Raw genomic sequence first — 144,179 nt, 5'->3', positions numbered from 1 at the left:
AAAGGACTGCAAAAGTTCCATTTTCATTCCAATCCTAAAAGAAAGGCAATACCCAAGAATGTTCAAACCACTGCACATTGTGCTCATCTCACATGCCAGCAAAGTAATGTTCAAAATTCTCCAAGCCAGGCTTCAACAGTACATGAACCAAGAACCTCCAGATGTTCAAGTTGGATATAGAAAAGACAGAGGAGCCAGAGATCAAATTGCCAACATCCAATGGATCATAGAAAAAGCAAGAGAATTCCTGAAAAACATCTACTTCTGCTTCATTGACTACGCTAAAGCCTTTGACTGTGTGGACCACAACAAACTGTGGAAAATTCTGAAAGAAATGGGAATGCCAGACCACCTGACCTGCCTCCTGAGAAATCTGTATGCAGGTCAAGAAGCAACAGTTAGAACTGTTGGACATGGAACGATGAACTGGTTCCACATTGGGAAAGGAGTATGTCAAGGTTGTATATTGTCACCCTGCTTATTTAACTTATTTGCAGAGTACATCATGCAAAATACCAGGCTGGATGAAGCACAGTCTGGAATAAAAATTGCCATGAAAAATATCAGATTGCTAGGAAAAATAACCTCATATATGCAGATGACACCACCCTTATGGGAGAAAGCAAAGAGAAACTAAAGAGCTGCTTGATGAAAATGAAAGAAGAGAGTTAAAAAGCTGGCTTAAAACTCAACATTCAAAAAATGAAGATCATGGAATCCAGGCCCATCACTTCATGGCAAATAGATGGGGAAACAACAGAAACAGTGATCAACTTTATTTTCTTGGGCTTCAAAATCGCTGCAGATGGTGACTGCTGCCATGATATTAAAAGACGCTTGCTCCTTGGAAGAAAAGCTATGACCAACCTAGGCAGCATATTAAAAAGCAGAGACGTTACTTTGCCGACAAAGGTCCATCTAGTCAAAGCTATGGTTTTTCCAGTAGTCATGTATGGATGTGAGAGTTGGACTACAGAGAAAGCTGATCACCAAAGAATTGATGCTTTTGAACTGTGGTGTTGGAGAAGACTTTTCAGAGTCCCTTGAACTGCAAGGAGATGAAATCAGTCCATCCTAAAGGCAATCAGTCCTGAATATTCATTGGAAGAACTGATGCTGAAGTTGAAGGTCCAATGCTTTGGCCACTTGATGCGAAGAACTGACTCACTGGGAAAGACCCTGATACTGGGAAAGATCGAAGGCAGGAGAAGAAGGGGATGGCAGAGGATGAGATGGTTGGATGGCATCACCAACAAGATTGACATGAGTTTGAGCAAGCTCCAGGAATTGGTGATGGACAGGGAAACCTGGCATGTCACAGAGTCAACACGACTGAGTGAATGAACTGAATTCAAGTCTTAAAACCCTTGGAACCCTAAACTTCCACGGGTGAAATACTTAGCAGTGAAAACTCTACAGATATTTTGAATAATTCCTAAATTCCCCTTCGGATGGGCCATTAAGGGGAAAAACAGGATTTTTCAGAAAATGAAGCCAGGTTCCACAGAGCTTAACAGTTTCTCCCAGAGACAGAGTAAGAAGGCTCTAATCTAGAAACGCCACCCATTCCCCACCCAGATGGCTCCTGTGTCCTTTTGATATGCCCCCATTAATTTTTTTAATGATGTTCTGTTTTTCCTGGTTTGCTTTGGACTTCTGTTTGCCGGGAGCCGGCACACGAGATCCCACCCATGACAAGGTCATGAGGGAGAAAACCTGACAGGCAAGGCAGATCAGGTTTTCAGGGATTCCAAAAAGCTGCCCCCGGCACTCACCTTAAAGATGATATCTGTCTTTCTGATGCTTGCTTCAATAGACTACTCACTAATTTCTGTGACATAGGCAGAAGGCCTTCCCCAGTCTCTTCCCAAATAAGAATCAATTTAGAACTTTAATCAATAAGTTTCCCGGGTGGTGGTATTTTATGAGATTATCCAAGGTGAAAGGAGTGTTTTAATTTAAATTCCTTTGCTGGTATTTTAATTTTAGTTTGTTTGGCAAATGCATTTATGCCCTTGGTACTAATATGCATGATTGCTCATAATACCCTAATCATAAAATAGCATAAAGAACCTGATCATATAAAGGCCCTAGTAGACATATAGCCCTTCGGGGAGTGAGAAAGTCCTATTAGAAAACATAAGAAAAATTATTCTAAAGGTGGTTATTGGGTTGATGTTTGCTTGCTGTGTTTTTGCTTTTAATGTGCTAAGGTTGTGTTATAGAAACCATTGTTAATATAGTTAAAGATCTAGAGAAATAAGAGCTTAGCGCTAGTGTGGTAACAATGAGATGGTTGTTAATTGTCAGCCAGGAGTGCTAGGCAGAAGCTGCCTCACCAAAGTCGCAGAGTCAGTGTGGGGTAAACTTCTTGGATAAATGCAACTGACAACTTCTGCAGAAGGATTAATTTTTGTGTTAACAAGGTTATACTTCCACTCTGTACTGTTGCCCTATGAGACTGCTACCTTTCAGTTAAGGTCACCATATAAACAGAAAATAGGTTTACATTCACCTGACCTGCATAAAATGTTAATAGGCCCCAAGGCCAGAAGATAATGCACAAGACCCTCATAAACAAAGACGTATGCAGAAAACACCCTGGTTTCGTGAAGAACAAGCTGATGTAATGTTAAACTATCTTCCCCTTAGAAATGTACTAACTTAGGCTATAAAAGCTACGGTAAAAAATAAAACATTGCCAGACCCTGCGTACACCCCGTCTGGTCACTCTCTCTCTCTCTCTTTCTCTCTCTCTCCCTCGAAGACTTGGCCCCATCAAGGCTGGTCTCATGTGTCTTCTCTCGCCGACGCCGTTCATCCCGAGGGTACCCCCTGGATCCTGCCAAGGCTGGACCCTGGCATCTGTTGTCACAGTCCTAGAATCAGATATTATTCCAAGGGGTTCAACTTCATCTTTGTGGGCAATGGCACTTAGTAATGAGAATAGTTGTACTTATTTCTATTGACATGTCTTTATTTCTAGGCTCTTTCTGCAGGCAACCTAGGGTACTGAAGGGTGAGGGAGACATTTATTTATATCTTATTGTCCATGAGTTTATGCTCATATCTCCAGTTGCAGCCCAGCTCCAGATGGTTCAGTCATCCTGCTATCCATATTGTAGCTCTTACAGTGAAAAAACTGGCTCCAGTTTTCTCAGTATATTTATTCATTTGTTCAATCTTGATTTTACACAGAAACTTTCAAGTTGCTAGCCCATACTACTAATGCAAAAAACAAACAAACAAACAAAAAATCCTAATTGGAATTCATATCTGTTTCTAATTCTTTTTATCTTCAGTCTGATAAAAGACCAAAAGCCAATGTATATATTCAAAAGTCACTTGGTTATTCGTTTTATCTATTCAGTGTGACTTTATTACTAATTTGGAAAAGAGACAAGTTTATGTGTTTCTGTTTATATACCATTTTGGAGAGTTTTCATATCTTTGTTAATGCAATTAGACACTATTTTTTATTATGTTCCAATTCTCACCCATCTCCTCATTCTTTTCCCATCCACTCATATAGGTAAGCAATTTCACTATTTTGGTTTCTCCTTCCCACATTTCTTTTTGCACATTCAGGTTATATAAATTATGGTATATCCTACAGGTGACTACCATGAAGGTTTATAAAATTACAAGAAATATCTCTATGGAGTGATATGGAATAATTTCTATGGCATACTATGAAGTGAAAATGCAAAGTGCAAAAGAATAATAGTTCTTAATAAGACAATAAACTATAATACGTTAACCTAATTATAGATTTTGGAGAGCAGAGATCTCTTCAAGAAAATTAGAGATACCAAGGGAATATTTCATGCACAGATGGGCACAATAAAGTACAGAAACAGCAAGGACTTAACAGAAGCAGAAGAGATTAAGAAGACGCAGCAAGAATACAGAGAAGAATTATACAAAAAAAGGTCTTAAAGACCCAGATAACCATGATAGTGTGGTCACTCACCTAGAGCCAGATATCCTTAAGTGTGAAGTGAAGTGGGCCTTAGGAAGCATCAGTATGAACAAAGCCGGTAGAGATGGAATTCCAGCTATTTCAAATTCTAAAAGATGATGCCATTAAAACGCTGTACTCAATATGCCAGCACATTTGGAAAACTCAGCAGTGGTCACAGGACTGCAAAAGGTCAGTTTTCATTCCAATCCCAAAGAAGGGCAATGTCAAAGAATGTTCAAACTACCGCACAATTGCACTCATCTCACATGCTAGCAAGGTAATGCTTAAAATCCTTCAAGCTAGGCTTCAACAGTATGTGAACTGAAAACTTTCAGATGTACAAGCTGGATTTAGAAAAGGCAGAGGAGCCAGAGATCAAATTGCCAACATCTGTTGGATCATCGAAAAATCAAGAGAATTCCAGAAAATATCTACTTCTGCTTCATTGACTATGCTAAAGCCTTTGACTGTGTGGATCACAACGAACTGTGGAAAATTCTGAAAGAAATGGGAATGCCAGACCACCTGACCTGCCTCCTGAGAAATCTGTATGCAGGTCAAGAAGCAAGTTAGAACTGGACATGGAACGATGAACTGGTTCCAAATTGGGAAAGGATTACATCAAGGCGGTATATTGTCACCTTGCTTATTTAACATATATGCAGAGTAGATCATGCAAAATTCCAGGCTAGATGAATCACAAGCTGGAATCAAGACTGATGGGAGAAATATCAACAGCCTCACATATGTAGATACCACTCTAATGGCAGAAAAGGAAGAAGAACTAAAAGTCTCTTGATGAGGGTGAAGGAGGAGAGTGGAAAAGCTGGCTTAAAACTCAACATTCAAAAAACAATCATGGCATCTGTTCCCACCACTTCATGGCCAATAGATGCTGAGAAAGTAGAAACAATGACAGATTTTATTTTGGGGGGCTCCAAAATCAGTGCGGCAGTGATTGCAGCCATGAATTAAAAGACTCTTGCTCCTTGGAAGAAAACCTGTGACAAACCTAGACAGCTTATTAAAAAGCAGGGACCTCACTTTGCCCACAAAAGTCCATAAAGTCAAAACTACAGTTTTTCTAGCAGTCATGTACAGATATGAGAGTTGGACCATAAAGAAGACTGAGCACTTAAGAACTGATGCTTTCAAATTGTGATGCTGGAGAAAACTCTTCAGAGTTCCTTGGATAGCAAGGAGATAAAACCAGTCAATCCTAAAGGAAATCAACCCTGAATATTCATCGGAAGGCCTGATGCTGAAGCTGGAGCTCCAATACTTACACCACCTGATGTGACAAGCCAAACTTATTGGGAAAGACTCTGATGCTGAGAAAGACCGAGGTCATGAGGAGAAGGGGGTGACAGAGGCGAGGTGTTTGGATGGCATCACCAACTCAGTGGACAGGAGTTTGAGCAAACCCATGGGCAATGTTGATGGACAGAAAAGCCTGGCATACTGCAGTTACGGGGTCACAAAAAGAGTCGAACATGAGCTGACTGGACAACAACAATAACAGAATATAATATGTTAACTTTTGTGTAAGGGAAATAAAAATATTCATGAATATGCAAAGAGAAATATAAGAAGAGTAAGCCAGAAACTACTGAGACTAACTTTCATAAAGAGAGCCTTTTGTATTAAAGTCTAGTTTTTCTATTTTTAATATAGGCACCTCACCTTATTTTTGTTAGTATTAGTTTTGTATATCCTCCCCATCTTTAAGTCTGGCCATTTCTGTGTGTGGCAGCCACAACAGGGCACTGCTCAACTCTTTTCACAGAACCTGTTGTACAGAGGTCATTGACTGACAACCTCCAATTGCTGCACTTTCAAATCCACCACAATTTTCCCACCAAGGACATGCTTCATCAGAGATGTTCTCAGCCAAGGACTGAGCACAGTGTAGATAGTAGAGATTGGCCACTTAAGCCCAGTATGGGGGTCACTCTCATGATTCTTCTTTGCTACGGACTCCTTTGGTCTTAGAGCTTCCCTGGTAGCTGAGCAGTAAAAAATCTGCCTGCAATGCAGGAGCCACAGGAGGCACGGATTCAGCCCCTGGGTCCAGAAGATCCTCTGGAGGAGAGCATGGCAACCCACTCCAGTATTCTTGCCTGGAGAATCCCCATGGACAGAGGAGCCTGGTGGGCTACAGTTCATAGGATCACAAAGAGCTGGACACGACTGAATCGACTTAGCACAGCAGAGCACCATTGGTTTTTCTTGGAACTGTGCTGCTGTCTGCGGCTCTTACTATTCTTTCCCTCTCTTCCCTTTTACAGGGGTCTGACCTGCCTCGCTGTTTGAAGGCTCTCTCCTTATATTCCTACTCCCTTTCCCTAAATCTTCCACAGGCATTTTTCCTAATAAATCTCTTACGCATCTGATCCCTTCCTTGTATAGGCTTCTCAGGAATCTGACAGTGTAAGAACATGCTGTGTCCTTTGTAAAACAATTTATATTTTAATTTTTAAACCCAACATAGCATCCATTTAACTGGTTACCATAGTTTTATTATATTCCTTATGATAGAATTGTTTGGCTTTTTCTGTGTTGATTTCTATGCATCGTGGTTTTTTTAGGATTTGATTTTTCCCTTTTACATTCCTATGTTTAGGAAATTGTACTTTCTATTGCCATTGGTTTCATCTTATATTTCCAGAGGTTCACCAAATGCCTGTTTGAGGTCTAAAATTAAACACTACTTTATCTCTCTTCTCAAGTAATGCAAGAAACTTTTTTTTTTTTGCAAGTAATACAAGAATCTTAAAATACTTTAAAGCTTCTCACTCCCACTCCACTCACAATTTACATACCGTTCTTGTCCAGTACTTAGGTTTGCATTTTAACCTGTCACATTAGCATGAGGTGTTTACTTTAGATTTATCTATATTCATGTTCTTTGTTCAACCTTTTTCTTTCCGTCCCAGACAATATTTTCCTTCCTCCCAGAGTACATATTTCATCAGATGTTCTCATACAGGTCTGTTGATGATAAAACTGGGTCATTGTTGTCTGAAAATATATTTCTTTCACCTTCATTTTTAAAAGAGAGTTTTGATGGGTGTACTGTTGTAGGCTGACAGTCATTTTCTCACTAACATTTTGAAGACATTATTCAACTGGCTCCTGGCTGCCACTGTTGCTGTAAAGTTTGCTATAGGCCTAATTATTGCTCCCTTGTGGTGATCACTCTTTTCTCTCTGGCTGTATTTTACTTTTGATAATAATCCACTTCATTATGATGTATCTGGATGTGCATTTCTTATATATGCAGCATAATTCTCTGAGATTCATAGCTATAACCACTTCAAATGTTCCTCTTCTTTATCTTCTTCCTCTGAGACTAATTAGATATGTTGGACATTATCATTCTATAGTCTGTAGATCTCACCTTCTTTTTAAAATATTTTAAATCATTATGTCATTGTGCTACATTCTGGATAATTACTTCTGGTATTTTTTTTAGATCACTAATTTCTCCATTGTGTATAATTTGTAGGTTAACTTTTCTCCTGGGCTATTTTTTTTTTAACATATATTTCTTCACTTGTGGCATTTTACTGTGCTATGAAAAATTTTCTGTTGCTTGTTAATATTTGTGATTTTATCTTTTATTTTGTGACTATTCCATAAGCTTCAAAATCTGAAATTCCTAGAGGTCTAAATATGTATATGTTTTCCACTGAATATTCCTTAAGGTGCCTTGATTCCATATGAGCTGGTCAGTGTTTTACTGCAACCTCCTATTTGTCTTAATACATAGGAATCTTGCCTGCCTAGCATGGATATATTTTCTACAGTAAACTATATTTGTCTATTTTTGTATATTGTCTATTTTTAAAGTATATTTGTCTATACTTCTGCCAGAAGTCAAGAGATGCTACAGATTCAGACAACTTTAACTCCCTTTTAGAATGTTATGCTAATAAAGAATCTCATTTTTTTTTACTAGTTGCTAATAGATAGATTTTACCTTTATTTTTTATTTCTTCTTAGATATGAAGGTTACCCAGGAATATATTTATTCCCAACTATTAGAGATTTTCTTAGTCACTTTAAAAATATTTATTTCTAACTTTATTGAATATGATAAAAAGTATGGCCTATAATATATATGCTGAAACTTTCATTAAAATTTTCTTTATGGTCAAGTGAATGTCCAATTTTTATCAAAGCTTTGTCAACATAAAAACAAATGCATTGTCAGATATTAGGGTTTCTTGTTGTCAATATATTCTATGTTGTCACTTATTTAGAGGTGTCCGAGCTCATGATGAATTAGATACACTGAATTCTGCTGTAATGATTGCATTTCTGTCATGCATGCCTTGCATCTGTAACTTTTTGCTGTATATAATTATCTTGTTAGATTGCTTTGCAGCATACAGTTTGATGACTAGTTCATCTTATTCATAGGTGTGCTTTAAAAATCTTTCTGTATGGGTATCTCTTTATATGTGTATGTAAACTCTATCTCGAATTATATAAATATTTCAATCCATACCTCTCATAATCAGATGAAAATTTCCCTACATGTTTGAAAATAAGACATTGAATATTACTCTCTGCTTCTTCTTCAACACTCCTGAGACTTTTTTTTGTTTTTTAGTTGGAGGCTAATTACTGTACAATATTGTAGTGGTTTTTGTCATACATTGACTTGAATTAGCCATGGATTTACATGTATTCCCCATCCTAATCCCCCCCTCCCACCTCCCTCTCTACTCGCTCCCTCTGGGTCTTCCCAGTGCACCAGGCCCGAGCACTTGTCTCATGCATCCAACCTGGGCTGGTGATCTGTTTCACCCTAGATAATATACATGTTTCGATGCTGTTCTCTTGAAACATCCCACCCTCGCCTTCTCCCACAGAGTCCAAAAGTCTGTTCTGTACATTTGTGTCTTTTTTTCTGTTTTGCGTATAGGGTTATTGTTACCATCTTTCTAAATTCCATATATATGTGTTAGTATACTGTAATGGTCTTCATCTTTCTGGCTTACTTCACTCTGTATAATGGGCTCCAGTTTCATCCATCTCATTAGAACTGATTCAAATGAATTCTTTTTAACGGCTGAGTAATATTCCATGGTGTATATGTACCACAGCTTCCTTATCCATTCCTCTGCTGATGGGCATCTAGGTTGCTTCCATGTCCTGGCTATTATAAACAGTGCTGCGATGAACATTGGGGTGCACGTGTCTCTTTCAGATCTGGTTTCCTTGGTGTGTATGCCCAGAAGTGGGATTGCTGGGTCTTATGGCAGTTCTATTTCCAGTTTTTTAAGGAATTTCCACACTGTTCTCCATAGCGGCTGAACTAGTTTGCATTCCCACCAACAGTGTAAGAGGGTTCCCTTTTCTCCACATCCTCTCCAGCATTTATTGCTTGTAGACTTTTGGATAGCAGCCATCCTGACTGGCGTGTAATGGTACCTCATTGTGGTTTTGATTTGCATTTCTCTGATAATGAGTGATGTTGAGCATCTTTTCATGTGTTTGTTAGCCATCTGTATGTCTTCTTTGGAGAAATGTCTGTTTAGTTCTTTGGCCCGCTTTTTGATTGGGTCATTTATTTTTCTGGAGTTGAGCTGCAGGAGTTGCTTGTATATTTTTGAGATTAATCCTTTGTCTGTTGCTTCATTTGCTATTATTTTCTCCCAATCTGAGGCTGTCTTTTCACCTTGCTTATAGTTTCCTTTGTTGTGCAAGAGCTTTTAAGTTTCATTAGGTCCCATTTGTTTATTTTTGCTTTTGTTTCTAACATTCTGGGAGGTGGGTCATAGAGGATCCTGCTGTGATTTATGTCGGAGAGGGTTTTGCCTATGTTCTCCTCTAGGAGTTTTATAGTTTCTGGTCTTACATTTAGATCTTTAATCCATTTTGAGTTTATTTTTGTGTATGGTGTTAGAAAGTGTTCTAGTTTCATTCTTTTACAAGTGGTTGACCAGTTTTCCCAGCACCACTTGTTAAAGAGGTTGTCTTTTTTCTATTGTATATCCTTGTCTCCTTTGTTGAAGATAAGGTGTCCATAGGTTCATGGATTCATCTCTGGGCTTTCTATTCTGTTCCATTGATCTATATTTCTGTCTTTGTGTCAGTACCATACTGTCTTGATGACTGTGGCTTTGTAGTATAGTCTGAAGTCAGGCAGGTTGATTCCTCCAGTTCCATTCTTCTTTCTCAAGATTACTTTGGCTATTCGAGGTTTTTTGTATTTCCATACAAATTGTGAAATTCTTTGGTCTAGTTCTGTGAAAAATACCGTTGGTAGCTTGATAGGGATTGCATTGAATCTATAGATTGCTTTGGGTATAATAGCCATTTTGACAATATTGATTCTTCCAATCCATGAACACGGTATGTTTCTCCATCTGTTTGTGTCCTCTTTGATTTCTTTCATCAGTGTTTTATAGTTTTCTATGTATAGGTCTTTTGTTTCTTTAGGAAGATATACTCCTAAGTATTTTATTCTTTTTGTTGCAATGGTGAATGGTATTGTTTCCTTAATTTCTCTTTCTGTTTTCTCATTGTTAGTGTATAGGAATGCAAGGGATTTCTGTGTGTTAATTTTATATCCTGCAACTTTACTATATTCATTGATTAGCTCTAGTAATTTTCTGGTAGAGTCTTTAGGGTTTTCTATGTAGAGGATCATGTCATCTGCAAACAGCGAGAGTTTCACTTCTTCTTTTCCTATCTGGATTCCTTTTACTTCTTTTTCTGCTCTGATTGCTGTGGCCAAAACTTCCAACACTATGTTGAATAGTAGTGGTGAGAGTGGGCACCCTTGTCTCGTTCCTGATTTCAGGGGAAATGCTTTCAATTTTTCACCATTGACGGTGATGCTTGCTGTGGGTTTGTCATATATAGCTTTTATTATGTTGAGGTATGTTCCTTCTATTCCTGCTTTCTGAAGAGTTTTAATTATAAATGGATGTTGAATTTTGTCAAAGGCTTTTTCTGCATCTATTGAGATAATCATATGGTTTTTACCTTTCAATTTGTTAATGTGGTGTATTACATTGATTGATTTGCAGATATTAAAGAATCCTTGCATTCCTGGGATAAAGCCCACTTGGTCATGGTGTATGATTTTTTTAACATGTTGTTGGATTCTGTTTGCTAGAATTTTGTTAAGGGTTTTTGCATCTATGTTCATCAGTGATATTGGCCTGTAGTTTTCTTTTTTTGTGGCATCTTTGTTTGGTTTTGGAATTAGGGTGATGGTGGCCTCATAGAATGAGTTTGGAAGTTTACATTCTTCTGCAATTTTCTGGAAGAGTTGAGTAAGACAGGTGTTAGCTCTTCTCTAAATTTTTGGTAGAATTCAGCTGTGAAGCCATCTGGTCCTGGGCTTTTGTTTGCTGGAAGATCTCTGATTACAGTTTTGATTTCCTTGCTTGTGATGGGTCTGTTAAGATCTTCTATTTCTTCCTGGTTCAGTTTTGGAAAGTTATACTTTTCTAAGAACTTGTCCATTTCTTCCAAGTTGTCCATTTTATTGGCATAGAGCTGCTGGTAGTAGTCTCTTATGATCCTTTGTATTTCAGTGTTGTCTGTTGTGATCTCTCCATTTTCGTTTCTAATTTTGTTAATTTGGTTCTTCTCCCTTTGTTTCTTAATGAGTCTTGCTAATGGTTTGTCAATTTTATTTTTTCAAAAAACGAGCTTTTAGCTTTGTTGATTTTTGCTATGGTCTCTTTAGTTTCTTTTGCATTTATTTCTGCCCTAATTTTTAAGATTTCTTTCCTTCTGCTAACCCTGGGGTTCTTCATTTCTTCCTTCTCTAGTTGCTTTAGGTGTAGAGTTAGGTTATTTATTTGACTTTTTTCTTGTTTCTTGATGTAAGCCTGTAATGCTATGAACCTTCCCCTTATCACTGCTTTTACAGTGTCCCATAGGTTTTGGGTTGTTGTGTTTTCATTTTCATTCATTTCTATGCATATTTTGATTTCTTTTTTATTTCTTCTATGATTTGTTGGTTATTCAGAAGCGTGTTATTTAGCCTCCATATGTTTGAATTTTTAATAGTTTTTTTTTCCTGTAACTAAGATCTAATCTTACTGCACTGTGGTCAGAAAAGATGACTGGAATGATTTCAATTTTTTTGAATTTACCAAGACTAGATTTATGGCCCAGGATGTGATCTGTTCTGGAGAATGTTCCGTGTGCACTTGAGAAAAAGGTGAAGTTGATTGTTTTGGGGTGAAATGTCCTATAGATGTCAATTAGGTCTAGCTGGTCCATTGTGTCATTCAAAGTTTGTGTTTCCTTGTTGATTTTCTGTTTAGTTGATTTATCCATAGTTGTGAGTGGGGCATTAAAGTCTCCCACTATTATTGTGTTACTGTTAATTTCCTCTTTCATACTCGTTAGCGTTTGCCATACCTATTGCGGTGCTCCTATGTTGGGTGCATATATATTTATAATTGTTATATCTTCTTCTTGGATTGATCCTTTGATCATTATGTAGTGTCCTTCTTTGTCTCTTTTCACATCCTTTATTTGAAAGTGTATTTTATCTGATATGAGTATTGCGACTCCTGCTTTCTTTTGGTCTCCATTTGCGTGAAATATTTTTTTCCAGCCCTTCACTTTTAGTCTGTATGTGTCCCTTGTTTTGAGGTGGGTCTCTTGTAGACAGTATATATAGGGGCCTTGTTTTTGTATCCATTCAGCCAGTCTTTGTCTTTTGGTTGGGGCATTCAACCCATTTACATTTAAGGTAATTATTGATAGGTGTGGTCCCGTTGCCATTTACTTTGTTGTTTTGGGTTCATGTTTACACAACCTTTCTGTGTTTCCTGTCTAGAGAAGATCCTTTAGCATTTGTTGAAGAGCTGGTTTGGTGGTGCTGAATTCTCTCAGCTTTTGCTTGTCTGTAAAGCTTTTGAATTCTCCTTCATATCTGAATGAGATCCTTGCTGGATACAGTAATCTAGGTTGTAGGTTATTCTCTTTCATTACTTTAAGTATGTCCTGCCATTCCCTTCTGGCCTGGAGGGTTTCTATTGATAGATCAGCTGTTATCCTTATGGGAATCCCTTTGTGTGTTATTTGTTGTTTCTCCCTTGCTGCTTTTAATATTTGTTCTTTGTGTTTCATCTTTGTTAATTTGATTAATACGTGTCTTGGGGTGTTTCACCTTGGGTTTATCCTGCTTGGGACTCTCTGGGTTTCTTGGACTTGGGTGGCTATTTCCTTCCCCATTTTAGGGAAGTTTTCAGCTATTATCTCCTCGAGTATCTTCTCATGGCCTTTCTTTTTGTCTTCTTCTTCTGGGACTCCTATGATTTGAATGTTGGGGCGTTTCACATTGTCCCAGAGGTCCCTGAGGTTGTCCTCATTTTTTTTTTATTCTTTTTTCTTTTTCCCTCTCTGCTTCATTTATTTCCACCATTTTATCTTCTACCTCACTTATCCTATCTTCTGTCTCCGTTATTCTACTCTTGGTTCCCTCCAGAGTGTTTTTGATCTCATTTATTGCATTATTCATTTTTAATTGACTCTTTTTTATTTCTTCTAGGTCCTTGTTAAACATTTCTTGCATCTTCTCAATCTTTGTCTCCAGGCTATTTATCTGTAACTCCATTTTGTTTTCAAGATTTTGGATCATTTTTATTATCATTATTCTAAATTCTTTTTCAGATAGATTCCCTATCTCCTCCTCTTTTGCTTGACTTGGTGGGCATTTTTCATGTTCCTTTACCTGTTGGGTATTTCTCTGCCTTTTCATCTTGTTTAGATTGCTGTGTCTGGAATGGGCTTTCTGTATTCTGGTGGTCTGTGGTTCCTTTTTATTGTGGAGTTTTCACCCAGTGAGTGGGGTTGGACGATTGGTTTGTCAAGGTTTCCTGGTTAGGGAAGCTTGAGTCAGTGTTCTGTTGTGTGGAACTGGATTTCTTCTCTCTGGAGTGCAATGGAGTGTCCAGTAATGAGTTTTGAGATGGGTCTATGTGTTAGGTGTGACTTTGGGCTGCCTGTATGTTGACACTCAGGTCTATGTTCCTGTGTTGCTAAAGAATTTGCATGGCATGTCTTGTTCTGGAGCTTATTGGCTCTTGGGTGGTGGTTGGTTTCGGTGTAGGTATGGAGGCTTTTGGATGGTCTATTATTACTTAATGTTCCGTTTAGTCAGGATTTTTCTGGTGTTCTCAGGTTTTGGGCTTAAGTCTCCTGCCTCTGGGTTTCAGTTTTATTCTTCCAGTAGTCTCAAGGCTTCTCCAACTATACAGCACTGATAATAAAACTTCTAGGTTAATGGTGAAAAGATTCTCCACAGTGAGGGACAGCCAGAGAGGTTCACAGAGTTACATGAAGAAGAGGAGAGAGAGGAGGGAGATAGAGATGAGCAGGAGGAGAAAAAGGGGGACTCAAGAGGAGAGAGACAGATCTATGCAGTTATCTGTTCCCAAAGTGTTCTCTGTATCCCAGACACCCACAAAGATTCACAGAATTGGATTGGGAAGAGAAGGGGAAAGGAGGAAATAGAGGTGTTCTGAGGCAGAAAACAGAGAGTCAAAAGTGGGAGAGAATAATCAACACACTCCTGAATAAAAGTGGGAACTGAATATTGGATTCTTAAATGTCCAAAATTTATATCACATACTGAAAAACAAAGATTAAAAATCTAGCATAGAGGTTACACTCTTTAAAATACAATATTTAAAAACAAAAACAAAAGCACACAAAAAATTTAGAAATATATATGAAGTTTGGTTTAAAAATAGGGCTTCTCTTTTTTTTTTTGCAAGGTTATAGTGAAATGAAAATGAAAATTAAGGAATAATGGAGGAGTAATAGAGGACTTTAAAAGGAAATAAGAGAGAAAAACAAGAAAAAGAAAAAAACAAACAAACAAAACAAACAAAAATTTTTTTCCCTAATTTAAAAAAATCATAAAAATATATGACAATGAAAGTTAAGGAGTAATGGGGGCATAATAGGGAATTTTAAAAGAAAATAAAAGAAAAAAATTGAAAAGAAAAGAAAAAAAAATTTTTTTTAATTTAAAAAAAAAAAGGTAAAAATATATCTAGGAATTTCTCTGGAGCTGTTGCGGTCAGTGTGGGTTCGGTTCAATTTCAGATAGCTCCTCATTCCAGCTTACACTTCTTGATATCTACAGGCCCCTTCCGGTGTAGTCGGTGTTATCTACAGTGATTTTAATCTGTTGCACCGGTCCTTTCTGAAGCGGTTCCCTTTGTTTATTTGGCTTCTGTTTGCCGGTCTCTTCAGGGCCTCATTTCCGCCCTGACACAGGCGGGCGGAGGTGATCTCTTGTTTAGGTTCACTAGTTCAGTCCTGCTATGGGGAGGGCGGGGCGCTGCAGACAGATATGGCTATGTGTGGGGAGCACTCACCATGTTCCGGCCACACTGGGTTTGCCCCCGCTCACGGGTGTCTGTGCTTTCCCCATCTACACTGCTCAGGCTCCCAGCTGCTCTATGTGGAGTGTGCCCTGCACTGCGTGCGGTTCCAGTTTTCGGTCACCCCACAAAGCGCGGACTCCGTAGCGCCTGCGTTTTGTGCCTTCCCTGGTCCGAGCAGCTCAGGCAGCCAGGAGCTTGACGGGCGCACTCTCCCCGGGTGCGGCGCGCCCTCTCCCCTCCGCGGCCCCAGCCTCAGTTTCTGTGCACACCGGTCGCTTGCGTGCGCCCTGTGTTTAGCCGCAACCCTCCCGGCGGATGTCGACCATCCAGAATCTCAGGAGGTCTTTAGATAGAAGCTGGAGGCCTGTTTGCAGTGTGGGAGGGGATGCCGTGTCTGGGGCCGAGTTTGCCCCTTTCCCCTCCCGCCTGCCTCCTACCTCAGGTGGGGATGGGAGGTCTGCTGCAGGCTAGTTCTTCTCTGGAGTTTCTCAGTCCCTCTGTTTTGCAAACAGCTGGCAGTGTGTTTGGGCTGGTTAATTTTCTCTCTCTCTCTTGCTATCGCACAGTTTAAAAAATCTCCCTCCCATTGCTCTCAGGGCCTTCGGCCCGGTCCTTACCCTAAGCAATGCCGCCCGCTCCTCTCCATTCCGCCCCCACTTGCTGGTGGCGGATGCGGGCGTCTGGGGTACTTTTCTGCTGGGAGTTGCTTTTAGGCATGTAATCTGTGGGTTTTATTTAATTTTTCCTCCCAGTTAAGTTGCCCTCCGAGATTTGAAAACTTCCCCCAGGCCCGCCAGTGCGAGGGTTTCCTGGTGTTTGGAAACTTCCTCTACTAAGTCTCCCTTCCCAGGACGGGTCTCTGTCCCTAGCTCTTTTGTCTCTCTTTTTATCTTTTATATTTTGTCCTACCTCCTTTCGAAGACAATGGGCTGCTTTTCTGGGCACCTGATGTCCTCTGCTAGCGATCAGGAGTTGTTTTGTGAAACTTGCTCAGCATTCAATTGTTCTTTCGATGAATTTGTAGGGGAGAAAGTGGTCTCCCCATCCTATTCCTCTAGCATCTTGGCTCCTCCTCCTGTGAGACTTTTAAAGAAGGACTTCATTTTCCCCTTCTTTCCCAATGACCAACTCCTGGGTTTGCTTAAGTTATTTCATTGTTAAGAGTTCCAGGCTAGTATTAGAATTTTCCTTGAAGCTCTTTCCTCAAAATTTAAGAGTTCTTACTCAGTACTAACATTACACTCCCAGATAGTCTATCATTACCTATGTGTGGTTTAATTTTCATTGTTTACTACCAGGCCTACCCTCAATATTTGTGGGACAAGGACAAATGTGGACATTTGTCCACATACTTCATGTATAAACATATGATAAATCAAGTTAACAAAGTATTAAATAAAATATGCTGTATTTTCCAGTGTTGGAAATGTATTCCTATAAAATGACAAAATCAAACAGTATAGGTAAAGCTATAGTTTTTAAAAACCAGTAGTAGGGAATTCCCTGGCAGGGACTCTGTGACTTCACTGCCAGGTTCAATCCTGAGACTAAAAATAAAATGTAATCACAAATATAAACACAGAATATAATTTCATCAAAAATTAAAATGTTTATTTTATGTGTTTTCAAAAATATCCTTCAAATATAAACTATCTATTAAAATTAAAACTAAAATATAATTTATAATTAAGAAAATCTTGAATTAAGCTTATTTTTAAAAGACTGAATTTTGATATAATTTTAAACATATAAGAAATCTTACTCTTTTTCAAAAGTATAACTATTCTCTATTTTAGTATTCAGTTTCCATCTAGTATCAAATATTTCAAAATACACAACCTGCTTTATTCATGTTATGTCTAATCTACACATGTGCAATTAAAAAGTAATTTGCTTTGTTAATAATGCAAAATATTCCTCAGTCTCAATATGCGACTACTTCAAATAGTATGCCAATTTTTTAGTACCTACAGAGCCGGGAATTGGAAGAGAAGAGAAGCAAGAAAAAAAAAGTAAACCCTCAGTACTAGAGAAAAATGATACTCCAACATGGAAGAACTATTGCATTCATGTTATCTCAAAGGAAGTTTTGATAAATTAATTCCAATACTTTTTCCAAACCTAAGTACTGTGTCCCACATCCTCCATGCCCTGGGAGAGCTCTGGAGAAGCATGTCCCTGGACAATGCTCATCTCAACAGTGGGTATTTACAGTGATGGTTTGTATACGCAGACTGTGAGCACTAGCCCTAAGCATCTAGGGGGATCTAGATCTGGGGCTATCCAGTAAATTTATTTCAGACTGTCATTTTCAGTCAATTTATTTCAGTCTGTCTGTGATCTAAGCAGCCCTGTAAAGCTTGAGGCCTAGGTGAGATCCCTCTCACTTAGGTGTAAGATGAAAGAGGTCTCTATTTTCCTCCCTTCTTCATATTCCCTTAAGAAAAGGAACATGCATTTTTAAAAATTCTTCAGATGGGGGTATATGGATATACTCTCTGAATTCTTGAATAGCTACAGATGTCCAGTGACAGCACCAGAAGAGAGGACAACTGGCCAGTATAGGATCTCTGAATGTAGTTCTTTTCTGCTGCTGTTCATTTTCCTCTTTTGACTTGCAGCTTTGAGATAATCTAATAATAATAGCAAAATTAGTATTACTGCTACCCTGTGTCAGGCGCATTCTAAGTACTATATATCAGTTAACCACTGGTTACTTTAATCCTCATAAAATCTTATGGATTAAGGACCACTATTATCACTATTCTATATGAGAAAACAGAAGCACAGTTAAGTAATTTAATCAAGGTCACACAGGCAGTAAATGGAGGAACAGAAATAAAAACTAGACTCTGCATTTCAAGTCATTATGCTTAGCCTCTGTGCCCTGTTTCACTAAAACTTTTTAATTCTTTTTCATTTGGGGAGGTGTCTTATTTCCCCTGTCTGGAAGAATGAAAATTTTTCTTTTCATGCTTGCAGTTCCAGAATTTTCCTACAATATGCCCAGTTATGTTTTCTGTTTTGTGTTTATCTTACCAAACCTGCCTGGAATTCAGATCTTCTTTCAAACTGTACTCAGGGAGGAAGCCCCAAACCAGCTACCTGAGAGTCAGCAGACCCAAGAACCCAAGGCATCCCACTCAGATCCTACAGTTAAGGGGAATGGAGGGGAAGTGAGAGGCATTTAGGCTGGTCCTCACATTTGCAGAATCTGCCCTTATATTTGAAACAACTTATGCAAGAATATAGTAATAACTAGATTTACATCATATTTTCCTTCCAAAATCATCACATTTTCATTCATATATTATTCATATATCTCAAGAAATACCACAGCCTTTTCTTCATCTTTAAATTTTAATCTGAACATTTTGATCTATATATACATATCAAAAATATACAATTTAACTGAAGACAGTTTTAAATGACAAGGTCAAAGAAGAGTGTAGGATGGTAAGAATCAAAAATGAAACCCGAATAAACTTAGCACTCACGAATTGCATAATTTTATGCTTTCAAGTGGTATCTTGGTTTCTTGATAACCTCGTAACTGTGGTGTAGTCATCTCTCAATGTATAAAAATCATAAAATTTCTCAGGCACTGGTAGATCAAAGCAGGGCTTTAAATTCACATGGAGAAAAGACACAGCTACACCAAAATCTGGACAATCTGAACAGCTTTCAGGGTCCTTAAGCAGTTACTCCAGAAAACAGGCTGGGGATGGGCACTGATAAAGTGCAAAGTAGATGAGGAAGCAGGCAGAAGGGTGGGATACAGAAGTGGTGGGAAAGGACGCAGACTAGGAAAGAGGTCTTTAATGGAATATTTTCAATCACAGGATGAGAAGTCTCCTGGAGAACAGACAAGAAAAGCCTGTGAAATCAACGTTTTATGAATTCCCTGACCTATTCAAAGAAAAGTTTAGGAAAGCTCATTAGAACACATTGAATCTATCAACACTGCATAATTAGAAGTAAACAGAAAAGATAAAAGAAAAAAAGGACAGTGTGCACTGAAGCATTTATGGTTGAGCTCACAGACCTGGGTTTGGGTCCCACGTAGCACTAGCCAGCAGTCTGACCTTAGGAAGTGGGCAGCCTCTCTAGGCCTCCACTTCCTCATATGCAAAAGGCTAGCAGAAGGACCTGTCTTGTACAATGGCTGTAATAATGAAGCAAAAGATGTAAAAGGCTTAAGATGTCAGTATATGCATAAGTACTTAAATACTTTATTCTTTTATTAGTGTTCGAAGTTTTGTTCCATGACAAGCACCCAGAATACAGCTCTTTCTGTTTGCCAATTAAATATGCCTTAATAGAAAATTGAGCTGGGGCAGAGCTGAGATCCTCTTGAAAATGCATAAGTGTTTATTTACAAGGACAGTCATCAACATAGAAGGTTTCTTAACTCTATTTGGAGATGAATTAAGTTAATATTTATGTTAGGCCATGACTCTCCTTAGAAAACATTTATTGAGCACAAAATAAGCCAGAGATGGATGAAAAATCAAAAGCATAAAGTTCTATGTCACATACAAAATTTTAGCCCAGAAAAAAAGTTTAAGGTTTATATAAGTAGACAACTATTTTGGTCACATGGAATATCAATAAAATAGCCACAGAACTGCCTGACTTAACCAATGATGCTTCCTATAATGAACTATTTACCAAATATACACCATGGAAACAAAATGAGGTCATTTGTTTTTTGTCACCTTATCAGAAAGGCCTACTCTGGTTGTTTTTTCTTCCTGGCACTTGTCACCACCTGACATATCCATTTACCTGTTTATATTATATGTGGATTGAGAATCCTACCACTACTGTCCCCCTATATTGTAAGCTCTGTGAGATCAGAGACTTCATTTCTTCCACTGCTGCCTCCCCAGTTCTGAGGTACCTGATATATGCTAGATAATTAATAAATATCGATGAATCAGTGACTGACTGGCTGAATCAATGATTATTTGTTCAGCTGGTAAAAGCTACATGACACCATCACAGATAATGATCTTAACTTGGAATATTTGATTTATAATATTTCCTTCTTTTGCTGATTAAAGAGTAGGCTAATTTACCTATAAAATTTATTCCTGATTTGAGATAATGGACTCAATGTGCCATACTGTACACCAAAATACACCAAAATAATGCATTATTCCAGAATTTTAAATAAAAACATGGTTCTCTTTTTAATACAATAAAATTCTCTGATAATCCCATAGCTTTTCAGTTAGTCAGTTCAGTTGCTCACTCATGTTCGACTCTTTGCGACCCCATGGACTGCAACACACCAGGCTTCCCTGTCCATCAGCAACTCCCAGAGCTTGCTCAAACTCATGTCCATCGAGTCAGTGATGCCATCCAACCATCTCATCCTCTGTCGTCCCCTTCTCCTCCTGCCTTCAATTTTCCCTAGCATGAGGGTCTTTTCCAGTGAGTCAGTTCTTTGCATCAGGTGGTCAAAGTATTGGAGTTTCAGCTTCAGCATCAGTCCTTCCAAAGAATATTCAGGACTGATTTCCTTTAGGATTGCTTGTTTGATCTTCTTGCAGTCCAAGGGACTCTCAAGAGTCTTCTCCAACACCACAGTTCAAAAGCATCAATTCTTTGGTGATCAGCCTTCTTTATAGTCTAACTCTCACATCCATACATGACTACGGGAAACACCATAGCCTTGACTAGACAGATATTTGCTGGCAAAGTAATGTCTCTGCTTTTGACAAACCTGTCTAGGTTTGTCATAGCTTTTCTTCCAAGGAGCAAGCATCTTTTAATTTCATGGCTGCAATCACCATCTGCAGTGATTTTGGAGCCCCTAAAAATAAAGTCTGCCACTGTTTTCATTGTTTCCCCATCTATTTGCCATGAAGTGATGGGACCAGATTCCAAGATCTTAGTTTTCTGAATGTTGAGTTTTAATCCAACACTTTCACTCTCTTCTTTCACGTTCAACAAGAGACTCTTTGTTTCTCTTCACTTTCTGCCATAAGGGTGGTGTCATCTGCATATCTGAGGTTATTGATATTTCTCCCAGCAATCTTGATTCCAGCTTGTGCTTCCTCCAGCCCAGCATTTTGCATGGTGTATTCTGCCATATAAGTTAAATAAGCAGGGTGACAATATACAGCCTTGACATACTCCTTTTCCTATTTGGAACCATTCTGTTGTTCCATGTCCAGTTCTAACTGTTGCTTCCTGACCTGCATACAGATTTCTCAAGAGGCAGGTCAGGTGGTCTGGTATTTCCATATCTTTCAGAATTTTCCACAGTTTGTTGTGATCCACACAGTCAAAAACTTTGGTGTAGTCAATAAAGCAGAAGTAGTGTTCTTCTGGAACTCTCTTGCTTTTTCGATGATCCAACGGATGTTGACAATGTGATCTCTGGTTCCTCTGTCTTTTCTAAATCCAGCTTGAACATCTGGAAGTTCACGGTTCACATACTATTCAAGCCTGGTTTGGAGAATTTTGAGTATTACTTTGCGAGCATGTGGGATGAGTGCAATTGTGCAGTAGTTTGAGCATTCTTTGGCATTGCATTTCTTTGGGATTGGAATGAAAACGGACCTTTTCCAGTCCTGTGGCCACTGCTGAGTTTTCCAAATTTACTGGCATATTGAGTGTAGCACTTTCACAGAATCATCTTTTAGGATCTGAAATAGCTCAACTGGAATTCCATCACCTCCAGTAGCTTTGTTCGTTGTGATGCTTCCTACGGCCCACTTGACTTCACATTCCAGGATGTCTGGCTCTAGGTGGGTTATAACACCATCGTAGTTATCTGGGTCATGAAGATCTTTTTTGTATGGCTCTTCTGTGTATTCTTGCCACCTCTTCTTAATATCTTCCACTTCTCTTAGCTCCATACCATTTCTGTCCTTTATAAAGGACAGCAGTTAATGTCAGAATCCTATAAAAGCATTTAATCAGACATACTGTTCTTCAGAATGTGATCATCTATGGCGTTTAGCTTATCCAGGTTATTTTCATGAGTGTCTCAGGAAATTTTGGGTCGAAGCAAAAAGAATTATAGGGATTCTAGGAGAGCCATACTTTGATGGCTTTTTAAACTACTCTGGTAGATACTGACTGCTAATAAAACATGCAGATTTTATTTCTGTGGTAACATAATTACTGTTAGACTCAGTAAATGACACAAAGTTTCTTAAAAAACCCCTAACTTTAGGTCACGTTAATTCTTTGAAGGATTCCCCCTTACCATTCCTGATGTGTCTGCAGGCTGCATGCATTAGGCTCAGGTGCTTCAGTCATGTCTGACTCTGTGACCCGACGGAATAGAGCCCACCAGGCTCCTCTGTCCATGGGATTCTCCAGGCAAGAATACTGGACTGGGCTGCCATGCCCTCCTCCAGGGAATCTTCCCAATACAGGGATCGAACACCTGTCTCCTGTACCACAGGAGAATTCTTTACTGCCGAGCCACCAGGGGAGTGCATATTTATAGATGAGTGACCCACAACTCAGTTCATACAGTCAAGACTTACCCAGTAACCTTCCACGTAAGTGAAAATGGTTAAAAATGGCTCCAGAATGAGTAAGCTTGGGAGAAAATCCTGCTTCTGCCATGTACTTGCTCTGCAATTTTGGTATTTAGCTTAACTTTTCTGTGCCTAGTTTTCCCCATCTGTAAAATGGGGATGGTAACAAGAGCACTCCCCTTTTTAGACTATTGAGAAGATTAGGAGTTAATTTAGCCAAGGCACCTGAGACAATGCTTGGCCTGTAACAGCAGAGCACAGGATTTTTCTGGATTAACTTTGATTTCCCAAGAGAAATCAATAGGATTTCAAAATTATAAGACAGGGAATGATCAGAATTACCTGCACCTTCTTCATAAAGTTTTATGCAGCAGAAGTGATTCTAGTTTATGGAAGTGAGTTTCATGAGTTTCCATTTCCATTTCATTCCTTAAATTGTTCTACATGACTCCCTAGGAAAGCAGGAGTGACCCAATTCAAATGACTGGGAAAAGTCCCAAGTTCTGGCCCTTGATGGAGTAGATTCTGCTTCAAACAAGGATGTTTTGTTCTTGTAGAAAGAAAATACCTTGTGCAGTTTAAGATTAGATATCTAGGAGTCACTGATTTATTCATTTCTTCTTTGTCTAATGGAAAGGACAGAAATGAAATTTGAGGCTCTTATCCCCTCAAAAGAAAACATTATTATATTTTTTTGGAACTTTCAGACACCAACTAGAATACAGTTTCTACTTTCCTATGACAACCAGTTAGTATGTAGTGTTTTAAGATTAATGCTTACATTCTCCAGGAAACAGCATTTGACACTAGAAGTACACCTGTTTCCATGGGGACTTCTTTTTTTTAATTTTTTTTACTTTATTGTGGTAAGAATATTAACATGAGCTCTACGTTCTTAACCAATTTTAAGTTTACATTATTAACTGAAAGTATGATGTTTTATAGCAGGTGTCTAGAGCTTATCTGTCCTCCTTAACTGAAACTTGATGCCTGTCGATGACTCCCCATCCTCTTCTCCTCCAGCCTCAAGTAACAATTTTAGTCTTTGATTTTATGAATTTGACTATTTTTAGATACTAAAATAAGTAGAATCATGTGGTATTTGTCTTTCAGTAGTCTGGCTTATTTCACTTAGCAAAAAGTCCTCAAGATCCTTCCATGTTGCCCTATCTTACAGAATTTCCTTCTTTTTAAAAGCTAAACAGTATTCCATCCTATATATATATACCACACTTTTTCCATCCATTCATCAGCAGATGGACATTTAGGCTGTTTCCACATCTTAGTTATTGTGAATAATGCTGCAATGAATATGGGAATGATACATCTTTGAGATCTCAATTTAAATTATTTTGGATAAATGCTGAGAAGTAGGACTGCTACATCATATGGTAGTTTTACTTTTAATTTTTTGAGAAACTCTCATACTTTTTTCCATAGCAGCTGTACCATTTTCTATATCCATCAATAGTGTGAAAAGGTTTTAATTTCTCCACATCCTCAACTCCTGTCTTGCATGTATATATATATATATACATGCATATATATACATATATATACATATATATATACATACATATATATACATATATATATATATGCATGCCATCCTAATAGACAAGAGGTAATGCCTCAGTGTGGTTCTGATTTGTATCTCTCTGATGACAAGTGACATTGAGCACCTTTTCATATATGTGTTGTTCATTTCCATGCACCCTTTGGAGAAGTGTCTATTCAAATCCTTAGCCCAGTTTTTAATTGGATTGTTAGTTTTTTGGTGTTGAGTTGTAGGAAATCCTACATTTCCTGTATTTTGAAAATTAACCCTTTATCAGATATGTGGTTTGAAAATATTTTCTTCCATTATGAAGGCTGCCTTTTCCTTATGTTGATTATTATAGGAAAGCTTTTTGGTTTTTCATAGTCTCACTTATCTATTTTTATTTTTGTTGCATGTACTTTTGGTGTCACACTCATGAAACCATTGCCAAGACCAATGTATAAAGCTTTTCCCCTATGTATTCTCTAGGTGTTTTATAGTTTCAGTTATAATATTTAAGTCTTTAATACGTTGGAGTTATTTTTTGTATATGGTGTAAGATAAGGGTCAAAATTTTTTATGTAAGACTATCCAGTTACCCCACTTCTTTGTTGAAAGAGACTGTCCATTTCCCAAGAAGATTTCTTACAGACATCTTTGCAAGGACACTTTCATGGTAACTATATAGAATATTGTTCTTTTGAATGTTTTCAGCCTTCAATTTCATTTAACATGTTTCCAAATAGCTTTATTATTTACAATTCTGTCCTCTTTTCACATCCGAAAAAACAGGACTCTTATCTGAGCAGATTCCCTTTACAGATATTTGTTGATTACTATAAATTGTAGCTTTTAGGCTATAAAAGAATTTTATTTGTCTGGATTGAATCAGAAATAAGGTTTCTAAAGTTATACAGAACTCAATAAAAGAGAATAGGAAACAGACTTTTAAGAAAGGCACATTAAAACAGCTGCCCTCTGCGTCTATATTCTCACGCCCTCAACTATGTGTCTGATGATATGCATTCGGGATGGAATGCTTCATATGGAAAAAGGAAGCTGAAATATTTACCATGGTGCTGACAAATAATATGATATTGCTGGGGTAGGGGGTGATATGGGGAATGCTGCCCATTATCCACCCAAGCCATTTTGGCTTTTTCTTCTCAGCTAATGGTCTCCTGATTTGTTCAGTAGGGACCTCCACCAGGGATGAACCATAACTGATCTAAATTGCACATTCTAATCTCATTCCTCTGGGATGTGACTGATTGATACGGGCATGCGATATAGTGCAGCTAATGAGGTGTGGAGAAGCTAGAGAGAACTCCTCTGCCTGACTAAAAAGACAAAGTTCTGTGGAAAGGAAAGCTTAAACTTTCTCTTGTTTTCAGTCTGGAATATGGCTCTGGTTTTTGAGATGCAACCAATATTTTGTAATATGAACAAAAAGCCTGAGGATGAAAGCTACAGATGATGAAGCAGAAAAACAGAAAGGGCAGAGTTCCTTCAAACAGCTGTTTACTGAGCAGCTGAATCTAACCTACTTCTGCCATTGCAATTTTTCTAATAGAAGAAAAACACTCCTCATTTCTTCAAGTTCCTGAATCTAGATTTGCTCTTTCTTGCAAATGGATGTCTGGAACAGGCGCGCTCTCCTGAGATTTTCTTTAAGAGTCTACTGCTAACATAGTGATATATTCATTGGGGTTCCCTCCAAAGTAGAAAAGTAGACCCTGAGATGAGGATTCGGATGCAAGTAGTTCATTTTAGAGGTTAAAAAAAAGTAAAGCTAAGGAAGTGAAACCCAGAAGGGAAGGCCACCAAGAAAGAGTGCATCATAAAACTCTACAGACCAATGGGAAACACATGCCTCAGGAGCTGTAAGGAAGCTGAGTTATTTATACACCAACTCATCATTCATTAGTTGATGGCTCCTCCCAGGGAGGAGCCTGGGAGACTTAATTCCCTGGCAAACCTGTCTACCATGTAGGAAACAAATTGGGCTTTAGCAATCAGAAAAAGTCCTTAGGAAAAGAAATGCAGGGACTGGTAGTTGGAAGTCCAGCTAGCATGCTCTGAAGAACTAAGATATATGGGCTAGACATCTGCTTCAAGTAATGAGTTGCTGTTATAGACAACACATGTGTACACTTAATGATTACATTCACTGCGTTGGTCTCTAATAAGGGACATTTTATAAGCGCCGAACAAATGGAGAAGGCAATGGCACCCCACTCCAGTCCTCTTGCCTAGAAAATTGCATGGACGGAGGAGCCTGGTAGGCTGCAATCCATGGGGTCGTTACGAGTTGGACACGACTGAGCGACTTCATTTCACTTTTCACTTTCACTCATTGGAGAAGGAAATGGCAACCCACTCCAGTGTTCTTGCCTGGAGAATCCCAGGGACGGGGGAGCCTGGTGGGCTGCCGTCTATGGGGTGGCACAGAGTCGGACACAACTGAAGGGACTTAGCAGCAGCAGCAGCAGAACAGACAAAATCTGCCTTCCTGCTGATACCAAATCTAGGTCAAGTCAAATTCTCCCTTTTCTGATAATTTCCCATTAATATGCCTCAACTGAAAATAATTTATTATTGTCTTCCTGTACTTAAGGCTGATAGTAAAATGGAAAAGGTATGTATTCAACATAACTTTTGCTTAAGACCTTGATTAACATTGGCCTAGGTAGGGAAGAGGACTGGGATTTGAGTGACAGGTGAAGAACAAGATTCATTCTCTGTCTGTACCCAGTTGATGTTCCCTCCATACCCTTCCATCTGGTTTCAGGAAGGACAATCCTTCTGTTTTTAAAGTTTACTCTTTTGTCTTCTATCTCTCTACCTTTCCCTAATATATTTCTAAAACTTGATTCTCCTGTCTCATAATTTCTACTCCATATTAAAAATAAAAACATGATAGTATGCCCTTATGTTTGATCAGACTGACATATTTTGGGGAAGTGGCATGATTAATTAAAAGTAGCACCAGACTAGAAATTTTATGATACTTGAATTCTAATAACAAATTTACCAAGGAGTTATCTCAATGACCATGTGCAACTTGCTTACCTCCTCTAAGGTTCAGTTTTAGGATGAAGAAGATCTAGGTTTGGCAAATCCAACTCTAAGGGCCCTTCAAACTCTGAAAGTCTAATTCTTCAGTTGACTTGGAGCCTGGCTGTCTCTGTCTATATTGAGTCTATTTTACTGTTTATATTAGATTGTGTCTGCGTGTGCACTCAGTAGCTCAGTCAAGATTATTCCCTCCTAAAAAGGTTCTCTATAGAAATGGACTGACTGGAGAGTAGAGTATAAAGTATCCCATGGTTTTTAGAAGACCAAACTGAAGAAATTATTTCTTAAAGTTTAACTCCTACTGCCTGTGATTCAACCACTATGGTTTTATTTATTCCACACTGCAAAGGCTTTGACAATTTTACTAAGTATACCGGAGAAGAAACTCCAATACTTTGGCCACCTCATGCAAAGAGTTGACTCATTGGAAAAGACCCTGATGCTGGAAGGATTGGGGGTAGGAGGAGAACGGGATGACAGAGGATGAGATGGCTGGATGCATCACCGACTCGATGGACATGAGTTTGAGTAAACTCCGGGAGTTTGTGATGGACAGGGAGGCCTGGTGTGCTGCGATTCATGGGGTCGCAGAGTTGGACACGATTGAGCGACTGAACTGAACTGAACTGAACTGAAGCTTACTCGTTAGTGAAGAAATACCTTATCAGTAGACACTGTAAAAGAAGGTAAGGGCAGGGAGAGTGAAGACAGATAAGGGAATGGAGGAATATGAAGATGAAGAAAAGAGAAATAAATAATGAGGCTAGTGGGGAAAACAGAGGATATAGAAATACAAACTTTGCTCAGTTTATCTTATTTTCTCCCTGACACCTTCTTTATACAATGCCCAGCAGAGTCCCAAGGCATGTTTTGTTGTTGCTGTTGTTGCTCATTCACTAAGTTTTGTCTGACTTTTTGAGACCCCATGGATTGCAGCACACCAGGCTTCCCTGTCCTTCACTATCTCCTGGAGTTTGCTCAAACTCATGTCCGTTGAGTCAGTGATGCCATCCAACTATCTTATCCTCTGTTACCCCCTTCTCCTCCTGCTGCTCTCAATCTTTCCCAGCATCAGGGTCTTTTCCAATGAGTTGGCTCTTCACATCAAGTGGCCAAAGTATTGGCACATCAGCATCAGTCCTTCCAAGGAATACTCAGGGTTGATTTTGTTTAGGATTGACTAGTTTGATCTCCTTCCTGTCCAAGGGACTCTCAAGAATCTTCTCCAGCACCACAATTCAAAAGCATCAATTTTTCAGCATTCAGCCTTCTTTACGATCCAACTCTCAAATCTATATAGGACTACTGGAAAAACCATAGCTTTGACTAGACATACCTTCATGTTTGGGTGGGTGATTTTGAAGGAAGAATGATATGACACTGATAAGGTGATGGTATTTATGAAGGCTGGAATTTAGTTAAGAAGAACTATGAAGTTAAATCAAAACAAAAATATGTTAATTTTTTTTCCCCAAATGCAATCTCACTTTTGTGCTGAATGAATTTACATCTGCATTTTAGAAATCCATCATCAAAAATTAATAGTAAATAAGCAAACTCTTAAAAAACACAACTTTCAGTGAGACTTACATATTTATTAGTTTAAAAGTTATTAGCAAGTTCTCTCCTTTGCTTATATAACTCCTGCCATTTTATATCTAAATTAATCATAGGTGCTTCAAAGAAGAATAACCTATTTAGGGTTACCCAGCCATTACTACACAATCAGACCACCACCCTGCAAATTGTCACTCAGAAAGAAAAGAAATGCTGTGCAATTTATCACCCAAATAGCTTTTTGAAACTCCCTTGTCCCACAGCTCGGGTGGAAGTTAACCTACCCAACAAGCCGAACATCACTTTCCTTAAAAGGTCTGCTTGATTCTCTCCTAACAGAGATTGTTTGTATCAAGCCACCAACAGTGACCTCGGTATTTTTCCAGCAGGATCACATTTGAACATGATATAAGGAATTAGCTGAAAAATTGGTAGTAAATCTATGGGCTTCCAGATTACCCTGTCTGCATCGAAAAGAACCACATCTCTTGGATCCAAGTTGTTTTTGTGCAGTAGTTGTGAATTTTTAGTTGATTTTGTGTTCCCCAACCACAGCCTGAAATCTTAGAAACATTTGCTAATGTTTCTAACAGGGCCACTAGCTAGCAAGACCACTAGCTCTTGAGGAATATGTCTGTCTCCTGAACATCGCCACCTGGATTCTTCACACTAAGGCAAGAGGCAGGTGGAAGAGAGAGAAAGAGTAGAGCCCCCTCTATCCAGGAAAGGAAGCCCCACCCTGATCAGTACTTGGACAAAGGTGGATTTACCGTGAGACTGAAGTTTCAGGGATTTCTCACTTGCTTTGACCTCTGTTAAATAAATATTCACTCTCTTATATGTTTATATTCATTATATTTTTGCAATTTTTTCCCAAAAGAAATAATATAAACTTAGGGATCCACAAACTTGATTTCACCTTTCCTACTAGGAAATCCTAGCAACTCTGAATGGCCTTTGCCACTCACTACCTGATTCTTGAGTTCTAATTTCTACATTGCAATGTGAAAACAGGAAGTCATAGAGAGAAGCTGAGTTGTACAATTATCTGGTGCACTTTATTAACAGTGAGGACTGATGTGGATAACTGACAATCTAGGAAATGTTTAATATTTAACAAAAAATTTCCTTATACTTATCCATTTTACTTTGTCTATATGGAAGAGGTTTTCAAAGAAGAGTACTGGGAAAAAAACATTTTTTAAGTTATTCTATCCCATTTTAAGTCATTAGAAACTTGAGAATTCAAATTTATAGAGACTGGCAATATATTTTTAAAATATTAATCTCCTAGACCTTTGCAAATGGGTAAGTAATAAATATAAATTTATCACAAAACAGAGATAGCATATTAAGAAGCAAGCATTTCAAAAGTTACAAAATTCCAATCTGTGCATTTCACAGATTGACTATTAAATACATCCCAATGGGGAAACTATTAGTAAAAAAAAAAAAGAAAAGACATAATATGCTGACATTGGGCATATCTTATACTGAGCAAGACTGTTTAAAATTCTTCACATAGCATGTTCAGGCCGCATTTTAATTAAATGCCATACAGAAGTGCTCAGCTTTTGAACCATGTGATATTCCCAGGACAACAGTAAATTTCAAGAGAAAAACTGAGCTGCTAAAAAGTCATGTCTGAAAGTGTCCTCTTTCCCTTATTGTTTCAATATCTTGACCTTGCTACTCAAAAAATTGCCTTAAAATGTTTTTTGGCATATTGGATCTTAGATCCCTGACCAGAAATTGAACCCGTGCCCCCTGCATTGGAAGTACAGAGTCTTAACCATTGGACTGCCAGAAAAGTCCTCCATTAAAACTATTTTCTCTTTGCTTGATATCAAATGACTTTACAACACAAAAATAACTAATACTTGTGTCACATTATATTAAACGATTTCACATACTTTATCTCATTTAAATATCACATCAACCCTATCGGTTTTATTATTACCCTTCATTTTCAGATAAGAACACTGAGACCCAAAGTGACTAATTCTAAATCTTAAGTCAGTATTTCACAGTAAATTTTTCAAATTTACTGTCATAAGCACTATTGATTTCTGCAACACTTTTGTTACTTTTCCTTCATAAGGTAAAAAAGCAAGTCTCACAGGAACGCTTTAAATCCTCACATTGATAGAGAAATATATATCAAATAAAAAATCCAGAAAGCATAAAACCAAAACAAATATTACATAGGTATTATAAATCATAGTCTTGGGGGGATAAAAGAGTAAGGAGCTATTGTTTAATGGATACGGAGTTTCGATTTTGCAAGATGAAAAGAGTTGTAGTGATGGCTGCACAACGATGTGAATCTACTTAATGCCAATGAACTTAAAAACTCTTTAAGATGTAAAATTTATGTGTTGGGTTTTTCTCAGGTGGTGCTAGCGGCAAAGAACCCACTTGCCAATACAGGAGATGTAAGAGACATAGGTTTGATCCCTGGGTTGGCAAGCTTCCAGGGAGAAGGGAATAGCAACCCACTGCAGTACTCTTGCCAGGAGAATTCCCATGGACAAAGGTGCCTGGCGGGTTACAGTCTATAGGGTTGCAAAGAGTCGGACACAACTGAAGCAACTCAGCATGAACCACGCATGTTATATGTATTTTAACGCAAAATTATGGAATGTTCATTCTTTGAAATTTTTGAACTCTAGGGAAATAGGACTAACTACTGAGAGTCCTGTTCCATAAGGTAGCTCTTTACATTTGCCTGTACAGTTACAATGGGCTTTGATTTAAAAAACTTTAATGACCTGGAAACATGCTCATGACGTAACATGAAAGTAGGTGGGGGAAGCAAGATACAAAACCATAGAGAATAATAGCACAGATTTTTTCCTTAAAAATTTGTGCAAGGACTTGATAGAGGTGGGGGGAAAAAGGCACCAAAATAATAGTGGTTAGTTCTTGATCAAGGGTCAGCAAAAATGTTCTATAAAAGGCCAGATCGTAAATATTTCAGGCTTCATGGCACACAAAAGGTCTCAGCTGCATGTTCCTCTTTGCAGGATCATAAGGTGAAGGTGTTTACAACCCTTTAAAAATGTAAAAAACACTCAGCTCAAGGACACACAAAAACAGACCTTAGGCAGGATTCAACTCTGACTGACTCCTCTCAAATGTCAGAGGTGTGGGTAATTTTAATTTTCTTCTGTTTTTCTAATATTCTCAAAATATTACACTATGGACACACAGTACATTTCTATAACAGAAAAACAAAACAGCAATATGTCATGATTTAAAGATCTCCTCGTATTCTGTGTGTAATAATTTTCTCCTGAACAGCTCATAAAATTAGGAGAGTATGACTATCATCTGTTATTCTCAAGGAAACTACTCAAGGTCTGAAAGCCTCTTCCAAGAAGATGGACAATACTAAGGGTGAGGAAAATTACACATTCATCAGAATCTGCAGTGAGACTCCCCTTTGTTAATTCTATTTGTTTGCCTCTTGTGATTCTATGAGGAAAAGGGGAGGAAAGATGGCTAGATGTCACCTCTGAACCTACGACAAGTAAGGCTGTGATGTAACCAAGAGACTTCAAGTTCTGCCTGGAAGATCTCCCCCTCTGAAATAATAGTGCCACCATGTCCACAGGGCTTAGTTATGGGTAGTGGACCAGCTCCCTGGTGTCTGCCTCTTTGGGAAGGAAGCCATGTGAGGTCAGGAACCCTGGACTATGACTAGGCATGAGTTCTTTCTTTGGCAGAGAAATAAAAGCAATGGGCATTACATCTGATTTCAGCTTAGCCTTGCCTTTCATAATAAAAAATGGTCAAGGAAGTAAGCCAGAAAAACAAACAGTTCTCCATCTATGGGGTCATGAAAATGTTCTTTCATTGTGATCAGAATACAGGAAGTCAGTTTTACTTCAGAGAGGGGAATCATCTCTAATTTTGAAAATCTCTTGCAGGTCAAAGTTCATACTGTCTCCATCCTCAAAGAAGGTAATGATATTAGATTATAAGTAACACAAGCCTAGTTCATGTTTTCTTATATTCCTTAATCTCCCCCTTTAAACTTATGATTTTCCTCAAAAATTTGCTTGCTTTCCTTCATTTTCTATTCTTAATCCTTATTTGCTACTCTTTCTAATTATTCCAATACAAGTAATCAGAAATTCTTGTATCCTGGAGCTGAAATTCTTGTGTTTGCCAACCAAGTTTTACAGAAGAGAATTCCTGAATATCTGAGTTCCATGAAAGGAAAATGTGACAGGAATGGAATTCTTTACTTGAGAGCACGTGGGGACATGGGGGTGGCCTCATGGTGAGGCTAACCACATGGAGTCAGAACCTTCCTATATTTCCGCCGCAGCAGCACAAGGCTTTCTTACAGCTCAGAGTAAGGAGCCATTTGACTCAGAAGATAACTAAGCATTTTACTCACAGGTTCACAGACTCTTTGTGATACTAATCACAAACAACAGAGAAGGTACCTATCTACCATAGCGGGTTTCTTGAGTTATGGCTTGGTAATTAATTCTTATTTTTCAAGGTGTTACCAAGTCCAAGCTCGCTCTGCTCACCGCAGGACAGGCCAATGAATCTGAGAGACAGAGACGAGGGGTTGAGGCAAGGAAGAGACATTAATCGGTGAGCCTGCTGACCAAGAAGATGGCAGGCTAGCACCTCAAAATAACCATCTTATCGGGGTCTGGATGCCAGGTTTTTTCATAGATCAGGGATGAGGGGCGGTGAAGAAACAAAGTCAAAAGGCCATTAATGTTGCAAACATCTAGAATAGCAAGCCTTAAGCAGGGGATGTGTTAATGTCTTCCTTCCTGCCATCTACAGGTGGACAGGGTTCTGAACAAAGGCATTTTAAGGAGTCAAGCAGAGGGGCAGGGTTCTCTGAGGCAGGCCATTCTGTGCAATTATAATAACAAAAGTAATGAAAAGCAAGTCAAAGAAACAGTTCCAACAGGAGTCAGAATTGGCTTCTCTGCAACAAAGGGAGATAAGGAGAACCACCTGATGTAGCTTCCCCATCACCCCCGCTCTGGTCTGAGTGTTTGTGTTCCCCCCAAATTCATGTGCTGACATCCTATTCCTCAATGTAATGGTATCAGGAAATGGGATATGGGGAGGTACTTTAGTCATGAGGGGAGAATCCTCATGAATGAAATCAGTGCCTTATGAAATAAGCCCCAGAGAGATGCTCACCCTTTGCCACCATGTGAGAGATCCCTACCCTTTTTCTACTTAGTGAGAAGTTACTAGCTATAAACCAGAAGGAAGGCCTGCATCAGAACTTAAGCCTCCCGGCACTTTAATCTTGGACTTTCTAGCTTCCAGAACTGTGAGAAATAATTTCTGTTGTTTCTAAGTCACCCCATCTGTCGTATTTTCTTACAGGAACCCAAATAGACTCAGACAATGACCTTGTGTGCTTTGGTTGTACATGATCTGCCCTGAGGGAAAAAAAAATCACTTTTGGAAATGCCACTGCAATTAGGGACTCTGAAGAGAACTGTATTAATATATATTAATTAATGTATTAACTGTATTAATAGCTGCCGACCAAAGATGTTCTAATCTGTATTCCTCCTTGACCATTCTACCCATTCTATTAAAATAAACTCATATTGCTTTTAAAACAGCCTGTTCTTGGCCTTGTACTAAGAGAACATTCCCTCTTGCCTCTGCTCTTAAAAAGAGAAGGAGAGGAGGCGGTGTTGGAGGTGAACTTCAGCAAATGAATCAGAAGTGCCTGTGCTCCAGGAATCATGGGGCCAGGAAGGCTCTGGAGCACGGGGAACAGCCGAAGTGCAGTCAGATGGGCTGGACTCAGGAGTTTTACAGGCTCATTCACAATTTGGAAGTCATTATCTCAAGCACATCTCTGCTGTCGACTCATTAAGTAGAAACCTCCTTCCCTGCAGTCCCTGTTTTTTTTTCACTGAGCTTTAAAGCTTTGAAAGGGAAGTCAGTGTTGCCAGAAACAGATGCAACAGCGCTTCATTGCTCTTCTTTTCAGTTCATCTTCCCGGCACTGGCCTAGTGGGACCATTCTCTGGCCATGTTCCAGAGGACTCTGAGACTGACCCCCGTCCACCTGTCATTGTTTCCTTGGTGGTTTCATTATTTCCCTCTGTTTTCCCTGGCGGCGGCAGCTCTATTAATCGAAGTCACTTGTTTGGTGGCAAGTCCTCTCTTCCCCGAGAGGAACTGAAACTCCATGTTCTGCTCTGTGGCCAGCTCACCGCTGTCTGCATTTGCACTTGTCTACAGAAGAGGAGCACAGTATCCGTCTGAATCCAAATTGATCCTGCTAGGGGCCTGCAGAAACTGCAACTGCAGCAAGTGCATACATAAGTGTGCCTTAATTTAAACAAACTGAAGTGTGGAAAAGTATAATTTAGGAAACGGAAAAAACTGAGATGATGGTTCTTAGAAGCATAATTTTTGAGATAAAAGCAAACTTGGAAGCCACTGAATTCAACCCTTTATTGAATGCATGATTCCTTCCTATAATAAAATCACCTATAAGTGGCTCTCATGATAATATTTGGAGCATTCAGTGATAAGCACGTTCTCTCAAGAAGTAGTTCATGCCATTTTCAGAGAGATAATAAAATTTCTCCCATATATACAGCCAAAATCTATTCCCCTATTTAACTTCTTTACTTGAATATTCATACCTTCAACTATAGAAAATTCAATTTCCTACCCCAAACTTCAACTATTTTTAGACAGCTATAATAATCCATAAGTACTCTTTTCTCCAAGCAAGATATCCTCAGTACGTCCAACCTTTCCTTATAACATCATGATGTCTAGATATTTCCTTCCTTACTTACTGGTTGTTTCTTTCTTCTTTGACAAAATTGCCTCTCCTAAAGGTGTGGATCCCAGAACTGAACTGGTGAGCTGAACGCTGAGTGTAGAAGGAATTTATCATATCCCATAAGAGACAGAAAATATTAAAAAATATGAATAGCATGTCCTTCCCTAGTAATAATACTCAAAATGTAAATGGATTAAACTCCCCATTCAAAAGACATAGAGTGGCTGAATGAATTTTTAAAAATCTATACATTGTCTATAAGAGATTCTCTTTAGATTTAAGAACATACATAGGCTGAAAGGAGGGGAAAATATCCCATGCAAACACTAACCAAAAGAGTAGAGACAGTCATACTTACATCAGACAAAATAAATTTTAAGACAAAACCTATCACAACAGGCAAAAAAAACACATTGTATAATGACAAAAGGGTCAAATTGCCAGGTAGATATAATAATTATAAATATATATATATATGCACTTGATACAAATATTTAAAGCAAATATTGACAAGCTGAAAGGAGAAATAGATAGTAACAAAATGGGAGGTAATTTCAATACCCTGATTTCGATAATGATTAGAAATCCAAACAGAAGATCAAAAAGGACATTAGAAAACATCTTAACACAAGTGGAAAAAAACCCACAACATAACAAGATTTATGGGATGCAGCAAAAACAGTACTATGAGGGCATTTTACAGCAATAAATACATTGAAAAAATAGACAGATCTCAAACAAATAACCTAAACCTACACCTCAAGGAACTAGAAAAAGAAGAACCAAGTAAACCTAAAGTGAGCAGAAGAAAGGAAATAATATAGATTAGAGCAGAAATAAATGAAACAGAAAAGTAGAAAAAACAAGGAGTTGTTTTTTTTTCTAAAGATCAACAAAATTGACAGAATTTTAGCTAAACTAACTATAAATAAAAGAAGACTCAAACAAATAAAATCAGAAATGAAAAGAGGAGACATTTTGTTTTGGCTTTAGGGACCAAATGTCTCATGGAACCAAATGTCTTATGGATGTTTTGAACAGGACCAAACGTCAGCTAGCCAAGAATGAACACCAATCCTTCTTAAACTCTTCCAAGAAAAAAAAAAAAGGGAGGAAGTACTTTCAGTGGCATTTTATGAGACCAGCATTACTCTTAATACTAAAGCCAGATGATACTATAAGAGAAGAAAACTACAAACCAATATCCCTGATAAATACAGATGCAAAAATCCTCAACAAAATACTAGCAAAAATTGAATTCAGTAGCACTTTTCAGTGAGGATAATATACCATGAACAAGTGAGATTTATCCTGGGGCTCAAAGATAGTTCAACATATAAAAACCAATCAATAAGATACACCACACTAACAGAACAAAGCTTAAAAATCACAACATACCTCAATACATATTAAAAAAGCATTTGACTAATTCAACACCACTTCATTATATTAAACACTAAAAAAACTATGGATAGTTGGAAATTGTTGTTCAGTTGCTAAGTTGTGTCTAACTCTTTGCAACCTCATGGACTGCAGCACGCCAGGCTTCCCTGTCCTTCACTATCTCCCTAAGTTTGCTCAAACACATGTCCATTGATTTGGTGATGCCATCCAACCAACTCATCCTCTGTCACACCCTTCTCCTGCCCTCAATCTTTTCCAGCATCAGGATCTTTTAAAATAAGTCACCTCTTCGAATCAGGTAGCCAAAGTATTGGGGGTGAGCTTCAGCATCAGTCCTTTCAATGAATATTCAAGGTTGATTTCCTTTAGGACTGACTGGTTTCATCTCTTTGCAGTCCAAGGTACTCTCAAGAGTCTTCTCCAGTATGACAATTTGAAAGCATCAAATCTTTGGCACTTAGCCTTCTTTATGGTCCAACTCTTGTATCTTCTGTACATGACTACTGGAAAAACCATAGCTTTGACTATATAGACCTTTGTTGGCAACATAATGTCTCTACTTATTAATATGCTGTCTAGGTTTGTCATTGCTTTTCTTCCAAGGAGCAAGTGTCTTTTAATTTCATGGCTGCAGTTGCTGTCTCAGTGATTTTGGAGTACAAGAAAATGAAATCTGTCTCTGCTTCCCCTTTTTCCCCTTCTTTTTTGCCATGAAATGATGAAACTGGATGCCATGATCTTCATTTTCTAAATGTTGAGCTTTAAGTCAGCTGTTTCACTCTGTTCTTTCACCCTCATCAAGAGGCTCTTTATTTCCTCTTTACTTTCTGCCATTAGAGTGTTATCATCCATCCACATATCTGAGATTGTTGATATTTCTCCCAGAAATCTTGATTCTAGCTTTTGATTCATGCAGTCAAGCATTTTGCATCATGTACTCTGCATATAAATTAAATAAGCAGGGTGACAATATACAGCCTAGCCATACTCCTTTCCCAGGAAATAACCTCAATATAAAAAGTGCAATATATAAATAGTCCATAGCCATCATATTCAGATGAAAAACTGAAAGATTTTTAAGACAAGGATGCCCACTCCTGTCACTTCTATTCAACACAGTCCTGAAAGGTCTAGTCAGAACTGTTAGGCAAGAAAAAGAAATAAAAGGCCTCCAAATGAAAAGAGAGAATTAAAATTATCTCTGTTCACAGATGATACAACCTTACATATTTTGTTGTTGTTTAGTCACTAAGTCGTGTCTGACTCTTTTGCAACCCCATGAACTGTAACCCACTAGGTTCATCTGTCAATGGGATTTCCCAGGCAACAGTACTTCAGGGGGTTGCCATTTCCTTCTCCAGGGATCTTCCTGATTCAGGAGTTGAACTCTCATCTCCTGCATTGGGAGGCAGATTCTTCACCACTGAGTCAACAGGGAAGTCCAGTCTTATGTAGAGAAAAACTCTAAAGATTGCACACACACACACAAAAATGGTTCAGTTCAGTCACTCAGTCATGTCTGACTCTTTGCAACCCCATGAATCGCAGCACGCCAGGCCTGCCTGTCCATCACCAACTCCCAGAGTCTACCCAAACCCATGCCCATTGAGTTGGTGATGCCATCCAGCCATCTCATCCTCGGTCGTCCGCCTCTCCTGCCTCCAATCCCTCCCAGCATCAGGGTCTTTTCCAATGAGTCAACTCTTCACATGAGGTAGCCAAAGTACTGGAGTTTCAGCTTCAGCATCAGTCCTTCCAATGAACACCCAGGACTGATCTCCTTTAGGATGGACTGTTTGGATCTCCTTGAAGTCCAAGGGACTCTCAAGAGTCTTATAAATTCAGCAAAGTTGTAGGACAAAAAAAATCAGCTATATTTCATACACTAACAATGAACAATGCAAAAGAGAAATTAAGAAAGAAATTCCATTCATAACAGCATCAAACATAATAAAATACCTAGAAATAAACTTAAGGAGATGAAAAACTTACACACTGAAAACTATAATATATTGCTGAAAAAAATTAAAGACACAAATAAATGGCAAGACATCCTATGATCATGGATTAGAAGACATTGTTAAAATGACCATCCTACCCAAAGCAATCAACAGATTCAGTGCAATCTCTAATAAAATCTGAATGGTATTTTGTTATAGAAAAAACTATCCTGAAATTCATACAGAAGCACAAAGGACCTCAAATAGCTAAAAAAATCTTCAAAAAGAACAAAGATGGCACCACAGTTCCAATTTTCAAAATATATTACAAAGTTATGGCAATCAAAACAGTATGGTATTGGCATAAAGACACACACGCAGAACAACTGAACAGAAATAAACCTGTGCATATATGGATAAATAGTCTTCAACAAAGGTGCTAAGAATTTATAATAGAGAAAGAATAATCTTTTTAACAAATGGTGTTAAGAAAGTTGGACAACCACATGCAAAAGGATGAAAGTAGACTACTATATATGTTGTAAGATGTACAACACACAAAAATATCAATTCAAAAAGGATTAAAGACAAACATAAAACTATATGTTTTATGAAACTATAAAGCTCTTAGGAAAAAACAGAAGAGAAAAGCTTTATGACAGTCTTAGCAATGACTTCTTGGACATAACAACTAAAGGCATAGGTAACAAAAGCAAAAACAGATAAGTGGGATTACATCAAACTAAAAAGTTTCTTCACAGCAAAGGAAACAATCAAAAGAGTGAAAAGGAAATCTATAGAATGGGAAAAAATATTTGCTGACTATATATCTGACAAAGGCTTAACCTCATATATATGGAACTCCTACAATTCAATGGCAAAAAGCAAGCAAACAAAACCTAATAATAACCTGATTAAAAACTGGGCAAAAGACTTGTACATTTCTTAAAAAAAGACATATAAATGGCCAACAGGTGTATGAAAAGATACTCAACATCACTTTGTCATTGGGAAATGCAAATCAAAACCACAATGAAGTACTGTATTACCATGACCAGTTAAAATGATCACTGCTATGGACTAAATGTTGGTATACTCCCCAAATTCATATGTTGAAACCTAATTCTTATTGTGATTGTATTGTTAATGGCAGGGCAACTGGGATGCAATTAGGTTTGGATGAGGTCATGGGAGTAGAGCCCCTACAATGGGATTGGTGCCACTGCTAGGGGATGAAGAGTCCAGAGTTCATTCTCTCTGCCATGTGAAGACATAGTGAGTGACCAGGGAGCTTTCTATGACTAGGAAATAAGCCCTTCAGTTCAGTTCAGTCTCTCAGTCGTGTCCGACTCTTTGCGACCCCATGAACCACAGCACTCCAGGCCTCCCTGTCCATCACCACCTCCCAGAGTTTACTCAAACTCATGTCCATCAAGTCGGTGATGCCATCCAGCCATCTCATCCTCTCTCGTCCCCTTCTCATCCTGCCCCCAATCCCTCCCAGCATCAGGGTCTTTTCCAACAAGTCAACTCTTCGCATGAGGTGGCCAAAGTATTGGAGTTTCAGCTTCAGCATCAGTCCTTCCAATGAACACCCAGGACTGATCTCCTTTAGGATGGACTTCTTGGATCTCCTTGCAGTCCAAGGGACTCTCAAGAGTCTTCTCCAACACCACAGTTCAAAAGCATCAATTTTTCAGCGCTCAGCTTTCTTCACAGTCCAACTGTCACATCCATACATGACCACTGGAAAAACCATCACCTTGACTAGACGGACCTTTGTTGGCAAAGTAATGTCTCTACTTTTTAATACACTATCTAGATTGGTCATAACTTTCCTTCCAAGGAGTAAGTGTCTTTTAATTTCATGGCTGCAGTCACCATCCTGGACTTCTAAACCTCCAGAATTGTGAGAAATAAATGTTTGTTAATTAAACCACCCAATCTATGGTATTTCTGTTATAGCACCTCTAACTGATGAAGACACCTAGTATACAAAACACAAAAAATAGCAAGTGTTGACAAGTATATAGAGAAACTGGAAGCCTCATTCACTGTTGGTGGCAACGTAAAATGATACAGCTACTACAGAAAACAACATGGAAATTTTTATAAAGTTAAAAATAGAACTGGGAATTCCCTGGTGGTCCAGTGGTTAGGATTCTGCACTTCCACTGCAGGTGGCAGGGATTAGATCCCTGATCAGGGAACTAAGATTCCACATGCAGTGCACTGTGGCCAAAAAGAAAAAATAGAACTACTGTATGATCCAGCCATCCCACTTCTGAGGACATATCCAAAAACACTGAATTCAGTATCTTGAAAAGATATTTGCACTCCCATGTTCATTGTAGCACTATTCATAATAGCCAAGAGGTGAAAACAACACAAATGTTCATTGACAGATAAGCGGATAAATAAAATGCAGTATATACATACAATGGATTGTTAGCCATAAAAAAGGAGGAAATCCTGTCATATGCTATAACATTGATAAACACTGAAGAAGTTATGTTAAGTGAAAGAAGTCATTTCACAGAAGGACAAACACTGCATGATTCAACCACCTGAAGTAATCAGGCTTGCTGAACTAGAAAGTAGAATGATGGTTGCCAGGAGCTGGGGGAGGAGGAAATAGGGAGTTGTTGTTAAGTGGTATAAAGTTTCAGTCATGCAAGATGAAAAAGTTCTAGAGAACTGCTATACACCATCATGTCTATAGTTAACACCACCACATAGAAAACCTAAAATTTGTAAAGAAGGTAAAGCTCATGTTATGTGTTTCTTTAACCACAGTAACAGTAATTTTTGAAAGCCAACCTTGCAGGCATTCCGTGGATATCCATATCCCGAGCAAACAGAGAAACTTGCACAAGGAAAAACAGAACTACCCAAGTTTATGAATACACCAGACTTTGCAAATAATCATGCCATTCCGAAGCCCATTCATGGTCTTTAGAGTATCTAATAGCTTTGTAAAAGTGTTCATGGGTGAAAAAGAAGGAAGCAAATTCAGTCCAGCTGTCTCAAGAGAGCCTTCTGCTTCCAATAATAAAGTCGCACATTCACAGGTGCTTCCTGTTTTTTCAAACACCTTCCCCACCTTCTGCACATCAAGCATGCATGCTGCAAAATGTGAGCCCAACAGGAAGCTGCCTGCAAATTCAGGTAGCTTTTCTGCATCTAAAAGAGGTCTTGAAGATACCTTCAGAGAAATGCCAGCAAAAGTTGTAGTCATCTGGGGAAGAATGAGTCTGGAAAACAAATACGCAGTGGACTAGCACCAAGAGGGTAAGAACATTCTCCTGTGCAAATGCTCTCTGCAAGTTACATTCTAAACAAATAAATGTGTTTTCCTTTAGGTTTTTTGGCTCCTATGGGTGAAATTAGGAAAACTCACTGCAGGGAGTGGGGAGTATCTGTCATTTCTCTGATGGAAGGGAGGGAGAAGTAGGAGGAACGCTGTGGTGGAGAGAAGGAAGAAGGCCCTCATGGCTAGAAAACCCCAACTGAGTTCAGGGGAAGGATCCCTTGAAGGATTTTTCTGTTTCAGGAAGCTCACACACCTTTCCTGGGATTTCAGATCCACCACCTTGAAATGTGCATGTAGAGCTGATTAGATTGCATAGTGTTCACAGTAAGCTTTGATAGAGCGATTCTGGAGAATGTCATCTTAACATGGTCACAGGTGGACTAGCTGGACTGAGAATGCAGGCTCCGTACTCAGCTTTCAAATAGATTCAGTGAAGTAGTGCAAAGTGATGAGTGCCAGGCCTCATAGAGGGGCTGACTAATTTGGGTAACAGATTGATTTTTTTGATATAATTAAAATTTAAAATGCGGGAAATCGGTAACTTCTGGTAGCAGTACTTGTTCAGCTCCTAGTACGTGTTCTTACAGTTTGCTTTTGTTTGGTTCCTTTTCTTTTTTTAAATCCATACTGCCAAATTAGATTAAACTGTAAAAAATGCTTTTATTAAATTAACTTTGATTTTTTTTTCTGAAATGAAATTAAAATCAATAACCATAAAGGTAAGCTTCTTCCAGTTAACTGGCTAAAGGGTTAGATGGGAGAATTTTCTTCTGTTGGGATTCAAACCACTATCTGTAATCTATACTGGTCAAAACTGGTCCATGTACATCTTAATGAAGACCACCCTTAACAGTGAGATAAAGGAACAAAACTATATAACAAACAAAAATTATCTAATACATTTTATTTGGAAAACTTTATACATCTAAGGGTTTGAAAAAAAGATCAGTAATTTTTTTTTAACTGTAAAATCTGTTCTACACAAGAATTTCTTTCTCTTGCAGCTGACTCATGTAGCTTGGTAGAGCACTATGTCACTGTAAGTGAACATCTACTGAGGATCTCACCATGTAAATGCTATAGATTTTAAAAGTTCTTGTCTTGAGGAACCTGATGTCCTCTCAGGGCATAGATGTAACAGTAGAAAAATCACCAATGACAAAGGCAGGCTGGATTCTAGTCTTGGCTGTCCCATCTAGGTTTCAATTCTCTCATCAGCAAAATGAGGGAGTTGAATTAGGTATTCACTGAAACCCCTTCTAGCTTTAAAATGTATTGCTTCTTAGGTTTAAAAAAAAAATACCCGGAATAAAATATGGCATGTGCTAAGTGTCAGATGAGTTGTTATAATGGTTCTGAGAAGGAAGACACTGTATTGGGCTGGAATAACTTGAGAGAACTCCGTGGGGCTGAGAACATGGGTTGCGTCTGGAAAATGGACAGAACTATGAAGGCAGAGAAGAGGAGGAGTTCACAGGCTCACTCAGGAGAGTGGGGGATGCTTGAATGTGGCTAAATTAACACAGACCCCCAGATTCACCTCTGAATGCTAGAGAAAATCCTCTTTTTTGCTGCTCTGACATGCAGGATAATAACGGTCACCTGTAGAAAAGTTTCAGTAGTTGAGATAGATGATGCAATAGGTGTAGCATCCTCAGAGGAGAGCCACCACAATGGGCTGGATTTTTAACCCAGAGCTCTCTTTTAAAGTTTGGTATCCCTTACAGAAGTTGAGAAAAAAAGTTTTCCTGAAAGAAAACTACACAAAATCATATGATAATAAGACCACAGGCTCTAGGCAATGAAACAAGTCACTAAGGATAAAAATGATACTATCCACCAACTAAGAAAGTTGTAGCCTTTTGCTTCCACGTATGACTGCATGACTCCTGCTCCTTGCCCTTTGATCTCATACTGTTCTCTCACCCAATCAGTTCTTTTATGGTCTCTCTTGCCTCCATGCCAACTCAGGCCCCATAGCCAGCTATTTCTAGCAATAGAATACTAGAATATTCTAGTATTCTAGAGTGGCCCCTTGAAGCTACCATTTCTTTATCTGCCATTCAAATCCCATTATTCTCCTCAATTCTCCTCCTGAGCTACTGAGCATTGTGGCAGAAAATTACAGCTGTACTGAATATGTCCCCCATAAATTTTTACTTTTTAATCTCAACTGAACTATCATTGCTACTCAACCATTAAAAAAAATTCCTCTAAAACCACCTTCTTAAAATTTCTCCACCATTCTCTTTATCCTCAAATTCTTGTTGCTCTTCCTTTTACTGTATGATAGCATCCTACATTCTGCATTTTTTGAGGATTTGATGTTAGCTGATATACACTCCCTCAACTTTCCCTATCACTTCATCTCAAATTATGCTATATCTTCACTGAGGCACCTACATAGCTTGCATTTAAAAGACGTTTATTATGAGCTTGGTCCTTACATGTATGAGATCACCTAATCTTTTCAACAACTTTATGAGGTAAATACTATCAACTCTGTTTATGGATGAATAAGATGTGTGCCCATGATCACTCAGCCAGTAAAGAACAAAACAGTAAAGAACAAAAACAAGGATTTAAATTTAGGTAGTCTCATACAGATGGCCAACAAACACACGAAAAGAAGCTCAGCATCATTAATTATTAGAGAAATGAAAATCAAAGCCACAATGAGGTATCACCTCATGCTGGTTAGAATGACCATCATCAAAAAAAAAAAAAAAATCTACAAACAATAAATACCGGAAAGTGTGTGGAGAAAAGGGAATCCTCTTACACTGTTAGTGGGAATGTAAATTAACACAGCAACTATAGAAAACAGTATGGAGGTTCCTTAAAAAACTAAGAATAGAACTACCATATGACCAAGCAATCCCACTACCAGACATATACCCAGAGAAAACCATAATTCAAAAAGATATACACTCCAATATAATCTGCAGCATACTTAAAAAATAGCCAAGACATGGAAGCAACCTAAATGTCCATCAACAGAGGAATGGATAAAGAAAATCTGGTACATACACACAATGGAATATTACTCAGCCATAAAAAGTAATGAAACTGCATCATTTGCAGATACATGGATGAGCTTAGAAATTGCCTACAGAGTGAAGTCAGGAAGACAAAAACAAATACCATATATTAAATGCATATATATAGAATCTAGAAAAATGGTATAGATGATCTTATTTGCAAAACAGAATAGACACACAGACATAGAGAACAAATATATGGATACCAGGGGGAAAGGCAGTGGCAGGGGGATAGAGATGGGTAGGATGAATTAAGAGATTAGGACTAACATATATACACTACTGTGTATAAAATAGATAACTAACAAGAACCTACTGCATATCACAGGGAATTCAGTTCTCTGCGGTGACCTAAATGGGAAGGAAATCAAAAAAAGAGAGGATATATGTATACATGTGATGATTCGCTTTCTGTACAGCAGAAACTGACACGGCAATGTAAATAACTATCCTCTGAAAAAAATAAAATTTAGGTAGTGTCTGTTTAGAGTCTGCATTCTTTCCCTGATCCTGAAGAGAAGTGGGAGAAGGAGTGAGAGAGAGTGAGTGAGTGTGTGTGTGTGTGTGTGTGTGTGTGTGTGTGTGTGTGTGCATGTGCTCACATGCAAGCATGTATATGGAGGCTAGGGGATCTGAACATAGTTCTGTATGTATTTATTTGACATTCAGTACTAATCTATCCCTTCTACCTCTGAGTTCTATCCTATCCTTACTCACCTCTTCAAGAACCTTGTACCAGTTAGCGTTTGCTGTGTAACAAACCGCCTCAAAATTTAGTATCTTAGAACAACTACCATGCATCATCGCTCACAAGTCTAAAGGTAAACTGGATATTTCTTCTAAGAAGAGCCAGGTTGGGCTAATTTCAGCTGTATTTACTCACACCTCAGTGACCAGCTGGAGGCTTGTCTGAAACTGGATAGTCTAAAATGGCTTTATTCACAAGTCTGTAAATTGGACTGATGTCAGCTAGGGTGATAAAATTGGCTAGGCCACGTATTACTCATCATCTAGAAGTCTAGTTTGGGTCTATTTATTTGTTAGTAATTGCAGGATGCCCCTAAAGGCCACAAAATAGAGCAAGCTTCTGTGGACAAGCACTTTACAAGTCTCTTTTTGCATTACAAGGGTTATTGTCCTACTGGTCAAGCAAAGTCACGATAAGGTCCAGAGTCACTCAAGCATATGAAGCAAAGGGAGCCACGACCACAGAAGCGTATAGACTCTGATGCACTAACTATATACACCCCTGCTCTTCCATCCCTCCCTTTCCACTGGCTCCTTCCCTTCACCTACCAATTTGGTGAAATCTATCCTGTTCTAGAAAACCTCCCTTCAATTTCATTATTCCCTGGTATATAATGTATCTGAGTCCATGACTGCTAGGGATTGAAAGTATAACTGAAAATTCCTTAAATTAATTTCCACATAGGAAACATGCTAATCAAAGGATAAGTAGTTTTAAAATGTGTAATAATCACAGCAATTGTAAAGAATTCAAACAACAAACTTTTTCAAGAAGGACTATTGTTTTATGGTGATAATAAGAAAGAAGACTGGCTTTTAGTTGGTTATATTTCTGTTTTTACATTTGCTACTGACAATGCAACCCTTTATTATCTATGCAGAAGATAAATGTTACCATTGTCTTGCCCTTGTATACCTATGCTCCAGAATCTCTCTCCGAAGTCTTAGAGAGGATGCAGGACATTTAACCTTGAAGTAACTCATTAAAATAAAATATAAAACAAACCAAAAAAAATACCTTATTTTATCTCTGGCTTTCCCTGAACTCCACTGGATGACATATATACTTTTAGCTTTATAAGTTGTTATACAACTTATACAACTCGTCTGCGTTTCCTCAGAAGTTTGGGTTTCCATATGTCCACATCCATGTCTATATGAAGTATTCTGAACCTTTTCAATTTAATAGGTTTTACTGTTGTTCAGTCACCAAGTCATGTCTGACTCTTTGCAATGCCATGAACTGCAGCACCCCAGGCTTTCCTGTCCCTCACCATCTCTTAGAGGTTGCCCAAGTTCATGTCCACTGAATTGGTGATGCCATCCAACCATCTCATACTCTGTTGCCCTCTTCTTCTGATTTTAATCTTTCCCCATATCAGGGTCTTTCCCACTGCATAAGCTGTCTGCATCAGGTGGCCAAAGTATTGGGAGCTTCAGCTTCAGCACCAGTCCTTCCAAAGAGTATTCAGGAGTGATTTCCTAAAGATTGACTGGTTTGATCTCCTTGCTTTCCAAGGGACTCTCAAGAGTCTTCTCCAACACCACAGTTCAAAAGCATCAATTCTTCAGTGCTCTGCCCTCTTTATTGTCCAGCTTTACCATCTGTACATGATTACTAGAAAGACCATCAAGAGGTATACAATAGTATGTAAGATTTTATTTGCATTTCCATGCTATAAAAGCCTTGTATGCTGCATTTTACAGAATACCAAAGTGAAGCTTTTCTTTTATTTCTCTTGCTACATCCCCCCATCTAACTTCTTTCAGGACTAATCTAATTCCTTTTAGTTCATGATATTTTGGTTGACAAATTAGTCACCATTTTTCTCTGGGTAAATGTATCTCAAAGCAAGTGTTTGCTTCTCACAGTAACAAAGAAAAGGTAAATTGTTCATGTAAGTAGAGGTAATCTCGCTTAATCTCGCTCTGTCAGTTTTAAGGCTTAGAAAACATCTCTAGGCTTCCTAATTTTCTTTTCCTTTAGTCTTCCCACTAGCTGATAATCACCACAAACAGTCACAATACTGCATGTAAGTTTGTATCTGTGATATTTGCAGCTTGGCTTAAGAAAATGAATTAGCTGAAAACCTCAAAGGTATCCTCTAGTCATGTCCTTGCCCGTGTACCATGGTGAGGGGTTTCGGACACAAATAGGACTCCATTGGACTTGTATCACTTTGATGAAGCTCAGAGAAGCAACTAGGTTCTGGGGTCTTTTACAGAAAAGGATTTATTTTTCCTTATTTTTTAATTCCAGGATTTTATTGGGCAGATGAAGGCTTTTATTTTTTTAGAAAATCTCCCTGTCTTATGCAGTTCATGGTGTACTTTCCTCTCTTATTCAGATAAGATTTGGAAGAGCAATCTGGTGTTCATCTCAGTGAAAGCATCAAAATATCTTTGTCATATCATTAAATGGAACATTATGTAGTTACACAACATCATAAAGCTTTTTTAAAAGGTCACTGAAGAATCTTAAGTGATCTGAAAAATGTTCATGAGTTAAGTCAGTGGAAATAAACTACAGCTCTATATATGCATATCAATATTAGTTATGTCTACATTTTGAAGTCTATTTATCCAGGTAGTTACTTAGACAAAGAAAGTATACCAAACTATTAACAATGAGTGAAGATATTGTGAATTATTAAATACTTAAAGTATAGTTATGCTTTTCAATAGTTCTATCATGAACATGTATTATTTCTGTAATCCAAAAATGATTAGAACAAAAAGCACTTATTAGTAAAAAGGATAATATAACAAAATTCTAGGAAGATTTTATTTTTTTTTTTGGCCTCACAGTGAAGCTTGTGGGACCTTAGTTCTCCAACCAGGGGTTGAAGCTGTGCCCTCAGCAGTGAAAGCACAGAGCCCTAACCACTGGAATACCAGGGAATTCTCCTAGGAAGACTTTATCTTATAGTAGAAGCTTTGACAAAGAAATTTAATATACACAATCATTTTCCTTTTAGGTTTCTTGATTTTAACGTGAGGTTGAGAGAATAATAATGGAATTGTGACTTTCCAGATATGACTTGTAAGCATACATTCAGTAAATCCAGATATGTACAGGCAAATCTGATAGCTTGTTGGCATCTATTTGCATGCAAGACAGAGGGTCTTGGTAACGTTGTTATTTTCTTTTTGTTGATGATTGGCACCACCATGTCCTCCAAAACCCCATCCATTTTGGCATGAAAGAATATTTTAACGTCCCAAGCACAGGGAGACATTTCAGTTGGGGAAGGTACTCATCATTACAGGCGAACTGGAGTACACAGCTGAGTAGAGACTGTCCTTGAGGCTTGGTTACACCTTTGTACAGTGACAACAAACTTCCTAGTCCACCCTCAGAAAAGTCTCATGGCTCTCAAGAGAGGAAGCTAGGACAGAGAATGAGTTAAATAAACGCAGTCTTAACCAGTGTTGATGCAAAGCAAATAGGCTGCAGGACACCCAGCTTCATTAGTATACATCAAAACATCATTATACCCATCTGGTAGGGAAAGAGGGACAGCAGATGAGTGATGTCATCGGGATCTCTTTAATCATAAATTCATTTCTTGGAGCAACAAATTTTGAGACTTAAAGGAAAATATATGCTTTACCCTAACTTGTTAAAACTCCTATGTACAATTTCCTAAGACCAGGGGAAGAATTAAAGCACGTATTTATGAAGTGTTAACACTTCTTAAATAGTGTCTAGCACTATGCTAGAAATTGTGGAGCCTAAAGAAATAAGGCACTTCCTCAAAAGAAGAATCTTAGGATCTTATTTAGGAGATAAAACAGACATACATACAGCACACAAACAACACTACATATTCCAGGGGGTGTAGCAGGGTGAAATACAGATAAAGGAAGTGGTCTGTGACAATTTAATAGGTACTCTGTTTCGGCTCCTCTAAAGGTCAATCTAAGTTCCTTTTACCACTACCTGTGTCTAAGGTACAATGGACAAGTTACATAACTTCTGTATGCCGCAGTTTCTTTTTCTATAAAATGGTGAAACTAAATCTGCTTCATAAAAAATCTGTATATATTATGCTTATGTCTAACAGACATAAATAATACCTCAATAAATAATACCTCCTATTACTACCAAATGCCAAGAAAAAATAGTTCAGAGAATACATCTGGTACTTGTAAAACGCTGATTGCCAGAGAGGGACAAGGCTTTTGACAGAAAGTGATGCCTTTTAGATTTTCAAAGAAGATTTTCAGGTTTGCATTTTATAAAAGACTGGGAAATACCCATCCAAATGACAACTTCAGATCATTCCCACACAGAAAAGAAAGTAAATTGTAATAAAAAATGTCAGTTAATTATTTTCTTTAAAAAAAAAAACATAGATAACTGATTTGAGGCTTCTCTTTAAAGCTTAAAGAGTTCATGACAGTCCATGATGCTGACAATCCTGAGGATATTAAGCAAATCATTGCTCATTCAGGAAAGAACATATTCTAAAGTACATATATGAGTATGAAATAATTTTTTTGAAGTTAGAAAATAATATTTATTTCCTCTTTCACTCACTCAAGAATACATATTAAGTGCTCACCATTTGAGGGATGGTACAATCTGGAATCTAAATGACATAGTCTGTGCCTTCAAGAGCTTTTAAGACAGTCAGTAAGTAAGTGATTAAAAAGCAATATGACCTGCTATCCAAAAGTCTACAAGCAATAAATGCTGGAGAGGGTGTGGAGAAAAGGGAACCCTCTTACACTGTTGGTGGGAATGCAAACTAATACAGCCACTATGGAGAACAGTGTGGAAATTCCTTAAAAAACTGGAAATAGAACTGCCATATGACCCAGCAATCCCACTCCTGGGCATACACACCAAGGAAACCAGATCTGAAAGAGACATGTGCACTCCAATGTTCATCACAGCACTATTTATAATAGCCAGGACATGGAAGCAACCTAGATGCCCATCAGCAGACGAATGGATAAGGAAGCTGTGGTACATATACACTATGGAATATTACTCAGCCATTAAAAAGAATTCATTTGAATCGGTTCTAATGAGGTGGATGAAACTGGAGCCCATTATACAGAGTGAAGTAAGCCAGAAAGATAAAGACCAATATAGTACACTAACACATATATATGGAATTTAGAAAGATGGTAATGATAACCCTATATGCAAAACAGAAAAAGAGACACAGATGTACAGAACAGACTTTTGGACTCTGTGGGAGAAGGCGAGGGTGGGATGTTTCGCGAGAACAGCATCAAAACATGTATATTATCAAGGGTGAAACAGATCATCATCCCAGGTTGGATGCATGAGACAAGTGCTCGGGGCTGGTATACTGGGAAGACCCAGACGGATGGGATGGGGAGGGGGTGGGAGGGGGTATCGGGATGGGGAATACATGTAAATCCATGGCTGATTCATGTCGATGTATGGCAAAAACCACTACAATATCGTAAAGTAATTAGCCTCCAACTAATAAAAATAAATGGGGGGAAAAAAAAAAAGCAATGTGACCAAGGTTAGCAGGAGGCACTAAGAAGGCTGGAAGGAATATATAATGCCGGATCAGGATGGACATCCCAGAGGAGATGCTGTCTGAATGGGATGCAGGAGGACGAGTACTGCAGGTACTTCACTATGGCTACAGTGCCCGTATGGAAAACACGGGGTGATGCTGAGTGTGGAGAGTAAAGCAGAGGTCATGTAAAAGAGCTCAGCCTCTATCCTGAGACCAGCACCCACCCACTGAAAGATTTAAGGAAGGGGGATGGCAGAAACTATTTTCATTTTTGAAAGATCACACTGGTTGCATGTTGGGAACATGTTGGAAGGTAGACCAGGGCTGAGCTTTTATGACTTTTATAGTCACAAAACCTTGTATAGTCTCCTGTGTCCACAGAATTGAGTGAAACTAAATGGAGACATTTGGAGAGCCCACCCTTGAGGAGAAAATATTATGCAGTGGTGAAAAGCACCGAATCTTGATTAAAAAGCTAGTTTTGCCCATTGCTCTCTCTCCGTGACCTTAGGTTCATCCGTCTCTATCTCTGGTGTGAGCTTCTTTATTTTAATATGGGAATAAAATTATATCTGTCTTGTATTAGAATTGGTTAACAAATAAATAAATGAACCAAATCTCAAAGGCTTATTAACATGATAAAAATTTATTTCTGGTTCAAGTCAAGAAAAGGTACTAACTAAAATGATAAAATAAGTTAAAGGTAGCAGAACAAAGGCATTATATGCTGAAATTATTTTACAGGTATATTATTTATAACTAGTTAGAAGACATATAAAAATTTTAATTTACAATAAGAGAAAGATTAAACACTTTGCAATAAACTTTATTTTTATTTTTTTCCATTTCTTTTTATTAGTCGGAGGCTAGTTACTTTACAATATTATAGTGGTTTTTGCCATACATTGACATGAATCAGCCATGGATTTACATGTATTCCCCATCCTGACCCCCCCTCCCACCTCCCTCTCCATCCCATCCCTCTGGGTGTTCCCAGTGCACCAGCCCCGAGCACTTGTCTCATGCATCCAACCTGGGCTGGTGATCTGTTTCACCCTTGATAATATACATGTTTTGATGCTGTTCTCGCGAAACATCCCACCCTCGCCTTCTCCCACAGAATCTAAAAGTCTGTTCTGTACATCTGTGTCTCTTTTTCTGTTTTGCATATAGGGTTATCATTACCATCTTTCTAAATTCCATATATATGTGTTAGTATGCTATAATGTTCTTTATCTTTCTGGCTTACTTCACTCTGTATAATGGGCTCCAGTTTCATCCATCTCATTAGAACTGATTCAATGAATTCTTTTTAATGGCTGAGTAATATTCCATAGTGTATATGTACCACAGCTTCCTTATCCATTCGTCTGCTGATGGGCATCTAGGTTGCTTCCATGTCCTGGCTATTATAAACAGTGCTGCGATGAACATTGGGGTGGACGTGTCTCTTTCAGATCTGGTTTCCTTGGTGTGTATGCCCAGGAGTGGTATTGCTGGGTCATATGGCAGTTCTATTTCCAGTTTTTTAAGAAATCTCCACACTGTTCTCCATAGTGGCTGTATTAGTTTGCATTCCCACCAACAGTGTAAGAGGGTTCCCTTTTCTCCACACCCTCTCCAGCATTTATTGCTTGTAGACTTTTGGATAGCAGCCATTCTGACTGGCGTGTAATGGTACCACACTGAGGTTTTGATTTGCATTTCTCTGATAATGAGTGATATTGAGCATCTTTTCATGTGTTTGTTAGCCATCTGTATGTCTTCTTTGGAGAAATGTCTGTTTAGATCTTTGGCCCATTTTTTGATTGGGTCATTTATTTTTCTGGAATTGAGCTGCAGGAGTTGCTTGTATATTTTTGAGATTAATCCTTTGTCTGTTTCTTCATTTGCTATTATTTTCTCCCATTCTGAAGGCTGTCTTTTCACCTTGCTTATAGTTTCCTTTGTTGTGCAAAAGCTTTTAAGTTTCATTAGGTCCCATTTGCTTATTTTTGCTTTTATTTCCAATATTCTGGGAGGTGGGTCATAGAGGATCCTGCTGTGATTTATGTCGGAGAGTGTTTTGCCTATGTTCTCCTCTAGGAGTTTTATAGTTTCTGGTCTTACATTTAGATCTTTAATCCATTTTGAGTTTATTTTTGTGTATGGTGTTAGAAAGTGTGTAAAAACTCTATGAGAAAAGACATAGAGTTCCTGAAAGCTATGAAAAGAGACTTGAACAAATGAAAGACACTCCCCGTTTTTTAGGATTCAACATCATAAACTGTCAATTACCTGAGTTAATGAAAAATTTAACACAAACCCAACAAAAACATGAATAAACTTTTTTATGGAGGTGCATGCATGGTAACTCACTTCAGTCATGTCCAACTCTTTGCAACCCTATGGACTGTAGCCTGCAAGGCTCCTCTGTCCATGGGATTCTCCACTCAAGAATACTGGAGTGGGTTGCCATCTCCTCCTCCAGGGTATCTTCCCTACCCAGAGAACAAGCTCGTGCCTATTACATCTCCTGCATTGGCAGGCAAGTTCTTTACCACTATTGCAGACAAATTAATATTAAAAAAAAAATCATGTGGAAAAACAAACCCATGTAAGAATAGTCAAAAATACATTAAAAAGGAAAGGCAAGGAGGAAGGTCTAGCTCAGTTATAAAACAATCTATAAAGTCATCTAATTAAAACAGTGTGACACTGACACATGAATAGACAAGCAAAGAGAGTAGATCAGAAAGCCAAGAAATAAACCCAAGTGCATATGGAAATTTAGTATATGATAAGGTGGCATCCCAAATTACTAGGAGAATATGGTAATTTTAATAGATTATTCTGGGACAGCAGAATAATCATTTGGAATAAAACAAATTTAGCTCTATATTTCACACCATGTATAAGTAGAAACTCCAAAGGGAATAAGGATCTAATTTTTTTTTAAATTTTAAGTGCTAGGAGAAAACATTGGTGAATTCCTCTTTTAGCCTTGGTGTAGGAAAAGATTTCTTAACTATGACTCAATATTCAGAGGCAATTAAATTGATAAATGACTATACAAAATAATTTTCTGAATGATAAAAAATAAAGTCAAACACAACTAAAAAACTTGGAAAAATGTTTATAACATAGGTTAAACTACAGATAAAGTACAAATACTGATGATACAGAACTCTTAAAACTGAGAGAAAAAAAATTTTATCCATTAAAATGAGAAAAGACATAAACAGATAATTCATGAAAAGAGTTATAAAAATGACCTTTAAAGACAGAAAAAGATGTTCAGCCTCACTAATAATTACAGAAATACAAATTAAAACTATATTGAGACATTGTTATCAAACTGGTTACAATTAAGAAGTATGACAACATGGTCTGTAGGGATACAGGCATTCTCATACACAAACTGGTACAGTATTCTCTGGGGGAAATTTGGCAATACCTAAGAAAATCACATAACCCTTTACCCTTCAATTCAGCAAATCTACTTTGGGGAATTTACCCTGATATACCTACAATAATCCAAAAATACACTTGCAAAGAGTTACTGATTGCAACACTGATGTTACAAAATATTGGGAACAATGTAATTATCTAAATACAGGAGAGTGGTTAAATAAGTTAGGGACATGTGCACAGTTGTGTAAGAGACAAAAGTAGAAAAGGATTTCTATGAACTAACATGGGTTGTTTTCCAAAATACATTAAGTTAAAAAAGATACTCCCCCCCCAAAAAAAAGTGCAAAAGAGTACCTTTTGTGTGTCACCTTTCATGAGAGAAAAGAGAGAAATAAAACAAACATTTATCTGCTTGTTTGTGCCAAAAGAAACACAGAAAAGATAACCCAGAAACTAATAAGATAAGGGATAAGAGAGAGAGGCATTGAGTACAGACACAATGGGGGCAGAGGAAGGAGCAGTTCTCTGGGGACGGCACTCCGGGCCATTCGGACTTTCAGAAACGATGACAGTGTAAATACATGATCCAAGTCAAGCAGAATGAGGAAGAACCCAAAATATAACACAAACAATAACAAATGAGCCTAACTCTGTTACAGACTACACTGAAAGGAGTGGAGGAGAAAACAGCAAACTGAGATAAATGTCTGAAAATCACTGTCTTGATGATACACTCTGAGCTTAAAGACTAAAGACAAAAGGAAACATCTACAAACATCATACACTGTTAGTAAGTTCCTTCATTTACCAAAATGGCATGAGTTAGTAATTCTGAAATGAATTCATGTACATTTTAGGATTGTTAAGGTAAGTATGTAAACTCTTGAGTGATGAGAGGCAGATTTCTTACTGTCAGAGAAAGGGGTTACAAATGAGGAAAAGAGGAAGGCTAGAATAAACCCTGGGGTGTTGAACTGGATTAAATGTAAAAACTCGTGATGATGGTAGATGATTGATAGACTCATACATAGATACATAGATTTAGATGATGCATATGTGTGCATGTTTACACACACACAGGTTTTTTTAGCTTTGTTTGCTGAGAGGGCCTAGAATCAATGACACCAATAGCAAAGAATGCATACAGCAAAGAGTTCGATTTTCAGACACCATTCTCTAATTTTAAAAACAAATAAGCGAAACAAAATAAGGATTCTTGGAGAAATGACTGATTCCAAGGCTAGGGCAGGAAAAGCATAAAATTAGCTTGGAAAAACTTGAGATACAAGAAAGAAAAAGAAAGTGAAAGTGAAGTCGCTCAGTCACGTCCCACTCTTTGAGACCCCATGGACTGCAGCCTACCAGGCTCCTCCGTCCATGGGATTTTCCAGGCAAGAATGCTGGAGTGGGATGCCATTTCCTTCTCCAGGAGATCTTCTCAACCCAGGGATTGAACCCGGGTCTCCCGCATTGTAGGCAGACACTTTACCGTCTAAGTACTCAAAATAACAACAACAACAACAATAGACACATGTTGAAAGGACACAGAAGTCAGCTGGAAGAGGCTCCCAATGATCAAATCTGGGCCAATTTAAAGAATAAAATAAATAATGATAGCAATGGATTATAGCACATAGAGTAAAGTAAATACCCATGCTCCATACTGATATACATAAATAATTAAATAATAAATAGTAAAGAAGGGAATGCACTCTTTATGGAATTCTAATTAATAAATATCCAGAAAATGATGAACATGTAAAAATCACTGATCAGCAAATAGTGGGCCAATACAGAATAAGAAACAGTATATTTACATACAGTCTTAGGAAATGGCAACCCACTCCAGTACTCTTGCCTGGAAAATCCCATGGACATAGGAGCCTTGTAGGCTACAGTCCATGGGGTCACAAAGAGTCGGACACGACTGAGCGACTTCACTTCACTTAAAGTATCTCTTTATAAGATACCAATTAAGTATGAAGGGGAAAAAGATTAGTTTACAGTGGGGAAACCCTGCAAACACTTACCTTAACCAAGTGATTAAAGTTAACATCACCAATAATAGGATCTATCAACATCATGGACTCCCTGTATGATACATTGAGAAACTCACAGTATCATTTCTGTGGTATTCTTATCACATATGTATAATATGAATATAATCATTATGAATTTAATCGTAATCTGGAACCAGGATCGTAGAGCATTAGAAATAATTGGCAAAAGTTGAATGATGTCTTATAGATTAATTAATGGCATAGTATCAATGCTAATTTCCTAATTTTGAAAATTGTACATAGTTAAGTAAGTTATTAACATTTGGGGAAACTGGCTAAAGACTATATGAGAATATGTACTATATATTTTTTTTTCAACTTTTTATCAGCCTGAAATTATTTCAAAGTAAAAGATTTAAAAATTAAAACTACTGAAAAGAATAAAAAGGTATTTAAAAACTCTGTCATCTATGGTTACAAAAGTTTGTTTTAAAAGGGACAATTTACATCCTCCTCAAATAAAACAATATTTTCTTCTCAAAACAAAAACATTAAATATACATTTTACTTTATGAAAAGCTAAAATATGTACATGGAAAGATAAATTCTTTACATAAATGCTCCCCCAGATCAGTATGTTCCCTCTCTCTGACCCAGTATTTTAACTTTCCAACTATTGCTCATATTTTTAGAGGCCATGATCCAGGTAATGATGTAATTTTTCTGTAAATAAAGTTCTAGTGATAATTTGACCCCAGTGGATATTGAGTGTCTTACAGTCTAATTTTGTGTATATTGTTCAAGGCAACAGATTTCAGGGAGCTCCATTTCTGGGCAAGCTATTAGATGTCACTTAGCAGCAAAGAAGACTTGGCTCATATGCAGTAGGTACTTGTGCAATTATGAAGCTTTCATTTTAAAAAGTGAAGGTGGAAAAATGGAAATAAGATAAAGGCTCTAGAAAGGTTAGGCCAATTTTGCCAACCACATGGTTCTTTATTATTCTACAGTTACTTCACATTCTTAATATCGAATAAACTATACCGAAGCACTTTATTTCCAATAAGTAGTTAATTATGATGAATGCTTCCTGTATTCTATTTTAATGAAATGTTTTGCTTTGGAGGATTCAAATGAAAATACAGCAAGTCCCTTGAGTTTACCACTAGAGGGCAAAAGACATTAAGAAACAGGGCAAAAAAGAAGAAAAAAAAAAAACTCATGCTTTGGAGATTCTCTAATTTTAAAGTTTGAGATCTCTGGGTGCTACTTTCAAAAACGAATTTATTCCAAAAACAAATAAGAAATGTACAAATGAGGACAGGAAGAAGTTAAGAGAGGAAAACTCATGTTTTATAAGAATGAAATCCTCAAACATCTTCTCAACAATGCTCACCTACATACGTTTATTAATTAATTATTGATTTAGGTTAAACATTCAATTAAACATTGATATAGGCTGGCAGTGATAAATTGTGATGCTTCCTCTCCTGGTGACTTTGAGAAAAATATTGTCTGATCAATGCAATCGCTATCGGGAAAATGAGGAACGAGCTAGTCCAGAATCAATGAGGTCAAGGTCTCGAATTCAATTTGCGTATAGATCAGTGATCATCTCCCTAAACCAGGACCACCTCCCCAACTCCAATCAGCAAGTGCACATTTGGTTGAGGAGGAATGATGAGAGAGCGCATGTGCACAGGCATGAACCAGCAGAGCACTGGAGAACCGAATCAAAGTGCACGTTCTGTTACTGACCTTAGGCCAGTGAGATCTCACAAACGGTCGGTGTTTTGATCTTAAGAAGAAGGATTGTGTGCAAAGTAAAACAATTCAAACTTCTGCTGTTCCTTCCATCATCCTTCCTCCAACTACCCCTTTCTCATTTCTATTTTCTTTCTCACTTAATTCACAATGTTTTTTTTTTCCCCCTGTGATAGAGTGTGTACATGGAAAAGGTGGTGAATTACTGATTTTCATGGTTTAAAGAAATTATTTTAATTCTTCCACTAGTTTTGCTGCAATGGCTTGAATTAGGCTTGGAACGGAACACAATTGGTCTATCCTTATCCTCTGCATGACAAGGTACCTTACCCATTATAATGAGATCATTTGCTCCCTAATGAATAAAAATACCTAACCTTCATTTCATAAATGAGGAATTTTGAGAGAAACTGTACATATTATTTAGAATCAACTTGATATTTCTACATCCAAAATAGTCTTCGTTGGTTTGAGGGTGATCATAACTAACACTGCATTTGTACAGCGGGAAATACCAGCAGGTTTCCTCAGACTACTTCCAAATCTCTCTAAACTGGTAACGGTAAACTAGAGAGCTGAGAAAATCATCTTCACAATCTGGCCAAAACACTGGATATTAAGAGCTAATTGGGAAGGAGGAACATTGTTTAGAATGTTTACTTACATTATTCTACTATGTCTGTAATAATAGCAGTTTCTCTTTTACTTTTCAGAATAGTTCCAGAAATAATTGTATTATAGAAATGTTCTACATTGTCTTAAAATTATTAAAGTCTATTTTTTGCCTAATATAGCTCATTATTTTATTTCTACTTCCTCACCTTCAACTTTTTTGATGTATTCTACTGTTAAGATTTAGGGTTTTTTTTCTTTAGGTATGGGTGTTGTTGAGCCCCAGTTATGTCTAATTGATAAAAATCATCTTTTAAATCTGCCAATTCTGACTGTTCTTATGCTGTGATACCATTGGGAACCAAATTATTATTTAATAGAGTTGAGGGGGCTTCAGAAGAAAAACCTGCATGCCCTGGGCTCTGAGCCATCTTCCAGGAGCTGCTTGGTGTGATCCCATAGAACACTGAGCACCTAACGACTGTGAATTCATACAGGAAAAAAACATGGAGAAAAAGACCCTGTCATGAGCATAGCAGAGTTCACTTTCCCACCCCCAGTTACTCCTTCTGTATGTGTGTGCCCCTCAGGGATCCCCCAGCACATTCTCCCCTTCTTGAACTTGGGTCAGATGGAATTCTTCCTTTTCCAGGCTTGAATGACTCCCTTGCTCCAATCAGTTCAGTTCAGTCTCTCAGTCGTGTCCAACCCTTTGCAACCCCATGGGATGCATTTCACCAGGCTTCCCTGTCCATCATTTTCAGCAATATCTAAGGTTATGCTAGTTTACATACAGCGTGAATTTGTAGGAAAGTGAAGTCGCTCAGTGGTGTCCGACTCTTTGCGAGTCCATGGACTGTAGCCCACCAGGTTCCTCTGTCCGTGGAATTTTTCAGGCAAGGATACTGGAGTGGGTTACCATTTCCTTTTCCAGGGCCAATTTGTAGGACAGTCAAGCTTTGCTCACACCTGAGGATAGGAGGCTGGGGTGTATTGGAAACCATCCCACTCTATAGAATCAGATTGAGATTGAGGTCATCCCCCTCATACCTGGCGGGGCTTGAATATGCCCCACAGGTAGTAGAGACAGAAACTTCAACTACTTAGGAATATGAAGAAAATTCAGCTTCTTCATTTTCTATCACAGATCCGCTCTTCCTCAGAAACATCCACATTACCCGGTACCCTGTGGTGGAAAACACTCTTTCAAATTTGCCAATGTTAGATATTAAAGTCACTCCTTTTTAAAATGGACTCTTCCATATGCATTTTTCCTTGGATAAATGCTTAATCTTTCCAGCTTCCTCTCTCTTCCCCTGCTCTTTCTAAGGATGGAAAGGCTGGGCGGATGGGATCACATGGCAGAAAGGGCAAGGCCTACCAGAGCCCTCTGACTCCTCCATAAGTGGTCTGGTTCCCTCCAAAAATGATGTATCACTGAGTCCACATGGGTCTTTGGAATGCTAGACATTAGTTTAAATGTGTTAATTTTTTCTAAGTGATTCAAAACATTAAAACAACTTACATAAAGACAAAAACTATAAAAAGATAACACTTATTTGTTTATTCAGTAAACATGTGGTGAACCTCTACTGTGTGATGTGTATTATCTGGGATTTTCAGATACAGCAGAGGTGATCAAAACAGACAAGAAAACCACAACCAAACAAACAGGGCAGGAGAGAGGTTTAGGAGATGATGATAAGTTTACAGCAATAACTGTGGGGATGGTTTCACAGGGGTATACTTACCCTAAACACAGCAAGCCATATATACTAAATATCTACAAATTCTGATTGTCAATCAAACCTCCGAAAGTGGCTAAAAATGTGGACTATGGCCCCTGCCCTCCTACTTGGCAAGGATGGAAAAGGATGAGGAAAAAAGTGAGGTAGATAATAAACAATATACTAAATAAATAAATAAAATATAAGTAAATAATATTGTACATTAAAAGCAGACAAATAGAATAACAGGAAAAGTAGAACATAAGTTATTTCAATGGTTAAAGTTGTAATGGTTGTACCCTCTTTTGCATATTACAAACTATTGATTCATTTATTCATATTTCTCTAATTAGTTAATACCTTTCCACTGTTAAAGTAACTTTTAACCATCAACAAAAGAAATACTATCTCAGATCAGCTAAATCTGCAAATTCTGGGTTACTGAGCAATTAATTCTTAGTCAGGACCTGGGGTCTGACTGAAACTCCGGAGTGACTCAAACTTAGTCCAATGATCATCTTTCTGCCATCCCTACCTCCCTTTGTCTTTTTAGAGTCACACAGCACTTGTTAAATCAATGGGTCTTTTCAATGAGCCTACAGCTTTTACACTGTTTTCATGACTGGCAATCCGGCAAATTTTCCTGAAATGAAACATTCTTAAAAGTTTACTTGGCCAGCAAGACATACTGTGTGTCCTTTCACTATTATAATAATTTCTGCATGATTCATTAGCATTATTAGAACCAATGATGCCTTGTTAGCTTCTCTTGATAATTGGTCCATCATTCAAGAGGTTTTGTTTCCTGGAAAATGAAAGATTGAGTTTACTCTTGAGTAATGTGGTGAATCTATCTTCTTTCAAAACATTCTTTCTACACATATATTCCTATACTACTGTCACAATCTTTCTTACTCTTGGTATAGTTCTGACTCTATCAGAACTCCTGGGATTACTCACAACTCTCTTTATCTTGCCTACAAATAGAAGTGAAGAAAAATACATATCTATGCTTTATAAAGGGTCATATACTCAGTAGAAGAAAGAAGAAACTCACATCTATCAATTCCACCATTCTCCTAAAATTAATAAAATATTAAGCATATCTACTTCCTTTTGTATTACAATGTCTTTTATAACCTTTACCCTTCACAATTTTGAATATCATTATGAATTCATAGAATCATGAACTCAACTTGTTTATGAATAATTATTTTTTAATGCCAATGGCTCCAAGTTGGATAATGGGAGTATCTCAAAGCTGACTCTATTGTCCTTTCAGCACTACCCCCCTTTAAAGCACCCTTCCATTCAGATAGGAATGAAATCGTCACAGAGCTCGGATTCCTTTCACAGTGGAGAGTCAGAAAAGCAAGTGAAATCCCAGAAGGCAAAGTTGACATTATTTTACCGCTCAACCTCTTCAATGGTAGAACATGTTAAGAGTCCACATTTATATGTTTAGTTTAGCACAGATTTCCTAAGTCCATTTTATTTTCTTCTGAAGTATTTTTTAGAACATACTTAAATCCAGAATGAAACTGGGCTCTCCAGTGTTCAAATCAGTATTACCCTTCATTTTTACTTTTCAGCTGGACTTAGAACTCAAGTCCTTTTTCTATAGCTTCGACTCATTTTTCTGCTTGGGAACTGGGGAATGTTTTACAAAAGAAGGGACATCTGAGCCAGGTCTTGAAGAAACAGAATTTACCGGCAGACTGGTGTGGGGATGGGACTGAGATATAAAGGGTATTCCAGGTAAAATTAAGCATGGAAATTTTAGTACAAGGGTACAGTTTACCCTTGAACAATGCAAAGGTTAGGAACACCCACCCTCAGCGTAGTTGAAAATCTGGGTATAACTTCACAGTCAGCCCTTCATCTGCGATTCCATATCCACAGATTAACCAGTCCCAGATCATGTAGTGCTGTAGCCTGTATTTACTAAAGACAAAAATTTCACATATAAGAGGACTTATGCAGTCCATACCCATGCTGTTCAAGTGTCAACTGTATATAGGTACATCACATACAGGTCCAGAAGCATAAAAGTGACTTGGAATAAAATGATGGGAGGAGAAGGCAGTGACAAGAGATAAGCATAACACGGAATGTTTGATTAGCATAGGAGGGCATCTTGGTTGGCCACACCACGGAGTCTGATTTTCACCCAGTGACTGATCTTATGACTACATTGATTAGGTGATTTTAAGAAATGTCCTGGAAAACTAATCAGCAGAGTAAATTTATAATAGTAATTTTAAAAGAGTAACTTATTTATACCATCAACCTTCCTTCAATGGGAAGAGCTCTAGACAGAGTTAAAGAAGGAGAATTTTGTGTATAAACATTTTTAAAAGAAATCCTTGATATTTTTATAAGCTGAGGTTGATGAGTCAAGCCCTAAGGGAAATGTCGTCTCATTGTTTAAGTATGATGGTATTTACCTATCTCCTGCACCCACAGAAAAAAGGATCAGACATACTCATTGTGCCATGTCATAGCAGAATTCTAAGATAACCCCCAAGATCTCTGCCCCCGGTGTTACAAATATGATTAGGTTACATCTTTGATTAGGTTACATTATATGGCAAGAGTGAAGGGACTTTGCAGATGTAATTAAAGTCCTAAATTAATGGACAAATTCATCAAAAAGGATATTATACCCAGTGACCCTGAATTAATCAGTTGGAAGCTGTTTTAAAGAGGATTTCAGACTTCACTAAGAGTCTTTTGTTGACTCTGCAGAAGCTAGTTGCCATAAGTTCTTACAGTTAGAAGGAAACAAATTCTGACAGAAATTAGATGAGCTTGGAAGAGGAATTTGAAACTCAGATGAGACTCCAGACCTGCCTGATACCTTGACTGTAGCTCTGTGACATCCTAAGCAGAGGACCCAACTAACCTGAATCTGTACTCCTGGACCACTGAAACTGGGAGATAATACGTATGTGTTGTTTTAAGCTCTGAAATCTGTAGTAATTTGTTATGAAGGAGTAAAATTAACATACCCATAGAGTGGTAAAGAAAATCATAAAAGTGAAAGTGCTGGTTGTTCAGTCGTGTCCAACTCTTTGTGACCCCATGGGCTGCAGCCTGCCAGACTCCTTTGTCCATGGAATTCTAATGGCAAGAATACCGGCATGGGTAGCCTCTCCCTTCTCCAGGAGATCTTCCCAACCCAGGGATTGAACCCTGGTCTCCTGCATTGCAGGCAGATTCTTTACCATCTGAGCCACCTCGGAAGCCCCCAAGGAAAATCATATGCCTCTTAAAATAGGCAGTGTGGATAGTGGTTAAAGGCACAGAGCCTAAAACCAGCTTACATGGGTCCATATCCCAACATCACCCCTACTTGCTATGAAACTTCTGGCATGTTCTTTCATGCTTCCATGCCTCAGTGGCCTCATATGAAAGGAGGATAAACACAGGACTTAGCTCATAAGATTATTCTAGAGAATTAAAGGGCCTAATTTATGTAAAGTCCCTGCTGTCCTTATGTGATGCTTCCCTACTAATTAGCAATGGATCTGGATGTTAAAGTCTATCTTCATTTACCCTCTAAACAAATAAGGGTGTCATCCTATTATGAACATTCAAGGCATTTGATAAAAAGATCAAACTTATCACTTTGATAAGATTCCATAATAAATTTCATTCAGAAAAAAATACATTTTAAAGGATGAAATAATGTAAGAAAACAAGATCTCAACTTTAAAGTACAAAATCTCTTAATGTTCCCCCTCCCCCTTAAGAGCTAGAGATCAGTCACAGTTCCAAAGTAATCACTAAAAGGCATGAACAGCTGCTTCACTCTTGTTAACTGCTGCACGTTATTTCCAAGGAATTACACAGTGAATATATATATATATATATATATATATATATATATATATATATATATAAAATTGAGGGAAAAGACTTCGGGGTAGGTTCTGCTCTGATAGGTAGAAAGATAAATGCATATATAGATGTGTAGAAGAGACAGGAGATAGATATAATGGGGGGATGGATGGATGGATTAGTGGTGGGAGAGAGGGAAGGAAGAGATAGGCTGGACTCCTGATCATGAGAAATACATCTTGAATTCCCTGGGTCAAATGAATTTTTTAAAAAATCAAAACATAAAAGAAACTTTTTCTAAATCACTAAACACTGTTGATTCATAGCATTTTTTAAAATTCAGACAAAACTGAGAATGGAAAAACCTCTCCTTAATATACCTAACTAGAAGGATTTAGACAGGAATATGGAATGAAGTATATTGTTGTCAAAGACCAGATATATCAGAATCACATGAGAGAACTTAAAAAAAATTATAGATACCTAGGTTTCCTTCCAGAGAGTTTGACCAAGTCTAGAGTACAGACCAGGAAACTGTATTTTTCTCTGTGTTAGTTAAGGTAAGGTAGGCTGTAGTAACCAACAGACTCCAAATTATCAGTAGATTAACAAAGTAGAAATTAATTTCCTGCTCACAAACTTGCTCAGAGAGGCTGTTGGAGAGGCTCCCCTTCACGCAGTCACTCAGTAACCGAGACCTTTCCATCTTATGGCTGGCTCCTCCATACTGAATAGTTTCACTGGTATTTGATCTTCCACCAGGTGGAAGAAGAAATAGCATGGAGGAGCTCATGTGGAAAGTTCTAATGCATCTCACTAAAAGTGGCATGGATTTTCTCTTTTGCTCTTGTTCTTTTAAGGAGAACTTTGTTATATGGTTGCTCCTAACTGTAAGGAAGGGAGGAAAATACAGTATAGCTACTGGGCCAGTAAGTAGATTTCATTGAGCAAGAATCAGTCTCTGCTGTGAGCACCTCATGTGATTTTGATGTACAACTGGTACAAGGTTGAACCTTCATGGGAGAACTACAAATCTGAATCAAAATAATCTAGGTTCCAAACAGTCATCTGATCCTAGGCAAAATATTTCCCCTCTCTATGCAATAATCTTTTTGATTCCTCATCTTTTAAGTGAGGATTTTAAAATCCTACATCTCAAGATTCTTGTGAGATCAGCATGAGGTAATACATTTAAAACTATTAGAATAATAACTGACATTTTAGTCAATACTCATAAATAAGCAAGATAATAGTCAACATAACTACACTGTTGCTTTGGATAAAAAAGAAAGCATGACATCAGACGTAGCAGTATCAGAATAGATATATTATCCCAACTAAATTGCTGGATTGAGAAAGGTTGAGAAAGTAGAATCTTAACACAACAGAACTTGACTTCTTGCTCTCCTAAGCAAGTGTCAAGCACTTGGGCAGCTTCCCTCCAGGTGGTCATCCCAAGATCCAGTCTTTTTCTGTCTGGTGGTTCCACCTGGGGCTTTATCGGGGTGTATAGAGACACCCCGGTGACTCACTATGTGATGTGATCTGAGCTAAGAATTAGGTATCTCAGCATCAGAATATCTGACGTTCACAGAGAGAAAAATTACTGTAAGAATTAAAGTGAAAGAAATCTTAAAATATTGAGGGATTGAAAATGTTGGTAGTGTAGCTCTCAAATTGAGCTTTATAACAATCTGATTAACGCAAATTGCAATTCAGGGAGTTTGAGGTATTTTTAGATTTAACTTTTGCCACATACAAATTTGTACCACTACACCTAAAGAACCCTGTAAGCACTCAGGTCCAGAATTGGAGCTGAGCTATGCAGTACTTATCATCTGAATCAACTGATACCATCATGGATGAGTTAAATTCTATATAATTTAAAGGATTAATTTGCAGAGTAGTTCTGAAGTTTGGATTCTTGTGAGGACACTAATCAATGCAATTATATATTAGAAGCAGAGAATGATCTCTGTCTAGGATTCTTTGAACTCAGGCACAGAATTCTCTTACACTAATATCCACCTGCATTTGCAGATTTTGGGGGAGAAGTTACAGTATGTACATGACAGTGAGAAATAGCAATGTTAGTTTCTGAGAGAGACCATAAGAGAAAAATTGCATTTACAGCGGTCATTAAAAACCGTTAACATTTTTAGTAATCAACTGCTGAATAACTGAAACACAACCCCTAAGCCACAAGAGAACATCCATGCTCTCCTGGTGTTCAGATTCCAATTTGAGGAATGCACCCCTAATTAAAATAACTAAGAGGAAAATAAGTCCCTGTGTGCCTCATCTTCTTGGTTTCTCCATCATTTTCCAACTTTCCTGATTTCAAACCCCATTTCCCCTAACACCTTGGCGTATTCTCACACTTTAGATGCTGTCATCCCAACCAAATGAGCATCTCAAAACACAACTCCACTGACTTCCCTGATTCCACCCACTCACCCCTTAGAACTTGCTCTAGTTATGAAGTCTTGCTGACCTGATAAACCTATGAGGATCTGTCTCCTCCCACCATGGGCATCATTCACAATGTGGCAGTCAGTGTTCTCAACCCACTAAGTCCTCTGCTTTTGAACTCTTGCCTTCCCTAGATCAAAAATCAGGGAAGTGGGAGGAAGAGGACACTTGGGGTACCTTCTATGTACCAGTCCTTATAACATCATTTCATTACCCTGGTTCTTGGGAAATTACTTGAGCAATACAGCTTCCTCTCCTACTTCTGCAAAATGAATATGGTTACAATTTCCTAGGCTCAAATAATAGCCACTGTTTATTTAGGTCCTCACTATGTGCCTGGTTGTCTGTTACATGTTAGATGTATTACCTAATTTAATTCTTAAAACAGTCCCAGGGAGTAAGTCTTAGTATCATGCCCACATTCTTAGATGAGGAAACTAAGGCTAAGGAAGGTTAAGTGACTCAATCAATCTGGGTACAGTGCTTGAAGCATCAGAGTTTCCAGGTGATATCAACTCAGCTGATTTATTTACTTCCTAAAGTGCAATAACATGCATTAGAAAACTGTCATGGCTAGAGGCACATTTAGCATAAATGCCAGAGTCCCATTGTGTCCTTTGTTAAACAGTACTTTTGTGTTGGTTCTTTACCACAAAAGCCTACTTTACCAAAAACCAAGTAACACAAACTTAAATTTGACCTAGTTTATTAGAAATGTGGGTTGTGGTTCAATTATTCAGCAAACGCTTACTAAGAATTTAAACAGCTTTTAACAACCAGTATAAATGCAATCCTTCTCTTGTGGTCTCCCTCAGAAACTAACAGTGCTATTTGTCACTGTCATGCATATACTGTAAATCCTCCCAAATAACCTGCATATGCAGAGAGAGCTACATTCCCACAGGCACCATATTTCACATGGTGTGGATTTAAAGAGGTGTCATAGAATGGGTCTCAAGATGACGTTCCAGCTAATTCAAGCACCATTAACTTTTACATTTACTGTCCAATTTACTGGCAGTGGCAATGAAACCTTGATTTTGCTCCATAATAGTCTATATTACTTTCTTCCTGTTTAATGAATAGACCACCTCAAGGGGAGAGAATCCAGGAGTGCTGGTGTCAAGAGTATGGTCAGATCGGCCAACTAGCTGTGGTTCCCTCCACCATTTGGTACTACGTAGCTGAAATGAGAAGGTAAACAGGTGGTACAATCTTACAGCAGCCAATAGTCACCCCTGCCCTGCTGGCCACACTCCTCAGTCTGCCAGGCAGGAAGCATTCTAATAGAGACAGAAACAAGGGTCCTACACAGATGCCAATGTAAGAGCAAGCTGTTGCCTTCCTGTTTCCTATTGGGTTTTGCAGGCCTCCTTCAGCTACTCTGGGATGTTAGAATAAGCAATCTGTTTTGAGTTTGAAAAGGTCTGATGTTCCTTTATGTGGGGGTGTTCAATTCATCAGAAGAAAAAAAGTGCCAGCCCCCTGCTCTCAGTAGTGTATTATGGAAATGTAGCACATCCCACTCTGACATTTCTCTTCTGCCTCCTTAGCCCCCGTTGCAAGATTGTGGTTTCCAGATTGTTTTGCTTTTTCTTTCTCTAATTTAGTTTTACTTTTCATGCCAACAGTCTTTAGTTCAGTTTAGTTCAGTCACTCAGTGGTGTCCGACTCTTTGCGACCCCATGAACCGTAGCACACCAGGCCTCCCTGTCCGTCACCAACTCCCGGAGTTTACCCAAACTCATGTCCATTGAGTCGGTGATGCCTTCTAACCAGCTCATCCTCTGTCGTCCCCTTCTCCTCCTGCCTTCAATCTTTCCCAACATCAGGGTCTTTTCAAATGAGTCAGCCCTTCACATCAGGTGGACAAAATATTGGAGTTTCAGCTTCAACATCAGTCCTTCCAATGAACACCCAGGACTGATCTTTAGGATGGACTGGTTGGATCTCCTTGCAGTCCAAGGGACTCAAGAGTCTTCTCCAACACCACAGTTCAAAATCATCAATTCTTCTGCACTCAGCTTTCTTTGTAGTCCAACTATCAGATCCATACATGACTACTGGAAAAACCATATAGTCTTAGGTCCCATTAACTAAAGTTCTAATACTTTTGAAGCAATGGGGAAAGCTGGTCTTAGCCACCAGCCAGGGCTGGACAAATGGGTTTGCAAACGCTCCACCTTCCTGCTCTGTGCCATGTGACGCCCTGTTTCTGAGGCTCCTGGAGCACTGGATTTCAGTAGGGTTTTCCTCCCATCCCCATGGCTCTAGTTCCCAAATCTCAGATGATTAAATCCACTGCCTCCTACTTACCTCTCAGAGAAAGTCTGTCAGGCCCTTGTAGCAATGACCCTGAGGCATCTCAGGAATGCCTGACATGTGAGGTTCTGAACTCTGGCCATGTCCCCCTGGCAATTAACTCTACCTGGGGCCCTAAGCCATTTGTTGTTGTTGTTCAGTTGCTGAGTCGTGTCTGACTCTTTGAGACCCCATGGACTGCAGCACACCAGGCTTCCCTGTCCTTCACTATCTCTTGGGGTTTGCTGAAACTCACATCCATTGAGTAAGTGATGCCATCCAACAATCTCATTCTCTGTCGCCCCCTTCTCCTACCGTCAATCTTTCCCAGCATCAGGGTCTTTTCCAATGAGTTGGCTCTGCATCAGGCAGCCAAAGAATCAGAGTTGCAGCTTCAGCACCAGTCCTTCCAATGGATACTCAGTGTTTATTTCCTTTATAATTGACTGGTTTGATCTTCTTGCTCTCCAAGGAACTCTCAATAGTCTTCGCCAGACCACAGTTCAAAACCATCAGTTCTTCAGCGCTCAGGCTTCTTTATGGTCCAACTCTCACATCCATACATGACTAATGGAAAAACCATAGCTTTGAGTGCTATACTCCCAGCATTTAGGGGCAGGGTTTCCTGCTCTGCCTTGGCCCAGGCATCAACCTGCACCAGCTCTAGATCTAGCCCAAACCAACTTCCCAAAGGGTCTCTTCTCTACCCTCAAAGTCTATGGAGACTTTACCCACTTCTGGTTTTTATAACGGTTCATCTTCTAAACCACATCCACCTCTACTGTTCCCTTCCCAGTCAGGGGAGGGAAAGAGGGCAGAGGTTCTGATGTCTCCATTGCAAGTCTCTGATGGTTATCTCTTCATCTATCCTAGTAGACTATAGACTATGGAATTAAGGAGAATAAAAGATTAGTTATCCTCTGAGAACAACTTTAAGTGTTAAACTACTTGGGAGTATCTAAATCTTTAAAAGGAAAATAAGTGTAAGAAAAACAACCCACAATGAGTAAGGGTGGATTTTAAAGTTCTTAGAAGAGTTCTAGCTGGTTTTCAGATACAGGGTCTGATCATTCGAGTGGTTGCTGCAATGTAGAAATGGGAGCCAGCAGGAACCAGGGTCAGATGACTTATTTTTAGTATTTAGACAAACATCTCTGTACAATTTAGATCTGAGAAGTGGGGTTCAGGATTTGGGATTTCTAGGGAAACAAGCCCAGCCCCACTTCCTCCCAATGTGGTGGTGGAGGAGGGTGCTGCAAGTGAAACACCACATGGTTATGGACGCCCTAACTTCCTGGTGTAGTAGTTACACAGAGCAGCTTTCGTGACCTCAGGAATTTCCAGTCTTTAACAGATGAATGTGTAACATACAGACATACATCTATAAACACAAATTGTGTGTGTGTGTATATATATATCTATATATATATAGACAAATATGTTGAATCAGTGAACCACTGAACTCCTCTGCTTCATTTTTCCTGCTAACCTATTAACAACTAGAATACAGTTCTGCAGAGTCCAACTTGAAAAATGCCAAGTGTGATGGTTAACTTTATGTGTCAACTTGGCTGAGCCACAGTGCCCAAATATTTGGTCAAACATCATTCTTAAAGTTCCTGTGAGGGTGTTTTTTGTATGAGATATACATTCAAATCAGTGGACTTTGAGTAAAGCAGATTGCCCTCCTTAAGGTACGTGGACATCTTCCAATCAGCTGAAAACCTGACTAGAACAAAAGGCTTGACTTCCCCTGAGCAAGAAGGAATTCTACCAGCAAACCGCCATTGGACTTGAACTGTAACTCTATACTGATTCTTCAGCCTGCTGATCTTCCCCATCAGATTTTGGATACACCAAGCCTGCATAATTTCAGAAACCAATTTCTTAAAATAAATTTCTTTCTATATGTGTGTGCATATATACTGGTTCTGTTTCTGTGGAGAACCTTGACTAACACATTAAATTAATGTGAATTTGGAAAACAAAATGGAGTCTATTTCCAGATAGACTGTTATTCATTGTAAAAAGAGCAATAAGAACACACACATTTCTAATACTCCATACAAATAGATTCTGAGATAAAGGGCAGTTAAAAACCAGGCACTGTGATCAACTGTGAAACATATCAAAACAAAGTAAATCTTAAAGGAAAAAGCACCACCATAAGAAGTAAGGAATTAAGACATCAAATAAATTTTAAAAAATCCTTGATTCTTACTGAGGGACTATCTAAGGCAAGCCAGACAGACATGAAGCTTTAAGCTGACATGCTGGCAGAGGCTTCAACTCAGGGCTGGCTGATGTGTTCAAGCTCTCAAAATAGAACCGCGGAAAGAGGGATGTGGAGTCATGTGCTCTGCATGATAAAAGCAAAACCAGAGAAAAACTGGAGAAACCAACACCCTGAAAACACAGAGTCAGTGTAAGGATTGGAAGGGAAAGTCCTGAGATAATTCCCAGGACCCTTGCTGACCTTTTCACTGAGCACAAGATAAGGTACCAGAAGCAAGTCATCCCACCCTGTACCTTGAGATGGGATGACGTCACTTTTCCTTTATCCATGCTACTTTGACACCTCTACATTTCTTAAAGCTTATGTTAGCAATTTTTTTTTTAAAGCAATTTTTCAGATACTTTTTCTAAGTATCTGAACACCTCAACTTTGCTTAACTGGACTTATAGTCCACTCATTACCCGGCATATTAACTATATTAATTTGATTTCAATACTATGTGGTCTCCTAGAAAAATGTGATGTTTACAATAAAAACACAAAGGCATATATTCTTAAAAAGTCAAAGGAAAAAAAGTCAACAAAGTGGAAAGTGAGAGTATATTCTGTTTTAAGAAAAAAGCAATGGAAAAACAGCTAAGTTTCAAATCTAATTCAACAAGCATTAACTAGAGACTTCTTTACAAATCTGCTTCATCAGCATAGCATGGATGTTAAGAGGGGTGCCACTTCTAGTTGTGGCCTAAGATCCAGTTACTTAACTCCTCTGTGTCTCTCTTCCTCTATTTTCAGAATGGAGATAATAGGGGGAAAAAATTAAACTTCCCCTCTAACTTACCACAACTTCAAATTATTAGTTTTTTCTCCATTCCTAACCCAGTGAAAATTCCTGAAAGAAAAGTTTAGGAGAGAAAGGAGAGGCAACATTTATTGTGTACAGACTATTAGTTAGCACACTATAAATGATCTCATTTAATCACCATAAGCCTGTGAGAAAACATTTTTATCAATATACACATGAAATAGAGTCTTAGAGGCTCCAAGGCTTAGATCAGAAGCTGCAAATGACCTAAAATCTATTCTCTTGTGAAGCATAGCATGGAATAATGCTCCACAGACCAGGGTACCTAGGTCAACCAGCCTTAGAATCATTCAAAATGCCTGTTAAAACTGAAGATTTCTATTTAATTTCACACAGACCTGTTTTTAATTTCAATCTTTTGATGGCAGGAGAATTTCAATCTCTTGACAGTAGTGGTTTTCAATAAACCACTCATTGCCATGATTCCTCTGAGCCATTGGCTCACTGGTTAGGAGAATGAACTCTGAAGTTTTGCTATATTCTAATATGTGACCCAGGTCATATTACTTCCTCTCTGAGATTCTCTACCTTATCCAAAGCATGAAGATAACAGAACCCTGTAAGGTTACTATAATGATTAAATAATAGATGCACAGTGCCAAGTTCATGGTCTGGTCTGGAACATAGTAATTATTATTACCTCCACATGACATTAATTTTATTTCCTACTTGCTTTCTCATTCAACTTCAGGATTTATTAGGTTTGGTTTCCTCCCCATCATTCAACGGAAAGCAGGCAAGTGCATATCCTAAGCAGCCTCCTTGCCAAATCCAATGACCTTTTTTTTTTTTTTTTTTAAATCTTCTTCATCTCTATATCCAGTTTGCCTATCAATTAGTCATTCAAAGTGTATTGCACAACTGCTCCGGACCATGCAATGGGCCACATGTAAGGTACACAATGGTGAATATGTCAGGTGCAATCCCTACACTCATGGAGCGCCCAGGCTTGTGCGGGGACTTTGACTTCAACAAGTAACTGCATATAATCATATTAAGAAATTATACAATCAAAGAAAAGAACAGTGTGCCCTAAAAGAGAGTGACAGAAGGGATATTTCATCAAGGGGTGTCAGGGAATGTCTAGGACCAGAGAAGGCAGGTTCCTTCCCACAGAAAGAACAGCAGCAAGTGGGAAGACTATAAGGTACAAGAGAGCTTCTCACAGTGAAGGAAATAAAACAGCATCCATGTAGTTGGACAAGAGGAAGGGTGGTGTGAAATGAACCAGGAGAATAGGCATGGGCTTAGTGATACAGGGCCTTGTAAATCATGCTGAAGGTCTAGACTGAATTCCAAGGGCAACTTGGGACCACTGGAGGACTCTGAGCCAGAGGTGATACAATCACTGTGGCTGTGATCTGGAGAATGGATTAGAAGTGGGCTGGGAGAGACTGAAGTCAGTTGGTTAGGGGGTTTTGGTTATGGATGCTGAAAATGGAAGTATACACACAAGTAGTAGAAGAATCTGAGATAAGTTTTTGGTGGAAAATTGAAAGAATCTGGAGATGAACTGGATGTGGAAAATAAAGAAGAGAGAAAGAAAGTGTAGTCGCTCAGACGTGTCCAACTCTTTGCGACCCCATGGACTGTAGCCCATCAGGCTCCTCTGTCCATGGGGATTCTCTGGGCAAGAATACTGGAGTGGGTTGCCATTTCCTTCTCCAGGGGATCTTCCTGACCCAGGGATTGAACCTGGGTCTCCCTCATTGCAGGCAGATTCTTTATCATTACTCCCAAGCTCAACTTTGAGCATCAGGATGAATAGTCGAGCCATTTACCAAGAAGAGACACAAAATCACTGTCTGGGGAAAGGAACAGGATCAGTATATTTCTAGAAATCTCCAAGATGATTCCAATGGCTAGGCCCAGTTGAGAAAAATCAAACAAGAGGTGTGGTATAGAGGATAGTAGTTAAGTTTAATGACTAATGATTGTATCTTTCTTTGGAGGTAGCTTGCCTTCTTCAAAATTTGTCACTGGGGAAGCTGGCTTCCTCATTTGTAAAATGGAAATAACAACAGAACATCTGTTATGGAACTGTTGTAAACCATTAACCTTATAAAATATGTGGAACATTTTCAAGCTACCCTTCTTAATATCAGTCAGTTGAATCAGCCAGGTGCTTTCACATCTCCAAGCTCTCGCTTCTCCTCTTGCTTCTTCCATGTTGTGATATCCTATATTCTCTTCAGAGAGAGTCTTCCTTGACTACTCCCCTTACTACCACCACCCCAGCCAATCAATCAGAGTCATTTCACCTGGTGCACGATCATAGAATTTAACACATTCCGTTCCATTCAGTCGCTCAGTCGTGTCTGACTCTTTGCGATCCCATGGACTGCAGCATGCCAGGCCTCCCCATCCATCACCAACTCCCGGAGTTTACCCAAACTCCTCTCCATTGAGTTGGTGATGCCATCCAACCATTTCATCCTCTGTCATCCCCTTCTCCTTCTGCCTTCAATCTTTCCCAGCATCGGAGTCTTTACAATTATTTCTTTCTTTCTTTGTCTCCTGAACAAGACTTTAAATTTCTGGAAGTAATCGGCCTTATCTTACACAAACGTATGTCCACAGAACTTACTCTGATGTCATAGACTGAAATCCAGAATGAATTTGTTGGATTTAATTGAATTTAGTTAAGTTAAAAAACATACTACCCTCAGGGAACAGATCTTATAAACTCTGGTTTAATTATATTGTCATATGGATGCAAACACAGCAAGTTAACACTCAAGGGATATAAAAAGTTCACCCTAAATGGCTATTTAGGCACAAACTTAAGCCTAAACCAGTCATGCCAAGCATAACACCTTTCTTATCTGCCTCTCACCTCTGCTTTGTTCTTCCTGGGCAATGTGGGGCCCATGCCTTTCTGAGGAACAGAAGGGGGAAGGCAGCTGGGGAGGAAGAGACATACTCTTACAACTTTACAAAACCTTCCTTCACTCCTTAATGGGGGAAGGGAGGTAGAGAGAGCTGCTGCATGTGCCAGAAGCATGTCAGATTGGTCTGAGTCCTCTGTACCCCTGTGGCTTGGTATAGGCAGTCCAAACACCAGTAGGCAAATACCAGTGACATTACAAGCAGAGCAAACTGGCCCAGGACAATTTTGGTAAGAGACCCACGGTTTTCATCATGACCTTGTATGGAAACAAAACTTGATCTCCTTCATGCTAAAGCTTCCGGAGCTTTCAACCTCCAAAAAGCATGCATGATGGATTGGTCGTACACTAAACCAAAGTAACTTCAGAATCTGACCCCACTCATGTTAATGCTTCTGCAGACCTCAACCTCCAGAAAGTATGCAGGAGATAGTGGTCAGGCATCTGAGACTGAAATAACCTGATAAAAGGTTTGGATCCCTGAGAGAAAAGATGAAAAGAATTTGTCATTCTATTCTTTAATCTCAAGGCAAATGGGCATAGCAGGAGGCAGTTTGAAATGTATAAACTGACAGTTTTTGGAGCCAAAAAAATCTGTATCCAGTCCTGACTCATTCACTTTTTAGTTCCTATGCTCATTAAAGTTAATACTAAATAATAATGATAATAACAACAGCTAACACCAACCAGTCCATCCTAAAGGAGATCAGTCCTGGGTGTTCATTGGAAGGACTGATGTTGAAGCTGAAACTCCAGTACTTTGGCCACCTGATGTGAAGAGCTGACTCATTTGAAAAGACCCTGATGCTTGGAAAGATTGAGCGTAGGAGGAGAAGGGGATGACAGAGGATGAGATGGTTGGACTTACCAACCATCACCAACTCAATGGATATGAGTTTGGGTAGGCTCCAGGAGTTGGTGATGGACAGGGAGGCCTGGCATACTGCAGTTCATGGGGTCGCAAAGAGTCAGACACGACTGAGCGACTGAACTGAACTGAACTGAGCACTTACATATGTTTATTACATGCCAGACTGTTCTAAGTGCCTTACATATGTTAACTCATCTTGGTCCTGAGAAAAAGAAAATCCACCAAGAAGACACTTCTATCATATTTTACAGTGAAAGAAACATCACTTCACTGTTGGAATGATTGAGTAAATGGTACATGCTAGTCAACGGCAGAGCCAGGATTAAAACCCAGGCAGTGTAGGTTCTGAACCCATGTAGTCTGGCTTCAAACATGACGCTTACATCCACTGCATTTCCCTGCCTCCACGTGCCTCAGTACATCATCTGACTTTGAGAATCTATGTTTCATTGTCAAGTGGATATAATTCAAGTGGGTATAATGAGGCCAACCACAGTGACATGTTGAAGGATATGGTGTAGGGAGAACCCTGGATACCAAAGGAGCACCTAGACTAGGTCAAGTGCCTTTAATTTTCAACCTGTATGCTCATAATGTGTTCTGTGAATTCTAGGAAAATGCTAATAAAGTCAGTTATCTAGAGTATCCAAGAACAGCAAATGTATGGGTGGGTGGGTTGGACAAACTGGATGCTCCAGAATGTACTTTTCTGAAATTTTAATTGGTCCAGAAGGCAGTGTTAGTCTATAAAGTCAATTATCTCAATACTTCTAAATAAACAATGGCTTTTGCTGTCAACAGAAGCCCACCAAAGAGCAACAACCAGCTGGAGGTATGAGTCAAAAGGTGGGTGAGCCTGAGGGAAAACAATTATTTAGATCTGGAGCAGCCAGTTCCAGAAAAGTTCCTGATGTACGACCAGAACATTTCTAGAAGAGAAGAGGGAAGGCCAGTGTAATGAGAGGAACCTGCATGATCAAAGGCACTGAGGTGTGAATGAAAACTCCCTTTTCTCAGGGCTAGAGCAGAGTGAACAGTGAACAACAGTGAGGATGATGCAGGCCTGGGAAGCTGGACAGAATGATAGACGTCACACAGTGGAGTGTGGATTTCATTCTATGTGTGACAGGGAGCCACCAAGAGTTTTGGAAAGGACATCGGACTTGTGCTTTAGCAAGACAATTTGTGCAGTGTTGTGTGTGGATTAAAGGGGAAAGTATAGCCATCAGGGAGACCAATTTTGAGGTAGAAAGTATAAGGGAATTTTTTTTTCACACCAATATATTAAAATATACACCAAAATACACCACTGTATTAAAATCTTGAGAGAGAAGGACCAAATATTATTTGCACTAAGAGTGAAAATAAATCATTGCTGCCTCTAATGAGATTAAAGTAAAAAACTGTAGTTCTTAGCAAAACTGCCACATAAAATTTTAGACACACAAAGAAAATAATTGTGTAACATGCACATATTTCCACCAGAGAATGGAATCTGGACGAAGTGGGCGAAGTAAGCAAAGAAATAAACAGCGTTCAGGGCTTAAGAAATGCCTTGCTTTTCACCAAGAAGGGCCAACACTGTTTTCTTTGAATTGGCTCTTGTATTTCCTTGAAAAGAAATTGATAGTGTTGTGGAAAATTCAACTATTGAAATAACAACGAAAACTGCAACCCAATATGAGGAAACTGGTATTATGTCAAAGCAACAAGTCACTGAACTTTTGACCCGCACACCCAAAAAAGTGGAGAGAATGTTTCAAAAGAATCAAGCCTGAATAATAGAAAACAGCACACCACTTCCCCTCATCCACATCTGACCTTGGGGGGACAGACAGGAACTTGGCTAACTTAGGTCGCCCACACTGGTCATTAATTCTCCACAGAATCCAAAGCCAAATACTGTTTCTTCAAGGTCCCTCCCATGACCCTCTTTCTAAGTAACATGTCCCCTCACTGAATATTCTTCCCCATACTGATCATTCTCACTACCTGTATGGGTAATTAGTCTAAACATTTGTTCTTCTCAAACAGGGCCTTTTAACTATTCTCTAAATATTTTATGTATACATAGTTTGTTTCTCCAATTTAACAGTAAGCATTTAAAATGGGAATATTTGGGTATATTTTTATAATACTTTCACTGGGGCATACAAAAAGAAAAAACAATAAAGCAACAGTAACAATAACAGCTAAGCCAGTCTGAATGCTAGTCATGTTTTCGGCACTGTTTTAAAAGCTATACATGTATTAATCACTACAACAGCTACATAAGGCTGATGCCAGTATTGCTCTCAGTTTACACTTGCGGGAACTGAAGTATAGGAGAGGTAATCATTTTTACCACAGTTACACAGCTTGTAGGCATATGATCTCAGGAAGTCTGATACCAGAATTGTGCTTCAAAGTACCATTTAATGTATTATTTTCTTTGAATTTGAATTCAAAAAGAAATTTGAAAATCGGAGGTGCTAGGTAGGAACTGGAGACGTGAGCTGGGATCAAGTAAGGTTTGGTTTTTTAAGAATTTGAGAAACAATTTTTTCGTAGCCTCCAAAAGATTTTGTGGCCCATCACACACAGAGTCATCTTTAACTTGGACACCAAGGGAAACATGGTGTCTTGGACCTCAGCCTCCACCGTGTTGCCTCTATTGTAGTCTGCTGTCACTTACTGTGATCTGAAAATAATGTGAATAAAGCAAATACAGTGGTACTAAGCAGAAGAAGCATACCAAACAGAAAACATATTCACTTCTCTCACTTTCTATTTAGTTAATGGCTGTGACTGGCCTGTGAGAAGAGTGAGGAGAAATGACTTCAGTGGCCCCACAGGAGTTCAGAGCAGAGAAAAGGGCTTCATCAGGTCTGGCACTGTTCTTGGGCACCAAGTCCCTCGTCTACCACCAGAGTGAGTACCTGCCTCCCTTTAAGCCAGAACAGCACACCCCACTGGAAAGCAGGGCTGAGCTGGGAAAGCTACAGGTACTATCTCCAAGCTCTCCTGGTCTTTGAGGCTTTGCGTTCTAGAATGGTCTATTCATTGTGTTTCAAATTCAATTTTTCTAGTGTACAGCTTGGCGCCTTAACTTTCTAACTCTCAGGTTTCAGTATAATCTCTTCTCTAGTTCTATCCCTATGCCCACTTGAGTACCTGGCCAGCTCACCACATTCTCATGAAGGAAGGGTTTGACCATAGGTAATACCTTATCAGAGTACAGACTCAACCAACCTGCACCTTAATTCACTCCTACCCTTATCATACCCATCATGTATCACGCACAAGGCCTATTCTGGGCATAACTGGCAGCAGGGAGATTGTAATAGGACACCTGAGGCCCTACTAGGTAAGCCTCTGATAAGGACATGACAAGTGAGCCCTCAAACTACTGTGCTGCCCTGAGACCACCACGCAAGAGAGCCTGGCCAGCCTCCCTGAGGAGAGGGACCACTGCAGTCAACACACAGAACCAACCTCGAGAAATGTGAGTGAGGTCCTCTTGTCTCTGCTGTGCTGACAGATGACTGCAGCCATATCAGAAGTGACCCGAGGCAGGGCAACAAAAGAATCACCCAGCTGAGCCCTGGCTCCTCAGATCGCAGACCTTCCCTGCCCAAACTGCTAAGATGTAGTCATTTATGAGCAGATAATATTAAGTAGATTTTGGCAAGGTTTGTTACGAAGAAATAGATAACTTCTAAAATCTCCAAGTGAAAATTGAGAAAAGAATCTTAATGTCTCTTAAAGTATCACCATGATACAACATACTATCTTCTTCAACAGTCGCCATTAAACCATTAAACCGAGGTATAGTGTCTAACTTCCCTTTCACTGCTGCCAGAACTACAACATCATGCATGCACACATTCTTCAATCTCTTGCTTGCTCTATCAGATGTTCTTCTGGACTTTCCATTTCATATTGCTATATTTCTAGCTCAGTCCTCTTAATTAATCCCATTCCCATATTTCCAGCTTCTTCAGTCAATGAAAAGTAGCCATCACTTACTATGTAGCAGAAACTGTCAGTTTCTCACCATCAATTTATCAAGCAGACACCATTGTTCTGTTCACTTTACATAAGAGAAAGCTGAAGTACAGTAGATTAAGTCTACTCAAAATCACAAAGCTAGTAATGGTTGATGGAGCTAGGATTTGAATCCAGGCAGAAAGGCTCAAATTCAAACCCTTAAAATTTACACTGGGCTGTACAAAACTCTCCAGGTGACCCCTCAACCCCCCAAGGCACTCCAGGCTTTACATTTCAAAACCAAACTCATCCTTTTCTCTTACAAACCTCACATTCCCTTCTTTGATAAATACCTTTTACTTATATGCCCAAAGAATAAACTTCCCACACATCACCAGGAGGTGAGGAACCTCACCCCCTGGAATCCATGCACTCTCATTCATCTCACTATCACTGCCTTACATCAGGATATCATTATTTTCATCTTAAATAACTGCAAATAAGCTTGCTGCTAGTGTCCTTACCTGTGACTGGATGGGTGAGCCACTTTTCCTCTTCACTATCTTTTTGTTTTCCCTCAGTCCATATCTACATCATTAAGGATATACTTTGCCAGCAGAATATACCATGACAGGTACAAGATAGTTGGCCATAGTGGTATGAGTATGACTATGTATGATTATTGGAGCTTGTGGGTGTGTGTTTGTGTGCGTGTATGTGTAAGAGGCAAGTGTTGCTTCTGGATAGGGCAACCAATTCCTTCCAGTTTGCCCCACCAAATTTCCCCTATTTTAGCACTAAGAGTCTTACATCCCAGAAAACTGCTGCCTTCCAGGCAAAACCCAACAACTGGTCAGCCTTCCAGGGGGAGTGACTGAGTAGTGGATTTAATTACGTCACTCAATGCGGAAGGCTGTGCTGATGTTCTGCCTCTACTGAAGCCAGTTGACATTATGGCTTCTCTCTCTCCCTTTCACAAAACTAACCAGAAAGAGGAGTGATAATAAATACCACCAGTCTCTTATATCCTCATTTAAATCAACCTACCAGCATCTTCTGATATAGATGACTGTGGTGTGCTTCTTAAAATGCTGTCTTCACTTGGTTTCCAGCCCTCACACTCTCCTGATTTTTCTCTAGTCTTAATTTCTCAACCTTCTTTGATGACTCCTCTTTCATTGTCTATCTTCATGTTGGAAAGCCCCAACCTTCTGTTTGGCCCTAGAGATTTTCTCTTTTAGTATCTACTGGATACATGACCTTATCTAATACACTCTCAAGTTCAGAATCAACTACAGAATAGATATAAAGTCAAGAAGAGGAGATTAAAATGTCACTTTGGTACTGATTTTTAATATATTTATACTGGAGAATATGGTTGAGTCACAGATAACTGGGCTTGCTAATATTTTAGTGACTATCCCATTCAGAGATAGTTACATTTAGACAACCACAGGTTTCTCCCAAAGCAAATGGACTTTAGAAAAACCCACAGTATGAAAGACTAGAAAATGTATATTCTCTGAAGGTAGACATCCCCAAAAGATACAAGAAATTAATTAACTATGAATAGTGCATTCTGTCTTCCAAAATGACCAATTAGTTGTGTCAACCCTCTTCCCCTGGGGAACAGTGACTAAGAAGTCAGGACTGGGACACTGATGGCAGTTGGGCTTCCCTTGTAGCTCAGTCAATAAAGAATTTTTCTGCAATGCAGGAGACCCGGGTTTGATCCCTGGGTCAGGAAGATCCCCTGGAGAAGTAAATGGCAACCCACTCCAGTCTTCTTGCCTGGAGAATCCCATGGACAGAGGATCCTGGAAGGCTACAGTCCACAGGCTTGCAAGAGTTGGACACAACATACCAATTTACTTTAATGACTTTCCACTATATCTCCTTCCTTGAGATTCAGATTTACTTGTCCACCCACCTACCCAGCCTCTCTGCCTGAAAGTCTAATAAGCATTTCAAACTCAACATGTCTAATAGAGAACTTGAGTTTTTCATTATCCTCTTCACTTCTGGGTTAGTTTGCTAGGTTTGCTTGGGTATTGCTATGCCATAATAAAATGCCATAGGCTGGGAGGCTTAAACAATAGAAATTTATTTTCTCACAGTTCTGGAAGCTGGAAATCTAAGATCAAGGTGCCAGCAGGGTTGGTTTCTCCTGCGGTCCCTCTCCATGGCTTGCAGACAGCCTCCTTCTCGTCTACTTCACATGCCTTTTCTCTGCACACATGCATCCCTGATGTCTTTCTCTTCTTATAAGAACACAAGCCATATTAGATTAGAGCCTGTCTTATGAACTTCTTTAACCTTAATTTCCTCTTTATAGGCCCTATCTCTAACTACAGTCACATTGGGAATTAGGGTTTCCAAACAGAAACTGGGAGAAAGACAGAACCCAGTCCATTAACAACATTTTCCCACAATCTGGCCCCCATTTCAGGAAATGGCACTACCATTGACCAGTTGCCAAAATTTTAGGAATCATGTAGGACATATCCAGCACATTAGCAAGTTATTAACACCATTTCCATATCCCACCACCTCCGTTTACAGACTCCAGGTTCAACCATTATCTTCAGTTCAGTTCAATTGCTCAGTTGTGTCTGACTCTTTGAGACCCCGTGAATCGCAGCACACCAGGCCTCCCTGTCCATTACCAACTCCCAGAGTTCACTCAAACTCATGTCCATCAAGTCAGTGATGCCATCCAGCCATCTCATCCTCTGTTGTCCCCTTCTCCTCTTGCCTCCAATCCCTCCCAGCATCAGGGTCTTTTCCAGTGAGCCAAGTCTTCGCATGAGGCGGCCAAAGTATTGGAGTTTAAGCTTCACCATCAGTCCTTCCAATGAACACCCAGGACTGATCTCCTTTAGGATGGACTTCTTGGATCTCCTTGCAGTACAAGGGACTCTCAAGAGTCTTCTCCAACACCACAGTTCAAAAGCATCAATTTTTCGGTGCTCAGCTTTCTTCACAGTCCAACTCTCACATCCATACCTGACCACTGGAAAAACCATAGCCTTGACTAGACGGACTTTTGTTGGCAAAGTAATGTCTCTGCTTTTTAATATGCTATCTAGGTTGGTCATAACTTTCCTTCCTTCCTTTTAATTTCATGGCTGCAATCACCATCTGCAGTGATTATGGAGCCCAAAAAAATTAAGTCTGACACTGTTCCCACTGTTTCCCCATCTACTTCCCATGAAGTGATGGGACCAGATGCCATGATCTTAACCGTTATCTTATACCTGCTCTATTGAGGCAGTCTCCTAACTGGTCTTCCTGCTTCCTTTCTTGCCTTTCCTGCTTCCTTTCTTGCCCTGCCATAGTCTATTTTCCATATATCCATCAGAGGTATCTTTAAAAGTCAATCAGATGTTACTGCTTCTCTGATTTGAACACTCCCATGGCTTCTCATTACTCTAGAATAAAACCCAGTATAGTCTCTGACTCACCATGATCTATCCCTTACCTCGCTGTCCTTACTGCACATCACACTTCCCTACCATTCCCTCAACTTCAGTCACTTTGACCTTGATTTTCTTAAAGCAGGAAAAGCTCATTTCTATGTCACAACCATTGCAATGTAGTGGTCCTTGTCCTTCTGCCTGGAATTCTGTAGGATTGTTTTCCCCTTTTAATTTTATTTATATCTCTACAACTGTATCTTCTCTAATAGAATCTTCCTTATTTACAGTACACCTCCCCCCCACCATGACTCTCCACTCCCTTACCGTCCTCTATTTTCCCTCAAAGCATTTATGACTACCTGAACCTACAGTGGATTTGTATTTGCTAGTTGTTTACTGTTAGTCTTTTCTAGTAGACTGCAAGCTTCAAGAAGCTTCTTGCCCTCCACTGTACTGAGAACAGTCCTTTAGCACAAAACAGAAAATTTGATCATGCTACTTGCTTTCTTAAGTGCTCCAGCATCTGACTTCTCACCCAGTTAAAATCTTAGCATTTTACGTGGTATATAATAAAGTCTTCCTACTCTTCAGTTTCACCTCTAGCTACTCTCACCATGCAGCCTGAGCTCCAGCCCCTAATAACCTTTTCAAGACCAGAGTCATGCTCACTCATCTTGGAATGTTTGACCTCTAGCATAGTACCTGGCACAAAATGGCTACAAAGCAACTGACATGAAGTGGCAGGAATTATTATATAAAGCAGAGAGCATAAAGTGTCTGCATTTTACATTTAACTAGTTTGCTACTATGTTGATAAAATGGTGATAATAAAATTATTGCTACCAATCCCACAGGTTTATTGCTTTTTCAAAAAAATCAAATTCATTAATATTTATAAAACACCTGCTATGTGCCTGGCACCATCCCAGATGGTGGGAATACATTAGTGAGTAGATCAGATGAAGATTTCAGCCTTCATGAAATTTACGCTCTAGTAAAGGGAATATATTTGAACACAGACACACACACACACACACACACACACACACACCCCAAGTGCAACAGAGAACTAAATCAAGAAAGAAGGGTGAAGAGTATCTGGTGCAATGCATATTACATTTCACATCTGGTGGTCAGGGAAGTCCTTACAAGGATGATGACATTTGAACAGAGACTTGAAGGTGTTGAGGGAACAAGCCAGGTAGGAGTTTCTGGGGAAAGAACATTCCCTTCAGAGGACACAGCAAAGGCAAAGGCCCTGAAACAAGAGCACGGTCTACAGAGCTCAAGGCTCTGTGGTGTCTAAGTGTCGGTAAATATAAAAGGATCAAATCATACGGATGCTCCCAGACCACAACTGAATTGAAGGTGGGAGGAGAAGGGAACCACAGAGGATGAGATGATTGGATGGTATCACTGACTCAATGGATATGAGTTTCAGTAAACTCCGGGAGTTGGTGATGGACAGGGAGGCCTGGCGTGCTGCAGTCCATGGGGTCACAAAGAGTGGGACACAACTGAGCTACTGAACTGAACTGATGATAAATTTAATAAATAACAAAGCATCTCTGGATAATCCCCCAATATTTGGAAACTAAATAACACTTCTAACCACCCCATGGATCAAAGAAGAAGTTAAAGGGAAAATTAGAAAGTACTTTAAACTGAATGAAATTGAAGACACAAAATATCCAAACTTTGTGAAATTTATGGAACTAAAACACCTATATTAAAAAAGAACAAAAGTTTGAAATTAATGACTTCAGCTTCTGCCTAAGAAGCCAAAAAAATAAAAGCATATAAAACTCCCCAAAGTAAGGAGAATAAAATATACTGATAAAAATCATAGTAGAAAATAATGAAATAGAAAATACAACAAAAGAGAGAGAGAGAGAAACAATTAAAAAGAAAACTTACTCTTCAGGAAGTCAATAAAACTGATAAACCTCTCACAAGCAAGATCAGAAAAAGAAGACACAAACTACCAATATCAGGAAGGAGAGGTTACATGACAAATTCTACTGGTATTAAAAGAAAAATAAAGAAATATTATGAACAACTTTATGCCAAGGAATGCAACTAAACCTGCTGAAACATACAAATTTCTGGAATAGTGTGAGCTACCATAGCTTATTCAAAAAAGAACAGATAATGAGTAGCCCTGTATCTATGGTTCAAGATGGCGGAGTAGAAAGACATGTGCTCATCTCCTCCTGCAAGAGCACCGAAATCAAATCTATTTTTAAATGTCATCTATTAAAGTTGAATGAAAACACTTTCCACAAAGAAACATCTAGGACCAGAGGATTTCATTAGTGAATTCCACCAAACATTTAAGCAAAGTATCATACCTATTCTAAACAAACTCTTCTACAAAATTTAACAGGAGGGAAATTAAAAGATGCTTGCTCCTTGTAAGAAAAGTTATAACTAACCTAGACAGCATAGTAAAAAGCAGAGACATCACTTTGCCAACAAAGGTCCATATAGTCAAAGCTACGGTTTTTCCAATAGTCATGTATGGATATGAGAGGTGGACCATAAAGAGGGCTGAGGACTGAAGAATTGATGCTTTCTAACTGTGGTGCTGGAGAAGACTCTTGAGAGTTCCTTGCACAGCAAGAAGATCAAACCAGTTAATCCTAAAGGAAATCAAACTTGAATTGAATATTCATTGGAAGAACTGATGCTGAAGCTGAAGCTCCAATACTTTGGCCATCTGATGCGAAGAGCCAGCTCACTGGAAAAGACCCTGATGCTGGGAAAGATTGAGGGCAGGAGGAAAAGGGGGCAACAGAGGATGAGATGGTTGGATGGCATCATTGACTCAATGAACATGAGTTTGAGCAAGCTCTGGGAGATTTTGAGGGATGGGGAAGCCTGGCATGCTACAGTTCATGAGGTCACAGAGAGTAGGACACGACTTAGTGACTAAACAACAGTACTTTGCAACTCATTCTCTGAGACCGGCATTATCTCATACCAAAACCATGCAAAGATAGTAATGAAAACTAAAGCTCTTGTGAGAATAGATGTAAAAATTCTTAACAAAACTTTAGCAAGTTGACTGAGACCATATATAAAAAAGGTAATAGCTCAGGGTCAAGAAGGGGTTTATCCTAGATGTACAGTGTTATTAATAGAAAAAGAGCAAGGAAGCCCAGGTGCCTAGACTAAATGAGTCGTGAAAATGAGCTAAGATCTGAGAAGAGGAACTAGATCATGAAAGCCACAGCATAGGTTCTAGATCACTTGACTTAATTGGTTTTAGTGGCCCTAAGCTGAATGCACAATACTAATGGTGAGAATTTGAGACCCTTTTAATAGGCAAAAAAGGAAGATTCGGGGGGGAGAGTGAATACCAGAGAGAACTATCAACCTCAATATAAACCCTTAGACTTTAAATCTGAGAAGCTATTACAGAAGAGTGATATAATATCATGGCTTGACTCTGTTTTAATAATCTATTTTGTTGAGAACATATTTTAGTAGAGTAAGTTTAGACACAAGTAAACCAAATAATAACATGTAAATGAATGTATTCTATAAATTATAAGTCAAATATTGTGATAACTTAGTCATTTCTTAGCACATCATGTCTGACATATTCTGCTCTACATATATTTCTTACAAAGAATAGACTTTTAATCAAACACATTTTGATAGGGAGGGCTCGCAGAGAAATGTGGGAACCTTGCTTGGTTGTGGGGTGATCACTGAAGTACAATGGTGTTCACCAAACCCTTTTACTACACATCCCTCAGTTTTATTGTCATAAACAAAATGTAATGTTTAATGGTAGGACCTTAGAATAATATGACATTCCTAATGTCATGGTCCTGACTTAACTGTGATGCCAGGAATACATAATATTTAACATTTTCCCAAAGCATTGATCTCCCCTGGATCAGCCATCTGCAGTCCTTGTCTTCCTTACTGATGGTATCTTACAGGATTTAACTCCTGCGTGTGTCAGAGTAAGCCTGAAGAAGCTTCCTCTACTACGAGGCACAATGGTGTCAAGTTTCCAAGGCATAAAGATAGATATTAGATATGGTATTTACTTGCAGTGACTGGAGACAACTTAAAACTCCCAGAAAGTGAAAAACTAGAAAGACCGAGGAAGAAGAGCCAAAAGTATAACCAGATTAATGAAACAAAGGATCAAGTCCAAGATGTAAAGCACCAGTGGGTGACAAGTTCATGTCCAGAACAGCTGGAATCAGAATTTTTGTTCAATGTGGTGGATATGGAATAAAAAATAGAGTTTCCTTTTACAAAAGATCTGGGATATGCTCAGGGGTAGAATGGCCATTTAAAAACATATATAATAAAAAAAAACCATATATAATACAACACATGCCTAATTTTTTGTTCAAGATCATAATGATTTAGTTTGTTTCAGCATTCCTAACAGAATAATACAATGGTGAGAGTGCTAAGTTCCCTCACAGCTGGACAGGGAAGATTTTTTTGGAAGAAGTAAATACCAGGTAGAGAATTATCAACATCATCCACATATAAGTCAGTTCTGCTGACATGAAAATGTTTTTCACAGGTAGTCTTTGCAGTTTCTATTTAGCACACAGGCCTTCTACCTGGGAAAGTCCAGCTTGGTGATGACATTTCGGTCCAGCTCACAAAGTTACCTGTGCTTCAGGGTAATGTTTTTTAAAGCTGAACATTATTTGGAAAACAAAAGTGATGAGCCAACTAACCCACACATGTCATATTGAAATCTTAGGAGGAAATTACTGCCTACAAAACACATATACATACGCACACAACCACTTTTTAACATTTTTGAGTTTCACCGAGTTCTATTTAGTTGACTTCGGAATGTTTGAAACATATTGAAAATTTCTGAGAAATTTTGTTTCAATAATTTTCTTATAGAAATGCTCGGGAAATAAAAATGTTTTATTTTATTCATTTATGTATTCACTCAGTAAGCAAATGCTGAAATGTATCCTCAATACTTAGCATTCAGCTTATAACAATGAAAAATTGCAGTTCATGTACTCAAGGACTTTAGTGAAGAATAGGAGCATATGCAAGTAGCTATAATTCAAAGAGACAAGGTGATCAGAGAAGTATAAACAACGTACTTGGGGTTAAAGAGAAGGAAGTGTCTAACTGCCAGGGTCTTTGAAGAGCAACAGAAAGAGTTATATAAAACTTCAATCTTCATGGATTAGAAAGAATTTATGAAGGTGAGAAGCAGAAAGCATGACATTTCAAGCAGAGAGAATAAAATCTGAAGGTACAAAAGAGCATGTTAAGCCTTATGCTATATTGAAGAAGCCTTCTACCTTTCGTACCCCCAATACCTAGCACCTAACCAGTAATGAATTTTAGCCTACTGATCTTGTGATTGAGAATGAAAATGTTGTGATCATTTTGTGCTTATTATGAAATTTTGATAATGACTATAATGACAAAACAGGATCATGCTATAGAACTTGATCAAAGTGTCCATGTGGCTATGCTAACCAGTTATTTACTACCTCAATCAGCCTGCTTGCATTTTCCATTTTCAAACCCTTCAGTGTCCTCTGAGAAAGTACAGTATCAAATTTCACACACACAACCAAATTGTTCCAAAGTAAATCAGGAAAGTAAGAGAGATGATAGAATAAAGAAAATTAGTGCAAGCTAAGATTGGACTAATTCTATTATGTATACCCTACTATATGTTCTATAGTCTTTAAAATAAAAGCAATTTATCACTAGACTAAAAATAAACAGAATGTACAGCCCAGAAGTAGGAGCTATTAGATATAGCATCATGATAGTCAATAAAGGAGACACCATTAATCAACGAGAAAGTGAAGGTTTGGCCAATAACTGCTGTCTGAGTGATTAGTTAGCAATTTGGAAAAAATCTATTTAGAACCTTATTTCATTTCACTCACCAAAACAAACTGTAAAAAAGTTAAGGAAGTAAATATAAAAAATCAATATGCATATCTATGGCTGATTCATGTTGATATTTGGCAGAAACCAACAAAATTCTGTAAAGCAATTATCCTTCAATTAAAAAATAAATAAAATTTTTTAAAAAGAAATAAAGCATAAAAAATCAGAAATTAGTTGGAAGAAAGAAGCAACATGAATATTTATCAAGTGTCTAGAGGCAAAACAATTTACTAAGCTTAAAAATAATAAAAGACATAAGGGAGAGAATGAAAGATTACACTATATGAAAATACAAAACTTCATATACAAACTCTGAAAATCATGAGCTTAGTATCAAGTTGTAGAAATGCCTACAGAACATACTAAAAGCATTAACATCTTTATAGTATTAGGAGCTTACATAACTTGACCAAAAACTCCACATAAAAAGGGAGGGATAAAATACTTTAAAAATTTTAAATTGTTGCTGTTGTTTAGTAGCTGTCTGACTCTTTGGGACCCCATGGACTACAGCACACCAGGCTTCCCTGTCTTTCACTGTCTCCCAGAGTTTCCTCAAACTTATGTCCATTGAGTCGCTGATGCCATCCAACCATTTCATCCTCTATTGCCCCCTTCAGCTTCAGCATCAGTCCTCCCAATGAATATTCAGGGTTGATTTCCTTTAGGCTTGATCTTCTTACTGTCCAAAGGACTCTCAAGAGTCTTCAACACCACAGTTTGAAAGCATCAATTCTTCATCCCTCAGCCTTCTTTATGGTCCAACTTTCACGTCCATACATGACTATTGGAAAAATCAGAGCTTTGACTATATGAACCTCTTTTGGCAAAATGATGTCTCTGCTTTTTACTATGCTGCCTAGATCTGTCATAGCTTTTCTTTTAAGAAGTGCCTTTTGATTTCATGGCTGAAGTCACTGTCCACAGTGATTCTGGAGCCCAAGAAAATACCTGTCACTGTTTTCATTTTTCCCCCATCTATTTGCCATGAAATGATGAAACCAGACGCCATGATCTTAGTTGTTTGAATGTTGAGTTTCAAGCCAACTTTTTCACTCTCCTTTTATTTTCATTAAGAGGCTCTTTGGACTTCCCCTGGTGGCTCAGATGGTAAAGAATCCGCCTGCAATGTGGGAGACCTGGTTTGATCCCTGGGTTGGGAAGATCCCCTGGAGAAGGGAATGGCTAAGCACTCCAGTATTCTGGCCTGGAGAATCCCATGGACAGAAGAGTCTGGCTGGTTACATTTGTGACCACGGGGTCACAAACAGTCGGACACAACTAAGCGACTTTTACTACTTTCAAGAGACTCTTTAGATCCTCTTTGCTTTCTGCCATTAGCGTGGTATCATCTACATATTTGAGGTTGATATTTCTCCCAGCAATCTTGATTCTGGCTTGTGATTCATCCAGCAGGGAAATTTAAAATTATTGTATTTATAACTAATCAATACACATATAAAACTTATATTCATTGCTGGTAGTAGAAATAAAACAACACTAAGATATCATTGTTTGGCAGATAGCAATGGTATTTTTCTAACTAATAATAATACTCAGTGCAGATGCAAAAATGGTACAGTGTAGAATCTTTGTGTTTAGATAATGGGGCTGATATTATTTTTAGTTTATTGATTTTTTAATGACAAGGAAGCCTGGTGTGCTGCAGTCCATGGGGTCACAAAGAGTCGGACACAACTTAGCAACTGAACTGAACTGAACCGAATGCAATTTCAATCAGATAAAATGCTTTCGTTTTTTTAAACTACAGCAGAAAGTTGTAAGTTACAGAGAAAACTTGCACATTAATACAAAAGTAAATGTAGCAGATTGCCTATACATTTTTTTAAAGAAGAAAATTAAGCAAGGAGGATGCAGTACTTGTTATATGGCTATTAAAGCTGCCTACAAAATTACTGTCATCAGATTAAATGTGATGCTGGTAAAGAAAGAGACAAATCAGCAGTGGCCAGTAAAAGATCCAATTACCAATGATTACTTTATATGTAACAAAATTAACATTTTCAATATAGTAGGGAAAAATCAGGCTATTTATAAATGGTGTTATGATTATTGATTCACTAGAAAAAAGTCTGTTTAATCTTTATCTCACAGTTAAATACAAAAATTTATATACACATATATATGAAGTATGTACATATATGAGTGTGTATAAAAGTATATATACGCAATTTGTTCTTTCACTTACACTTTGGATTTTTTTCATCAGTATATGTATCTTATTCTTGTTTAATGACCTTTGAATGTAACAATTTATTTAACTTTTTTTTATGGACATAGGTCTTGGTTCCAAGTTTTTAAGGATACATTCATAGAAACAATTAGTAGGCAAAAATATATGAGCATTTAAAATAGTTTTGGTAAAATTATTGGCAGAAAATTCTAGAAAAAATTCCTCATGTTGTCTCTTTTTTAAGGGATTATTTTCACTTGGTTCATTGATGTTTTAATTTGCCCACTATTATACTTAATCAAGATAAGTTTTAATTGAGCACTTTTCTTGCTTCTGACAGTGAGCAAATGACAGGGGCAGATGGTATGGGGACAGTCAAAGGATACAACAGAAAGTCCTTATCTGTAGGACCATTCAAAAAAAAGAAAGAAAAATACAGATATTTAAGTACCAAATTGGGTGATAATGTCTAGTGTATATGCTTTAAAAGAATCAGAAATAAAATATTTTTTCAAAGGTAAAACTAAACTATTTTCTGTAAATACATCTTAATATTTATGGTGATTAATGCTAATAATAATATCCATGATAATTGACTGACTGCAGTTATTTCTTCTATACCATAGGAAAGTTCAAAACGCATGAATGATCCTGAGATAAAGCCAATGAGCACTTCTTAACCAGGTACTAAATGCTAAGTGCTTTGCTTGGTCTCTTCTTGTCATGGCTTGACAGGAGGATGCTTCGCCAGCGATTCTTTAAAATGAGAGACAGGTTTAGAGACCAAAGATTAAAAAACAGAAGTTAGCATCTATAAAGCCCCTAATATCTGCCAAGCACTGCACTAGAATCCTGAAGAACACTGCTTCTGTTTCACAAAAACTTGATATTCTAAGTGGAGCTCGAAGATACCTTCCAACTGGAGATCAAAGGAGTAAGTACTGAAGACAGAATGGAGTCCCCAGGGACATCACCCTAAGGGATACAAGTTTTCATTTGAGGAAGAGAAGTTAGAGGTACATGAGAATGGCCTTTGGCTAACAGAAGTCAGCTCACCTAGATATGCCCAGGAGATCACCCTACCATCAACACAACCCCCACCTTCCACTACAGGTCTCCAAATGCCAACGGCTGACTCATCTGGAATACAAAAGGCCAATCTGCTCCAATCATAACTCTGTGTACCATTTATTCTCCAGAGTCCTCCAGTGGTTAGGCCAAGACTAGATTTTACCTGTGACTATATCCATGGTGAACAATCGACCCTTTCCTGTTTTGCCTCTCTGTCTTTGTTATAAGTTTTTCAAGAAGAACATTCTCTCAATGAGTCATTTGGCTTAAATCTATCCCAGGTTCTGCTTCTAAAGAACCCAACCTGTGACAAAGGGGCTTTGGGGGTCCTGGCTGTATTTCTATGTGTATCATACCTAACATTTTCTAATCATCACAATGACTCTTCAAAGTAGGTACTGTTACTCCAGTTTTATGCATGGAATATTAAGATTGGTCCACTGAGCCAGATTCAGCAAAAAGACAAATCCCAGAGAAAATAGGAGTTAACTGTTTAAATAATTTCAAAAGGAAAGGCCAAAAGCTGCCTTTAATAAAGTGGTGTTTCACTATGCCACTCTAGAGCCATCCATTCTAACTTTCTACAAATTTGCCCTTCAGAGAAAAGTCATACCTAAGATGACATAAGTGACATTTTATCAATCCTTGTTACAAAGTCACTGTTCTCTATCTTTAATCTTACTCATTTCTGATCCTGGGCCATGTGGAACTTACTAAATATTGCATTGGCCAAAAAGTTTGTTTAGGTTTCTCCATAATATCTTACAGAAAAACCCAAGTGAAGTTTCTGGCCAATCCAATAAATATTTTTCAAATTAATATACGCACAAGGACTCTAAGATCTAAACAGAGCTGTCTTGTCTCTAGGCTTGTAGTCTCCATCATTTGTACCTTCCCTAGAGCTAGACTCATTTCCCCATTGTGAGCCTTTTGACTTGAACGCAATAACATTTCTCTACCTCACCTTCCAGTTGAGTGGGTCAGGATCAATAATAGATTCATAAATATACAAACCTGGAAGTCTCAAACTACACTCTGAATCAACTGGAACTTCCTGGACCAATTTTCCAGTCTTGAAGTATGCCTTCATATGACCAACAAGAATGGCAAGTATGCACTGAATGGGACATTACATCACACTTGACCAAGTGAAAGAAAACTTAACTGAGTACAGAGTGGTATTATCAGTGTTTAGGCTATAGTGTGTTACAGTCCATTGGTCAGCTGATATTAATGAAAGGGCCTACCTATTAATGTTCATAGCTAAATCAGAGCTTTTCACTATATAGCTACCCAATTAGGTCCTATGCTAAGGTGTACTTCATACACATTAGTAATCTCTTGAAAGACTGCCTAAATCAGACTAGGTATCTTGGAACCCAATAGTCCAGAAAAATAAAGAGAAGTATAGTTGCTTGGAGGAACAGGACATTATGAGTGAAACAGAAGTGTCTTTAAAGATAACCCATCACTACAACCCAGTCCACTGTCATGGCTGGCTCATAGAGCATCGTATTTTCCACTGAGAAGCTGCAGATTCCAAAATGTAGTAGAACACTGACAACAAATACTTCACAAGATTCTCAAGAATTCCTCAAGGCACTACATTCATAAACTAGGGACTCAGCTAGGTTATGAGCTGCCTCAACTGCTTCAACATCTCTTCAGCTGCTTCAACATTTCAAATTTTCTGAATCTTCCAGTTCATACCTGTTATGCCCTTAATCCAAGAACATGTGTATTCAGTTCAGTTCAGTTCAGTTGCTCAGTCGTGTCTGACTCCTTGCAACCCCATGAACCACAGCACACCAGGCCCCCCTGTCCATCACCAACTCCTGGAGTCCACCCAAACCCATGTCCATTGAGTCAATGATGCCATCCAACCATCTCATCCTCTGTCGTCCCCTTCTCCTCCTGCCCTCAGTCTTTCCCAGCATCAGGGTCTTTTCCAATGAGTCAACTCTTCGCATCAGGTGGCCAAAGTATTGGAGTTTCAGCTTCAGCATCAGTCATTCCAATGAACACCCAGGACTGATCTCCTTTAGGATGGACTGGTTGGATCTCCCTGCAGTCCAAGGGACTCTCAAGAGTCTTCTCCAACACCACAGTTCAACAGCATCAATTCTTCAGCATTCAGTTTTCTTTATAGTCCAACTCTCACATCCATACATGACCACTGTATTACTCCCTATCCAAATTATTTCCTTACAGATATCACCATGAAGCAGGGATGTCAGAGGTGGGAGTAATTACACTGTCAGAAAGATACCAATTTTTTCTTCCAATGCTGGAAGGCAGAGATGAAAATAAGCAACAGCATCAGTCTTAGACCTACAAATTTATAACTACAGATTTTTAAAGCTCATAGTAGAAAATAAAGAGAAAGAAATGGCATGGCAGGCAAACACATTTGGGGTGACTTAAAGAACAGAGCAAGAATAATCACTTATGTCTGTCAGAACAGATGGATCTGGAAATAGTTTGATCTAGAGGGCCAAATGTGATTATAGTAAATTGTTTTTCCAACAAGTCTAAAGCCCATTTATGTTTAAAACAAAATAAAAACAAAACACTTTGAAGGAATCCAAATGACCAATACTGAAAAAATACAGGAAATAATGTTAATTCTATTTAATAAATTTCAATTTCTCTGACAAACCTATATCCAGCATTGCTTGCAATAGACCTGCTCGCATGGGAGTCACCCTGGAGGCTTCTTAACACAACAAAACAAGCAGACAAAATCTACTTAACCGTAAAGAAATCTTTATCTCAAATCATCTCCCCTGTAGTGATCTAGATTCAGGCTGAAGTTGTCACAGTGATTTTGCTCAGTAAAATCCTGAGGGAGTGTCTTGCTGCCTCTTTTGAGTCTTTTTCGCTCTCTGTTTACATATTAACTGGCAAGTCAGCAGGTGCACAACTCTGATTCCAGAAAAGAACCCCTGGAATAGACACCAGATAAGCCACCTCCTCTCTCCACTCCCACTTCCCAGACAAGGAAGGTTAAACCTCAGAGGTCTGTTACTACTACACATGGGCGGAAAAGCAAAGCAGCAAAGCTGATGGCTATGGCAGGGAGGCACTGCAGTTCTGCCACTCTTCCAGGTGAAATCCTGAGTTCACTTTGTGTGAATTACAACATTTTTATTTTTATCTTTCTTTCATGTGTAGAGAAGCCTCGACTACCCAGAGATAAGGAAAGTAACTCAAGGATGTTGGAAAAAGTACAATATTGACTATGGCTTTGGGCCTGGCAACTTCTAGACTCCCCATCTCCACTGCTGGGAATGGCTCTTGACACCACATATGCTTTCCGGGAATGTTTTTGAAGCTGAGCCCAAGAGGTTTCTCAGCTATGCTTGCAAAGTCTTTGCAGACAGCCAAGCAGATGCCCACTACATCTACTGCCCTCTACACAGCTTGAGCAGCTTTATCTGCTTAAATATTAACCTTCTGGTTCAGACTATATTTAAAGGGTTCCACTTAACGCACTTCATTCGGTTTCTGAAAACCAGTTAGATTTCTGGAGTCAGAAATGACTCCAGAGTCTGCATGACACTGACCACCCTCAGCTACATTCTTTTCTATGTCAGAGCACTATTTGTATGGTAGAATTTCTCCTCTTATAAAAGAGAGAAGATGTGCTTTCATCCTTGCAGGATACGTGTGATGGTGAATAAGATAAAACCTAAATTTACTCAGAGATAAATACTGCATATTAAGTGTTATAACCACACATCAATAGACTCCATTTTCAATTGTGGTTTCAAGAGTATTAGGCTATCTGCTGGACAGGGAGGCCTGGCGTGCTGCGATTTATGGGGTCGCAAAGAGTCGGACACGACTGAGCAACTGCACTGAACTGAACTGGCTTAGCTCACTCATCTTACCCCTTTGGTAAGACTAGCTCTTATATTTTTCATATAGTTAGATAAGGTGAAAAGATAAGATCTCACTTAGCTCATGCCTTCATTTTTTTAAGAGACCCCTCTGATTACTGTATGGAAAATAGACTGAAATGAGAAAGACTAGCAATGGGGAGATTAGTTAGGCAGCTACTGTCATCACCCAGTCAAGAGATAAAAACCCATACTTCAAAGTACATTTACTTTCACAAGTTACGAAAGTACACAAGTCTCACATGGATGCCTACTAGATCGGCTTTTCCATACCAAAGAAGAGGGGGATAGTGCAACACTAGACTCTTGGTTCAAATTCCGGGGTGGCCATTGTAGAACCTTGATTCTTGCATCTTGGTAACTTGTTTCTTGTATCTATGTATCCATGTTTTCTCATCTTTAAAAGGAGGTTAGAAGTACCACATAGGATTGTCAAGAACACAGGAGTAAGTATACGTGAACTGTTCAAAATAGTGCTCATTGTTTTTTGCCTGGCATACAAGTGGGGCAATGTGGTTTGTAGCCCCAAGAGGGCAGCAGAGGAATAAGAACAGATGTGGAATTACACAAAGCCAGATTCACGTTAGTTATCAAAGATGTATTGTCTGATGCGGAAAAAAAAAAAAAACAGGAAGAAGACTTCTATGAATCATGCAAAATGGAAGCTGAGCTCGGGGTCACTTAGACCTTGCTATTTTGTTCTGGCTAACCATTCAAGACACAAGTATAGTCAAAGTCAATCCCTTGAGTAATAGATGCTACCTCCTGATGGGGAGTGGCAAGTTCTGGAAAAGCATATGGGGAAATATTCTTATATCCACTATTTAAAAAATATAATCAACCATAAAGTGGATCCTAGAAATATACACTGGATTCTTTCTCTCTCTCATTTTCACATGCAAAGCATGAGAAAGTCTTGGCAAAATACATTCTAAAATTAATTTGATCTCACTTCCACCGCTCCCCCGGGAGTCCAAGCTGACATGCTTTTCTCTCTGGGTTACAGCAAAGCCTCCTGAGAGGCTTCCTCGCTTTCAATTTAGCCCCACATATTTCTCTTTTAAACTAGAGCCAGTGAAACTTTTAAAAATGTTAACCTGATCATGTCACACTGCTCAGCTTAAAACCATCCAATGGCTTCCTATCATCCTTAAAATAAAAGCCTAAACTCTAACGGTGGCCTACAAAGACCCCCTGTATTCAGATCTCTCTCTCCTTTTCATTTCAGCTTTGGCTTTCCCTCCAGCACACACACACTGATCTTCTTCCTCTAATGCTAATGCCTGGAGGTGTTTTTGTCTCAGGGCCTTCTGTTCCCAAATCGCTTTATACCTGCCCTATCCCATTACTCACATCTCTGCTCAAATACCACCTCTCTGATCACCCAATATAATGAGCACTTCTTTTCCTTAACTCTGCTTTATTTTCTTATCACTGAGATTGTTATTTATATATTTGATTCCTTGTTCACAGTCTGTTCCTCCCTCTAGAATATGAGCACTTCACAGACAGGACTTTGGGTTTTGTTCACTGCTTTTACTAACAGTATCTTGATCCATTCAATAAACATCTATGTTGAACACTGACTAAAGAATGTTTTTAGAAAGAAATACATTTTTTGTGTCCTTGCTGATTGAATGTGGCATAAAGTAAGCTGTATTTTCACTCTAATGAAAACATGTTTGTGCTCCCTATTAGTCATGGGCAATTCTTTCCTAGGACCCTGTGGTCTTATGGACTAGTTTGGGAATAGATGGCTGTTTCAGTGCGTACACTTTAGAGGTTTCAACTTGACACTGGCTGTTTATACTGCTGAAGTTTAGTCATGTCTGGGCTTGTTTAGTGAGTTGACGGTGATGCCCCAGAGAGTTCAATTCTAATGAAGTCTTTGGTTTTGAATGGTTGAAGATAAAGGAAGCTGCGGTTGGGGTAAATGCAAAAGGTAGGGAATGGGGGCAGGAAGGGACTCTGAGGGTAATGATGGCTAAGTGAACATGCTGTCACTTTTCTGGGCTTCTCAGCACCATCAAACATGCTACACTTGGAGAATTCTCCACCTCCTTGGCAGCTATGACACTGGGCTGCAACATAGGCCCCAGCAAACACATATACCAGAAAGGCATTGAATCACTGCAGAGAAACAAGTGTCACCTGGGATCCACTCTAGAGTGACAGACAGCAGGCAATTCCAGTTGCCAGAGGGAGGGGTGGCTAAGGTCACACACAAGCCAAGGCTGAACACCAGCAGTGGGTCTGTGGCCAGCAGAGGCAAGTGAGCAGTTTCTAGCAGACCAATTCCTCAGTGCAATTCTGGGCGTCGATCCTGACTGGGGAGCCTCCCAGTCTGGCTTCTGGCCTCCTGGGATATTCTGTATTCACTAATAAATTCCTTTTCTGCTCACACTATATTCCAATTAGCTGCAACTGAGAACTCTGACAGAGATGGGGAGTGGATGGACTGGCTATTTATTTCCAGTCTAACCCAGGGACCATGCCCAACACCTCTGAAGAAAGAAGCTGGAAGCCAAAATGGCAGAAATTATTTTAATAAGCAAGTCTGTGAGACTCAGAGTCTGAACAGAAGTGCTTTGTTCTCCAGGTGACAGAATTCTACTTTGAGCAGGAAACTGAGTCTCTGCCCACTTTTCCTTGGAACATAGCAGAATCCTTCACCAGAGAGACACCAAAGAAACTGTCTTCAAACAACTTTCAAAAGTTCCAATTGGCTGCAGTCCATGGAGTAGACAAAAGAGTTTAATAGACCTTAGCAACTAAACAACAACAACAAAAAAAAACAGAGACAAACCCCTTATGAACTGGATAAAAGTGGATTTCTTTGGTTAAGGTGGGATGTGGAGCCCCTACCACGGGGGTGGGGGTGCTTACAGATCCCTCTGCCCACTTTGCAATAAATCTCCAGAACTCAGCGATGGTGACAGAAAGGAGGCTCACAAACTCTGTGGCAGCCAGACGACCATGGAGAATCTCCTGAAGTAACACCAGCAGGTGCATGCCAGAAAGGCAGTGGTCCCAGGTGAGCAGATTTTATTTCTGGGCACATCACCTGAGGGTTCCCTTTATAAAGCTGGTGGGGAACCCACTGGGCCTTGTTTCAAAGAATCCAAGCCCTGCTTCAGGGGACAACTAACCAGAGGGATTTGAACATTATATCACTAATGTCTTTTCTAACAAAATTTAGTAAAACCTGGAGAGATTCTGGCTGCATACTGGTTTACTCTACACGATCTTATTGGTGGTATACTACACATATTCAAGTTATTTAACTTTCCTTAAACCTTAAACTTTCCTTAAATTTAAATTTCCTTTAGTAAAATTACTAATGTCTGTTGTAAATTCAACTCTGGGGAAGAGGAACACAAGTTGCTCACAAGTGATTCTCTGCCTGCATCTCCAAGCATTTTCCATGCTCACTCACCTACCCTACTGATGGACTTCTGAATTCTAAACACATCTCAGAGAGCCCTGGGCATCTCCTTGCACAAGGTTCTCCTGATTCAATCTTTACCCACTGGATTTGACCCCCTTACATCACCTTAGCTGACTTTGTTAATGAAATCCCTGTGGGTATTAGAGTGGAAAGTGTGTGAATGTGGGATAAATTCAGGGCTCAAATAGCAATGGGATTTTCAGAGAGTTGTTTAAGCTCTCTGAGCATCCAAATAGATAAAATAACACTAACCTTGTTATAAGGAATTTAAAGTAACAAGCAGAAAGCCTTGAACCTAAACGTTAGATGAAAACATTACCCACTTTTGTGAGGGCATTTACTTTCTCAGGACCACTCTTCTTATTAGAGGTTTGGTCTCTCTCCCTGCCTGTGGTCTCCTAGTCTGAGAGCCAGCACGAGGAGATGGTAGATCCTACAGACTTAAAACATTTGCTCACTTCATGTCTCTATCACACTTTGGTAATCCCTCTGATATTTCAAACTTTTTCATTATTATTATACTTGCTGTGGCGATCTATAATCAGCAATCTCTGGTGTTAACTACTGTCACTGTTTTGGGGTGCCACAAACCATGCCCATATAAGATGGTGAACTCAATAAGTGTATGTGTTCTGACTGCTCCACCAACCAGCTATTGCCTGTCTCTCTCCCTTTCCTCAAGTCTCCCTATTCCCTGAGACACAATAATATTGAAATTAGGCCAATTAACAGCCCTACAACATCCTCTAAATGTTCAAGTGAAAGGAAGAGTTGCACATCTCTCACTTTAAACCAAAAGCTACACGTAATTCAGCTTAATGAAGAAGGCATGTCATAAGCCAAGATAGGCTGAAAGCTCAGCCTTTTATGGCAGCTAGCCAAGTTTTGAGTGCAAACGAAAAGTTCTTGAGGGAAATTAAAAGTGCTACTCCAGTGAACATATGAAAGACAAGAAAGCAAAACAGCTTTATTGAAGATGTGAAAAAAGTTTTAGTGGTCTGGATAGAAGATCAAACCAAAAATTCCCTTAAACCAAAGCCTAACACAGAGGAAGGTTGTAACTCTCTTCAATTCTATGAAGGCTGAATGAGGTGAGGAAGCTGTAGAAGAAAAGTTTGAAGTTAAGAGAGGTCGGTTCATGAGGTTTAAGGAAACAAAATGTTTCCATAACTTACAAAGGTGGCTACACTGAACAGATTTTCAATGTAGACAAAACAGCCTTATATTAGAAGAAAATGCCATCTAGGACTTTCACAGCTAAAGAGGAGGAGTCAGCACCTGATTACAAAGCACCAAAGGGACAGGCGGACGCTCTTATTAAGGGCTAAGGCAGCTGGTGATTCTAAGTTGAAGCCAATGCTAATTTACTATTCTGAAAATCTTGGGTCCTTAAGGGCTAAATCTACTCTGCCTGGCTCAGCTGGTAAAGAACCCTCCTGTAACACAGGAGACCTGGGTTGGATTCCTGGGTTGGGAAGATCCCCTGGAGAAGGAAAAAGCTACCCCCTCCAGTATTCTGGCCTGGAGAATTCCATGGACTGTATGGTCCATGCGGTTGTAAAGAGTCGGACAAGACTGAGCAACTTTCACTTTAACTTTCTGTGCTCTATTATTAGAACAGTGAAACCTGTATTACAGCACATCTGTTTACATTATTTACTAAACATTTTCAGCCCACTGTTGAGGCCCACTGATCCAAATAAAACATTTCTTTCAAAATGCTACTGCTCACTGACAATGTGCCTGGTCATCCAAGGGCTCTGACAGAGATGCTGTACCAGATTAATTTTGTTTTCATGTCTGCTAACATAGCATCCACCCTGTAGTCCATGGATCAAGCAGTAATTTCACTTTTCACATCTTAATATTTATGAAATTAATTTTGTACAACTATAGCTGCAAGAGACGGTGATTCCTCTAATGGATCTGGGCAAAGAAAATTGAAAATTTTTTTTAAAGGATTCAGCCCTAGATGCCATTAAGATTACTCATGATTTATGGGCAGAGGTCAAAATGCCAGAATTAACAGAAACTTAGAAGAAGTTGAATCCAATCATCGTGGATGACTTTGAAGGATTCAAAATTTCAGTGGAGGAAGTAGCTATTTATATGTTGGAAATATCAAGAGAATTAAAAGTGGAACCTAAAGATGTACCTGTGTTGCTGTAATCTCATGATAAAACTTGAACAGCTGAGGAGTTTCTTCTTATGAATGAGCAAAGAAAGTGGTTTCTTGATAGAGAATCTACTCCTGGTAAAGATGCTGTGAAGACTGTTGAAATGGACAAAGTATTTAGAACATTACATAAACTTGGTTGACAAAGCAGTGGTGGGGTTTGAGAGGACTGATTCCAAATTTGAAAGAAGTTCTACTGTGGGTAAAATGTTATCAAACATCATTGCATGCTACAGAGAAATTGTTCATGAAAGAAAGAGTCGACTGATTCAGCAAACTTCACTGCTGCCTTCTTTTAAGAAACTGCCACAGCCACCCCAACTTTCAGCAAACACCACTCTGATAAGTCAGCAACCATCAACATAAAAGCAAGACCTTCTATCAGCAAAAAGATTACAACACACTAAAGGCTCAGTTTAGGATTAGCACTTTTTTAACAATAACATATTTTAATTAAAATATGTACATTATTTTTTAGACATAATGATATTGTACACTTAATAGACTAAAATATAATAGTATGAATGTAACTTTCATATGCACTGGGAAACCAAAAACTCCTGTGACTTGCCTTATTGCTATATTTGGTTTATTGAGGTGGTCTGAAACCCAATCTGTCATGTCTCTATGGCATGCCTGTAGATGGGAGAAATGAGTTGCAAAAGCCTACAAACAGTATGACACCATTTTAATAAAGTTCAAAACAACCAAAACTACATGATTATATACATACATGTGTGCTAAAATTACCAATTAAAACAGGCAAAGGAATGATACCTACAATTTACAGGATAATAGTTGCCTCTTGGAGGAAGGCAGGAGAAGGAAAGAACATGATACAAGCAATGCATTGGTTGTGTTATTTTGTTTTTGGGAGGAGAAGTCATGGGTGTACATTTCATTATTATGTTACTGTATTCTTTTATATGTGCCAAAGACTTCATAATAAAAGCAATGAGTGACCAATAGAGCTAGAGTGGTTAATTAAAATCAGTAGAAAACAGGCAGTCTTTTGGAAATGGCACAGATTCTGTGTCCTCTAAGGGAAGGGTGTCTGGATCCAGCCTTTCCCTTTCAGGTATTTGACACTTGCTCTCGACAAGCTATGATAAATTTACCCATGCTACCAAAACATACAAGAGCCAGAGAAAGACATCAAGATGCCAATGAACATGGTTATAATGAGAAGCACGACTCTCACATACTGAACATACTCATCTAGTGTGATTAGCAGATCCTCTACCTATAGGCAAACTACACAGGAAGTCAAATTATAATCAGAAGTGTCATTACTGAGTTTTTATAAGAATTCTTCGTCAGAAAGATGGGCTTACTAGTTTCAGCAACTCGTCAGACAAGAATGAAAATAAACTGAAACGTCACAGAACAATATATCTTAAGAAGACAAGTAATACAGAAAGCTAGTTTCACCTTCATATCTGTGTAGACAAGTCTGCATGGGAATCAAAACATGAACGTGGATCAGAATTCAAGAAGTAGACTACGTGAGAATAAAACAAAGCTAAGCCTCAGTTTCTCATTGTCTTCAGTAGAGTTTAACATAGCCAAGCACATGTGATGTCACTCTCACTCTTCATGCCCAGGACAGACACCATTCATTCATCAGGGGTTTTTTCCCACAGGGACTACTCAGGAATCTTCTTAAAGCACTCCAGATAGCCACTATTAACTGGTTTGGTACATGAACTAAAAGCTATTATTTATAAACATGGACCAACAGTTAACATGGTACAAATTAACTTACTTACAAAACAGAAAGAGACTCAAAGACTTAGAAAATGAACTTACGGTTGTCGGCGGGAAGGGAGAGTTGGGGACACTGGGAAAGTCATGTACATGCTGCTATGTTTAAAATAGATACCCAACAAAGACCCATTGCATAGCACATGGAACTCTGCTCATGTTATGTGCTAGCCTGGATGGGAAGGGAGTTTGGGGGAGAATGGATACACATATGTGTATGCCCAAGTCCCTTGAAACTACTACAACATTGTTTGCTTGTAATTTATTTTTTTTATTGAAGGATAATAGCTTTACAGAATTTTGTTGTTTTCTGTCAAACCTCAACATGAAGCAGCCATAGGTATACATATATCCCCTTCCTTTTGAACCTCTCTCCCGTCTCCCTCCCCATCCCACCCCTCTAGATTGATACAGAACCCCTGTTTGAGTTTCCTGAGCCAGACAGCAAATTCCCGTTGGCTATCTATTTTACATATGGTAATGCAAGTTTCCATGTTACCTGTCTCCATACATCTCACCCTCTCCTCCCCTCTTCCATGTCCATAAGTCTATTCTCTATGTCTGTATCTCCATTACTGCCCTGTAAATAAATTCTTCAGTACCATTTTTCCAGATTCTGTATATGTGCATTAGAATATGATATTTATCTTTCTCTTTCTGACTCACTTCACTCTGTATAATAGGCTCTGGGTTCATCCACCTCATCAGAACTGACTCAAATGGATTCCTTTTTATGCTGAGTAATATTCCATTGTGTATATATACCACAACTTTATCCATTCATCTGCCAACAGACATCTAGGTTGCTTCCATGTTCTAGCTATCGTAAATAGTGCTGCAACGACCAATGGGATACTTGTGTCTTTTTCAATTTTAGTTTCCTCAGGGTATATGCATAGGAGTGGGATTGCTGGGTCATATGGTGGCTTTATTCCTAGTTCTTTAGGGAATCTCCATACTGTCTTCCATAGTGGTTGTATTAATTTACATTCCCACCAACAGGGCAAGAGCATTCCCTTTTCTCTACACCCTCTCCAGCATTTACTGTTTGTAGACTTTTCGATGATGGCCATTCTGACTGGTGTGATGTGATATCCATTGTGGTTTTGATTTGCATTTCGCAAATACTAGGCTATGTTGAGCATCTTTTCATGTGTTTGTTAGCAATATGTATGCCTTCTTTGGAGAAACGTCTGTTTAGGTCTTTCCCCCACTATTTAATTGGGTTGTTTGTTTTTCTGGTATTGAGTTGTAAGAGCTGCTTGTATATTTTGGAAAATAATCCTTTGTCAATTGTTTCATTTGCAATTATTTTTCTCCCATTCTGAGGGCTGTCTTTTCACCTTGCTTATAGTTTCCTTTGCTGTGCAAAAGCTTTTAAGTTTAATCAGGTCCCACTTGTTTACTTTTGTTTTTATTTCCATTACTCTAGGAGGTGGGCCACAGGGGATCTTGCTTTGATTTATGTCATCAAGTGTTCTGCCTATGTTTTCCTCTAAGAGTTTTACAGTTTCTGGTCTTACATTTAGGTCTTTAATCCATTTTGAGTTTATCTTTGTGTATGGTGTTATGAAGTGTTCTAATTTCATTCTTTTATATGTAGCTGTCCAGTTTTCCCAGCACCATTTATTGAAGAAGCTGTCTTTGCCCTATTGTATATTCTTGCCTCCTTTGTCAAATATAAGGTACCCATTGGTGCATGGTTTATTTCTGGGCTTTCTATCTTGTTCCATTGGTAATATTTCTGTTTTTGTGCCAGTACCACACTGTCTTGAGGACTGTAGCTTTGTAGTATAAGCTGAAGTCAGGAAGGTTGATTCCTCCAGCTTCATTCTTCTTTCTAAAGACTGCTTTGGCTATTCTGGGTCTTTTGTGTTTCTCTACAAATTTTGAAATTTTTTGTTCTAGTTCTGTGAAAAATGCCATTGGTAATTTGGTAAGGATCACACTGTATCTGTAGATTGCGTTTGCCAGTATAGTCACTTTCACAACATTGATTCTTCCTACCCAGGAAAGTGGAATATCTCTCCATCTGTTTATGTCATCTTTGATTTCTTTCATCAGTGTCTTATAATTTTCTGTGTACAGTTCTTTTGTCTCTTTAGGTAAGTTTATTCCTATATTTTTAATTCTTTATGTTGCAATGGTGAATGGGATTGATTCCTTAATTTCTCTGATTTTTCATTGTTAGTATACAGAAATGCAAGTGATTTCTTTGTATTGATTTTGTATCCTGCAACTTTGCTAAATTCACTGATTACCTCTAGTAATTTTTTGATACTATCTTTAGGGTTTTCTATGTACAGTATCATATCATCTGCAAACAGTGAGAGCTTTACTTCTTTCCTGATCTGGATTCCTTTTATTTCTTTTTCTTCCCTGATTACTGTAGCTAGGACTTCCAAAACTATGTTGAATAATAATGGTGAAAGTGGACACCCTTGTCTTGTTCCTGATCTTAGGGGGAATGCTTTCAGTTTTTCACCATTGAGAATAATATTTGCTGTAGGCTTATCATATATGGCCTTTACTATGTTGAGGTAGGTTCCGTCTATGCCCATTTTTTGAAGAGTTTTAATCATAAATAGGTGCTGAATTTTGTCAAAGGCTTTTTCTGCATCTATTGAGATTATCATATGATTTCTATCTTTCAATTTGTTAATATGGAAATCAAGTTGATTGATTTGCATATATTGAAGAATCCTTGCATTCCTGGAATAAACCCAACTTGACCATGGTGTATGATCTTTATGATGTGTTGTTGAATTCTGTTCGCTAAAATTTTGTTGAGGATTTTTGCGTCTATGTTCATCAATGATATTGTAGTTTTCTTTTTTGTGTGTTGTCTTTGTCTGGTTTTGGCATCAGGATGTTGGTGGCCTCATAGAATGAGTTTGGAAGTGTTCCTTCCTCTGTAATTTTTTGAAAGAGTTTTATAAGAATAGGCATTAGCTCTTCTCTAAAGGTTTGACAGAATTCTCCTGTGAAGCCATCTGGTCCTGGGCTTTTGTTTTCTTTGGGAGATTTTTGATCACAGATTCAATTTTGGTGCTTCTAATTGGGTTGTTCATAATTTCTATGGTTCAGTCTTGGAAGATTGAACTTTTCTAAGAATCTGTCCATTTCCTCCAGGTTATCCATTTTATTGCCATATAGTTGTTGATAATATTCTCTTATAATACTTTGTATTTCTGCGTTGTCTGTTGTAACCTCCCTTTTTTCATTTCTAATTTTGATGATTCGATTCTTCTCTTTTTTTTTTCCTGATGAGTCTGGCTAAAGGTTTGTCAATTTTGTTTATCTTCTCAAAGAACCAGCTTTTAGCTTTACTAATCTTTACTACTGTTTCTTTCATTTATTTTTCATTCATTTCTGCTCAGATCTTTATGATTTCTTTCCTTCTGCTAATTTTTGGGGGTTTTTGTTCTTCTTTTTCCAGTTGTTTTAGGTGTAACGTTAGGTTGTCTATCCGATGCTTTTCTTGCTTTTTGAGATAGGATTGTATCGCTATAAACTTCCCTCTTAGACCTGCTGTTGCTGCATCCCATAGGTTTTGAGTTGTTGTGTTTTCATTGTCATTTGTTTCTAGAACTTTTTTGACTTCCCTTTTTATTTCTTCAGTAACCTATTGGTTATATAGAAATGTGTTGTTAAATCTCCATGTGCTTGTTTCTTACGGTTTTCTTCTTGTAACTGATATCTAGTCTCACAGCATTGTGGTCAGAGAAGATGCTTGATACTATTTCAATTTTCTTAAATTTACTGTGGTTTGATATGTGACCCAAGATGTCTATCCTGGAGAATGTTCCATGTGCACTTGAGAAGAAGGGATATTCTTCTGCATTTGGATGGAATGTCCCAAAGATATCAATGAGATCCATCTCATCTAATGTATCATTTAAGACTTGTGTTTCCTTTGTAATTTTCTGTTTTGATGATCTGTCCATTTGTGAGTGGAGTGTTAAAGTCTCCTACTATTATTGTGTTACTGTCAATTTCTCCTTTTATGTCTGTTAGTGTTTGTCTTATGTATTGAGGTGCTCCTGTGTTGGGTGTATAGATTAACTGCAAGGGTAAAAGAACAGTAGGAAAAGCAAAGGAATAAATGTGGAAAAAATAATAATAGGTTTAAAAAAAACTAAAAGTTAAAATTAAAGAAAGTAAAGGAAAACTCCCCAGAACTGCAAAAGCCCAATGTAGAGGCAGAGGTTTATAACAATAATTAAAAATGTGACTGAGGGAAAAAAAAAGGAAAAAAAAAAAGCTCAAAGGCTTAATTAGATTTCATAGTGCCAACAAAATTGATGACTACAACAGAGGAGGGAAAAAAGGAAAAAAAGAAAAAAATTCAAAAGGATCTACAGAACAAGTCAAAACATAAGAATAATAAATGTTTTCCTTGAATCACTGCTAAAAGCATCTTTTCCCTTGCAGGGAGGGAGTCACAGTCCACCTCACTTCCCTAGGATGCCCTCCAACGCTGTGCTGATCTCTGGACCTGTTGTGAGGGCAGCTCAGAGTCTAATCTCCTACTCCTCTATGTTCTTGCCTCCGATGTCCACAGCTATCAGAACTAGTGCATTTTCTTTTGTGGGAGCTCTCAATGACCTTTTATATATTCCATAGACACAGAGTCTGCCTAGTTGATCGTGTGGATTTAATCTGCAGCTTGTACAGCTGGTGGGAAGGTTTTGGGTCTTCTTTCTTAGCCACACTGCCCCTGGGTTTCAATTGTGGTTTTATTTCCACCTCTACATGTGGATGGTCCACTGGGGTTTGCTCCTGAGGCTGCCCTGGAGGACTTGGGTCTGCCCCTGTGAGGGCGAGGTGTGGAGGTGGCACAGCTGCTTGGGTCTCAGGGGTTCTGGCAGCACCAGGTACTTAGGGGAGTTGGTGGCTAGGGCAGCAGGAAATATAGTCTCTAGAAGGGTATGCCAACCAGTAGTGGCCAACACACTCCAGAACTCCCCTCCCTGACAGAGAAGCCTGGCATGCCACAGTCTACAGGGTCACAGAGTTGGACACTACCAAAGCAACCCTGTATGCATAGATGCAAGACTTCTTTTGCCTGTGGCAGCTCTGCCCCAGTGAGAGCTGAGCATGAAGGTGGTGCAGCTGCTTGGCTTGTGGGGACCCTGGTGGCGCCAAGTGTGCAGGGACATGGACTGCCTCCACGGCAAGAGTTATGGCCCTTTCAGAGTCTTTTTTCAAGCCTCTTGTAGCTGGCGATCAGAAGGCCTCTTTGGCCAGTCTTTCTTCCTAGCTCCGCCCGTTCAGGCACTTAAGAAGGCTCCCTTGCTTGGGCTCCTTCTCTGTTGTTCATCGAATCAGGCACATAGTGGGATCCCCCTGACTGGTGTCCTACTCTGTAATTGGCACCTCAGGCACTTAATGGGGCACCCTGGGTGGCGGTCCTACTCTGTAGTTCAGTGCATCAGGCATTTGATGGGCCAGCCTCTCTATTGTTCAGCTGCCAATGCTGGCGTGTGGGGAGAGAGGCTATGGTGATGGCTCCACCCCCTACGTGTGACTTAGCAGTATCGCCTTGCTTCCATGGCTGCCCTGCTTTCCTCCACAAGCATTTCCCACCACAATCTCCTCCCTCACATCCCCTCGATCTGTCTCTCCTCAGTCAACAGCAGCCCTTGCCCTGGGATTGCTCCACAATTCCTAAACTCCAGCTCCCAGCCGCTGCACCTTCCAAGGCATCTACATCCCTGCACGGGGTACGTATGGCTGCGGCAAGGACTGTCTGATTCTCATTCCATTTAGACTGCCACAGATCAGCTGTTTCACTCTCAGCCTTAAAAGTTTCTCCTCTGACTCAGACAACTGCCCCGATGAGGGGATCGGACCCCTGCTTCAGTTCCCCCACCTGCTGAGGGCAGGTTCAGTCCTACTGATGAAGGAGGAAACAGACATAGCTGGACTCTGTCTTAGGCCAGGCTGCGAACATTAGGCTACATGCATGGTCACCCTCCCAATGGACTCTGAACTTTGCGCCCAGTGTCTATAGAAATAGCATACCAATGGAAAACCAGACCCCCCGGGTAAAAGAGCCTCAGGACTCTCCATCGCCTAAAAGAATATGCTAATTATCTCTGTAACAGAAAAAGTCATAAATTCCATTATGTTTATCAGGATGTGACCACAGGCTTATTGATAAATGTCCACTGTTTAACTATCTAGGCTTATTACACATGAATCATGGGTTAACTTTGATCGTATCTCTCTTTTACCTTGTCCAGACTAGTTTCAAGGAATTTGGGGAGGTGGGTTTGAGCACGTACACTTAGGGTATATGAGGTTTTCACAAAAACTGGTCGGAGTCCTTGGCTAAGAGGAGACTCTGCCTTGGGCCCGCCGGTGTAATAAACTGCACTCCACTATCTGCATTGTCCTTCTGAGTGAGTTTGCTTCCCGAAATATGAAATACGTGGCTACAACACTAACACTCATGACTTTCCCCCTAGTTCCTTCATCCTACCAAGTCTTGCGTGGGTCTATATATTCATTTCCGCTGGTCAGGTACTCCTGTCTGCTGTCAGCTGGAGTTCTGCATGCACTTCTGTGTCTGAACGTGTACTCCTGATGTATCCGTGGAGATGCACTCCACGTCCACCTACTCCTACGCCATCTTGTCCTCTTGAAACTACTACAACACTGTTAATCAGCTATACCCCAATACAAAATAAAAAACTTAAAAAAAAAATTATACTGTCATAAAGGACTTACAATCTGGCCACGAACTACCTCTCTTTTGGCTCCATTTGGAGTAGTATTCTCACTGGCCCTCAAAATGTTCTGTACTATTCTCATACGCTCATCTGTGCTCGTTTAGAGCCTCCTACACACGCACACACCAACATGAAGAGTCCATTCTTTCTCCTCTGTCCTGCTTGAATCCAACCTCTCCCATGAAGTTTCCCTGACCATCCCTGCCAGAAACCCTGTGTCCCTCTTTTAAATGCCTGATATTTACATGTTTGGGGCATAAAAAAATTAATTATCTTTAATTGTAAGAAAATCCCATGTAATCTTTTGCTCTAAAAAGAGCACTAAAAGAACATTTCAGAAGATATATGTTCTAATTGCATTTTAGTTGCATCTTTCACTAGGAAATTGGGGGAAGAGACTGGAGGCAGTATGGTGAATATCAAATTACTAAAGTAACCAAGAGGGTAAATGGATCAAATCCCAGAAAAATTATGCATAATTTCCCCATTTTCTCTCCTATATATGATGCATTTTTAGTGATAATATCAGGATAATAAACTAGGTAAAGAGAAGTTATGCCTAGTCTTTTGTATTTACAAATATTTATTATCTTTATAATGTTCACTATAGAAAATCCAAAAAAAGACAGAAAAGTTAAAGGAAAAAAAAAACCAGGAGTCCTCAAAAATCTCACTACCCAAAGATAACCATAGTTTGGCATATATTTATTGTTATTCACTTCTAAATGCACATATGCAGCTAAAATATATACTCTCTTATATTATAGGGTCATGTTTACTTAAAACTTGCTTTTCCACCCAGGAATCTATTATGGAAACTTTCTTAAATCCATGAACATTGATATACATCATCTTTTCTGCCACCACACAGTACAGTGTTGTATGTGCATCTGTCTTCAAGTAACAGAACACAAATATGAACTGACTTTAACAAAATGGGAGGTGAATTAGATCGTGGAATCCAAGGAAAGGCTAAATAACTGAGAAAAGGGCAAGGATGCAGTGGAACCTCAGGGAAAAAATTAAGAGGAGGGACTGAAACAACATTAAGAGTTCTGTTCTCCTCATCTGTTTTCTTCCTTGGGTCCATTTCATGTTCTTTCAAAGCAGTATGGATTTCTCCACTCAGTAGGAAACATTGCTCTGACTGTACTGACTACACTTTTTAGGCTACAATGTTCAAAATCTCAAGGAAGGGACTCATTACTTAATTTCTACCCCTGTGCCGATCAGCTATTAGAATGTAGCAACTCCATAGTAGCCATGGGAACAGACAAACTCAGGACCTGGAAGAGTAAAGGTACTCAGCAGACAAAAGTGTAGACATTCATCATAATTCACATAACCAATATCCTATTAATGACCATAGAGGAGGCTTACAATTTTTAGTGCTGTAGATGCTCAATAAATACTTTAAATTACTGATATTCTGAACATCCTTATACATTTAACTTTTAGCACTTATCTGATAATATCCTTGGGCTTCCCTGGTAGCTGAGACAGTAAAGAATCTGCCTGCAATACAAGAGACCCAGGTATATCCTTATGGTATACTCCTGAGCTGTATTTATCCAATTTATCTATTCACTCGATAAATATTTTGAGTATCTATATCCCAGGCTATATTCTAAACACTAGAAAAATAGCAGTGAACAAAACAGAAAACCCCCAACTTTGAGGAGCTGATATTCTCCTGTGGAAAGACAGGAAATAAATAAAGTTAAATGTATGGGGGGAGGGGTGAAAATGGCAATTTTTGTCTTGTATTGTGTGCTGAAATCCAGGAATGAAAATATAGCTTCTTTTAAATAACTGGTGAAAGAGGATGGTATTTAAAACAGACGTTAATTGGCAACCTGAAGGAGATGAGAAAGATCTATATGAATTTCTGAGGAGAGCTCATTCTAAACAGAGAAAACTTCAAGTACAAAGATCAGGGGTGAGAAGATGCATGGCCTGTTCTGAAAAGAGCAGGAGCCTAATATGGCTGGCCAAGGGGCAAGGTGCCAGAAAAAAGGCAGAAAAATATGACAGGAGGCCAGATCACAGAGGCCTCTGAGGCCACCACTAAGTCTTTGACTATTGCTGTGGGCAAGGAGAAAGTCACTAGTAGGCTTGAGCAGGGAACTAACATGATCAAAGCTGGTGCTACCCAAAGTGGGTCCACGGGTCTGTGCCATCTGTAAGCAGTGTGTTATTGGTTGGTGACAAAGCAACCTGTAATTGAAATTTAATTTTATACTTCTTGAATCAAATAATAAAAGTGATGTGTTCTGCTTGTCTTTTTAAATTTAAATTTTTCCAGTAGTTCATTCTGTACTGTATTTTACAGAGGCATCAATCCATGATGGAATGAAAATTTCAAAATATATCTTTATCACAGGATAGTTGAGGAGTACTGCCTTAACTTGCATTTTAAAGGACTGCTCTGGCTTGCCTTGCTGAGAACAAACATGGACGAGAATAAACAGAATAGTTAAGAATCTTCTGTAAGACAGTTTTGGTGGATGAGACCAGGATGGTAAGAGAAGATGTTGCTGTTTATTATTATTAAAAAAAAAAAAAAGTGGTGGGTAAATTCTGTGTGTATTTTGAAATTAGAGCTTTCAAGATTTGTTAAGGCAGTGAACATGGTATAAGAGAGTCAAATCTTTCCCTGAGTAAATGGTGAAGAACAGGAGAGGAGTAAGATAGAGGAATTCTGTTTTGAACATTTTGAATTTCCAAGGGGCTTCCTGGTGGCTCAGTGCTAAAGAATCCACCTGTTAATGCAGGAGACACAGGTTCGATCCCTGATCTGGGAAGATCCCACATACCATGGAGCAACTGAGCCTTGCTGTGCTCTAGAACCCAGGAGCCACAACTACTGAGCCCATGGGCCGGAGCTACTGAAGTCTGGGCACCCTGGAACCTGTGTTCCACAACAAGAGAAGCCACTGGAATGAGAAGCTCGTGCACAACTAGGGAGCAGCCCCACTTCGCTGCAACTAGAGAAAAGTCCAGGCAGCAACAAAGACCCAGCACAGCCAAAAACAAGTAAATCAAATAATAAATATTTTTTAAAAAGAATTTGAATTCATGGGAGGTTCAAATATATGGAGATTTAGAGATTGGGGAAATATAGAGGCTCCAGCAAAGGAGTCTGAGGTAGCCACTGAAGTAGGAGGAAAACAGGAGAATGATATCTTCTAGGAAAGTGAAGAATATCCAGAAAGCAAGGAGTGATCAATTATGTTAAATGCAGTTAACAGGTAAATAGGATGAGGGTAGAGAGATGACCACTGAATTTGAAGAAACTGACAGCTACTGGAGACTTCGGCAAAAGCAGTATCTATGGAGTAGTGGGAGGCAAAGGCCTGTTTAGACATGGTTCAAGAAGTAATGGGAAGAAAAGAATTGTGACAGCAAGTATAGATAACTTCACTACGTTTTGCTTTCAAGGTGAGGAAAGGAGTAGAGATATGGCTATCACCAAAAAAGACAATAAATAGCAAATATTGGTGAGGATGGGGAGAAAGGGAACTCTCATGTACTGTTGGTGGGTGTGCAAAATGGTGCAGCAAAATGGTGTACAAAATGGAAAACAGTATGGAGGTTCCCCCCAAAATTAAAATGGAATTGTCATTCTACCCAGCAATTCCACTTCTGGGTGTTTTTCCAAAGGAAAAAACCACTAATTTGAAAAGATATATGGACCCCAACATTCATAGCGGCATTATTTATAATAGTCAAGATATGGAAGGATCTAATTATCCATCAATAAATGAATGGATAAAGAGGACATGGAATATATATGCAATGGAATATCTATCTCAAAGACTGAATACTTTCTAAAATCTAAACATACCAGTTTTCTATCACTGCTATAGCAAATTACTATCAATTTAGTTGCTTAAAATAACATAAATTTATTACCTTACGGTTCTGTAGGCTAGCAGTCTGACACTGGTCTCACTGGGATGACATTACTCTGTCGAGCAACATCATGTCCCTTTGAAAGGCTCTTGGGAAGAATCTGTTTCCTTGTCTTTGCCAGCTTCTGGCTTTTCCTCCTCCTTTCTCCATCTTCAAAACCAGCAGCAAGAAATCAGAGCCTCCTACACCATTCTACTCTGACCTCTTCTTCTGATTCCCTCTTCTGCTTCTAAGGACCCTTGCGATCACACTGGGCCCACCCAGGCAATCCAGAATAATCCCTTTAAGGTCATCTGATTTAGCAACCTTAATTCCACCTGTAACTGTAATTCCCTTTTGCCCTATAACATATATTCAGAGGTTCTGGGCACTAGGATGTGGACATTTTTGGGGTTTGGGGATCTGCCTCCCACAACACTTAGTGTTGTGTAGAACGCAAAGTGTCCTGTAGAAACATCACATTCTCTCCAATATAGTATGAAAAGGACTATTCACCACTACTTCACTAACTGTAGGCATTGTTTTTCAGTTTGTCAGTGGACAATATCACAAATAGTCTTTTCTTTTTTCACACCTATTTGATTACTAAAGAGCCTAAGCACCTTTCCTATAGAGTTTTATTCTTCTTTTGCAAAGAAAATTGGTGCCCTCTGCAAAAATTTCAAAGGTCTTTTCTGTTTGCTTTTCTAAGAGTTAAGAGAGATTAATTTTGTGCCAAGCATATATACTATAAATCTGAGGGGGTTTCCAGCTTACCATTAGTCTTTCAACTTTCTTTTCATTATTTTCTCATCAAATCTGTCAGTTATTTTAGGTGTGTTTTGGCCTTTATGTTTTTAGAAAAATATTCTGCACTATGCTGCTGGTAAGCTGCTAAGTCGCTTCAGTCGTGTCCGACTCTGTGCGGCCCCATAGATGGCAGCCCACCAGGCTCCCCCATCCCTGGGATTCTCCAGGCAAGAACACTTGGAGTGGGTTGCCATTTCCTTGTCCAATGCATGAAAGTGAAAAGTGAAAGTGAAGTCGTTCAGTCGTGTCCGACTCTTTGCGACCCCATGGACTGCAGCCCACCAGGCTCCTCCGTCCATGGGGTTTTCCAGGCGAGAGCACTGGGGTGGGGTGCCATTGCCTTCTCCATTCTCCACTATGGGTAAGTAAAATTTCCCTGATTTCTCAGTGCCCTTGTAAAAATGTCCTAAGCCTCCTGAGACATGGAAATGTATGTAAGATAGGGTATGTTTATTTTTACTTTCCCTAGAACTTTGCTCTCCACATACCAAGAGAATTAGATTCTGTAACCAACTGTCTAGTTAATTGCTCTAATTTAAATGGTTACAGTCTGGTCTAGGCCTCCAGGGTAGTCCTCAAGCAGTCAGGAAGATGGGAGCTCTAAGTATTTACGTTTTAAAAAGCAACCCAGATTGTGGGATAGCTATCCCGTGAAAAGCCCTAACCTAAGACACCGCCAGGCATGCTCACAGAACAAAGGATTGTGCAGAGCTAGCTGGCTGCAGACCAGCCCATCCCATCTGCCCCGGCCAGAGACAGGCAGGTGAAGGCAGCCAGAGCCAGAAGGGGGCAATTACGGCCCCAGAGAGGCGTCCTCTACCAAACTGCAAGCAGACTTCATTGCTAACCAAGACTTCTTGGGATTCTGGACAGTCGATATCCGCCGGGAGGGTCACAGCCAGAGATCAGCTCCCCAGAAGAGACACACGGCCCACCTGAGAAGGTGCACCATTGTACACCCAGCACACATCCCAGCGGCTGGGACGGGGGAGGGGATAAGCCACAGCCTCCAACTGGGGGTGACAATGCGCACCAAGCTCCTGGTCACCTGAGCTGCTCGGACCTGGGACTGGTGCGAAACGCAGGCCCAACCAAGTCTGCACCTCTGTGGAGTACCCGAGAACCTGAACCTGAGCGGCTTAGACCTGGGAAGGGCATGCAAACCAGGGCCAGCCTCAGACAGATCCCGGCAGAGCCACCTAAAGCCTGAGCAGTGTAGACTGGGAAAGCACACATGCCGTGAACGGGGGCAGTGGCTGAATCACTGTGAGCACACGCCAGTGATATTTGTTCGCAGTGTTCGTCCCTCCCCAAAGCACGACGGAACAAGCGAGCCTAAAAAAATGACCACCACTGCACCCCTTGTGTCAGGACAAAAATTAGACACAGAAGAGACCAGCAAACAAAAGCAGCTAAAATAAACAGAGGGAACCGCTTTGGAAGTGACAGGTGCAATAGATTAAAACCCTGGAGTTAGCACCAACTACATAGGAAGGGGCCTACAGACCTTGAGAAGTACAAGCCGGACCAAGGAAATCTCTGAAAATGAACTGACCTCACATTGTCCGCAACAGCTCCAGAGAAAAGTCTTAGATATATTTTTACTACTATCATTTTTAAATTTAAAAAAAAAAGAAAAAAATTATTTATTTTTTAATTTTTAAGTCCCCATTACTCCTTTAATTTTCATTTTTATAACCTACTATTACCTTGCAATTAAAAAAAAAGACACTATTTTTAAAGCAAACTTCATATATATATATATTTATAATTTTTGTGACTTTTTTTTTAATATTGTATTTTTGAGAATCTAATCTCTATTCTAGATTTTTAATCTTTGTTTTTTGGTATTTGTTATCAACTTTGTACCTTTAAGAACTGAGTCTTCAGTACCCATTTTTACTTGGGAGCGAGATCACTGGCCTGATTGCTCTCTCCCCATTTTGACTCTCCTTTTTCTCCACCAGGCCGCCACTATCTCCCCCCACCCCCTTTTCTTCTCTACCCAACTTGGTGAATCTCTTTGTGTGTTCTGGGCTGTGGAGGACACTTAGGGAACTGATTACTGGCTGGACCTGTCTCTTTCCTTTTGATTCCCCCTTTTATCCTCCTGGCCACCTCTGTCTCCTTCCTCCTTCTTTTCTTCTCTGTGTAACTCTGTGAACATCTCTGAGGGGTCCAGACTGTGGAGAACACATAGGGAAGTGATTACTAGCTAGCTTGCTCTCTCCCCTTTTGATTCTCCCTCTCTTCCTCCTGGTCACCTCTATTTCCCTCCTCCCTCCTCTCATCTCCATGTAACTATGTGTACCTCTCCAGGAGTCCCTCACTGTGGAGAAACTTTTCATCATTAACCTAGATGTTTTATCATCAGTGCTGTGTAGATGGAGAAGTCTTGAGGCTACTGTAAGAATAAGACTGAAAACCAGAGGCAGGAGGCTTAGGTCCAAATCCTGAGAACACCAGAGAACTTCTGAATCCAGGGAAAATTAATCAATAGGAGCTCATCAAATGCCTCCATACCTACACTGAAATCAAGCACCATCCAAGGGCCAACAAGCTCCAGAGCAAGACATACCACACAAATTCCCCAGCAACACAGGAACATGACTCTGGGCCTCAATATACAGGCTGCCCAAAGTCACACCAAACCCACTGACATCTCAAAACTCATTACTGGACACTTCACTGCACTCCAGAGAGAAGAAACCCAGCTCCACCCACCAGAACACTGACACAAGCTTCCCTAACCAGGAAACCTTGACAAGCCACCCGTCCAACCCCACCCACAGCGAGGAACCTCCACAATAAAGAGGAACCACCAACTGCCAGAATACTGAAAGGCCACCCCAAACACAGCAATATAAACAAGATGAAAAGGCAGAGAAATACTCAGAAGGTAAAGGAACATGATAAATGCCCACCAAACCAAACAAAAGAGGAAGAGATAGGGAATCTACCTGAGAAAGAATTCCAAATAATGATAGTGAAAATGATCCAAAATCTTGAAAACAAATTGTAGTTGCAGATAAATAGCCTGGAGACCAGGATTGAGAAGATGCAAGAAAGGTGTAACAAGGACCTAGAAGAAATAAAAAAGAGTCAATATATAATGAATAATGCAATAAATGAGATCAAAAACACTCTGGAGGGAACCAACAGTATAATAACGGAGGCAGAAGATAGGATAAGTGAGGTAGAAGATAGAATGGTAGAAATAAATGAAACAGAGAGGAAAAAAGAAAAAAGAATTAAAAGAAATGAGGACAACCTCAGAGATGTCTGGGACAATGTTAAACGCCCCAACATTCAAATCATAGGAGTCCCAGAAGAAGAAGACAAAAAGAAAGACCATGAGAAAATACTTGAAGAGATAATAGTTGAAAACTTCCCTAAAATGGGAAAGGAAATAGCCACAAAAGTCCAAGAAACCCAGAGAGTCCCAAACAGGATAAACCCAAGGCGAAACACCCCAAGACACATATTAATCAAATTAACAAAGATCAAACACAAAGAACAAATATTAAAAGCAGCAAGGGAAAAACAACAGATAACACACAAGGGAATTCCCATAAGGATAACAGCTGATCTTTCAATAGAAACTCTTCAGGACAGAAGGGAATGGCAGGACATACTTAAAGTGATGAAAGAAAATAACCTACAGCCCAGATTACTGTTGGAGAAGGAAATGGCAACCCACTCCAGTGTTCTTGCCTGGAGAATCCAATGGAGAGAGGGGCCTGGCAGGCTACAGTCCATGGGGTCACAAAGAGTCAGACATGACTTAGCACAATGCACAACAACGACATTCCAGACAAGCAAAAGCTGAGAGAATTCAGCACCACCAAACCAGCTCTCCAACACATGCTAAAGGATCTTCTTTAGACAGGAAAAACAGAAAGGGTATATAAACTCGAACCCAAAACAATAAAGTAAATGGCAAAGGGATCATACTTATCAATAATTACCTTAAATGTAAATGGGTTGATTGTCCCAACCAAAAGACAAAGACTGGCTGAATGGATACAAAAACAAGACCCCTATATATGTTGTCTACAAGAAATCCACCTCGAAACAAGGGACACATACAGACTGAAAGTGAAGGGCTGGAAAAAGATATTCCATGCAAACAGAGACCAAAAGAAAGCAGGAGTAGCAATACTCATATCAGATAAAATAGACTTTAAAACAAAGGCTGTGAAAAGAGACAAAGAAAGAAGAAGATATAACAATCATAAATATATATGCACCCAACATAGGAGCACCACAATATGTAAGACAAATGCTAACAAGTATGAAAGGGGAAATTAACAATAACACAAAAATAGTGGGAGACTTTAATACCCTACTCACACCTATGGATAGATCAACTAAACAGAAAATTAACAAGGAAACACAAACTTTAAATGATACAATAGACCAGTTAGACATAATTGATATCTACAGGACATTTCACCCCAAAACAATGAATTTCACCTTTTTCTCAAGAGCACACAGAACCTTCTCCAGGATAGATCACAACCTGGGCCATAAATCTAGCCTTAATAAATTCAAAAAAAATTGAAATCATTCCAAGCATCTTTTCTGATCACAATGCAGTAAGATTAGATGTCAGTTACAGGAGAAAAACTATTAAAAATTCCAACATATGGAGGCTGAACAACATGCTGCTGAATAACCAACAAATCACAGGAGAAATCAAAATATGCATAGAAACAAATGAAAATGAAAACACAACAACCCAAAACCTATGGGACACTGTAAAAGCAGTGCTAAGGGGAAGGTTCATAGCAATACAGGCTTACCTCAAGAAACAAGAAAAAAGTCAAATAAATAACCTAACTCTACACCAAAGCAACTTGAAAAGGAAGAAATTATGAACCCCAGGGTTAGTTGAAGGAAAGAAATCTTAAAAATTAGGGCAGAAATAAATGCAAAAGAAACAAAAGAGATCATAGCAAAAATCAACAAAACCAAAAGCTGGTTCTTTGAGAAGATAAATAAAATTGACAAACCATTAGCCAGACTCATCAAGAAACAAAGGGAGAAAAGTCAAATCAATAAAATTAGAAATGAAAATGGAGAGATCACAACAGAAAACACAGAAATACAAAGGATCATAAGAGGCTATTATCAGCAACTATATGCAAATAAAATGGACAACTTGGAAGAAATGGAAAAATTCTTAGAAAAATACAACTTTCCAAAGTTGAACCAGGAAGAAAAAGAAAATCTTAACAGACACATGACAAGCACAGAAATTGAAACTGTAATCAGAAATCTTCCAACAAACAAAAGCCCAGGACAGATGGCTTTACAGCTGAATTCTACCAAAAATTTAGAGAAGAACTAACACCTATCCTACTCAAACTCTTCTAGAAAATTGCAGAGGAAGGTAAACTTCCAAACTTATTCTATGAGGCCACCATCACCCTAAAACCAAAACCTGACAAAGATGCCACAAAAAAAGAAAACTATAGGCCAATATCACTGATGAACATAGATGCAAAAATCCTTAACAAAATTCTAGCAAACAGAATCCAACAACATATTAAAAAGATCAGACACCATGACCAAGTGGGCTTTATCCCAGGGATGCAAGGATTCTTCAATATCCACAAATCAATCAATGTAATACACCACATTAACAAATTGAAAAATAAAAACCATATGATTATCTCAATAGATGCAGAGAAAGTCTTTGACAAAATTCAACATCCATTTATGATAAAAAACCCTCCAGAAAGCAGGAATAGAAGAAACATACCTCAACATAATAAAAGCTATATATGACAAAGCCTCAGGAAACATTACCCTCAATGGTGAAAAATTGAAAGCATTTCCCCTAAAGTTGGGAGCAAGACACCCACTCTCACCACTACTATTCAACATAGTTTTGGAAGTGTTGGCCACAGCAATCAGAGCAGAAAAAGAAATAAAAGGAATCCAGATTGGAAAAGAAGAAGTGAAACTCTCACTGTTTGCAGATGACATGATCCTCTACATAGAAAACCCTAAAGACTCCACCAGAAAATTACTAGAGCTAATCAATGAATATAGTAAAGTTGCAGGATATAAAATTAACACACAGAAATCCCTTGCATTCCTATACACTAACAATGAGAAAACAGAAAGAGAAATTAAGGAAACAATTCCATTCACCATTCCAATGAAAAGAATAAAATACTTAGGAATATATCTACCTAAAGAAACAAAAGACCTATATATAGAAAACTATAAAACACTGGTGAAAGAAATCAAAGAGGACTCAAATAGATGGAGAAATATACCACATTCATGGATCAGAAGAATCAATATAGTGAAAATGAGTATACTAACCAAAGCAATCTATAGATTCAATGCAATCCCTATCAAGCTACCAACGGTATTTTCCACAGAACTAGAACAAATAATTTCACAATTTGTATGGAAATACAAAAAACCTCAAAAGCCAAAGTAATCTTGAGAAAGAAGAATGGAACTGGAGGAATCAACCTGCCTGACTTCAGTCTCTACTACAAAGCCACAGTCATCAAGACAGTATGGTTCTGGCACAAAGACAGAAATATAGATCAATGGAACAAAATAGAAAGCCCAGAGATAAATCCATGCACCTACGGACACCTTATCATTGACAAAGGAGGCAACAATATACAATGGAGAAAAGACAATCTCTTTAACAAGTGGTGCTGGGAAAACTGGTCAACCACTTGTAAAAGAATAAAACTAGAACACTTTCTAACACTATACACAAAAATAAATTCAAAATGGATTACAGATTTAAACCTAAGACCAGAAACTTTTAAACTTCTAGAGGAAAACATAGGCAAAACACTCTCTGACATAAACCACAGCAAGATCCTCTATGACCCACCTCCCAGAATATTGGAAATAAAAGCAAAAATAAACAAATGTGGCCTAATTAAAATTAAAAGCTTCTGTACAACAAAGGAAACTATAAGCAAGGTGAAAAGACAGCCTTCAGAATGAGAGAAAATAATAGCAAATGAAGCAATGGACAAGAATTAATCTAAAAAATATACAAACAACAACTGCAGCTCAATTCCAGAAAAATAAATGACCCAGTCAAAAAATGGGCCAAAGAAATAAATAGACATTTATCCAAAGAAGACATACAGATGGCTAACAAACACATGAAAAGATGCTCAACATCACTCATTATCAGAGAAATGCAAATCAAAACCACAATGAGGTACCATTACACGCCAGTCAGAATGGCTACTAACCAAAAGTCTATAAGCAATAAATGCTGGAGAGGGTGTGGAGAAAAGGGAACCCTTTTACACTGTTGGTGGGAATGCAAACTAGTACAACCACTATGGAAAAGAGTGTGGAGATTCCTTAAAAAACTGGAAATAGAACCACCATATGACCCAGCAATCCCACTGCTGGGCATACACACTGAGGAAACCAGATCTGAAAGAGACACATGCACCCCAATGTTCATCACAGCACTGTTTATAATAGCCAGGACCTGGAAGCAACCTAGATGTCCATCAGCAGATGAATGGATAAGAAAGTGTGGTACATGTACACAATAGAATATTGCTCAGCCATTAAAAAGAATATATTTGAATCAGTTCTAATGAGGTGGATGAAACTGGAGCCTATTATACAGAGCGAAAGCAAGCCAGAAAGATAAACACCAATAGAGCATACTAACGCATATATATGGAATTTAGAAAGAATGGTAACGATAACCCTGTATACGAGACAGCAAAAGAGACACAGATGTATTGAACAGTCTTTTGGACTCTGTGGGAGAGGGCAAGGGTGGGATGGTTTGGGAGAATGGCATTGAAATATGTAAATTATCATATGTGAAACGAATCAATTCAGTCCAGGTTCAATGCATGATACAGGGTGCTCGGGACTGGGACACTGGAATGACCCAGAGGGATGGGATGGGGAGGGAGATGGGAGGGGGATTCAGGATGGGGAACACAGGTACACCCATGGCGGATTCAAGTCAACGTATGGCAAAACCAATACAATATTGTAAAGTAAAATAAAAAGAAAAAGAAAAGCTTTATTGTTCTGCCAGGCAAAGGGGGCCACAGCAGGGTCCTGTCCATGGAACTGGGTGTCCCAACCCGGGAAGACTTGATGAATTTTATAGCAACAGTTCAAAGGTAGGGGTGCTGATAAGATTAGGAGGTGAACAAAGCTAGTGAAGGTGATGGAACTGCAGCTAAGCTATTTCAAATCCTAAAAGATGATGCTATTAAATTGCTGCACCCAATATGACAGCAAATTTGGAAAACTCAGCAGTGGCCAAAGTATTGGAAACAGTCAGTTTTCATTCCAATCCCAAAGAAGGTCAAAGCCAAATCAAAGTCAATCCCAAAGAATGTTCAAACCACCACACAATTGCACTCATTTCATATGCTGGCAAAGTAATGTTCAAAATCCTTCAAGCTTGGCTTCAAGAATATGTGAACTGAGAACTTCCAGATGTACAAGCTGGATTTAGAAAAGGCAGAGGAACCAGAGATCAAATTGCTAACATCCACTAGATCACAGAAAAAGTAAGAGAATTCCAGAAAAACATCTACTTCTGCTTCACTGACTACACTAAAGCCTTTGCCTGTGTAGAAAACAACAAACTGTAGAAAATTCTTAAAGAGATAGGAATACCAGACCACCTTACCCATCTCCTGAGAAATCTGTATGCCGGTCAAGAAGTAACAGTAGGCACCAGATATGGAACAACAAACTCGTTCCAAATTGCGAAAGGAGTACGTCAAGGCTGTATATTGTCACCCTGCTTATTTAACTTATATGCAGAGTACATCATGAGAAATGCCATGCTGGATGAAGCACAAGTTGGAATCAAGATTGTGGGGAGAAATATCAATAACCTCAGATATGCATATGACACCACCCTTATGGTAAAAAGTGAAGAGGAACTAAGGATCCCCTTGATGAAAGTGAAAGAGGAGAGTGAAAAAGCTGGCTTAAAACTCAACATTCAAAAAACAAAGATCACGGCACCCAATCCCATCACTTCATGGCAAATAGATGGGAAAACGATAGAAACAGTGGCTGACTTTATTTTCTTGGGCTCCAACGTCACTGTGGACAATGACTGCAGCCATGAAATTAAAAGACTCTTGCTCCTTGGAAGAAAAACAATGACAAACCTAGACAGTGTATGAGACATTTCTTTGCCTACAAAGGTCCGTATAAAGTTATGGTTTTTCCAGTAGTCATGTATGGATGTGAGAGTTGGACTATAAAGAAAGCTGAGCACTGAAGAACTGATGCTTTTGAACTGTGGTGTTGGAGAAGACTCTTGAGAGTCCCTTGGACTGCAAGGAGATCCAACCAGTCCATCCTAAAGGAGATCAGTCCTGAGTGTTCATTGGAAGGACTGATGCTGGAGCTGAAACTCCAATACTTCGGCCACCTGATGAGAAGAGCTGACTCTTTTGGAAAGACCCTGATGCTGGGAAAGATTGAGGGTGGGAGAAGGGGATGACAGAGGATGAGATGGTTGGATGGCATCACTGACTCAATGGACATGAATTTGGGTAAACTCCAGGAGTTGGTGATGGACAGGAGGTCTGGCATGCTGCGGTTCGTGGGGTCATAAAGAATCAGACATTACTAAGTGACTGAACTGAACTGAGACTTTCTTTGTTACCTTCAAAAACAGAAATGTATCCCATGAGCAGAAGCTGCAGAGAAGTTCTTTGAGGTTTACTATAAAGAATACATGTTTTACCAAAAGGAAAGAAGCTCAAAAGCAGATTAGTCTCTTCAAAGGGGCAGTGAATCCTACAACTTCCCTAACCCCTTCACCTCTGCTAGTATGCAGAGATTAGATGACAGCTTGTTGAGGACACTGCAGAAAGAGAGTTATGTATGATCAATGACAACGAGTGGTCTGCCTAAATTCTCTTCTACAAACTTTACAGTATCAAATCTTTCATTTAGGTGGGAATGTAAACTGGTATAGCCACTGTTGAAAACAGTATGGAGGTTCCTCAAAAATCTAAAAATAGAACTACTATATTATCCAGAAACTGCACTTCTGGGTATATATATCCAGAAAAAGTGAAAACATTAATTCAAAAAGAAAGATGCATCCCCAAATGTTCATAGCAGCACTATTTACAATAGCCTAGATATGGGAGCAACCCAAGTGTCCATCAAAAGACAAATGGATGAAGACGTGTGTGTCTGTGTGTCTGTGTATATATATATATATATATATATATATAGAGAGAGAGAGAGAGAGAGAGAGAGAGATGGAATACTTGGCTGCAAAAGAATGAAATTCTGCCATTTGCAGCAACATGAATGGACCTCGAGAAGATGATGCTTAATTAAATAAGTCATACAGAGAACGACAAACACTGTATGATATCACCTACATGCACAATCTAAAAAATAAATAATGCAAAGTAGTGGTTACAATGAGGAGAGAGAAGAAAGGAGGGGCAAGTCAGGGGAATGGAATTAAGAGATACAAACAAACTATTACATATGAAATAGATAAGCAACAAGGACATTGTATAAAATGGGAAATTATAGCCATTATCTTAACATAACTTTTAATGGAGTATAATCTGTAAAAATACTGAATCACTATGCAGTATACCTGGAACTAATATAATACTGTAAACCAAGTATACTTTAAAGAAAGAAAAAGAGATTCATGTAACTGCTTCTAGGATATCCCTATCTCTTCCTGTCCTCAGCAGGATCTTGAGGACAAAGCTTTCACTATAGCAATATAGCCTCTTTCCCCTATTTCAAGGGCAAGTGGACTTCTTGACCTGCCTCTAGGACCAAGGATGAGTTTTCCTGGGATGTCCAGGAAGCGATAAATATTTCTCCTTTGCTCACTTTAGATCATTTTTACACAGCACCATCAGATGACCAAGTTACAGTATCTTAATGTTCAAGGATCCTCTAGGTCATTTATGGAAGTCTTTATGGTCTAGTCTCATCAGCACAACTTCGGGATCTTTCTTAGCATCTCCTAGGGCTCTGACTTACTGCTGGGAAATCTAGGGGAAGCAAGCCCTTAATCTCAAGATCAGTCTACTCAGGATCAGTCTACTATTTGTTCTCTTTCCAGCTCCTCCCAAGGATCTCAAGACCAACTCTGCTGAGGTGCAGAAAATGCAGCCAGGTCAGGCAGATGTGACCTCAGGGAATGAGTATGGTAAGCCTTAGGGAAGATGCCCTATAGTCTGGGGCAAAATGGGGGCAGGAATAAAATGACCCACTTCACTGTTCCGTGTTAATCTTTGTCATCAAGATTGTGCCCCAAAGCAGTATTTTTGGAGCCCAAATTCTTACAGTCATTACATTAATGTGGCATTTTACACTTAACAAAGTTTTTCCCAATTTTCCCTTGCTTATTCCTCTTCACCCACAAAAGTATTTTTGGAGATAAAGTATTTATCAATTATGATTAAGGACATATAGGAGAAAACTCAACCAACAATAGCTTAGTCAACATAGAACTGTATTTTTATCTAATGTAAACAGGAAGCCTCGGAGTGTAAGGCTGATCTGGTGGCTCCACTGACATCAGGGACCCAGACCCAGACTCTTTCTGCTTCCTCATTTTCAGTGGGTTTCCACCCACAAGGTGATCTCCTGTATGGTTACAGGAGTTCAGCAATCCCAGTCTTGCTCTGGGAAGGAGGAGGAGAAAGGAGAAAGGGTGTATCTTGCAACTGACTTATTTTCATTTAGAGATTTCCCATTGGCCACTCCTTTCTGCAAGGAAGGCTAAGAAATGGCCTTTTTTTTTTTTTAATGTAGACACAAATCTATCCCTATCAATAGGGATCTATTACTAAGGAAATAGAGGAGAATGATTATTGACTAGGAAAACAGTGGTCTCTAACCAAAGAAACTGAGGCTCATGAGTATTTAATTATTAACATTTAGTCAGGGTAACATAACTACTTAGTTTCTTATATAGATCCTAAGAAATCTGTAAAACTCTCTCCTGTTACTGCCCAGTCCACAGGGACATACTGACCGTGAGGTTCTATATAAAGGAAATCCTTGTGCACCTTATATGCAGTGCACAACTTGCACCATCAGAGATGGCAACATGCCCCTCTCTTCTTCATATCTTTCACCTCCACCCTGGAATCCTTCTTTCCTTGCTCTAATCATTTGGAGCTGAATACTCAGTGCTGCATATTTTATTAGAGAAGTTAGGTCCCTGTCCATTTACTAGAAATTAATAAGTCCTCTTCAGGTTTCTGTACCTCTGGTCAGAGACTTCCCTGATTAGGAATAGAAATGGCAAGAGGCCACCATCTTTCTGCCTCTAGATGGATGAAGTTGTCAGTAAGTTTGCATTACCGGTGTACTTTCTTCAATTTGTATGAAAAAGGAATATGTTACGGTGAGTGAAATGAGTCAGACAAAGAAAGACAAATATCATACAATTTCACTCATACATGGAATATAAAAAATAAAACAAACAAGAAAAAACAAAATAAATGAACAAACAAAAACAAACACATAGATACAGAGAACAAAGTAGTGATTACCAGAGGGGAAAGGGTGGGGGTGGGGTGAAATGGGTAAAGGGGACCAACTGTATGGTGACAGATAGAAAATTAAACTTTTGGTGGCAAGGACACTGTAGGGTATACAGAAATAGAAATATAATGTTGTACATGTGAAATATAATTTTATAAACTAATGTTACTTAAAACACAAACCTTAAGAAAAGAGTGTGGGGAGGGCTGGAGAGTTGAGAAAAGAGTAAATACAATCTTGTCCCATTCCCAATTTCACCTTGGTCACTAACCCCATGTCTGCCCAAAAAAAAAAAAAAGTATATATTGAACACTGGCTTTTAAGGGTCTCATTTGTTTACTAGAAGCTTCATTTTAGGCATTATAGGGCTTTTACTAATATTAATAGAATAATATTTTAACTTTGATCTGATTATACTCCTCATATATATTTTTTTTATTTAGAACCCTGAAGGATGGGGGGAAACCACTAATAATATCATTTTATTGTAAATAGGAACAGAGTGTGGAGTCTTACTTTTAAAAATTAATCATTATATTTTATGCCTATATATCATAATACTTTAAAAGTAAATAAATATATTCCTGAAACAGTTCCTACTCTCTATTTTCCCTAGAAACTGAATTTAGGAGGGGGGACTATTGATCAAAGATTCAGGAATAGATTGGGTTATTGGAGATTTCATTATATGAAGTTGTAAATGCAATAAACAGGGATCTCACTTTCCTGATAGGATAGGACATGGGTATACTTTCCTTAGGGGTTTCCCTGGTGGCTCAGTGATGAAGAACCCACCTGCCAATGCAAGAGACGAGGGTTCTACCCCTGGGTCGGAAAGATCCCCTAGAGAAGGAAACAGCAACCCATTCCAGTATTGCTGCCTGGGAAATCCTATGGATAGAGGAACCTGGAGAGCTACAGTTCATGGGGTCACAAAGAGTCAGACACGACTTAGTGACTAAGCAACAACAACATACTTCCCTAAGTATAGAATTTTGTTTTTGAAGGTGTGATCACTGCAGCCCAAAGTCAGGAAATGAGGAGTCTTCCTGGGGCCATCCTGGGGTCTTTCAGTAAACTGAAAGTAACTGAATGAAAAGGAATCTCCAAGAGAGGCCAGGGGAGTGCCACCAGCCCACCACTACAGAGAAGTTCAAAGATAAGTCAACTCAGAAAAAATGCTCAACCACAGGGCGGATGTGCTGCTTTTCACACCCAAGTCATTTATTTGAAAAGCAAAGGCAGTAAATTTTTGAAGACTTCACAATGTTAGGATTACTCCGGAACAAAAGAGAAGATAAAGAAACACTAAGCTTCTCCTTCCAGTGTCTTTCTTGCTCACTCATTTCTTCCAGGCAGATTCTTTAAACCTTGTTTATTTCCTTAACAGAAAACTATAAGATTAAGACAATAACTGTTCATCTTTAGGAGTATTTATTTGTTGACTGTTGTATCTATTGTAAAAACAGTAAGAACTCCGTGGGAAGTGAGTACAAGTTCCACATGAATAAATGACAAGACTATTAATTGGCTTAAAATACCAATAAGGCTTTAATTCCAACAGGTGTTAAATACACGAGTAATAGGAAATTCTAAAGAGAACTGTGTTTCAAAAAGCCAAAGTAGTATAATCAATTAAGACTGAAAAAAATTAGCCAATTAAGTGGAAAAAAAGAGATATATCCAAATGTTCATTATATACTGATATCATCAAGTCTTTACTATGTCTCCTTAATTTATTGCCTAAGAATTAATGTAAAAAATCTTTAAGGTCATCCCCAAATAGCATGTTGTTTAAAAAGGGCAGACATTTGCTAAAGCATATACCCAGTTTGAATAAGGTTTAAAACTTACTCAAAATATTTCTGTTGAAACCATACTTGAATGTCACTGGAAAAATGTTGTCCGGACAGGTTGTTAGGGCATAAACTACCACAGGACAGTTTTAGCATCATTCAGCTCCTGCTTGCAACCACACTGATGAGAATGGAAATTCTATACATTCAGTTAAATGATTTGCATAATGGAGCAGTACACAAATACTGGAACAGAGGCCCCAAACTTCGGTCTCTTGCATTTCCCACACTCTTCTCATAAGTGATACTCCTGTATCACTTATGGTGAGTACCACATAGCTCACTGCTTAGTCATGCAATCCTCTATTGTTTGGGTGTCCAAACAGACTGGAAGCTCCATTTATGACAGGGACCACCCTGTTAATATTAATCATGTATCTTCCACAACGCCTTTTACAAAGTAGCCGTGTTTACATGCATTCATCTATCCACTCATTCACGATATGTGCCAGAATTCATTCTACATATATGCTGAGGAGATGGGCTGCACAAAATCTTTACTTTTCTAGGGTTTAAATTTAAATGAGATGGGACGGTAAAAAAAAAAAATAGAAAGAAAAATATAAGAAGTAAAAAATACGATAGAGAAAACTAAACTGGGGTAATGTCATAGAGAGAAATTGAGCAGCTACATTGAATTGGGAGGGCAGCGACCTCTCTGAGAAGGTGCTGTCTAACAGAGACCTGAATGACCAAGGACTTAATGATGAACTGGGTTGGCAGGTACTACGGAACCAGCAGGGGCCCTGTATGGCTAAAGCACAGTGAGAGAGGAGGAGTATGACATGAAATGAAGGGAAAAGAGCAGGGAAAAGGTCTTGGGACTTTGGAACCACAGTTTTGTACATAGATTTTATGGTAAGTGCAGCACAAGCTTTTATCCAGAAAACGTAAATGGTCCAATTTACATTTTTAAAAGACTGTTCTAGTTACTGTATACAATAGAAAGCAAAAAAATGAAAGAGAGTAATTAGGTTATTATAATAATTCATGAGAAAAGATTATGCTACTTGGATGAGGGGTAATCAGAGCTAAAAACACAGATTGAGATGTTTTAGGAGTATCTTCAAGAGGATTTTCTGATGAACTGAGTCTGGGTGAAATGATGGAAACAGAAATCAAGGATTACTCAGATTTTTGGCTTAGGCAATGAATAAATGATGATGACTTCTACTGAGATGGATGAGAAATAGGTATGCAGGAGGTGAAGGTAGAAGAGGAATCAAGAGTTCTCTTTAGATAGAAATGCTAACTGAAGATGTACAAGTTGAAAGGTCAACCAGGCAGCTGAATACAGACTTCTTGAAAAACGCTGGGGAGAAACTAACATCTGGGACCCATAAACCCACACATGGTATCTACAACCATGGGCTGAGGTTAGATAGAGAAGTTAAGAGGGACCTGCTTAGAGGTTGGGGGCCCTTCCTGTTTACATTAGTAATTAGCAGATGAGCAAGCTAAACAAGTAAGAGGGCAGAGAAGTGGGTTTTCACAGCATTTACATCAAAAGGTAAAGAATTAGTATCACCAAAAAAAGACCCATTTATTTGCTTCCTATAAGAGACTCACTTTAGATCTAGAGACACATACAGACTGAAAATGAGGGGACAGGAAAAGGTATTCCATGCAAATGGATATCAAAAGAAAGCTGGAGTTGCCATATCAGACAAAATAGACTTTAAAATAAAGACTGTTGGATGGTACTGGCACAAAATAACAGAAATATAGACCAATGGAACAAGACAAAAAGCCTGGAGATAAGTCCATGCACTTATGCACACCCTATCTTTGACAAAGGAGGCAAAAATATAAAATAGAAAAAAACAAAATCTCTTCAACAAGTGGTGCTGGGGAAACTGGTCAACTACAAGTAAAAGAATGAAATTAGAACACTTTCTAACACCTTATACAAAAATAAACTCAAAATGGATTAAAGACCTAAACACAAGACCAGAAACAATAAAACTCTTAAGAGTAAAACACAGACAAAACACTCTGACATAAATCACAGCAAGATCCTCCTACAGTAATGGAAATAAAAGCAAAAATAAACAAATGGGACCCAACTAAACTCAAAAGCTTTTGCACAATGAAGGAAACTACAAGCAAGGTGAAAAGACAGCCCTCAGAATGGGAGAAAATAATAGCAAACGAAACAACTGACAATTAATCTCCAAAATATACAAGCAGCTCATGCAGCTCAATACCAGAAAAACAAACAACCAAATCAAAAAGTGGGCAGAGGACCTAAAAAGACATTTCTCCAAAGAAGACATACATATGGCTAATAAACACATGAAAAGATGCTCAACATTGCTCATTACTAGAGAAACTCAAAACAAAACTACAATGAGGGGTCATCTCACACTGGTCAGAATGGCCAATATCAAAAAGTCTACAAACAATAAATGCTGGAGAGAGTGTGAAGAAAAGGGAACCGCCTTACACTGTTGGTGGGATGCAAATTGATACAGCCAATATGGAAAACAGTATGGATATTCCTACAAAAAAACAAAAAAACCAGGATTAAAACTACCATTTGTTGTTATAGTTCAGTCGCTCAGTCGTGTCCGACTCTTTGTGACCCCATGAACTGCAGCACCAGGCTTCCCTGTTACTCACTATCTCCCAGGTATGCTCAAACTCATGTCCATTGACTGACTGATGCCATCCAACCAGCTCATCGTTCGTCACGCCCTTTCCCTCCTGCCTTTAATCTTTCCCAGCATCAGGGTCTTTTCCAATGAGTTGGCTCTTCTCATCAAATGACCAAAGTATTGGAGCTTCAGTGTCAGCATCAGTCCTTCCAATGAATATTTAGGGCTGATTTCCTTTAGAATTGACTGGGTTAATCTCCCTGTTGTCCAAGGACAACTTGGACAACTCTCAAGAATCTTTTCCAACACCACAGTTTGAAAGCATTAATTCTCTGGCACTCAGCTCTCACATGAGTGCCAACTCTCATATCTATACATGACTACTGGAAAAACTATAACTTTGACTATATGGACTTATGTTGGCAAAGTGACGACTCTGCTTTTTAATATCCTGTCTAGGTTGGTCATAGCTTTTCTTCCAAGGTGCAAGTGTCTTTTAATTTCATGGCTACAGTCACCATCTGCAGTGATTTTGGAGTCCAAGAAAATAAAGTCTGTTATTGTTTCCATTTTTTTCCCCATCTATTTGCCATGAAGTGATGGGACCAGATGCCATGATCCTAGTTTATTGAATGTTGAGTTTTAAGCCAGCTTTTTCACTCTGCTCTTTCACTTTCATCAAGAGGCTCTTCAGTTCCTCTTCACTTTCGGCCATTAGAGTGCTGTCATCTGCATATCTGAGGTTGATATTTCTCCCAGCAATCTTGATTCCAGCTTGTGCTTCAACCAGCCTGGCATTTCACATGATGTACTCTGCATAGAAATTACATAAGCAGAGTGACAATATACAGCCTTGATGTACTCCTTTCCCAATTTGGAACCAGTCTGTTGTTCCATGTCCAGTTCTAACTGTTGCTTCTTGACCTGCATACAGGTTTCTCACAAGGCAGGCAAGGTGGTCTGGTATTCCCATCTATTTAAGGATTTTCCAGTGGTGCTAGTGGTAAGAAACCTACTTGCCAATGCAAGAGATGCAGGTTCAATCCCTGTATAGGGAAGAGTCCCTGGAGGAAGGCATGGCAACCCACTCCAGTATTCTTGCCTGAAGAATTCCATGGACAGAGGACCTGGTGGGCTACAGTCTATGGGATCGCAAAGTGTTAGACAGGACTGAAGCAGCTGAGCACCCCACATGGCACAGTATCTTGTGAGCCACACAAAGCCACAGTCAATGAAGCAGAAACAGACGTTTTTCTGGAATTCTCTTGCATTTTCTATGATCTAACGGATACTGGCATTTTGATTTCTAGTTCCTCCGCCTTTTCTAAATCCAACTTGTATATCTAGTTCTTGGTTCACATACTGTTGAAGCCTAGCTTGAAGGATTTTGAGCATTACCTTGCAAGCATGTGAAATGAGTGTAATTGGGCAGTAGCTTTGAACATTCTTTGGCATTGCTCCTCTTTGGGGTTGGAATGAAAACTGACCTTTTCTAGTCCTGTGGCCACTGCTGAGTTTTCCAAATTTGCTGGCATATTGAGTGCAGCACTTTAACAGTGTCATCATTTAGGATTTTAAATAACTCAGCCAGAATTTCATCACCTCCACTAGCATGTTTGCAATAATGCTTCTTTAAGGCCCATGTGCATTCACACTCCAGGATGGCTGGCATTAGGTGAGTGACCACATAATCATGGTTACCCAGGTCATTAAGACCTTTTTTTTCTTTACAGTTCTTCTGTGTATTCCTGCCACCTCTTCTTAATCTCCTCTGCTTCTGTTAGGTCTTTATCATGTCTGTCCTTTACTGTGACGACCCTACTTGCAGGACAGCAAAGGAAACACAGACATAAAGAACAGACTTTTGGACACAGTGGGTGAAGGAGAAGGTGGGATGATTTGAGAGAATAGCAATGAAAAATATATTACCATATGTAAAACAGGTATCCGGTTTCATGTATGATGCAGGGAACTCAAAGCTGGTGCCTTGTGACAACCTAGTGGGGTGAGGGAAGGGGGGCTCAAGAGGGAGGCGACATATGTATACCTATGGTGGATTCATGTAGATGTATGGTAAAAACCATCACAATATTGTAAAGTAAGTATTCTCTAATTAAAAGTTATAAAATAAATACTCTTGGGGATTCCCTGGCAGCCTAATGGCTAGTAGTCAGCATTTCCATTGTAGGGGTCATGGATTTGATCTCTGATTGGGGAGCTAAAATCCACAAGTCATATGGCACAAAAATAAATATATAAATTAAAAAATTCTTAATTAAGTTTTTAAATAAAAATTTTCAATTAAGTTTAATTTTATAAAAATTTAACATTTTTTAATTTAAAAATTTTTTATTTTTAAATTAAAAAATAAGACTGTTATAAGAGACAAAGAAGGACAATACATAATGATCAAAGGATAAATCTGAAAAGATGATATAGCAACTGTAAATACATATGTACCCAACATAGCAGCACCTCCATATATAAGGCAAACATTAACAAACACAAAAGGAGAAATCAACAGTAACACAATTAGTGGCAGACTTTAGCATCCCACTTACATCAATGAACAGACCACCCAGAAAATCAATAAGGAAATATAGGGCTTAAATTACATATTAGATGTGATGGACTTAATTGATATTTATAGAGCATTCTATCTGAAAGCAGCAAAATACCCATAGTTGCCAAATATACACGGAACATTCTCCAGGATAGATCACATGCTGGGCCACATAACAAGCCACAGTAAATTTATAAAACTGCAATCATATCAAGCATCTTTTCCATCTATGATGTCACAAAATATCAATATCACTAGATATCAACTACAAGAAAAAAGCTGCAAAAAACCACCGCACACAGGCTAAACCACACGCTGTGTGCTGTGCTGTGCTTAGTCGCTCAGTCGTGTCCAACTCTGAGACCCCATGGACTGTAGCCCACCAGGCTCCTCTGTCCATGGGGATTCTCCAGGCAAGAATACCAGAGTGGGTTGCCATGCCCTCCTTCAAGGGACCTTCCCAACCCAGCAATTGAACACAGCTCTCCCGCATTGTGGGCAGAGTCTCTTACTGTCTGAGCCACCTGAGAAGCCCAAACAACATGCTGCTGCTGCTAAGTCGCTTCAGTCGTGTCCGACTCTGTGCGACCCCATAGACAGCAGCCCACCAGGCTCCCCCGTCCCTGGGATTCTCCAGGCAAGAACACTGGAGTGGGCTGCCATTTCCTTCTCCAGTGCATGAAAGTGAAAAGTGAAAGTGAAGTCGCTCAGTCCTATCCGACTCTTCGTGACCCCATGGACCTCAGCCTACCAGGCTCCTGCATCCATGGGATTTTCCAGGCAAGAGTACTGAAGTGAGGTGCCATTGCCTTCTCCAAAACAACATGCTACTCAACAACAAATGGACCACTGAAGAAATCAAAGAGCAAATCAAAAAATACAGAGTGATAAATGAAAATGAAAACACAGTGATTCAAAACCAATGGGATGCAGCAAAAGTAGTTTTGAACGAAGTTTACAGTGATAAAAGCTTCCCTAAGGAAACAAAGCAAACCTCAAATAAATAACCTAACCTTACACCTCAAACAACTAGAGAAAAGAACAAACAAAACCCAAGGATAGCAGAAGGAAAGAAATCGTAAAGGTTAAACATAAATAAAGGAAATAGAGACTAAAAAAATTACAGAAAAGACTAATGAAACTAAAAGCTGCTTCTTTGAAAAAATAAACAAAATTGATAAACCTTTAGCCAGACTCATTAAGGGAAAAAAGGGAGAGAGCCCAAATCAGTAAAATCAGAAATGAAAAAGAAGTTACAACCAGCACTGCAGGGTCATAAGACAACAGTACATGCAACTATATGCCAGTAAGATGGACAACCTAGAAGAAAAGTTTTGTCCAAATTATTCAAAAGGTAAAATCTCCCAGTGTTGAACCAAAAACAGAAAATACAAACAGAACAATTATCAGTACTAAAATTAAATCACTAACTTAAAAACTCCCAACAAGAAAAATTTCAAGACCAGATGGCTTCACAGGTGAATTTTACAAAATATTCAGAGAATAGTTAACACATATCCTTCTGAAACTATTCTCAAAATATTCAGAGGAAGGAACACTCCCAAACTCATTCTATGAGGCCACCATCACTCTGATATGAAAACTAGACAAAGTTATCAAAAAAAGAAAAAGAAAATTTCAGGCCAATATCACTGATGAACACAGATACAAAAATCCTCAACAAAATACTAGCAAACCAATTTCAACAATGCATTAAAGCGATCATATAACATGATCAAGTGGAATTCAACCCAGGGACACAAGGATTTTTCAATATCCACAAATCAATCAATGTGATATACCACATTAACAAATTGAAGAATAAGAACCACACGATCATCTCAATATATACAGAAAAAGCTTTTGATAAAATTCAACATCAATTTGTATGTGTGTGGGGGGAAACTCTCCAGAAAGTAGGCATGGAAGAAACCTACCTCAACATAATAAACGCCATATATATATTCTATATATGACAAACCCACAGCTAACAGCATTCTCAATGGTGAAAAATTGAAAGCATTTCTTCTAAGACCAGGAACACAAGAATGCTCACTCTTGCCACCATTATTCAACACAGTTTTAGAAGTCCTAGCCACAGTAATCAGAGAAGAAAAAAAATAAATGGAACTTAAATTGGAAAAAAAGAAGTAAACTGTCACTAAAGATGCCACCAGAAAACCACTAGACCTCATCAATGAATTCATTAAAGTTGGAAGATACAAAGTTAATATACAGAAATTTTGCATTTCTATATGCTAACAACAAAATAGCAGAAAGCAAAATTAAGTAAACAATCCCATTTACTGAATCATCAAAAAGAATAAAATACCTAGGAATAAATCTATCTAAGGAGGCAAAGACCTGTACTCCAAAAACTATAAGATACTGATGAAAGAAACTGAAGACAACACAAACAGAAAGATATACCATGGTATTGACTAGAAGAATCTATATTGTTAAAATGACCACACTACCCAAGGCAAGCTACAGAGTCGGTGCAATCCTATCAAACTACCAATGGCATTTTTCACAGAACTAGAACAAAATGGTTTTTAATTTGTATGGAAACACAAAAGTCCCAAAGCAGCCAAAATAATCTTGAGAAAGAATAACAGAGCTGGAGGAATCACACGCTATGACTTCAGACAACACCGCAAAGCTAAAGTTATCTAAATGGTATGGTACTGGCACAAAAACAGACATACAGACACATAGATATATGAAACAGGATAGAAAGCCTAGAAATAAACCCATATACCAATGGTCATTTAATCTATGACACAGCCAGCCAGAATATATAATGGAGAAAAGACAGTTTCTTCAATCAGTGATGCTGGAAAAACTGGACAGCTACATGTAAAAGAATTAAATTAGGACATTCTCTAACACCATATACAAAAATAAACTAAAAATAGATTAAAGATCTAAATGTTAGGACTAGATAACATAAAACCCCTGCTGCTGCTGCTGCTAAGTCGCTTCAGTCGTGTCCGACTCTGTGCGACCCCATAGACGGCAGCCCACCAGGCTCCCCCGTCCCTGGGATTCTCCAGGCAAGAACACTGGAGTGGGCTGCCATTTCCTTCTCCAATGCATGAAAGTGAAAAGTGAAAGTGAAGTCGCTCAGTCGTGTCAGACTCTTTGCGACCCCATGGACTGCAGCCTACCAGGCTCCTCCATCCATGGGATTTTCCAGGCAAGAGTACTGGAGTGGGTTGCCATTGCCTTCTCCGATAAAACCCCTAGAAGAAAACATATTCAGGACACTCTTTGGCATAAAAGGCAGCAATATTTTTTTAGATCCATCTCCTAGAGCAGTGGAAATTAAAACACATATAAACAAATGGGACCTAATCAAACTTAAAAGTTTTCACAAAGCAAAGGAGACCATAAACAAAATGAAAAGGCAACCAAAAGACTGGGAGAAAGTATTTGCAAATGATGTGACAGTTGTTATTGTTCAGTTACTAAGTCCTCTCTTTGTGACCCCATGACCTACAGCATGCCAGGCTTCCCAATCGGTCACTATCTCCCAAAGTTTGCTCAAATTCATGTCCACTGAGTTGGTGATGCTATCTAACTATCTCACCCTCTGCGGCCCTCTTCTCCTTTTGCCTTTAAACTTACCCAGCATCAGGGTCTTTTCCAATGAGTCACCCCTTCACATCAGCTGGCCAGAGTCCTGCAGCTTCAGCTTCAGCATCAGTCCTTCCAATAAATATTCAGGGTTGGTTTCTTTTAGGATTGACCAGTTTGATATCCTTGCTGTCCAAGAGACTCTCAAGAGTTTTCTCCAGCACTACACATCAATTTTTTGGTGCTCAAACTTCTTCATGATCCAACTCACACACTCATACGTGATATAGGGAAATATAGTGTTTTCTACCAAAGGGGAAAATATGAGGAATAGAGAAATAATCCCTATTCATTTTTTTAGCTGAATAGGAAGATATATATTTGTGTGTGTGTACCCAGATTGTGAATAAGATTTCTAAAAATAGTTCATTGCCAGTCCCTTGTCCTCCCCCTTTCCTGGTTCCCCTTCCTCATAAAAACTATTTGGCGGGATAATATCATGGGCTTTTTACCCTGGGCATGTGCAGAGAGAGAACTATAGGGATACAGAATACAGTCCTTCACTCAGGGCTTGCCCCCCATCAACCAATAAGAATCCTAGACAATATCTGGGAAGATTGGGACTCTGTGCTTCTTGGCTTATGAGGAGCCAGGGGAGGGAACCTGCGTCTTAGGAATAAAACCCAAGTGGGCTGCCCACTCAGTGTAGATCTTTTACCTGCAGCACACCCTTCTGCAGAAGTAAAAAGTGCCTTGCCCGAGCCATTTTTGATAGTCTGTTCTATTCTGCCAACTCCATTTTGAGAACATTTCCAACATGTGACTCCTGGAAAAACCATAGCTTTGACTATATGGACCTTTGTCAGCAAAGAACACATACAAAGGCCTCATACAGCTTAATATAAAAAAAAATCAATCAAAAAATGGGCAGAACACCTCAATTGTCATTTCTCTAAAGAAGACACACAGATGGCAAACAGGCACATGGAAAGGTGCTCAATATCTCTAATTATTCTTGCTTTTATTGTTCTGCCACTAAGTCGTGTCTGATTCTTTTGCAACCTCAAGAACTGTAGCCTTTCAGGTTCCTCTGTCTATGGGATTTCCCAGGCAAGAATCCTGAAGTGGATTGCCATTGGGAAGTGGATCTTCCCAACCCAAGGATTGAACCCATGTCTCCTGAGAAATGCACATCCAAACTACAATGATGTATCACCTCACATGAGTCAGAATGCCCATCATCAAAAAGTCTACAAGTAATATGTGCTGGAGAGGGTGTGGAGAAAAGGGAACCCTCCTTTGCTTTGTGTTGGTGGGAATGTAAATTGATGCACTTACTAGGGAGAAGAATACGGAGGTTCTTTAAAAAATAAAAACAGTTACCATAAGATTGTGAAATCATACTCCTGGATATATAACTGGAGAAAACTCTAATTCAAAAATATATATACACCCCAATATTCATGGCAGCACTATTTACAATAGCCAAGACATGGAAGCAACCTAAATGTCCATCAACAGATGAATGTATAAAGAAGATGTGGTACATATACACAATGGAATATTTGTCACAGAAAACAATGAAATAATGCCATTTGAAGCAACATGGATGACACTAGAGATTAATATTTTAAGTGAAATAAGTCAGAAAAATGATAAATATCATATATCATTTGTTTGTGGAATCTAAAAAATGATAAACAAAATACATTTCCAAACAGAAGAGACTCACAGACACAGAAAATAAACTTATGATTTTCAAAAGGGAAAGTGCCAGGGAGGCAGGGGGGAAAGATAAATTAGGAGTTTGGGATTACTACATACACACTACTATATATAGAACAGGTAAACAACAGGGGCCTGCTGTATATCACAAGGAACTATATTCAATATCATGTAATAACCTACAATGGAAAAGAATCTGTAAAAGAATACACACATACACACACACACACACACGGTGGCTCAGATGGTAAGAATCTGCCTGCAATGCAGGAGGCCCAGATTTGATCCCTGGGCTGGGAAGATTCCCTGGAGGAGGGCATGGCAACCCAAGCTAGTATTCTTGCCTGGAGAATCCTCATGGACAGAGGAGCCTGGTGGGCTACAAACCCTGGGGTCACAAAGAGTCGGAGACGACCAAGTGACTAAGCACAGCACAGACACACGCATAATTGCATCACTTTGCTGTACACTCAAACACAACATTTTAAATTAACTATGCATGCCCAGTCACTCAGTGGTGTCCGACTCTTTGCAACCATGTCGACTGTAGCCCTCCAGGCTCCTCTGTCCACGGGATTTTTCAGGTAAGAAAACCGAAGTGGATTGCCAGTTCCTCCTCCAGCGGATCTTCTCCACCCCAGGAACCAAACTCCTCTCCTGCACTGCAGATGGATTCTTGAGGGCTGAGAAGCCCGGGGAAGCCCCGATACCTCAACAAAAAGATAAAAATCAGTATTATCACAGTAGGCAGGAAGCTACATATAAGCAGAGAAATGTGGGCCGGGGGGCAGGGGGCAGGAAATTATGCATCTTGTAAACATCAGGGGTCCATGAGCAGACAAAGAAAAGCAGGAACCTCCAGGCTGACAGGAAACCACACATTTGGGTGATGTGTTGGGGAGAAGGGGGGAGACAAAAAAGGTGAGGAAAGGCAGGAATCTCCTGTGTCCAAATGTAACCTGTTGCTCATGATGCTCTCATTAAAATAAGATAAGCCTTGCAGATAATATCATCATGCACCAACACCACTACTCTTCTTATCTAAAGTAAATATGGACAAAAATCCCTTCTTCCCTTTGGAAGACGAAACTAGAATGAAACTCAAACTCCTCCTTTGGCAATGACTATTTGGCCCCTTCATTGTATTCCCCTCATAACTGCCTTTCCAAAGAAACACAGGACATCAGATCCCCTCACCTGTCTCCCTCTGAGAATGTATTCTTGTTAAATAAATCCTCAGTTTACTTTCCTAACCTCTCTGCCTCACTTTTGAATTCTTTCCATGACGAGGCAAGAACCTTAAATTCACTGGGAACAGTATCAGATTTCCTCCCCTTTTTAGCAGAAATGGACACTGATTAATAAATGGTGATTTGCTATTAATATTTGCACCAAGACATTCAGCATAAGAAGCTCTAATCAAAGTCACTGAGTACTGGAAGAAAAAACACTATATATTCCACGGATTTCTGTTTAATACATGTTTCTCATATTTCACAAATTGGACTATGAATGATCACATTATTATTAAATAGAAAATTGAAATAATATCTGCTTCAAAGAACTATTCTGTAATTGTCTTGACCTAAGAAATCCAAGAATGAAAAAAACTCATTGGAATCTTAATGTGGTTCCTTTAATACATTTTATTTGAGATAAGTATAAGAAAGCCAAGAAAGACTGGATGAGTTGGGACAAGGGAGTCATTACCTATGTGAGAAAGTAAAACACATCTTTTGTAAAAGCTTATTTTCTAATTACATAAGAAATAAAACATACTGTGATTATTAAAAGAGCAAATATAAAACCAAAGCTCACCTACTTTTGTCTGTGTGTCTGCGCCTGTGTGTGCACGCATGTCATAGATGCCCTGCCCGGATTTCCTTTTCTGCTGCTGTCAGAGCTGGCTGACACTAACTTTGACCTTTTTTCTCTGGAGAACTGTTCTTGGCCAAAAGAGAGTTGTGACTACTCCCCAGATCCCTGGAGTATGAAAGTAGGCCACATTTAATCAACAGTGAACTGACACAGAGGGTTATAAAATCACCTCAAGGTGGAAACCGTCTTGGAGCAATTCGTGCTCCAGAGCACGGCTGCCGGCTGAGCAGGTCTCCACCCAAGACTACATTCCTGCTTTGCTTTCCTTCCCCTGTCCTACTCTGATTTTCTCACATCCCCTATCCTGGGAACACTTTCTTGATAAACTGCTTGAAGAACAATCACTATCTCAGGCTCTGCTTGCATAGGATCCAACTAAGTGTATCTCTATATATCCATATATGCATATGAAAGCAAGTTTTACAGAAATGTTAACATAATATGCATATGCATAATGTAGCATAATGAAGCTTTTTAAAATAACAGTTTTCCTGGAAAGCGTTTGTATCGATATGCACAGACTTATTCCATTGTGTTTAACTGAAATCACATTGTAGGGAAAAAGATAATTTCTCAAAAAAAGTTTCAATGCCATAAATGTCACCATTGTTGGTTACATTTCCTTGATTACCAGAAGCAGAGTCATCTTGTATGTTTCTGATCCACTTGTAACTCTGTGACTCATACTCACACCCTTTGCCTATTTTTCAGTTGGATTGTTTTTCCCGTATGTATCATCACTGGTTCTTTATAAATTCTGAATATTGTTCATTAGTCTTTGATAGATTGCCAATACTTTTTCCTACTTATCACTGTCTGTTTTTTTTCTGTGCATGCAGTCTTTTGTGTTTTTCAGGAGTTTGGTAATATGTTGAAAAATGATATTTTATTCATCATTGGACTTACTGTATTTACTTTAAGATCACTTCACTACAAAGTTATAAACATATCCTCCTATATTCTAATATTTTAAAGATTTTAGAGGTATTCATTTAATCCACCTGGATTTATTTTCATGATTACATTAGGGGTTGATAAAATTTTATTGTATTTTCTATAATGGATAACTGTCTCATACATATGCATACCTTATTCCTGGACTCTTAATCCCATTCCTATTCATTTTCTTTCCCTTAGTTGAATACCACATTATTTTTACTACCATATATTTGCTAAATATTTTGTTTCCTGGTACATATGATCTTTTTTGTTCATTTTGTTTTTTTAATTTCCTTGGCTATTCTTGTGCATTTATTCTCCCATATTAACTTTAGAATTAGCTTGTGAAATTTCTTTTAGGATTTTGATTTGGATTGTATTGAATTCATAATGTAATTTGGGTATAAGTGACATTTTTAAAGTACAGCTGATCCTTGAAC

The 144,179-nt window shown here is 38.9% G+C and overlaps 1 long non-coding RNA gene across 1 annotated transcript; it reads left to right on the top strand.

Moving 5' to 3' along the window:
* Positions 1-42,341: 42,341 nt before the first annotated feature.
* On the top strand, positions 42,342-109,274 carry LOC122683897. The gene is made up of 4 exons (XR_006337864.1): positions 42,342-42,468; positions 79,531-79,666; positions 92,884-92,941; positions 109,053-109,274. It is a non-coding gene; the product is annotated as an uncharacterized LOC122683897 (long non-coding RNA).
* The last annotated feature ends 34,905 nt before the right edge of the window (positions 109,275-144,179 follow it).

This window comes from Cervus elaphus, chromosome 3, assembly GCF_910594005.1.
Source record: "Cervus elaphus chromosome 3, mCerEla1.1, whole genome shotgun sequence".
Classification (NCBI taxonomy): domain Eukaryota; kingdom Metazoa; phylum Chordata; class Mammalia; order Artiodactyla; family Cervidae; genus Cervus; species Cervus elaphus.
Note: the sequence above shows the minus strand (reverse complement) of the source record. Positions and strands in the feature narration are given on the sequence as shown.